Source organism: Rattus norvegicus, chromosome 7 (genome assembly GCF_036323735.1).
Source record: "Rattus norvegicus strain BN/NHsdMcwi chromosome 7, GRCr8, whole genome shotgun sequence".
NCBI classification, from domain to species: Eukaryota; Metazoa; Chordata; class Mammalia; order Rodentia; family Muridae; genus Rattus; species Rattus norvegicus.
The window spans coordinates 116,265,688-116,374,281 of NC_086025.1; the positions used below are offsets into that span (position 1 = coordinate 116,265,688).

Consider the following 108,594-nt stretch of genomic DNA (forward strand, 5'->3'; position numbering starts at 1 on the left):
GCACTAGGGAGGTGGAGGCAGAGGGGAAAAATATCAGGAATTCAAGGCCAGGCTGCACAGAGTTCCAGTAGGCTAGAAGAAGGGATGGGATGGGGGGTGGGGTGACGGACAACTTAACACTTCAGAGGAAAGACCAGTGAGTGGTGGGACATGCCCTTAAATCCAGCACTTGGGAGGCAGAGGCAGGGGGATCTCGGAGTTCCAGGATAGCCTGGTCTACAGAGAATTCCAGGATATCCAGGGCTAAGCAGAGAAACTCTGTCTCAAACAAAACGAAACAAACAAGCAAAAAAAGAACAAGTGCTCTTAACTGCGCCCCCTTTCTCCAGCCCCCTCCTCCACGTCTTTAGGAAGTTTCGGAGCAGAGATAGAAAAACACGTGTACACATGCTAACTTGAACATAGGATGATCCTCCAAGCCAAACTTCGAACACCCTGAGAAGTTCTGCTGGACCTGCCCGCTCCCACCCCCAAAATGGGCAAGGGACAATTTGGACACACACAAAATATGACCCTTTAATAATTATGCAAGATCAAGGGTAATTCCCCCCCACACCGGAGCTGAGGACCAAATCCAGGGCCTTGCACTTGCTCAAGTGCTCTATCACTGAGCTAAATTCCCAGCCCCAAGGGTAGTTATTTTATTGTTGTTTTTGAAACTGTGTCTCAAGGTGCCCTATTGACCTCAAACTCACTATGTAGCTAAGGAAGATTTTGAACTCCGGATCTTCCTGCCTCCACCCCGAGTGTTAGGGCGAACCACCTTACTGGTTTTGCCAAGCCCAGAGCTTTATGAATGTTGCACAGACAATTCACCAACTGAGCCCCATCCTTCGCTCCCAAGGACACTTTTCAATGGGGGAGAAATGAAAACAGACACATTCAGAAAACATCTCTCACCTGCTTAGATCGGCAAGACCCCAAACACTGGCTTTAGAAAGGCTGGAGGTTAAGAATGCATTTGTGGGGTTGGGGATTTAGCTCAGTGGTAGAGCGCTTGCCTAGCAAGTGCAAGGCCCTGGGTTCAGTCCCCAGCTCCGAAAAATAGAAAAGAAAAAACAATGCATCTTGTATGGTATCACAGTTAGCGTTTCTATTGCTACAATGAAACAACGATGCACCACGATTACAAAGCAGGTTGGGGAGGAAAGGGTTTATCTGGCTTATACTTCCAAACATTACTGTTCATCAGGGGAAGTCAGGACAGGAACCTAGAGACAGGAGCTGATGCAGAGGCCATGGAGGGGTGCTGCTTACTGGCTTGCTTCCCCTGGCTTGCTCAGCCTGCTTTCTTATGGAACCAAGGACCACCTGCCCAGGGATGCCCCCCCCCACCATGGCCTGGGCCCTCCCCCATTGATCACTAATTAAGAAAATGCCTGGGGTTGGGGATTTAGCTCAGTGGTAGAGCGCTTGCCTAAGAAGCGCAAGGCCCTGGGTTCGGTCCCCAGCTCCGAAAAAAAGAACCAAAAAAAAAAAAAGGGCTGGAGAGATGGCTCAGTGGTTAAGAGCACTGACTGCTCTTCCAGAGGTCCTGAGTTCAAATCCCAGCAACCACATGGTGGCTCACAACCATCTGTAATGGGATCTGATGCCCTCTTCTGGTGTGTCTGAATAAAGTGCTAAATAAATCTTTAAAAAAAAAAAAAGAAAATGCCTTACAGCTGGATCTTATGAAGGTACTTTCTCAATTGAGTCTCTTTCTTCTCTGATGACTCTAGCTTGTGCCAAGTCATAAAACCAGACTAATAATAATAGGCGTGGGGGCAGGGAGATGGCTCCTGAGATAAAAGTACTTGCTTTTAAAGTCATGAGAGCAATCTGAGCTAAATCCTTGATACCTACAGTGGAAGAATCAACTCTGGTATTGTCCTCTAATCTCCACACACGTGTGTACGTGCACACATACACACACACATGCATGTGTACATATACATCATACACATATGCAACAATGATTTTTAAAATATAAGTACACGGAAGGGTATGTTACCTCAATAGCAGAGTATATTTGTGGCATGCATGAAGGCAAACGAGGACATTACAGTGCCTAGGTATGGTTGAGGAGAAGGTTTTTATTGCAGATGTGAGGGAGAATACAGTCAGAGGCATCTGGCAGAGTCCAGACTGAACGGGGACCCTGAGATGAGGGAGGAGGAGGGTCAGTCGACTGAATGAGAAGCTGAGGATGGAGAGAAGAGCAGAACCAAGAGAATTCACAGGCTGAATGGCAGGTTTATATAGGAACGAGAAGCAGGGCCCTGGGTTGGAGAGGTTTAAGGTAGACTCATCCTTAGCTACCCCATGAGGGCTGGTCCAGAAGTGCTGGGAGGAGCCATAGGTACTGAGCGAGGCTTGTCCTGGGTTTCTTTGGACCTGACAATGCACAAGGCCTTGGGTTCAAGTCAATATCAAAGAAATTAAATGAAAAACATGGAAGATGGGCACAGGCTACGAGCAAACACGTGCTATCTTGTAAAAGCTACTTTAGTGTTCTGGGATTCTAGCGCAATGCCTCATGGGTAGCTAAGGATGAGTCTGTGAGAAGGGAAGCCCCTATGTTGATGTAGCCAGTCTCCTATCTCCAGAGCATTACTGCTTCCTGTCGGTGATGATTGCTGCCTACCTCACTCCTATTTCCCCGCTTTGATGCCAGAAGTGGTTTCTACCTTCGAGCTTTTGGAAACGCCTCAGCAAGCGGGTCCCACTTACATCCTCAAACTTAACATCTTTAGAAAATCTGTAATTGCTCCCATGTGGCTAGCTCCTGGAAAGGAGAGTTCTGGGTCAAAGGCAGGTAAACGGCACTTTACAGACACAGTGACAGCCTGTCCTCCCACCTGCCTGCCCACACCCTCACAGGGGCCCTCCGGGAGCATCACACTGGGATCAGTTTGCTTCAGCCTGTGAGGCATTTTTCTCAGGCGAGAAGTCTTTTATTTTATCCCCCAGAGGTTAAATACATCAATCTCAGAAGTGGGTAGCAAAGTGGTCACCAGAAGTTGGGGAGGGGGCTTGGGGGGCGCTCGGATTGCTCAGACACCAGACTCAGCTAGGATTTTGGTGGGATGTGCACGTTAGGTGAAGTTCTGACCACAGCCAGAAACAATACACATTTCGGAATAACTAGGGTCTGGCATAGAGAGGGTGTTTGATGACTTTCAAATGCTAATTGCTCGCCAGCTTGTATTCAGGCTGCAAACTGCCCCCAAAACATACCCTACAGATATTGCCCCTCAATCTAATTTAGGTTTTTTTGGGAGGTGGGGGGTCCTGTCTGTGTAGCTTTGCCTATTCTAGAACTCGCTCTGTAGACCAGGCTGGCCTCAAACTCAGTGATCCACTTGCCTCTGCCTCCCAAGTGCTGGCATCAAAGATGTGAGCTGCCACACTGGGTTCAATTTGTAACATTTTTATAAGTTTTTTTTAAAAGATGTATTTATTATTTATGTGAGTACACTGTCGCTGTCTTCAGACACACCAAAAGAAGGCATTGGATCCCATTACAGATGGTTGTGAGTCACCATGCGGTTGCTGGGAATGGAACTCAGGACCTCTAGGAAGAACAGTCAGTGCTCTTAACTGTGGAGCCATCTCTCCAGATCCTCGGTTTGTAATCTTAAAAAGAGTTGAAAACCGAGGCATAGCTGGGAACTGGAAATGCTGGGTGGGGTTCAAACATCATTTAGCAGTTGAAAGGGGTCAATCTCCCGGGACTGCCCTGGAGCAGGGGGGTTCAGTGTCACTGTGATGAAAAAGGCTGGTTCCTGAGTTTTGTCTCAACTGAGAGTAAGGAATCTGGCCCCTGTGGGGCTGCCACCAGGGACCTTCTGGACAGAGCAATGGAACACTAACACCTGGAGACGTGCTTCTGAGCGTCCCCTTCTCTGTCCCGCCCTCTCTCCCCTCGCCGCCTCTCTTCCTCACCCCCTCATGTCCCACCCCCACTAGCTACACAGACTTTAAACTCCTCTTATTACTTCCGCAGAGGTGAGCCACCACACCTGCTTTGGAACAATGAATGTCTTCTGCCCTTTTATCATTTTCCCGTCTCCAGCTTGCTTGGCGCTCTTTGTTCTCCAAGCTTCCCATTCGCCAGTTTACACAGGGAGGTGTGGCCTCAGAGACCGCGTGGTTGGATGGAGAGAGCTAGTGGGAGAACTGGGGCCCAGGGAAGAGCTACAGGCTCGAGGGTGTACAGACCCCTGCAATGGAAGAAAAGACCCTTCTCCCAGCTCTGAGGATATGGCTCCGACCAGATGGAAATGAAGGTCCCCTGGGAAAGAGAAAGGGGCACTCCGTTGGGCTCCACTTCTTGAGATTTACCAGACAGAAAGCTCAGAAGGGAAACAACCACCTGCGAGTATCTCTCCGTCTCTAGTGTGTCTGTGTCTGTCAGTGTGTGAGTGAGGGAGGAGGGGTGTCTCACGTGGGCGAGGACAGCCAGTCTAATCCTAGCAGAAGGCACTAAAAGATCTTTCATCTGGGTGCAGAAGCTTTGCCCTCCCCTGAGGCGTCCCATCTTCCCCAAAGGTGCTCATAACTAGTTCAAAGAGTTTTTCTCTAAGCCCCTTTCTCAGTTCTTGCCACTACCTCCCTCCGAAATAGGTTCTTTCTTCCCAGTTCCTGGGTACCCTGCGGCCTCCCTGAGGTCAATAGACCAGTCAGCCCCCTTCCTACACCAGGGCCTCCTGCAGAGTTCTTTTCTAGCTGTTCCCAATCAGCTTCTAAATGCAGCCAAGTTTCCCGGTGCTCACACACACGGAGATAAAGTAAAATGAAAATTAAAAACCTGTTTCTCGGGGCTGGGGGTGGAATCTAGTTTCTAGACTACTACTATGAAGGAAGCCCTGGGTTTGGTCCCCAGCACCCTATAAATCGGCCATGATGGTCTCCGTAGTCCCAGGATTCTCGAGGTGGGAGAATTGAAAATTTAAGGCTAGCCTTAAAGTTATATGGCATGTTAGAAACTATGTAGTTTGTGTTACGTGATACTCTCTCTTAAAACAAACAACCCTAAACAAACTAATAAAACTCAGCTCCTGGGACTGGCTCCGCAGTTAAGAACACTTCAGCTTTTTCAGAGGATCCAGGTTTGATTCCCAGCAACCACATAGTGACTTCTCGACTCCAGTTCCAGGAGATCAGACACCCTTTTTGATCTCCAAGGACACCATGCATGGGTGGGGTGCACATACCAACTGGCAAAAATGCTCATATATAGTAAAATAAATAAATTAGAAACCAAACCAAACAGCAAAAACAAAACACCCCAGCTCCTCAAACATTCATGCAGACTACAGTAAGGAAGACACACTTTGCCAAAGAGCAGCCAAGGGGCAAACCACTGAAGAGCTCATGCACCTGATAAATACCACACAAACTCTTAGCTGCTCGCTGTTTGACTCACTGGTTTCCATTCTGGGGAAAATAGAGACACCTAACCACAGTCTGAGGAAGTGTGCTCAGGCAAGGGGCTTCAGCAGAGCCAACTGGTGAAATGGTCTCACACACTGAACAGCTAATTCGTTTTTTGAGGAAAACCTAACCATTCATAAACTGCCTGCATTTATAATGATGTAACAGAATCTAGGTGGGCATGGTAACACAGGTCTTTAATCCCAGCACTCTGGAGGCAGAGGCAGGCAGATCTCTGAGTTCGAGGCCAGCCTGGGCTACACAGTGAGACCCTGTCTCAAAACAAAGGGTAACAGTATCTAAAAGAACCACATGCATTAACAACAAAAAACCCAGGCAGTTGAGGAGGCTCTGTAAGTAAAGCTGTTACTTGGGGTCATTGAAAGTGGAGACTGGGAACCCCCTCTTCCACTTCCACCCCCCCTAAGACGAGGCTGTTTTGGGGGTGATACGGTAGGTCACAGTTACCTCTAGAGATTCAACAAACCCTGTCCACATCCTGGGACATTCATCACTCCTCCCACGAGTGAGCAATCTTGCTCTGGGTAATCCTCATCAACCTAGACAGCTGCAGAGCCATAATTAGTTCAAAGAAATTAAGCAAACTACGATATTTCCAAATAGGTACCTTTCATACTGAGCTCTCCAGGCAGGGACCAGCCCTTGAGGCATTGAAGAAACGTTCTAAAACAAACAAACAAGCAAACAAACAAACAAACAAACCGGGAGCGGGGTTCTCTCTCTGCCTTCCAGTTCCTGTGCGTTTTGGTCTTTGGTTTAAGAACTTTTCTTTATAGGATTTGTGCGGCGGAAGGTCAGAGGCTGGGGGAAGTGCGGGTGCACTGGTGGCGGGCAGCTCTGCAATATTGGAGTCCCCATTCTTTGGGAGGAGAGAGCAGAAAGGTCAGAGCAGGGGGCGGAGGAGAGGTACCCGGAGGGAACCGGTTGGGATTGCAGCAGCTGGATTGCTGTGGATGTGAGAGAGGAGAGATGAAAAAGAGACTTTTGAGAGCGGGCAAGAGGCTCAGTGGAATCTACCAAGGAATGAGAAGAACTTCTAGCTCTAGATGACATACGACGACGCTGAGGCAAGGGGGTTTGCCCTAACAGTGAAGAGGGGTGGATAGGATAATTCTCCCAGGCGCAGCCTCTTTTCAACCCCATCCGACTTCCAATCTCACCTCAATTGGTCTCATCTGAAGGGGAGAAGCGGGAGCGTGATGATCTGGGACCGAGCGCTGGGATCGGCGGCTCCATGCCAGCTTTTCCCAGGCTACCCTCTCCACCTGAAGACCCTTCCCGGTGCGGGTCCAAGCCAGAGCATCCGGAGAGCCCAGCGCCGACTCCCAGCCCAAAGCCCTCCCTGCAGCGCACAGCATTCCATTCCTCTCCCGGACGCGCCCCGCCGCGACCTCCCAGGGCTCCTGCTCGCCCAACGTCCCTGAGCAGCGCTTTGGGGTCCCCAGTTGCCCCCTCCCCCGTGGACCTCGTCCTCCGACAGGCCCCAGACTAGCTCGCGCCGCGCCGCGCTCAACTTCGGGGCGCATCTCGGGTGCGGGCGGTGGCTGAGGGACCACGGCACAGAAGTGATGCCTGCACAATTGTCGTCTGTGGAACAGGTGGCCAGGTGGGGACCCCGGTCCCTGGTGTCTTGCTCACCTCCCTTTCCGGCCTGGAACAGGGTTGCTCCAGATCCCAACGAAATCCCCCTGCCCTCTGCCTTGTCCCTGAGACCCAAGTACCTCTGGCTCCCGAAGCGGCGGGCAGCTACTGAGGCCCTGGAGGGCGGTGGCTTGAGCCCAGAGGACAGGAGCGCCGCCCCTCCAGCCCTGGGCGGGGTCAGCCCCTCCTGCCCCGCGGGTCCCTCTCTGTCTGCAGCTAGTCCTGTCTAGGGGGGCTCGAACTGAGTCAATAGCCAGTAGCCAACAGGTGTGAGCAGTCTCCACGCCTTGCGGGTCACCATCCTATTCTAAACCTTCCGGCCCATTCTGTCCCCCAGAACTCCTAGCAATCCTCTTGCCTCAACCTCCCAAGCCACTTCTCCAAGACAGGGATGAATCCCCTTCGCATAGCTCCATTTTCTCCTTTTAACAGATGAAAAACATAAAAAGCCAGGCCCAAAGCGGCTTGGTTAATTACACGAATGTTCTGCAGTTGAGAAGGGGCGACATCCGAGTCTTAACTTGAGTCAGCCTGACCCCACTGCCCGGCCCAAGTACTCCTCACTCCCTGCCCTGGCCTGCTGGGACCCAAGGAAGGGCCAGGCCCACCCTACCATGTTCTTTAGTGGCAGTTTCCTCTGGCCAGCTCTCCTCTCAGGCTACAAGCCAATGCACCCTCGCTGCCTGCCCCTCTTCATCTCTCTCACCATACAAACCCGTGTCCAGGATGCTGAGAACATGGTAACACCCTATGCTAGCCCTGAGAACAGCCTGGATAAACAGGCTTTGAATAATCGAATCTGTGGAAAATTCTCATTCCCTCTACCCCACTTCTGACCACTACCCAGATCTTGGCTTCACCCTTTCCCACTTTTCAGGAGATCCCCAGCTTCCAGCTGCCAGCCATTGGTGATCCTGCCCCTCTTGCTTCTTCCCCGGCCATTTCCATTCCTGCTCATCACTCCCAGGTTTGATTTTTGGTTTGACTTTGTCTGACTGCTTTTCTTTTTAGCCCGCAGTTTTCTTGTAAATCATAGTGGCCTCAAATTTGGGATTAAAAATGTTGCACCTCTACTGCCCGTTTTTTTCTTTTAAAAATGTATTTTTATTTTATGTGTACCTGAGTGGTTTTTGCCTCTGTTTATGTCTGTGTGCATTCCTAGGTCACACAGAGGCCAGAAGAGGGCATGAGATCCCCTGGAACTAGAGTATAGATGGTTGTGAGCCACCACATGGGTGCTGGAAACTAAATCCAGGTCCTCTGTAAGAACAGCAAGTGACTTAACCACTAGGCCACTAGGCCACCTCTTCAGTTCCCAAGGGGAGTTCCTTGTTGCTATGGGTTGGGTGGGGAGGAAGCCTAACTTAGTCTACACATTGTTATAGGACTTGGGGTTACTACCTGTCCCCCAGAAGCCAAATAAAACAGCCAAATTAGGTCTAGACCAGTGGGTCAGGACTTCTTTGAGGGTTACAGATCATATATATCTTGCATATCAGATATTTACATTATAATTCATAACAGTAGCACAATTGTGGTTATGAAGTAGCAACAAGATAATTTTGTGGTTGGGGGTCACTACAACATGGGGAACCGCATTAAAGGGTCGCAGAGTGAGGGCGGTTGAGAACCACTAGTGTTGGAGCTTTTTGGGATCCTGCTTGAGGTTTATAATAAAGACACAGAGATGTTCCTGTAGCATAAGGCTGCTGGCCTTTTGCTGGGGCTGACTCTCAGCTACAATCTAACTTAACCCAACTTCCCTGACCCTGTGTCCCTTCCAGTGGCTCCCACTCTCTAACCCCCTCCTCATTTCCCTCCATACTTTTGCCTCACCTGTCCCAGATCAGCCACCAGCTCTTTATTCTCCAAAAACAAAACGAAACAAAGCAACAACAACATCAACAACAACAACAACAAAAAAAAACCAACCCACATTCCAGTCTGAGCCAATCAGCCAATAGGCAGCTGGACAGTGCGGATCCACTTCTTGGGGCTGCCCTTTGGCTGGGATGAGGGCTACTTGACTTCCTTCAAGGCAGTTTGTGGTTTTGTTTTGTTTTTGTTTGTTGGTTTGAGTCTGGTCATCTCAGACACGCATCTTCTGGGCATCAAGGAACAAGTGTTTACAGCTAGAAAGCTGGTAATGGGTCATAGAAACGACAGCACCAAAGATTGTGCCAGCACCTGGCTCTGCTAGCCCAGCAATTAACAGCTGAAAATACAGGGACACACCTACCGCCATTTGATACACTGTGTGTGGGAAGGCCATCGAAACAGTGTAGCAGTTATAACTAAGGAATAACTAAGCAGTTAAGAGTGAGTCCTGCCCAGTCCTGCCCGGCTGGAGATGGTTCAGAGGTTGAGAGCTGTTGTTCTTCCAGAGGTCCTGAGTCCCACAGCCCACAGCCCACAGGGAGGGCAACTCAGAATTGTCTCTAAGTCCAGGATCCAACACCCTCATACAGACATGCACGCAGACAAACCACCAATGCTCATACATTTAAAAAAAAAGTTATAAAAAAATGAGAACTGGGGGTTGGAGATTTAGCTCAGCAGTAGAGCACTTGCCTAACAAGCGCAAGGCCCTGGGTTCGGTCCCCAGCTCCGAAAAAAAGAAAAAAGAAAAAAAAAAAAAAAGAGAACTGCTCCCAGAGTTTGGTTCTCTGTTCTCAGCACCCACATTAACACTTATGCTCAAAGGGATATTATTCCCTCTACTGGCAAACATGGGCACTTGCACCTATAAGCGCACACACACACAGTGTGTCTGTGTATCTGTGTGAGAGTGTGTATGAGAGTGCAGGTGTTTAAGAAGGCCAGGAGTGCCCGGTCCTCTCAAATTGGGTTACAGGCAGTTGTGAAGCACCTGAAGTGTGTGGTAGAGACCAAGTTCAAGTCCTCTGGAAGACCGTTGTGTGCTTTTAACTGCTAAGTCATCACTCCAGCACCAAGAAAAAATCTTAGAACAGCCAAATTAGTAGTGAAAGCAGAAAAAGGAGATTTATGCCATGTGACCACGTTGGGAAGAGGGATGGAGAGGTGCGAACCATCTTCAGGGTCCTGATGTGAAGTTGAGCTTTAAGTAAGAGCCAGACAGAGTTTTGCTTACCTTTGCAGTTGTCAGTCAAGGTGTGGTCCCGCCTACTGCTAACCATCCAGTCTTCTTTGCAAGGTGGGCTAACAAGTGGTTATTTTCTGGGAGAAAAGTTTCCCTCTGGCTGACCTGGCTCAAGACCCCTTACCCAGCACAGGTTTCCTGAGCGGGCAGAATTAGTTTCTTGGGGGTTTGTTGCTTCAATAGTCTGATTGCTGAAGTGTCCCTTTAGGAAGGCTTAATCCTTGCCCTGCCCTGTTATAGTCCCGGGAGTGACCAGGCTGGAACACACTAGCTAAAGTAGTTAAATTCAGGATCCCCTTAGGCCTGGGTTGAGGGTGCGGAAGTAGACTGCAGGGCTTATCAATTTATCAACTTTTTCTGCCACAGGAGAACGGCTGGGGAGCAGGGTAGGGGGTGCATGGGCAGCCACAGGTCTGTAACCTAACACCCACAGGGTGAATGGTTAAAGTTTACCAGCACTCCTGCAGTGAACAGGCTTTGGGAGCCCTGGGAAGGCCTAGCTGAGATAGCATCATAGCAAGTCTGGAAGCATGCGGGGCTGAGGGCGGTGTTGTTTCCACCTGAAATAAACCACCCAGCTACCCGGGTGTTTCCAGGGTAAGGGAGAGAACTAGAATCGACCCTTTCTGAGGGACACCAGGACCAAGAGGAGACAAAAAGGAGTCTGAAGCGAGGCTGAAACCTCCTTGGTGGTGAAAACCATCTAGAGTTCCATCTCTATTCACCTGGGGCCTGGAGAAGTTTTCCCAAAGCCCAGAAGGAAGTGATAAGTTTTCAGAGGCTGCAGGGGCTTCCTGGTAGGGCTTGCCTAGCAGTAGCAAAGGTGAGGCCCTGGGGTCCAACCCCAGCGCTGCAGAGAGTAGGAAGTTAGGTAAGACTCCCCAGCCTTGGGGGCCTATAGTCTCAGGATTCTGCTCTTCAAGGGTCAGAGTTCTCAGCAAGGAGGAAATCCTGAGTGTGAGGCAGAGGGTGAGAAAAACAAGCCATTTGGAAACGTGGGTCTGGAAACTCGGGTCCGGTCTCAGGGACAGAGAGCAGTCATGAGTCCTAGGTTCGATCCCCAGCCCCCTATAAAACCTCGTGTGGTGGCGCCCACCTTTAAACTCAGCGTTTAAGGAATGGAGACAGGACAGTCAGAAGTTAAAGGTCGTCCTAGGCTACCTAGTGAATTCCAGGCCAGCCTGGGCTACATAAGACCGGCTCATAAAAACAAATCAGAGCTGGAGAGACAGCTCAGGGACTGCAAGCACTTGCTAGTTTTTGATAGCAAGAAGCTAGATAGATACCTGTAGTCGGTATAGCAAATATTCTATTTAATTATGCTGAGGGTCATCACACGAAGTTCACAACACTCTGAGTTCCTAACGGTGACCCTAAGGCTATCTCCCCGAAGCTGCTTGCTGTGACAAGTCTTCCGTGAAGGTCGGGTTCACTGTGATTTGAAGATGAGGATCCTAGGGGAGATTCTCCATCTGCAGATCAAGGTGCTATCTCCAGATGTGCAGAGCAGAGCATTGCTCTTGGTTCCCACTTACGTACCGTCCAGTGGGCGTCATGGGGTTCAAGGACTGTGTCTGGTTATCTTAAGTGTGTAATGTCACTGGGTTCTGGTTATCAGGTGCAGCCTTGGGTGTAATGGGGTTCCTAACTAAGGTATTTCTACATGTCTAAAAGGCATTCTTTTTTTTTTTTTACTATGCTCATTTTGCTTCCCCCCCCCCGGTCCTTGAGGTATGCACAGCACCAATGAGAACAACACTTAAGGATTCTTTGTGTTATCGTTTCACAGCCAATTGCAACAAATTTGGGCCAAAACAGGGAAAGGAGACAGCATAGGGCGAACAACGCAGACACTGCTGCACAGATAAACGAAAGGAGAGACAGTGCAGGCAACAAAGCACGCAACTGTTGAGGAAATGGTCAGAACAAGGTGAACCCGGTGTCTACCAGCCTGCATCACAGGGCATTTCGGTGATTTCTAAGGCCTAGGCGTATTTCCTGAAATTTGGTTTTCTCTAGGTTTTGGAATGCACCAAGCTGAAAACCACATTCAGAAATAAAAAGGTTTCAAACTTGGTTTCAAACAGAAATGTCATAGAGTAATGGAGGGCATAGCAGGGGTTGAAAGCTGTAGGACTTAGAGATGAGCAAACCAGAACTTGATCAGAGCCAAGCGGGAACACGGGGGACATGGCTGTGAGGGGGGCATTTCTTCCTTTATTAATGAAAAGAGCACCGGAGAGTCCAGTGAGCTTCCTGATTAGCGTCCACTGTTGCCGTTTAGTTTTGTGGATGCTAATATTATGAAAAGTCAAATGGGGGATATGGGGCATCAGGGAGTCTGGTGAATCTCCAGAGGCATTCGTTTCCGGTCCAAGACCACTGTATACACACCATCTCTTCTGGCAAAAATGGAATTTATTTGGTGGGGTAGAGCCAAGCATTGGGATACATTGTTTCCAACTTGCGGTATCACTCTGGAAAAAACATCTCTTGAAGTTTCTCCCAGCATGTTTTCTACAGATGACCTAGCTGGTTTGTTCCTTCTGGTGCTATAGTAGTCTCTGGAGCCTCTTGTCATAGTTCTTCCTGAAATGAAGTTTAGTGAACAAGCCCAAAATAATCGTAAGGAGTTTCTATGCCAAGAGGGCCAATATGATATATACAAAAAGCCAAAAATCTCTCCTTTATCCAGTGGAACAACTTCCGTGTGGGCAAGCAAGTGCGATCAAATCTAAACCTTCTACCAATCGCATCAAATAAAGGACATTTTTAAGCTTGCTAACTTTATGGATATAGGCAATAATAGTGTCTGCTCCGAGTACAGCGGAGAAGTGTTAGATTCTGTCTGTCCTTCCAGGGTCTTGCTAGCCCTACTGCTCTCATAATCTGCTGGCTGTAATTGTGGCACGTTAGAGGAGAGAGGGGCTGGGGATTTAGCTCAGCGGAAGAGCGCTTGCCTAGCGAGCGCAAGGCCCTGGGTTCGTTCCCTGTCTCCGGGAAAAAAAAAAAAAAAAAAAAAAAGAAAGAAAAAAGAAAAAAAAAGTATATAAACGTTAGAGGAGAGAGCAGTGGAAATGCCGTCAGTGGCTTTCCTAACCTTTCCTAACAGGTCATCTTTGTGTTCATTGTTATAGAGAGTACCTGAGTCAAAAACCTGTGTCTCTGTTCAAAGGTTAGGGTAGAGAGGCTGGACACGTTTACCTGTCCTGAGAAATGGGCTCTCACTCCAGCAGCACTCTATATAGTCACACAACCAGGTCCTACAGAATAAAAGGTGGAGTCTAAGGTGCTCCTGGCAAAACTACAGATGTCACCCATGAGGATGAAGGCCTTCTTGGAGCAAGCCATGAAGACTCCATTGCCAAGGTCTGTGAGTTGACCCAAAGAGGTCAGTTCTGGTGTTTGGAGCTCACTGGACAGAGGGGACGTGAGATGGATGGTATGTTCCTCTGGCTAGGAGACATTCTCTGTATTAGTATAACTAATGCATAGGAAAGAATTGGTGGGCATAACCAATCCCTCCCCGAGTTTCCCAGGCAACGGCAATGTGATTAGCTGGTATCACATTGTTCATACAGACCAAAAGTAAATGGATTTTTAGAGAATCCATGCTCACACCCAGTGGTTTGCCTTGGGTCCAGTAGAACTTGTTGACTGATCATGTAGAAAAGGATTGGTCTGCCTCTACTCTTAGAAAAGCAAGTCTTCAGTCTTACTTGGATACATTCTTCCCTTTGTTCCTCTGGATACGTTGTATCAGATAATTTCCAGAGCTCTGGTTGCCTACAGCTAGCCGCTTCAATTTTTCTGTTGTGTGTTTGTTTAGTGTCTGCCAACTAAATTCAATAAATTTAGTTCTCTTTAATAGATTTAGTAAAGGCCTATGGATCAGCTTATGGGTAATAGCCCAGCGTCAGACAAGGCGTTAACAGCCAATGGTTGTTGTTCAGTAAGATTTCCGCCATCTTCTATGTCTGCATTGATGTCGACGGAACAGGAAATGTTATGCCAGCTCCAAGTAGGAGCCAATCAACATAGCTCGAGCCACCATGAACTGTAAACTGGTTTTTTGGCTTTGTTTTGTTGTTTTGTTTTGTTTGTTTGTTTTTGGCAACAAACCTATTTCCTGAGGAGTAGAAGACTGGTATTCTCAGAAGCTCAGGTTCAGAGCAGAGCAGAGTTCTACAGGTGGGAGCCATGATTTGAGGTCCAAGGAGAGTGGGATTGTCTAGACCCTGACGCAAATATTCATCTTGCAGGGAGACTGAGATCGGGCGTCATCATGGATGCTCTCTGAAGCAGTAGTGAGGAGACAGAGGGGCTGACAAATGCCAGCTTGTAGGGGGCTGTGAAGAATTTGTTCATTTGTTCTTGTCTCCTCCTCCTCTAGCAACGACAATGTGAAGTTGTCTTCTTTGCTTCCACAGGATTCCTATGTAACGGGGAAGACATATACCTCATCAGACTGAAGTCCCTTGTGCAGATTTACTGCATGTGATATATCGAGCACGGGTTTACAGGTCATAGAGTCTCCAATCCCTCATTCCCTCAGCTATGGTAGTGGAAGAATCATGTAGAGCTCTTGGTGTGTATGCTTCCAGGATTCTAGTTTGGAAAGTATCCAGACCTGAAGTTTCCCACCAGTGTAGGTTTCTGTTGTCTGCCTTTCTCACATGGTACCTTGGCACGAAGGAGTCATAGGTTCTAGGGCATCCTCTAATTACAAACTGTATCGTGTCCACTCTTGGTTGATGTACTCATGTACCCTTTCATTTGGCATCCCGATAGTTTTACTGTACTGGCAGCCAAACATGGGGTTCATCTGCCATACATGTGGGGTGAAGAACAATGGAGGGAGTTTGGTATTTGCTGCTCTTTCACAGTCAAACATGGAGTCTTCCATGCTTAGCATCTCAAACCTTACTGTCCCCTTGTTCTTCACTGTCAGATAGACGGATGATTTAGGAGATGGTTGTCTCCCGTGACTGTTCTTCACTGTCAGGTAGACGGATGATTTAGGAGATAGTTCTCTCCCGTGACTGTAGACAGCTGCTGCTGCTGTGTTAAATGGTGTTTCATGGGTTTCTTTCCACTTCCTTTTGGTCACTGGAGACTATGGCTCTCAAAGTCTGTGCAAAGTGGGCCTTAGCCTTCCTCCGTTCATTACTCTAGCTATACCAAACTATATTCCCAATAGCTGCACGATGACCATCTTCAGCGCAGAATGCATTCCTGGTGTACACAAGGGTTAGGGTGAAGGAGTCATGGTCTCAGCATTCTGGTAGGAATACCATCCAAGGTGTCATAGAGTAAGTCACCAAGGTCGTTCTTTGGTCTGCATAGGAATGTGTTTCTGAATCTTCTTCCTTAGGGCTGTCTTGTTGGTATCTGATCTTATCTTTGGAGTGGTCTTATATTGGTCTGGGCCATGGTCTCGCCCTGCCTTTGCCTTTGAGTGAGTTTGTCCACGGTTCCGGTTGGCTTTGATTCTGTACATTAAACTGCAGGGATACACTCTTACCCATTTTGGATTCCCTAGTCCACTTGAAGAAGGCAGTAGCTTCTCTAACACTGTGTCGATTGGCCAGAATTGATGACATCATTGATGACATACTAGCCTCAAATGTAGAGGAGTGATCTTTTTTTTTTTTTCCGAAGAATCTTTTATTGGGGGAGGGGTCATTAATCCTTCTTGGCCACCGCCGCCTTCAAAATGGCTGCTAGCACGTTGCTCAACTCCTCCCGCTCTCTCTTGGCGCCGATGTGAGTGCCCACTCTCTTTGATAAACTTGAGTGCTCGCTTGTCCTTGGACACTTTGAGCAGCTCCACGGCGCGACACTCGCAGGGCGCGAAGCCGCACATCTCCCGGATCTTGTCCCACACGAACTTGGTGTTCTTGGTGAGGCGCGGCGATGTCTCGGCTTGCTGATTTTTTTTTCTCTCGTCACCTTGTGGCCTTTGTTGAGGCCCAGGGCCATGGGGTAGCGCAGGGCCATGGCTGTTGCTCTCCGATGGCGGCCGGACAGGAAGACTAGAGGAGTGATCTTAATTTTCTAATCCAATACAGAGTGGGTTTCCCCTCTGACTATATCAAAAATTTGTTCTAAGTCTTCAAATATATGGGGACTTCCTCGAGTCCCCTTGACCCCTTTCATTTCTTCTGAGATTGACATTACTCTATCAGTTCCCTTCCCTATAGAGGACTACATAGCATCTTTATCTCCTCTTGTCTTATTGGCTACAGCTCTGTTCTTGTAAACTGTCTAGATTTGACGTTAGTGGTCACATGAGTGTTATTGGTTAAATGGCTAGAGGTAGCCTTAACTTTACTGGCAGTTTCTAGGAGAGCGATTTTGGTGTTTTTGAAATATCTGACTGAGCCCCCATCAGCTGCCTCCACTACCATTCCAGAGGCCCCAAATCCAGTGCCAAGCACCAGCCACTTGTAACTCTAGCTCCAGGCAGTCCAATGTCCTCTTTTGGCTTCTGCACATTCATGGCACACGGGCACACACATAAATAAAAATAAGTCTAGAACGAACAAAGCAAGGGCTGGCCAGAAGGTTTAGTGATCAAAGGGGCTTTACTTCCAGTTCTAACGACCTGAGCTCAATCGCAGTACTGAATTCCAAAACATTTGTTCTCACACTGACCTCCTTTAGTCTTCCTGTCCGGCCGCCATCGGAGAGCAACAGCCATGGCCCTGCGCTACCCCATGGCCCTGGGCCTCAACAAAGGCCACACGTGTGCACACATGTGTAAATAAGAAAAGATTGCCTTGGGTTGGGGATTTAGCTCAGTGGTAGAGCGCTTGCCTAGCAAGCACAAGGCCCTGGGTTCGGTCCCCAGCTCCAAAAAAAGAAAAAAGAAAAAAAAAAAAAAAAGAAAAGATTGCCTTTAGCACACACATGTGCACACATGTGTAAATAAGAAAAGATAACCAGGCCAAGGATGTTGGAACATTTAGTCACAGCATTTAAGAGGTTGAGCCAGGAGGATTGCTGTGACCCTGAGGCCAGCCTGGTCTACACTGTGAGTTCTGGGTCAACCAGAGCTACATAGTAAGACCCTCTCTTAAAAATGATAAGTTAGTAAAATTTAAGCCGGGGTGGTGGCACACGACTTTAATCCCAGCACTGAGGAGGTAGAGGCAGGTGGATCTCTGTGAGTTCTGTTTCCAGAGGCTCAGAGCTCGGGGGTCTGTCTGTTGGATTAGGGCTTAGTGGCTGTGTCTTTCCCACTAACATTTCCTCTTTATTTAATGATGTTTCTACTGAACTTCTTGGGGGAGGCCATTAAGTTTTCAAGGCTGACTCTGGGTGTGGTGGCTCATGCATATAATCCCAGCACTGAGGAGGTAGAGGCAGGAGGATTGCCTTTAGTTAGAGGCCAACCTGGACTAAAGAGCATAAGACCACCAGCATTGGCTTTGGGATTAGCCCTCCCCTGCCCTCGAGCGCCCCCACTCCCCCCCAGGCCGCTTCTCCCCTGCTTCCTATCCAATCAGCTCTGCAGCAAACAGGTTCTTTGCAGTGAGCCTTATCTCAGGCACGCCAGGAAAACTGGATCTGCTTCCTCTTACCTGGTTCCAAAACAGCCTTACTTACTACATCCTCTCTTGCGCCTCTGAAAGCTAGAAAGAAGCTGGCAGAAGCCTCAGGCTTGCTACAGCCCTACCTCTGATCAGAGCCCTCTCCTCTGTAAAGTCTGTAAAAGGAAGGAAAATTCCTTCAGTCTGTGCTTTGCTCAAGGATCTATATAGTCCAATCCTCCCTGGGGCGGCCGGGGTAACTAAAGCGTATTTCACCAGACATCCAGTCTCAGTGTTTGGTCACTGAACCGGAAATGAATCTTCGTTATTTAAAACAAGTGTGTCTGTCTCAAAAGAGAAAAGCATAAGGTCCAGGCCTGGCGGGGCCACACAATCCTAATGAGTCCCTTTCCCAAGGAAAAAAAAAATCATGAATGAAAAGTTTTCAAACACAGTTCCTATGCACTTTCCTCCCTGTAAGCAGTTTCCACCTCTATCTGGTTTCTAAGAGAAATGACGCTTATCTAATTCCATCGAGCCTCCGGTTGGAAACGGCTGGTTGAGACTGGTATGGGGACCGATGGGGATTGGAATGATAACCAGGTGAGCCCGGTGTTAATCCTGAAGATGGGAAAAGAAAGACCACTGACCCAAATCATCATGGTCAAATCAATCAACGCACGCCATTAATTAAAGTAAGCTGCCTCCCCCTACGGTGGGGTTCAAGAGGTCAGCATTGGAGGTGAGGAGGTCAAAGCTTTGGGAGTAGGGGGTTTCCGAATAGGGGATATTCTTACTTTATTTTTAAAGATTTACTTATTTTAAGGCATGTGAGTGTTCTGTTAGTTTGCACGCCTGCATGTCAGAAGAGGGCATCAGATCCCATCACAGATGGCTGTGAGCCACCAACCATGTGGTTGCCGGGAATTGAACTCAGGACCTCTGGAAGAACAGCCAGTGCTCCTAACCACTTGAGCCATCTCTCCAGCCCCCCAAATGGGGGATTTTGTGGGCAAAATAGAAGTGGGCTCCAGAAGACAAGCGAGTTCTAACGATCTCCTGAAACAAAGACACGGTTGTAAGGTGGACAGAACAGGGTAGGCGTAACGACAAGGCAGTCATAGGTTGGATTATAACCTTCTGAAACCAAGGTAGGATTGCAAGGTGGTGAAAAACAACTTTTTGAAATGAAAACTTGATTGGCATTCCTGGAACAGGCAGGGAAGAGCCATTTGTAGTTAAGGTTACAGGCGGGGCAGAGTCCGGGCCTCCCGGCCTTGAGAGACAGATTTGACCACAAATAGGAATAATAACCCAGTTTGTCTTTAGTAGAAGGTGGGCCTTCGAGGGCTGGAGGGATGGCTGAGCGGTTGACAGACATTCTTCCAGAGGACCCTGGTTCAATTCCCAGCACCCACATGGCAGCGTGCACATGTCTGTAACTCCAGTCCCAGAGCTTCTGACACCCTCACACAGACATACATGCAGGCAAAACACCAATAAACATAAAATAAAAGTAATACTATCTATAGTATATCGATAGATAGATAGATAGATAGATAGATAGATAGATAGATAGATAGATAGATAGTTTTCAAGCCCAAGATGGAGGCAGGCTGGTTCATCAGCATGAGTATGTGTGCATACACACACACACACACACACACACACACACACACACACACAATTAAAGATAGAATTAAAGGGACGAAGAGATGGCTCAGCAGCTGAGAGGTTAAGAGCACCGCTTGTTTTTTTTTTTTTTTTTTTTAGAGGACTCAGGTTCAATTCCCAGCACCCGTGAAGTTTCTCAGAGGTTTGAGACAAACAGGTGCCAGCCTGCAGCTAGAGGAAAGGAGCCTCATGCCTCTGAGGCACCCAAAGTGCACAGCAAACTGAAAAGGGACCGTAAGAATGTTTTCTTACGCCAGAGATGTCTGCCTTCATGTGAGCTAGGACACTATGAGGTACCTGCTATAGACATCAGAGGTGATACGGGACTAGAGACTAAGCCAGCAAAAGGGAGGGATCCCTCACCACCTGCCCTACCCGCCCAGGAAGAAGGGCAGGAAGGAAAGGGTTTGAAGGTCCAAGGGAAGGTTCACAAATTGAAATCTGAATCTTTGGGGCCACACCCTGCAGCTGCCCCAACACTGGCTCAACTGAGCCTGGCAGGATACTAAATCCATTTTCTCTCTGTACATACACATATTTGAAAGCTGTGTAGGCAGCCCAGGGAATCAGAATGGCCTGAGAGCAGACAAACAACAGGAGAACGACCATATTTGAAGAGAAGGCTGAGGCAGGAGGATCGAGAGTTTGAGGCCAGCCCAGATTACATCTTCTTTTCTTTTTGAGAGAGATGGGATCTTATTGTCGTTGGGATTTGGGAAATCGCCACTCAAACCAAACAAACACTGATGTCAGTTAAGCAAGAATAGCTTCTTTTTCTTTTTCTTTTTTTTTTTCTTTTTTTTTTTTTTCTCTTTTTTTCGGAGCTGGGGACCGAACCCAGGGTCTTGCGCTTGCTAGGCAAGCGCTCTACCACTGAGCTAAATCCCCAACTCCCTTTTTTTTTTTTTTTTTTCAAGAATAGCTTCTTGAGCACACATCGTAACACTGGCTCCAGGACCGCAGGAAAGACTGCTGGAGCCTAGTTGCGGCACAAGTCTGCTCTCAGAGTAGACTTTTTATAGGAAAAACCAGGCCCACAAGTTTAAAAGGGCAAGGAGCGGGGCAGCTGGCTTTCTAGCAAAGTATTATCAGCTGACCTTTAAGCTGATTGGGCGTAAGGTAAGGGGTTGGTGGCTGGGTGGTGAACCCGGGAATTTCAGAACATTGAGATAACAGAGCGAGAGTATTATAGTCATAACTTTTTGGCTTAGTAGCGTTCTTCAGTGTCACCCATAAAAACCACAATGAGGTTATACTTAGAGGTCCAGGAAGGGCTGCCCGGTGGTCAGCTCTGACTCAAGCCGTTTTAGACATAACAGTTCATGCCAACCTTTCATTTGATGGGTCCTAGGTGGAAGGTCTTAAGATTAGCAAACCTCACACAGGACATTCGGAAGAACAAAACAGGGCGTGTGGTCAGCATGCCCTTGAGCCAAGTCACCTCTTTGTGCCAGCGACCAGCAGGCGTGTCACAGCAGCAATAAGAAAGAGCTGGAACAAGATGGCTGCAGCCCTGCTGGGGCCGGGGGTGGGGGTGGAGTGGAGGAGGGGTGGGAGGGTGGGGCTGGGGGCATGGGGTGTCAGACCATTACAACTGTAGCCCATGCTGACCATAAACTTCCTGTACAGCCAAGGCCCCTCTGCGTTAACCTCTCAAGTGCTGGGATTATAGAGGTACAAAGCACACTGGCAGGTTCCTTCTGTGGAAGAGACTTGAGCACCCCTGAGGTTTGGAAACTACAGGGCTCCTGAAACAAATCCCCACAATCCCTATGGATTATGAGATATGAATAGTAGTGATGAAATTACTATTATCTATTATCATCGTCGTCATCATCATCATCATCATCATCATCATCACCATTATGTATTTTCGAGACAGGGTCTCTTTGTGTAGCCCTGGCAGTCCTGGTACTCATTCTGTAGGCCAGGCTGGCTCACAGAGATCCACCTGCCTCTGCCTCCTGAGTGCCAGGATTAAAGGTGTGCACCACCACTGCTGGCTCAGGGTCAGAGGGCTAAAAACCACTGTCTGGCCTCAAATCAGCACAATAGCCATTTCTGCTGTTACAGCTTTCTGTAGGTCGGCATATTAAAGATATCTTAGATATCTTTGTTTTTCCCAGTGCCGGGATTGAAGGCGTGTGCTGACGTAGAAGATCTTATCTCCACCCTAAGTATCCCCCACACTTGTCATTCCTGATGTCCCATGTGGAGGGGCATCCACATCCACACAATGACAGTCAAACTCCTGTCCTTGCACTTCTCCAGATGCAGCTCAGAGTGTGTCCTGGCTGGATCAGTGGGAGCCCAGTGAGTCTCGTCTGGCTGACGCTATAGGAAGGAACCCGAGTCCAGAGAAAACCCACTGGGATGTTCCAGGTTCTTCAGTGTCCTAACGAGGATTTGGACTGGGGCCACATGGCTGATGACTGAAATGGAACTGAGTTGTTCGTGAAGTACAAGGGATGTCTGAGAAGAGGAGCAGGCTAGAGAGCTGGACCTGAGCCTGCACAAGCCATTTACATAATCACAAGGCTTCTGCTTCTCCCTCATTTCCAGAGCAAGAGTCTGTCTCTGGCATGCTGTTGCTTTACCACCACCCCCATCTGTGTTCATCTGCCTGTCTGTCCTGTTCAGTCTTCCTTTATCGTTGGTTTCTTTTCTCTTAAAAACCTTCTGTTTGTTATTATTGTGGGGCAGGGGCACCTGGGCTACGGGCACACATGTGACGGTCAGAGGACATCTTTGTGGTGTCAGTTTTCTCCTTCCAGCTTCCCCTGGGTTCCAGGGGTGGGGGTGGGATCGGGAATCCGGGTTGTGAGACCAGGAAGGTAGTCTGGGTGTGTTGTGAAGTGATTCCCGATGTCTCACAGGGTAGGATGGGCCTGGATGCACATCCAGTGAGCCTGTTGGGTCGTGCAGGACTGCAGGGTGAGGATGGGGCTGTGGCGTGAGGTACCAGACGCCAGGGCTCATGAGAGTATGCTGAGAGTCAGGACGCTTCCTAATCCCAAGTTGAAGCAGTTGGACCCAGACGGAGCAGGAACCCGTAAGCGTCAAGGCTCAACAATTGGAAACTTCTAGACAGGCTCTTCCATGGAGTAGAGCCTCCTCACCTCAAAACACAGGAGTAAAAACCTGCCCCCACCATGTCACTCACCCTGGTGGCTCTGGTCCTGCTGACTGAGCCGAGAGGCCGGCCAGCATGCAGGAAGCCTTGGGCATGGTTGACTGTTCCTGGGGCCATCACCAAGGCTACCTGGTTTTAGTCTCAGCACTAGGAGGCAGAAGCAGGCAGATTTCTATGAGTTTGAGGCCAGCCTGGTCTATAACAGTTCCAGGCCAGCCAGGGCTCCATAGTGAGACTCTGTCTTAAAACACAAAATCAACCAAACAAAAGGGAGGGATTTACCAGGACAACACCAAGTAGGAAGCCTGGCATCAGCATAGAGAGGACTGCTTTGTTTTAGTTTTGAGGATGGTTTCACATAGCGCTGCGTCTTAGTTTGGGTTTCCATTGTGAAGAGACACCATGACCAAGGCAACTCTTATAAGGGACAGCATTTAATTGGTGCGAGCTTAGAGGTGCAGAGATTCAGTCCACTGTCAGGGAACGTGGCAGCTTCCAGGCAGACATGGTGCTGGAGGAGCCAGGAGTTCTGCATCTCAATCCAACTACATCCAGGAGAGACTGTCTCTTCCACACTGGGTGGAGCCATAGGAGGAAACTCCAAAGTCCACCCCCCACAGTGACAGACCTCCTCCAACAAGGCCACACCCCCTAATATGGCCACTCACTATGGGCCAAGCACATACAAACCACCATACGTGAAATGTCCTCTAACTATTGTCTTTTAAGATTTATTTATTTATTTAATATATATGAGTACACTGTCACTGTCTTCATGCACACCAGAAGAGGGCATCAGATCCCATTACAGAGGGTTGTGAGCCACCATGTGGTTGCTGGGACTTGAACTCAGGACCTCTGGAAGAGCAGTCAGTGCTCTCAACCTCTGAGTTATCTCTCCAACCCCCTCAAACTTACTATTTAGCCATCACCAAGGCTACCTGGTTCACAGGCTCACTGGATGTGCATCCAGGCCCATCCTACCCTGTGAGACATCATCGGGAATCACTTCATGATACGCCCAGACTACCTTCCTGATCTCACAACCCAAAGAAGGTCTTGAATTTTCGTCTTCCCAAGCCCTGGCCTACACCTGGTCTTTGACAGGACTTTATTTGACACAGCCTCACTATGTAGGCTGGCCTGGAATTGCTCTGTAGACCAGGCTAGTCTCAAACTCAGCGATCCATTTCTTCTGCCTCCCAAGTCCTGGGAATAAAGGTGTGGCCACTATGCTGGCTTTTGAGAGGACTTGACTCTTGGACATATGCTCTGGGAATCCTCTATAGCTGTTAGGCAGTAAAGATATCTGTCCCTTGATCCTCCTGGAGAAGTGGGATGAAGGGGCAGAGGCAATGGCCAACTTGTGTCATTCACCCTGTTGCCTTCATGACTAGATACCACCTTCCAGGTCCACCTTCTACCAGCCTGCGCCCTAGTGACCTCAAGCAAGTCCCCAGAAAGTAACCTGGCCAGATGTTTTCCAGGAGGTGTTTTATTACTGTAAAGAGATACAATGACCACAGCAATTCATCATGGCTGGAAACACGGCGGCATGCAGGCAGGCTTGATGCTAGAGAAGGAGGCCAGAGATCTATATTTTGATCTGCAGGCAGCAGAAAGAGACTGTCATGTTAGGCCTAGCTTGAGCATAGGAGACCTCAAAGCCCTGCTCCACAGTGACACACTTCCTCCAACAAGGCCACACCTTCTAATAGGGCCCCTCCCTTTAGGCACCATTCAAACTCATGAGTCTATGTGGGCCATTCCTATTCAAACCACCACAGGGGCCTGCACAGGAATCAAAGTGTTTCTCTGGACAGGGGGCTGCCAGGTACTAAAAGGGACCCCCCGGGAAAGGATTGGTCAGGGGCAGCCAGAATCATTCAGTAGAAGTGCTAGGCAGGGCACACCTACCTCTGGGAGGCAGAGAGAAGGTTGGGATACCAATGCACTGTCTCAGCAGCTCATGCTCTAGGGCTACAGGCCATCCAGACCCTCGGGTTTTTTTAATCTGCTAACTAGGAAGAATGATCTTCTTCTCTTACGTTCAGGGTAGCACGCTGTTAGGAGTCAGCAGTGCACCATCAATCACCAAGGCTGTGGTTCTGGGAGCCTGTGACCTCCCTAATGGAGGGGTTCAGGCAGTCGATGTCTGCTCAGCCTGAGCCCTAACTGGATTATGTAGGCATCTGGCTCCAGCTCTGGCAGGTTCCCTTGTTCTCCAAATGAGCAAGGCTGGCTGATTGATCCTGATTATGTCCTCGTGACGCATGACTGGGCTTTCCTGGTTTGACATAGAATCTTTCTAAGGGAATCAAGCAGGGAATGAAGCCAGCCCTGCTCTCTCAGTAGGGCCCTGAGAGCTCTCTGCCACCAACCCTGTGCCCAGACCTGTAGTGAAGGAATCTAGTTCTCTCTCTCTCTCTCTCTCTCTCTGTCTCTCTCTCTCTCTCTCTCTGTCTCTCGTATATATGAGTACACTGTAGCTGTCTTCAGACACACCAGAAGAGGGCATCAGATCTCATTACAGATGGTTGTGAGCCACCATGTGGTTGCTGGGATTTGAACTCAGGACCTCTGGAAGAGCAGTCGGTGCTTTTAACCACTGAGCCATCTCTCCAGCCCCCAGGACCCTAGTTCTTATTGAAGTGTAAGAGCTATTAAGAGGCTTGGCCTGGTAGAAAGCAAGTAGGTTATGGGGTTCCTCTGAAGGACCCTAGGGGCTTTCGCCAGCCTTATACCTACTACCTCAGGTCAAGATTAGGCCAAGCACCAGCTTCCCACTTCTAGTCAAGGCTGGCCAATTCCATTCTCCATTCACAGTTCTCTGGAGGAGCAGGAACATTCTTGAAAAACCAAACCTGACCCTCTGAAAAGTCCCAGGTACAGTTCAAATTTGTGTCATGCTTGCTAGCCAATAGATTTAAAGGTCAATATGCTTAGCTAGTAAGTTTGAACTGTAACCTTGCTGATGTAACCTGTGCCCCTAAAAAGTATAAAAACTGCTTGTAATAGCCAACCAGGGTCACCTTCTAGTCACTCACCACGAGGGGCTGATTGAGGGTCGATCGCAACATGCCGGAAAAATCAACCTCTTGTGTTTGCATTGAACGCCGTTCTCGTGTCTCATGTGGGGGTCTCTCGGGAGTTAAGACCTGCATCTCCACTGCCATGGAGGACCATGTGGCTTTCCCCTCCTTAAGTAGGTTTTGTCTCCCTTTGAGGCTCTGAACTTTTGTCCTCTGTCCCAGAGTAGTGAGAAGCAAATGAGAGGAGTCTAAGCCTGCTCTCTGAACAGGGTTGCTCTGAGAATTGCAGAGTACACCCAAAATGTGCAGTTACTGCCACCGCCGCCGCCGCCACCACCACCACCACCACCACCACCACCACCACCATCATATCCCCTGTTATCACCACCGTCACCATCCTTATCACACCTTACTACTCTCCTTGTCATCATTCCTGTCATCACTGTGATTTCCAGACAGGGTTTCACTGTGCGGCCCTGACTGTCCTGGAACTTACTCTGTAGACTAGTGTGGTGATCTGAATATGCTTGGCCCAGGGAGTGGCACTATGAGGAGGGGAGGCCTTGCTGGAGGAAGAGGAGCAGAGGCTGAGAGACCTGTGGGAGATAACGAGGGTATGAGAATGAACCTTCATGAAAGATGTCCCTGAGAGCCCCCGACCCTCTCTCTAAGGTTAAAGGGCATAGCAAGAAAAGTAAAGGCAGCAGCTGTTGGCAGACACCCGCTTTTGCAGGGCCCTGACCTTGGACTTCTGTCCTCTCATGCTAGGGGAGGCCAACGACTGTTTCTTCTCCTCTTCTTCCTTTCTCTCTTTTTCTCCATGTTTCTTTTCTCTCTTTTTAAGACAGGATCTTTAGCCTGGCTGTGGTGGCACACATCTTTGCTCCCAGCACTCTGTAGACAGAGGCAGGCAGAATCTCTTGTAAGTTCAAGACCAGTCCCGTCTACAGACCACGATCACGTTCCAGGACAGCCAAGGAAGGCTACACAGAGAAACCCTGTCTTGAAAAAGCAAGAAACAAATTAAAATAAATGTACTTGAGAGTGCTTACCTAGGAAGCGCAAGGCCCTGGGTTCGGTCCCCAGCTCCGAAAAAAAGAACCAAAAAAAAAAAATAAATAAAAAAATAAAAAAATAAATGTACTTGAAAGCGAGGACAGTGAAGGGACTTTCCTGGCAGATCTCCATTGTCTCCCGTAGGAAAGAGGGCACGCCCAGGAGGAATGGTCCTTTCTTTTTTCTCACGACCCAGGGTGATAAGACAAGACCCACGGCGATAAGACTTAACGCCAGGTGTGTTGCCCTGCGGCTCTTGTATTTGCTTAAGCTAACTGTAAACCTCGCCTAGTGTTTTAATAATAACAACTAGATGATAGGACTAGAGGTGTGCACCACCACTGCCCAGCTTCAAGGACACTCGTGTATCAGAGTTTGTGCAATTCTTTCTAGTAAGCCATTGTGTAGGAAGACCGGTCTGCAGGCTTCACGTTCACAGTAGCCTCACAGTCCCCATCCCCCACAAGGCTTTCACATACTAGTGTCTTATTTTGAATATAATAATGTAGTGCCAGCGGGGCCTAGTGGCAAAGGCATCCAGAAACTTGGGAGCAGAGGCGGGAGGATTAAGTTTCCACAGTGTGAGTTCAAGGCCAACTGAGGTAACTGAGCTGAGTGGGACCAAACATCACAAAGGGGTCTAGGGATGTGGCTCAGTGCTAACGTTCTGTCTAGCACTTGTGAGGCTGTGGGTTCAGTCCCCAGTGCACCACAGTGAAAGCATTGGGGAATGGAAACCTCCCCCCCCTCCCGCTCCCAGCATCTGGACTACATCCTTAGGTGGCCATCCCTTGGACTGTGTATTTGCATATAAAATAAGCTCATCTAAATAAACCCTGGCCTGGTTTGAATACTGTTTATCTACTCTAGAATTTCCTGTTTAAAGCTAACCACCATCAACGGATCATGTTCTTCCACTCCCCTCACCACCCACCGTGGAGGAGTGGGGACCTTCTCTATTTCTTCCAGAACAGGCTCGCCTGGAAGCAGTGGGTTTTGTTTGTTTGTTTGTTTGCTTGCTTTTGTTTTTCTTAAGATTTATTTATTTCCTGAATGTGAGTACACTGTCGCTGTCTTCAGACACACCAGAAAGAGGGCATCAGATCTCATTACAGATGGTTGTGAGCCACCATGTGGTTGCTGGGATTTGAACTCAGGACCTCTGGAAGAGCAGTCAGTGCTCCTAACCACTGAGCCATCTCTCCAGCCCCAGGAAGTAGTATTTTGTCAGCTACCCCAGCAACTCTTTTTATTTTATTTTTTTGAAAGAGCTCTCCATAGCTCTGGCTGGCCTGGAACTCTAGGGTCATCCCCCTGCCTCTGCATTCCAAGTGCTGGGATTAGAGGCGTGCACCACTGCACTGAGCAGGGCAGCCCTTAAGAAAGTGAGCCATTGGGGCCAGAGAGTAAGGGCACTTGTGGCTCTTGTGTAGTCCTCAGATTGGTTCCCAAAGGATGGCCCACAGCCATCCATAACTCCAGTTCCAAGGAACCCAAAGCCATTCTGACTTCTGTGGGCCTCAGAAACACATATGGTCACACATACACATGTAAGTAAAACACTCAGAAAATAAAGAAATCTAAAACACATGCAGGCAGTCACGCACACACGCCGCGCGTGCACATACACCCCAGAAACTAAGCTAACAGACAACATGAAAGCTGTTGGCTCTTTAACGTGCTCAAAGGATACATCCTTTACCACAACCTAGTCAAGGCTGCTGGCCTTTCTACTTATTTACTTCTTACTTGTTTTTGCCAGACAGGCTCTCTCTGTAGCTTTGGCTGGCCTGGAACTCACTCAGAGATCAGCCTGACTCCTCTTGAGTGCTGGGATCAGAGCTGTGCACCACCACTACCCGGCTTGGCCTTTTTATTTTTTAAACCACCCAAATCGAGTGAGGACCATGTTACTACCCAGGGGCCGCTGTGAAGAACAGAAAGAAAACGGAAGCCCTTCATGAGTGGCGTCTTGCTCCATGGACGCTGTGCTGCATATGGCCACTCCTCCCAAGGTAAGGTGAAAAAAAGAGTGCTTTGCAGGGCTGGAGAGATGGCCCAGCACGTCAGAGACAGTTCTCAGAGACAGTCTGAGTTTGAATCCTGCTTGGATCCCGGCACGCCTGCATCGGGTGTTTCACAATTGACTGTAACTCCCACTCTAGGGAATTCAATACGCTCCTCTAACCTCAGCAAGTACTTGCACACACACGGACACATAAATAAATGAGTTTTTTCAGTGTTTTTCCTCTCTGCCTCCATAAACACAGCGGGAACAAGTGCACAGGGACTCCGCCCACTCCTGAGTGTGTGCTCTCCAGGATAAACAGATGTCATCCAACGTTAAACCGTTAAACCGCAAGAGTGAGAGGCATTCTTAGGTTCCCTGGGAATGGCAGTTTGGGAGCTGGGTCCAGCCAGCTCTGAGCCAGTGACCAAAGAAGGCAGCAAATGCAGCTGTGCCCACAATAGAAGCCATCCCTTTGGAGCATCTGAGAAAGAACAGGGCCCTGTGACCGGGCCCTCGTGATGGCTGAAAGCATCAGGAAGAGTGAAGCACGTTGGGAATTTCAGCGCTGGAGAGATGGAGGCAGCAGGATCCAGAGTTCACAGCCATGTCTACTTACACTGAGTTTGAGCCATCCTGGGCTACTCGAGGCTCTGGATCAAGAAACAGAGCAATAGGGCTGGAGAGATGGCTCAGTGGTTAAGAGCACTGACTGCTCTTCCAGAGGTCATGAGTTCAATTCCCAGCAACCACATGGTGGCTCACAACCATCTGTAATGAGATCTGGTGCCCTCTTCTGGTCTGCAGTCACATATGCAGGCAGAATGCTGTACATAAAATAAATAGATAAATCTTAAAAAAAAGAAAAGAAAAGAAAAGAAAAGAAACAGAGCAATAGCAAAAGAAAGAACAAATGAAAGGGCCGGCACGGCAGGGCCTTCACAAAGAAAGAGCATGTTAAACAAAGAAAGAGCACGTTAAACAAGCATTTACACCTGGTGTAGGCTCAAAGCTGGTGGTGTACACCTTTGATCCGAGCACTTGTGTTGCAGAGGCAGGTGGATCTCTTTTAGTTTGAGGTCAGCGTGGTCTATATAGTGAGTTCCAGGATAGCCAGGGCTACACAGAGAAACCTTGCCTCCAAAACAATCAATCAAACAAACAGAATTTCTAAAAGATCTGAGTTCAGGGGCTAGAGAGATGGCTCAGTGGTTAAGAGCACTGGCTGCTCTTCCAGAGGTTCTGAGTTCAAGTCCCAGCAACCACATGGTGGCTCACAGCCATCTGTAATGGGATCTGATGCCCTCTTCTGGTGTGTCTGAAGACAGCGACAGTGTGTTCATATAAATAAAATAAATAAATTAAAAAAAATCCAAGTGGATATTAACCATAAAGTACAGGATAAATGTGCCACACTCCACAGACCCAAAGAAGGGCTCAAGGGAGGATTTGTGAATCTCACTCAGAAGGGGGATATAAAGTAGACACTGGAGGTGGATGGGGGGAGGGAACTGGGGGGGAGTAGGGAAGGGTACCAGGTGTGGGAAGTGGGGACAGGAGAGGGCTGGGAGAGAAAACAGTAATCAGTGGTGGTGGGAGGGGCATCTTTGGAAAGTGACCTGGGATGGGGGGGGGCTCCTGAGAGTCTATGGTGGTGACCCTAGCTGAGGATATGGAGACTGAAGCGGCCACCTCCTGTAGCCAGGTAGGACAGTGGAGGGAGGGGGACACCAATGCACCTACAAAACTTTTGACCCACAATTTGTCCTGCTTACCAGATGTGCAGGGACAAAGATGGGACAGAGACTGAAAGAACAGCCAACCAATGACTGGCCCAACTTGAGACCCATCCCATGGGTAAGAACCAATCCCTGACACTATTGATGATACTCTGTAGACAGGAGCCTAGCATAACTGTTCTCTGAGAGACTCCACCCAGCAGTGGATATAGACAGATGAACGAGACCCACATCCAAACATTAGGCTGAGCTCAGGGAGACTTGTGGAAGAGTGGAGGAGGACTGGGGGAGCTGGAGGGGTCAAAGACGGCACAAGAAGGCCTACAGAGTCAACTAATCTGGGCCCACCGGGCTCACAGAGACTAAACCACATGGCCTGGACTTAGGCCTCCTACGCATTGTGGCAGATGTGCAACTTTCTTCATGGGGGTCCCTAACAGTTGGAGTGGGTGTTGTCTCAGACCTGACTTTGGATTCCCTTCCCTTAGCTTTGATGCCTTGCCTGGCTTCGGTGCTGAAGGATGTGCTCAGCTCTGCTGAGACTTGATGTGTCAGGGCCAGGGCAGGTTGGTATGCAAGGGGGGCTTCCCTAGCATATGTGGAAAATGGGGGGAGGGGCATGTGAGGGTGGAACTGGGAGGAGAGGAGGGAGGGGGGTTTCGATCGGTATGTAAAGTGAATAAATTAAAAATATATATTAATAAACCTTGAAAGAGAAACAACAAGCGAAGTGAGAAACTGCTTACTGGGAACACTGAAGCAGTAGATGAGGGGCTCAGGAACACAGCCAGCCTGATCCATGCCATGAGCCACTGTGGAACAGGGTACAGAAGCTGGCATAGTCACAGAACAGTGGACTGTAAGTATACTTACGGCCTCTGTTGGTGGGAGCATCAGGTTGGCTGCCCATAGCCAAGGAAGGTCTGTTCTGTAGATTCAGGACACGGCAGTGGCTATCCTTAGCTTGAGGGCTGGTGGAGGCTGGAGGTCATCTACACTTAGGGACATACTCTGTGATGTGTATCCACTAAGGCACAGAGTTTAGCTAGATGACGGCACATAACGGGCTCAGCACCACGGAGCAGCCTCTTCCCAAAGCCAGGGCCAGGCAGTCCGCAGGGTCTTTAATATGGAAGCTACTTCAACTTTTGGAAGCCTCTGATAGGAGGTGTCCTCGGTGAGGATGCTTCACAGCCTTTGAACCCACACCTGGAGCGCGGCAGTGTCGGGGACCCCCTCACTGACCCGTCCTCATTCCGCTGAAAGGCTCCCTTTTGTTTTGTTTAGAGACGAGGTTTTTCTACACAGCCCAGGCTGGCCTCCAACTCACAGAGATCTCTCCACTTCTGTCTTGCCGGTGCTGGTTTTAAAGGTGTAAGCCACCACGGCCCATCCTTCCGAGTTTTGTTTTTTTTAGATTTATTTACTTTATGTACATGAGTTCGCTGTCTTCATGCACACCAGAGGAGGGCATCAGATCTCACTACAGATGGTTGTGAGCCACCATGTGGTTGCTGGGAAATGATCCCAGGTCCTCTGGAAGAGCAGTCAGTGCTCTTAACCGCTGAGCCATCTCTCCAGCTCCCACTTTCGACTTTTTATTGAGACAGTCTACTTCATTTCCCTAGGTTGGCCCTGAACTCACTAGCTATGACAAACCATGAGCTTTCAATCCTCCTGCCTCAGTTTCCTAAGCAGCCCGAATTTTAGCCTGCAACAAAAGGCCCGGCTTTGGTGTTACCATACCTTTTCATTTTATTGTTATAGGAACAAGGAGTCAACAAACATTTTTGTGTGCTGTGCCGGGGCCAAGAGCAGAGACTTAAATGCTTTTTCTTCTTTAGCCAGGTCTCAGGCTGGCCTCAAACTCATGATTGTCTTGTCTAAACTTCTTCAGTGCCTGTTGTAGGTGTATGCCACAACACTTGGCAAACAAAGTCTCTTCAGGGACCTCCACCATTCTGCTCACAGATGAGTGACATTCTGTGATAGCTAATATTGTGTTGTTGTTGTTGTTATAATAATAGTAATAATAATAACTCATTATCATTATCATCGTCATCACCACCACCACCATCATCATCATCATCATCATCATCATCATCTCGACAAGTGCTGGGATTAAACCCAGAGCATGACCTTCTCATGCCAGGCAAATGCTCTACCACTGAGCTCTATCCTTTACTTTAAAAAATAATTTATTTTTATTTTACGCGCACTGTATGTCTGTGTGAGGGTATCAGGTCCTGGAGTTACAGACAGTTGTGAACTGCCCTGTAGGTTATTAGAGTCGAACCTGGGTCCTCCAGAAGAGCGGTCAGTGCACCCAACTGCTGAAACATCTCTCCTGCCCGCCCCCCTCCTCTCTCTCTAAACAACAAAAACAAGAACAAAAAATAAAACACAAAACATTTATATCGACACAGGGTCTTACTAAATTGGGAGCTGGTCCTTAACTCAGTCGCCTGGGAAGGTCTCGGACATTTGGTCCAAGCCTCAGCTTCTCTGCTTGCTGGGAATTCCAAGGCCCAGCTCAATCTTGTCTTCTGATGAAGGGATTTTGCTGACAGCACACTGTATGTTCTCAACATAAAGTCTGACCTTGCGTCTTGGCTTTTTTGTCTGGTTTGTCGTAACATCCCACCCTGAGCTCCCACATGCGCTGGGCTGCGTTGGTCTGCTGTGTTGTAACACCCCACTCTGAGCTCCCGTGCGCACAGGGACTTCTCACAGTTGAGAGAGGTCACAAGACCAAGATGAAAGGATCAGCAAGGTGGTGTCAGGAGTAAGAACTTTGCTTTCCTTAAACACCCAGTTATGTTATGTGAACGTGTTTTTGTTTGAATCCCAAACTGCTTCAGATTTCAGTGGCTGCTTCAGATTTTCTCCAGCCACTACGATTGCCTCGAGCTCTAGGAGGGCTGTGATCTACAGCTATCTACGGATCAGTTGGGATTCTGGGGACTCTCGAGAGGGTCTAAATTTGAGAGCCCTGAGAGGGCCTGGGGTGGCGGTTGCTCCCCTTGCTGCTGTGGTTTGTCAACTGTTGTGAGCAGAGAGACAAGAAGAAACTGGATATTTTGACAATGAAGAGTAGACTTGTCCTGAGGAACTTGATATCCCTTTTTTTTTTTTTTTCTTTTCTTTTTTTCGGAGCTGGGGACCGAACCCAGGGCCTTGCGCTTGCTAGGCAAGCTCTCTACCACTGAGCTAAATCCCCAACCCCTGAACTTGATATCTCTAATCATCAGGAAGTAGTCTAATTAGATTGACACCCCTTCCCCCCTCTAACCTTCTTCCTCTCCTACCTAGTGCCGGGGGTTGGAAGGGACTGGCGTGGAATCAGGGTGGAGAAGGGTGGTCGGTAAAAGAACCCAATAAAGTAGCCAAAAACTATGTTCTCTTGGCTGTGGACACTGGCTTCTCCTAGTGTCCTCAGGTGGTCTGTTCCTTGTGCTCCTAGCAATAATCTTCTTCAGACAGTCTCTTGTCACATAGTTCAACATTATACAGCCTGTCTTCTAGCCCAAACCTTCCTCACATCAGCTGTGCCTGCTTGCCCATAACCATCACAGCTGGACTTGTGGAGGACTGGCATTCCCTGGCAGAAGGGCTGTGGGAAGGGTCCATGAACCCTCATCTGGGTACCTCCCAACCAGCTGAAAGCGATTCTGCCCTAATCATATGTGGCCTTGGGGAAGATCTTGAAGATGTAGGTGGCAGTGTGAGTTACTTTCCCGTTGCTGTGATAAAACACCATGGCCAAGGCATCTTTTAGAAGGAATGGTTCATTTGGGCTCATGGTTCTGTAGGGATGAGAGTCCATCATGGTGGGAGGCATGGTGGCAGGAGCAGGACGCTGAGAGCTTACATCCTCAGAGATAGACAACAGGAGGGAGGGCAGGACTACCTAGTCACAAGGCCCATCCCCTTCATCCATGGGTATGGACTTCCTCCAGCAAAGGTGTGCTCCCTCAGGACCGTTCCCAAAGCACAACCAGCCAGGGACTATGTCTTCCAGGGTGGCTACTTTAAGGTCATGTCTGTCACTGCCCAGAGCCTTTTACCCATTGCTCTGTGAAAAATCCTAGTGAAGCTCACAGGCCTCAGAGCGAACTTTGGTGGAATTGCACTTTGGGACCTTGGGCACTTTGGTTGTTATTGGGACCTTGAGAGGAGGGACAGCCATTGTTTATGTCTCCTCTAGGGAAGGAGTTTTAGCCAGCCCAGTCAGGCCTTGAATTCTTGATCTTCCTGCCTCAGCCTCTCAAGTGGTGAAGCTCTTAGTCCTTATGATAAGGACATCACTCTAGGTGGGGGGGGGGGGGGTTTGTCACCGGCCGAGGTACTTGGAGTCAGGGCCTCAGGAAGAACACAGTTCAGGGTATAAGGAGTAGGCTTTCCTGATTCCATCCTGTGGCAAGACCTCGCCCATCGAAGTGTGGCTGCCACGCTTGTTCTGGAGGTGGGGCAGGAAATGCCATTTTTAGAGTTTGGGTATCTCTCTGCCTTCGGTGTTAGGATCAGTGTTTTGTACTGGATAGAATTATTATTGTTGTCGTTATTGTTAGTTTTTTTTGGGGGGAGGGCTGTTGGGGGACCTGTGCAGATTTTCTTGGTATCTTAGTTCGTTTCTGTTGATGGAAAGCTAGTATTGAAGATAGGGTTATTTATTAAAAAGTTTACTGCCGGGCTGGAGAGATGGCTCAGCGGTTAAGAGCACTGACTGCTCTTCCAGAGGTCCTGAGTTCAAATCCCAGCAACCACATGGTGGCTCACAACCATCTGTAATGGGATCTGGTGCCCTCTTCTGGCACACAGCCACATATGCAGGCAGAATACTGTATACATAATAAATAAATCTTTAAAAAAACAAAAAAACAAAAACAAAAAAAAAAAAAGTTTACTGCCAGGCTGTGGTGCTGCACACCTTTAATCCCAGCACTCGGGAGGCAGAGGCAGGTGGATCTTGAGTTCAAGGCCAGCCTTATCCATAGAGTGGGTTCCAGGACATCAGGGTTACACAGAGAAACCCTGTCTGAAAAGACAAAAACAAAAACAAAAACAGAAATGTACTTACTCAGTGTTCTCGAGACTGGGAAGTTCAAGGCCACAATGCTGGCCCCTTGCATGATCTCTGTCTGGGCTTCTGCATACACTGGACATCATGTCGCAAGACAATGTGTCAGAAAAATCCCACCTGTACTATGAAACCACTGTCTCGCTAATGGAGCCCACTGATCTGTGAGCAGGCAAGAGTCCTCATGTGAGAACGCTGCAAGGTCAGTGTGGACCCCATGCCGTCCCCTCCTGGCTCCTCCCAATGCTGGCTGTGACTACACCTTGGCTGGCCTGAACTTCTAGTTTCCCTTGAATTTGCATTCTCCTGCCTGTCTTTGTGTTCACAACATCGCTCTGAGCTGTGGAATTCACAGGACTCACCTGCATCCTCATGGGCTGTTCTGAGCCAGGTATTCTCCAACCAAGCTTAGGGACATAATACCAAATAACAAGGGGCATGCCGAGGTGACCTGTGAACACAGTGTGAAAATTCGTCAGCCAAGAAGGTCACTCCTTTGGACCTCGAACGCCACACTGGTCAGGAAGGGGCGGAGTCAGGGTTGGAGGCGTGGCTCAGTTGGTGGGAGGCGTGGCTCAGTTGGTGGAACGCTCGTTTAGTGTGCAGGAGACCGTGGGTCTCATCTCTAGCATGGCTTAAAATTGTGTGGTGATATATCCTCACAACAGACCTGGGGAGAGGCAGGCAGGAGGATGAGGGGTTCAAAGTCACCTTCAGCTACATGAGGACAGCCTGGGATACACAAGACAGAGATTCAGAACGGAAGTGGGTGGAGCTAGTCACGGTAACCCCAGCTGCTCAGGAAGCAGAGGCAGGAGGATCACAATTTCAAAGCCAGAATGGACAATGTAGCCTCGCCCCAACTAAAAATGGATGTGCGTTGTTACACGGAAGTTTGTTTTATTTTGTGAAAGGGTCTCACTGTGTAGCTGGGGCTAGACTCAGTATGTAAACCAGGTTGGCCTCAAACTCACAGAGCTCCATCTGTCTCTGCTTCCCAAATGCTACAGTTAAAAGCTTATGTTTCATACTCAGCTACGTTGAGTGTTTACTGAAATGTAGGTAATGTGTTTTGTTTTTTAATTTCTTTAGATTTATTTTTTATGCTGTGTATTTGTGAATGCCCATATATATGTGGATATATCCCTGCTTTTCTTGAGGGCCAGGAGAGGGTGTCTGGTCCTCTGGAACTTGGGAAGTGAGATAGACTGTGTGGTGTGGTATGGTGTGGTGTAGTTAGTTTTTTGCCAGCTTGACATAAACTAGAGACATCTGGGAAGAGAGAACGTTAACTGATAAACAACTTCCATTAGTTGGAAGGCTCAACTCCCTGGAGACCTTAACCTGGCGTAAGTTTGGGTGCCAGGTACAGCTTCAGGGCACTGTCTTTGGGGGCTTCTTTTTTTTTTTTTTTTTTTTTTTAAGATTTATTCATTTATTATATGTAAGTACACTGTAGCTGTCTTCAGACAGACCAGAAGAGGGCATCGGATCTCTTTACAGATGGTTGTGAGCCACCATGTGGTTGCTGGGAATTGAACTCAGGACCTCTGGAAGAGTAGTCGGGTGCTCTTAACCACTGAGCCATCTCTCCAGCCCTGGGGGCTTCTTTATCTGCAGTCTGTGGCCAGCAGTGAAGGCCACAGGAGGGAAGGCCTGTAGCTGGAGGTGTTGCTCTGGCACTAGATCTCGGAAAGCCTTCAAGGACTGAGACCTTTGTTTCTATGGGGTCAGCACAGCCAGGTAAGCCTGCTTAGACCGGCAATATGGCTGCTTGATTCTGTCTCCGTAGAAGCTGAGACTGGCTTCTCCTACGAGGCTCTTGATTTCACACGAGGTGAGGCTGCCTAGATGATCCTGCTCTTTACCAGGAGTGGCATAGACACACACATGCTCTTCTCAGCCTCTGGGGCCCAGCTTCCCCTGTATTTGTCTCCCAAAGCCAGGGCCCGTGGAGACTTGACAATTAGCTCCAGGTGGGGCTCGGTGGCCGGACTGCACCCCTGGGATCAGACACAGCTGTGTCAAACGCTGGCTATATTGGCTGAGCTGACTAGGATATCTGAGGGGTGGAGACAGTCTCTGGGCCAGAGTTAGTCTGTCAGAAAGTATCAGTCACACCTTGAAATACAGCTCTATTCTGGAGGGCCTCCCCTGTCTCCCCCTTTTTCAAGACACGGTTTCTCAGTGCAGCCCTGGCTGTCCTCCTGCTCTGTATTCAGAGATCTGCCTCCCAAGTCCTGGGACTAAAGGTGTGGGCCCATGCCTAGCACTGCCCCCTTTTCTGAAATGTGTGTAATCTATAAGAGTGGCCAATGCTTAGCGGCCCCACATTTCCCCTTCGGTCTGAACTGCCCCCACTCCCTACCAGGCTGGTTCCAGGCACTGCCCCTGTCTTAGTTGCTTTTCTTTTCCCACCAGCTAGTTACTCTTCTACTGCTGTTCAGAGACATCATGAACAAGACAACTTAGAGAAGAGTTATTGGGGCTTACAACTCCAGAGGGTTAGAGTCCAGGATCATCATGGTGGGGTGTTGTTGTAAAAATATAAAAAATAAAAAAAAGTATTGGTGTCTTTTATCCCGCTAGGTCCGCACCACAGTGCCTCAAGATATCTGCTAGGTATCTTGGTGGAAACACATCCCAACTCCATGGCGGCCCAGTGTCTCCTGCCACCGCACACTTTCATACACTCAAACCGTCACATAAAAGAACACAAAACACAATAATCTTTGATCCAACTGGTAAGATATAATTGCCCACTTAAACATACAAAGTCCAGTACCGGGGCTGGGGATTTAGCTCAGTGGTTAGAGCGCTTACCTAGGAAGCACAAGGCCCTGGGTTCGGTCCCCAGCTCTGAAAAAAAGAACCAAAAAAAAAAAAAAAAAAAAAAAAAAAAGTCCAGCACCATCCATCCCTTAAGAACATTAATAACAACGTGTAAATACACAGAGCAGAATCTTAATGTCGGCCTCCATTGTCCTGCCAGGACTTCTCTCCTCCTCCCCCGGTCTCCTCTTCGTTCCAGTCTCTTCTTCCTTCAAACTTCTCTCCCACCCATCCTTCCTTCTCCTCCAATGACAGGCCTCCTTCTATCCTGTACCTGCCCTCACCTGTATTTTACAGATTCAATGGGGAGAAGGTTCTGGTGAAGTCACTAGGTTCCTGAGTACTGACTAGGCAGCTGTCCTTGGGGCAGTGGAATTAGCATCAAAATACAGATAAGTTCAGGGAAAACCACAGCAGTGGGGAGCATGGTGGCAGACAGGCAATCGTGGAACAACAGCTAAGAGCTTATATCCTTATCTACAAGTAGAGAGGGGAAGGGGGGAGGGAGGGGTGGGGAGGGGGCAGACAGACACTGAGACCAGTGTGGGCTTTTGAAACCTTAAAGCCCGCCCCCAGTGACACACCTCCTGTAACAAGGCCACACCTCCTAATTCTTCACAAACAATTTCACCAATTGGGGACCAAACTTATGAGCCTACAGGACCATCCTCATTCGACCACCACAATGCCCTCCAGCTGTGGTCAGGCAGATGTTGCTTCTGCCTGAGGGATGTCACAAATCCTAGTGACTCTCACATTGCTGTCCCTCTGGAACCATTGGGCTTCAAGACTTTGTAACTAACAGTGAGTTTCTACATCAGACCCTAAACCCCACTGCAGCTTGGTCTCTGTGTGTCCAGAGGTGAGTCACAAGGGGCAGTTCTGTGGTTCCTCTTTACCTGTCATGTGGGTTCCTCTCTTTCTTCCTCTGTGCTGCACACCATAGGCCCTGCCACAGAGCTCAGAGCTCCAGCTGCCCATGGGCCTGAATCACACAGGGCTGGAGCATGTCCCCTTTGACATGTTCCCTTGCTGTTCAAGTTTAAACCACACTTTCCAGGCATAACCTTTGTTGGAGACTCCACAGTGACTTCCTGACCAAGCACGGTGACATACCACTGAGCAGGGTGGTGGGGGCGGGGAGGTCTGTTGTTGTGGCTAGATTGTAAAGTCCGCAGGCCTGAATTTTGAAACATCTGAGCACCAGCAGTGTGTGTGCGTGCACGTGTGCATGTGTGCGCAGGCATGCACGTACATACGCCTGGGACACATGTGGTGTTAGCATTTGTCTAAGCCCCACCCCCATGGTTACCTGGCAACAGCCAGGTATGCCTGACACTATAACAGGGGCTGCTTGCCCCCTCTTCTCTCTCTTGGTCTTGTTCTCTTGCTCTTACTCTCTTCCCCCTTTGTCCCTTCTCTCCCCATTCCCCTCCTCCCTTTTCTCCACGTGCTCATGGCTGGCCTCTACTTCTCTTCCTCTCTACTCTTCTCTACTCTCTTTTTCTCTGCCCTACTACCCTCTAACTCCCCTCTCCATGCTCTGAATAAGGTTTATTCTATACTATACCGTGGAGTGGCTGGTCCCTCAGGGGGAAGGGATGCCTTAGCATGGGCCCACTGAGGCACTTCCTTTCCTGAGACCCCCATAGAACATAATTCCCCCCTCACTGTATCTTTTATAAATACAACATTGGTGCTGAAACCCAGGACCTGGGATATTTCCTCTCTTTATCTTTTTATAAACACATCATGCAGGATACCATACACCAGGCTTTTAAGCTGTACAGTTTGCCTAAATTTCATTTTCAGAATTTACTATTATCATTTTACGTTTTATCTGCGTTGGGGGATCGCGGCATGAATGTGGAGGTCAGAGGACAACTTCTGGGAGTTGGTTCTCTTCTACCGTATAGATCTGGGGATTGAACTCAGGACCCCAGGCTCAGGGTCAAGTGCCCACTGAGCGATCAGCCACAATTCTGTTCTCTTGACAGTTATGCTTGTATCTGATTTTATGGTTGGAGTTTTGGGATTTGTTTTTTTCTACAGTCTCCCAGAATGCCTTCCTGAGGGGATCAGTTGGTGGTGTCACCCACACACCAGGACACGTTCCCCTTTGGGGTCAGGTAGGGTCTGTCACCATCTGGTAGAAGTCATAGGAAGGCTTTTTTTTTTTTTTTTCTTTTTTTCGGAGCTGAGGACCGAACCCAGGGCATTGCACTTGCTAGGCAAGCACTCTACCACTGAGCTAAATCCCCAACCCCAGGAAGTCTTTTCTTGATTTAACCCAGGTCCTATGGGATGTTGTCTAAAGTTGAAACTTGGCTTAGCCAGCCCAGTGAGGAGCCCTGCATGGCTGCAGACTAGTGAGTCTGGGTCCAGTGGTGCTGACTGTCCTAGTGAGCTTTCTACTGCTGTCTAAGCATCATGACCAGTCCGGGAAGGAGGGATTATATTAGCTTACATCCAGAAGTCCATCACGAAGGGCAGTGAGGGCAGGAACCGAACAGAGGCCATAGAAGAATGCGGCTTACTGACTTGCTCCTTGTGACTTGCCCTGCTTTTTCTTCTAAGGTTTTTTTTTTTTTTTTTTGTTCTTTTTTTCGGAGCTGGGGACTGAACCCAGGGCCTTGCGCTTGCTAGGCAAGCCTTCTAACACTGAGCTAAATCCCCAACCCCAGGTTTTGTTTTCATTAGCGTTGTTTTATGTGTATGGGTGTTCTGTCTGCATGCGTATATCTGTGCACCACACATGTGCAGTGCCTGTGGAGGCCGGAAGAAGGTGTTGAATCCCCTGGAACCGAAGTGTCAAATGGTTGTGAGTCACTATGTGGGTGTTGGGAACATAACCTTAATCCTCTGGTAGAACAGTCAGTGCTCTCTTGACCATTTGAACCTGTTTTCCAGGCCCCTGCCTATTCTCTTATACAACCTAGGACTACCTGCCTAGGGCTGGCACTGCCCACAGTGGGCTGGACCCTCCCATTACTAATCATTGGTTAAGAAAATGCCTCAACAGACTTGCCCACAGGCCAATGGAGGCTTTTCTCAGTTGAGGTTCCCTCTTCCCAGATGACTCCAGCTCCTGTCAAGTTGACAAAACTAGCCAGAACAGGGAGACCTCACTGTCTGACCAGCCTCCACTGGGTTCCAGCTGCTTCTCCCTGGATGGGCTGATGAGGAACTGCCCCATCAATGCTCTGTAAAGCCCAAGGGGAGACTGGGTCACTGCTGACTCTGCAAGAGGATTTTCTAGCAGGATCTGATAGCAGCTAGGAAGGTGATTAAAAACAATCTATTTCCTGTTTACTGCAAGTCTAATACATGTATGAAATGTTAATTCAATGCTATTCATCTCCCCAACTCCTGGGTCCTCCCCTCAGCCTTTCCTGACTTAGAGTCCTCTTAGGGAGGTCATATTATATAGAAGGCAGCCATTGGTTCCTTTCAGCTCTCCCAGGCGTTGGCATCCAGTTGCCTTTCATTGGTCTCTACCCTGACATTCAGTCAACCCTCATTATCCTCTGGTACCTGCTAATTTCTGATTCTTCTACTCCAGAGCCAAGGAATCTGGACTTTTGTACCTCTTACTGTGTAGGCTCCAGACCAACCCAGCTTGTGGCCAGGAGAAACCCAGGAAACAGATGTTTCTTCTGAAAAGCCAGCAGACCTGGCTCACTTGGGGCCTGGCCAAACCCTTTCTTCTTCAAGGTCTATGAGGTGGGGTAGGGCACATAAACTGCCTGTTTGAGGCCAAAAGGAAAAGGGCCATTAAAGTTTCTTGCAGATCAGAGCCTTTTGAAGCCATGGAACAAAGGCTGGTGGCCAGCAGCCAATACATCTCGGCCCAAGTCTGGGGATGGGGGAGGGAAACCAGGAATCTGGCTCTGTGTTCTCAGAGTTGAGCTCACAGTTGCCTCACTTGCCCTTCCCCTGCACTTGTCTCCTCTCTGCTGGGATCTGAACTCAGGTCCTCATGTCTCCCAGTTGCCCATTCTTTCCCAGTATAATTTTATGTCTGCAGAGGGGCAATGCAAGGCCTTTCCCTCCTCCTTAGCAGCTTCAAGTAGCAATTTGTGGCCATTATGAGGCAAGGGGTGGGGGTGCAGTGCGCGGGATGGGGAAAGAGGCAAAGGTGAAGCCAGAATTGCATATACGCTTTTCTTCCCTCTCCCTGCTGGGAGTTGCAACTCTATGGCTGGAATTAGGGCAGCCATGTTGAGAGCAAGTCACCCCATGATATTGACTGAGATGGTGAGCAAGGGTCTGGCTCCTGGGGTCATTGTGATATGGAGATGTTCAACACATCTGTATCTTGATGCTGCTTTGTGTTGTTACGGCAACTAAATACAAAATTACTTCTTCTTTTTAACGTTTGAGACAAGACCTTGTATAGCCCATGCCTTCAAATTGACCATGTGGTTCAGGATAACCCCAAGCTTCTTAGCTCCCTGCTTCAACCTCTTGAGTGCTAGGATCAATGCCCAGTTTATGCTGTGATGAGAATCAAACCCAGGGCCTTGTATACACTAGTCAAGCACTTTACCAGCTGAGCCCCCTCCCAGTCCCCTGAACATGGAGGTCTCCACTTTGTTGAATCTCACTGGATGATGGGTTTATACCAATAGTCGCTCACTGCCCTTCTGCATTTGAAGCTTTTCTCAACTGGCTCTGGGACGCCCCATCGACGAACTGTCTACCCCTTCTGTGTCTGGTCCTTCTCTCTTTCTGTATCTGCTTCTTCCTCGACTAACCTCTGGCTTGTATTGGTGGTCCTAGCCCTGGGTAGTCCTAGTCTGTTGTCTTTTAAAGCCAGCTCTACCCTGATAGTTCACATGGGCCTCTGTCATGCTGCCGTCCTCTGAGCCCCGACAGAGGCAGACACCTCTGGAAGCCAGAACCCTCCATTTCTTGCCCTAACTCTTCCACCTGCCTCATGCCAATCCCTCATGGCTAGCTGGCCCTTGACTTCTTCATCCTTCATTTACACTTTCCAGCAAACAGCTTCACCATTACCAGGGTCAGCTGCTGCCATCTTCCTGTCACTACAGACTGACTCTTCTCCCCTGGACATTCACCAGGGCCACCGGGAGAGCCAGAGTGGTACGTAGGGAGGAGGTCAAGGAGAGCAAACACTAGCTATGGCAAGCCGAGGACCCATTTGTAGAGTCTGTGACAGGAACATCCCAGCTTGGTGTGAATGACTGAGTAATGACAGTCACCAGTTCTGGGTGGCCACGCAAGTAGGGACTTTCCAAGTGCAGTGAAGCCTGTTGAGGTGCAGGAAACGCCCGTCAACTCCCAGGGGATACAGATGAGGGCTGCTGGAGTCCCATCAGGTACAGGGGTTCCTCAGTTGGGGTCTGTGTTAAGGGGCTGGGGATGTGTGATATGATTCACCTGAGGAAGGAAGTCATATTGGTGAAGGAAGTCATTTGGTACAGGGGTGGGAAGGGCCCCAGAGCCCAGATGCAGCACCCGGTGCCAGTTCAGTGAGGCCAGAGCCATTCTTTCTGGACAACACCCCAATGTTACCTTAGCTGCCTCAGTAGGAGCAGCAGACATGCCAAGCACAGGACGTCACAGAAGAGCCATTTGTATGTTTGCTCGACAGTCTGTGCTGGGCCTGCAGCAGGTCTTACAACCACCGAGTTTCTACAGCGGGTGAAACAAAGGACCTGAACCACATACAAGGGGACAAGCTGGGCCGGAAGAGTACACAGAAGTGCAAACACAGGCCTCAGGATCCAGCCAGTCCCCGTAGTCATAAGTAATAAAAAACTGATCACCAACCTATGCTACTCTCTGAGCCCTGCGGTCTCCCCGCCTCCATGCTAGCCCCACGTTAGTGGCCATCTATCTCGTGGCCTCCATGGCTAGCCGCATGGTGGCAGCCATCTATTTCGTGGCTCTCTGCTATGGACTCTGCTCACATTCCCAGCATCTGCCCCCTGTGGTTAAGTCACAACTCCCAGTATCCCAGTAAATTCAAAACTCCAGAAGCCTTGTAATTTATCAGTTAGATTTGTATCAATAACTCTACACTCCACAAAAATGTCCACACGATAAACTCAGTTCCAATTAATATTGATATAAACTTCCCACCTAGATAAGACAAACTGTCCTGAAATTATCCATCCCTTATAAGATTTTCCTAGCTACCCATTTAAAGCCACCCGGGGGTCATCCTTCTCCTTCTCCATCTTCGTTCCTCCTCTCCCTCTCTCCCTCCTTTTAAATGCTGTCCCTGCCTTTCTTTTTCACTGCCCAATCACAGGCCTTGCCTTCTCTTGTTCCTGCCCTCACCGGCATATAGACATCAATCCACATGTCCCCACTGAAGGCTGTCACCTCTGCTCCCCTGAGACATATGTCAGGAGTGGGGTGGGGGACAGGGAAAGCCTGTTAGCAAAGGTGAACGAGTGTCCTGAGGAGAGGATGACAATGACTAAAGCTGTGCCAGCGCCCCAGCGTAGCCTCAGTGTCTGCCATCATCCCTGTGGCTCCTCCCAACAGAGCAGTGACTCAGGATCTTCAATGTGCTGCCAAAATGCTACCTGATAACAAGACAGACTGACAAACTTGTCCCCAGGGCACTTATGTTTCAAGTCAGAGACAAGCTGGGAGGCCTGTGTGGAATTGGCTGGGGAGTGGAAGGGTCAAGGGGCCTCACAGCAGGGCCTAGAAGGTTCTGACCACAGTGAGAGTTGATGGAGAGAGATGGCAGGGGCTAGAGAGACTGCAGCATGGTGGCTTGGTGGCCTGGGATCACAGGCAGGCTTTGAATGACTGCAGGGACTTTGACGGAGATGGTAGAGAGGTTGACTGCAGCTTGGCAGACTACGTATAGAGAAAAGTGGATGTGTAAGGTGTTCCACAAGCTTCCAGAGGACAGGGGGGCCTTGCCCAGGGCCCCTTAGGTTTCATTACCCCAGGGAAGAGGCCTCAGATTCCCCAGAACTGGAGGCACAGTACCCTAGTGCAGGGTGGTGATGTCTGGGGCCCTTTGGATCTCAGTGGAGTCTTCCTGGCTGGCATTCGCCCCTTTGTGTTGCTTTGAGACAGGATCTCACCATATGGCTGTGGCTGTCTCTGAACTTCTGTAGGCTGGCTGGCCTCAGAGGTGGAAGCGTGAGGCGTGTGTGAAACACACATGTTGTAGGCAGAAGGGGCATCGGTGCTTTGGGGCTGGAATTGCAGGTTGTCAGCCATCTGAGTGAGGTGAGGGCTGGGAACAGAACTCAGGTCTCCTCCGAGAGCAGCAAGTGCTCTTACCAGCAGGGCCATCTCTCCAGTCCTCCCAGGGTTACTCGGCGACACTGTGTTAACTAAGAGTTCTGGAGAAAATGTTGCTTGCCAAAGCCTGTCTCCAGGGCTTCTCTGGACACACAAAGGCTCCAAGAGGAGTTACCTGGATCTCTGGGCTTCCTACACAACAGTGGCTACTCTTAGAAACGCCTCCCACAGCCCGAGACCCAATCTGTGATGGGTTCTCTGCAGCTCCTGCCATGGGTTTCCTCTGTCTATTCTTGACTTTGAACATGATAGGCAAGTGCTGTTGCTGGGCCACATTCTTTCTTTCTTTTCTCTCTCTCTTTCTTTCTTTCTTCCTTCCTTCCTTCCTTCCCTTCCTTCCTTTCTTTCCTTCCTTTTCTTTACTGTTTGTGTGTGTTTTGCCAACATGTATGTCTGGATGCCATGTGCATGCAGTGCCCACAGAAGCCAGAGAGGGTGCTGGACTTATTGGAGCTATAGCCCTCAGGTGGGTGATGGGAACTGAATCCAGGTCTTCTGGAAGAGGCATCTGTGCTCTAACCCCTGAGCCATCTCTTCAGTTGTCCTCATCTTTTTAGAAAAGAGTAGATCCAAAGTGTGTTTCATTCAGCCAACAATAATTAGCTTTAAAGAGCTGGAGAGATGGCTCAGAGGTTAAGAGCACTGACTGCTCTTCCAGAGGTCCTGAGTTCAATTCCCAGCAACCACATGGTGACTCACAACCGTCTGTAACGGGATCTGAAGCCCTCTTCTGGCATGGAGGTGTACATGCAGATAGAACACTCACACATAAAGTAAATAAAGTAAATAACAGTAAAACAAACAAAGAACTCCCCCAAACCCAACTAGCTTTACGAAATGTTGGTATGGTAGAAACCTAAGGGTCTCTACGGCTGAGCCATATCGCCTCACTGCACGACCCACCCCCACAGATAGCAGGGGCTCTGGACCGGCAGTGCTGGTCATCGGCTTAGTGGACTGCTGCACAGCACAGCACTCAGCCGTGTGTCCCCACACTTAGACACCCCAGAAGCTGCCCAGTAAGGCTCCATGCCTGGGCACAGATGAGCAAGTCGGGGCTGAGGTCCAGTTGCCTGGGGATAAGATAGAATTCACAGGCTACATGGGGATGCACACAGGGCTCACTGTGGGATGGGGTTTGGACAGATCTGTGTCTGCCACTGAGTAGCTTGTGGGCTGTTAGTATTTGATGTCCCCTAGGAGTGTTCCTAAAGTGAACAACAGCTGGTCCTTGGGGCATCCCTGTCAAAAGATGACAGCGTTCAAGGTGTGTTCAAGGCCCTGGCTCCCAGCCCAACACTGAAACAAAAAAAGGGAAAAGGGGTAACACCAACAGCACCCCTTCTCCGCATGTCAGGAATGGAGGCTTCTGGGAAAATCCACCTTCAGCATATCTTGATCCTGTCATTCCAACCTACACTAAATCCCATGTGCTGTGGCTCCAGTGTGCGGGGAAAGGCTGTCTACCAGTTGTGTCACAGAAGCCTCCTTCCCTCCCAGAGGCACCCGCCCGCCCACTGCATCTCTCAGTCCCACCTGTAGGTAACACAGTGTGACCAGCGAGGGGCAGTCACCCAATGCCTGTGTCCAGTGAGTCGTTACAAAGGCTCTTGAGGAATGACAAAACAGACCACGGTCTGCTGTGCTGTGCGCTGTATTTAGAAGTCTACAAATCAGACCTTTTAAGAAAGAGTCACAAAATAGTCATCTGAAATCACATTTTTGGTTCATCAAATTTCAAATATATTTTACTGCGTTGAATATATTCTGGTGCTGTCTAAAACACAGCCAAATTAGTTTATCGATTTACATCTATCCTGTAACTTTTGGAACATCAAGGTCAAGATAAAAAAATATTAACAAAACTACCCAATTATAATCACCCTCTCCCCGGGTCTGAGCCTCGTCCTGATGCCACAGTGCCGTCCTTCTCAGCTTGTGCTCCTGGAACTGCTGATGTCTAAGTGCACTTGGGAGCCCTCAGCTGGCCTCGTTCATCCTCTCACAGGGCGACACCCTATCTGTTCCCAGGTGGCAGTGAACTCCTTTGGCATCATGGAAGCTCATGTTTGTTAAAGGAACTGACTGGGAAACACTTAAGAGTAGAGAATGTACAAAATAATTTACAGAGTGACAGATGGCTTTACGTGTGTGTTGTCTGAAAGCTTGTTGTGTGGGGACACACACAGGAAGCAATCTGTCAGCAAGGGGCTGGGCACTTCTGGTCCTGTTTGTTTTGTTTTGCTTGTTTTGCTCCTCTGCAGGGAGAAGCACGGTTGTGGCTTTATTTCCCTAGCCCATCCAGCACCAGCTGGTACTGGCAGCCCTGAGCCCACAGTCCACGGATAATCACGAGTCCCGGTGACGGTGACTCCCAGTCTGAGGTGGAGGAGCCAGAAGCCAGGCTTCCAGTTCTTAGAACTAAAGCCGCCCAAGGGTAAAGCAAAGGAGCTAACCTAAACCAGAGATGAAAGCAAAGCCCCACTACACAGAAACGAGATGTCTCAAAGGAAACACGCAAACTCAGAAATGTGCAGGTGCCTTGCCCGCACATGTGTAGAGCCGGCCCGCAAAGCAGCTGGGGTTTCCGCACAGCCAGATGTGGTCTCCCGTCCATTTGAAGAGGAGTTTTACCAGGTTGGACACAGCCTGGTACCAGGATTACGAGCCGTAGCGATCCTAAAGAGAACCAGACCAACATTTACTACCAGTACTGCATCTGTCTCCTCCAGGCACACGCCATGCAATCGCTGTTGATGAGGGACATCTGGCTCTTGTCAGCGGCCACCGTCTCTGCACGAAGAGCAGCTGTGTGGTGCCAGCACTGCCTCAGCCTCTTCATGGCCAGGAGGGGAAGTGGGGGTGGGAGGCCAGCTTGGGATTAGATTGCAAGGCAGGGGCTGCCCCCTCCTGGAGGGCCATGTTCTGAGCGGTCCAGGGAGCACTGTGAGGGGAGCATCAAGGGATCTGTCTGAAGTCCCTGCTCATCTAGCAGAGGTTCAACCTCTGCCTCTGCTTCTTCACTTATAAATGGGGACACAAGTTGGGAGGACTCTAAATACAGAAAGGTCACACCCACAAAACAGAGAAACTACCTGGCAGGGCACTGGTGCCAGCAGGACTTGAAGAAATGCCCACTGGAGGGAGGAAGGAGGGAGAAGAGAAGAGGGACGAGAGCCCCTAGCCTCTGCAGTTTTAGGCTTTCTCCTCCCTCACATTCCCATCAAGGCCACAGCAGGGTTGGTCTGTAGACTAGAAGCCTCTGTGGACCCATAAGTGGCAATGTCAACTCAGTCAACTCCTCAGGGTCACATTTCATCCTAATAGAATGCTTCTAAAATGACTTCACATAACCAAGAAGATTCCGAAGCAAGCTGTTTACACAAGCTGAGACGGCCTCCTTGTCATAAACAGGATGCCCCTTCACCTTCTTGTATATGAGCTGAATTAAGTTTAACACAGAAAGACAAGTATTTTCTACAGATACATAAAAGGATTGTGTGTACACAGTGTAAAGGATGTGTGTGCATACAGTGTAAAGAATGTGTGTGCATACAGTGTAAAGGATGTGTGTGCATACAGTGTAAAGGATGTGTGTGCATACAGTGTAAAGGATGTGTGTGCATATAGTGTAAAGGATGTGTGTGTACACAGTGTAAAGGATGTGTGTGCATACAGTGTAAAGGATGTGTGTGTACACAGTGTAAAGGATGTGTGTGCATACACAGTGTAAAGGATGTGTGTGCATACAGTGTAAACGATGTGTGTGTACACAGTGTAAAGGATGCGTGTGTACACAGTGTAAAGGATGTGTGTGCATACAGTGTAAACGATGTGTGTGCATACAGTGTAAAGGATGTGTGTGTACACAGTGTAAAGGATGTGTGTGCATACACTGTAAAGGATGTGTGTGTACACAGTGTAAAGGATGTGTGTGTACACAGTGTAAAGGATGTGTGTGCATACAGTGTAAAGGATGTGTGTGCATACAGTGTAAACGATGTGTGTGCATACAGTGTAAAGCAGAAGAGGAACTCTCTAGGGAATAAGGGGGTGAGGTGGAGGGTAGAGCTGTGGGGGAGATACCCATCAGGTCCATTCTGTACACTATGAAATGTCCTTCAGTAACCAGGACCATGTACAATGAGTGTACACTAATAAATACAGTCATACAGCAATAGAATTCCCTCTTCCGTTAAAAATATACGCAGTCAGGAATGGTGGTGTACACCTTGAAATCCCAGGATCCAGGAGGGCAAAGAGCTCCATGTTCTGGGTTAACCGGGTACAAAGCCAGTTCCAAGCCAGCTAGGATACATAGTGAGACCCTGTTTCAAAACAAAATGCTGGGTGTGATACCACACTCCTTTAATCACAGCACTCAGGAGGCAGAGGCAGAGGCAGAGGCAGAGGCAGAGGCAGAGGCAGGGGGCTCTCTACATAGTAATCAGCAGTCAGCCAAGACTACACAGAGAGACCATGACTCAAAAAAATAAATAGAGGGCTGGAGAGATGGCTCAGCGGTTGAGGGCACCCGACTGCTCTTCCAGAGGTCGTGGGTTCGGTTCCCGGCGGCCACATGGTGGCTCACAACCATCTGTGGAGAGATCTGATGCCCTCTTCTGGTGTATCTGGGGACAGCTGCAGTGTACTTATATATAATAAATGAATAAATCTTTAAAAAAAAATAAATAGAAAGAAGTAAAACAAGACATAGCAAAACGCTACAGAGGTTACCCCAGAACAGGGAGATAGTGGGTGGTTTCCACATCTTCTATGGAGCTGGGGGATGTCTCAGTGGTTTAGAGCATTTGCCGCTCTTACAGGAGACCTGGGTTCGATTCCCAGCACCCACATGGCAGCTCACAACCATCTGTAACTACAGTTCTGGGGACTTAATCCCTTCTTGAGGCCAGGCATGCAGACATGTGTACATGATACAGGCAAAACATTCTTATCTATAAAATAAGACAAATGAATCTACATTAAAAAAAAATAATTCTCCATTCTAAACCCAGATCCGGGGAAATATATGAATCCCAGTAAGAACTTAGAAAACAGGATCTCAGCGCAGACAAGTCTTGAACTCAGGCTCTACCTGCCTCAGCCCCGAGTGGCTGAGATCACAGACAGTGTGACAGACAGTGTGACAGACAGGGTGACAGTATACTCCATGGCTCCAGCCCTTCATGAAGCCTGGGCCATTCTGCAGCACAGCCCCCACTCACAGCTGCAGCTCCAGGGCCCCTGGGAACCCCAGCCTTGTTTTACTCACCTGAATGGATGTCATGACCCCATTGGCAAAGACGGAAAGTTTTCCAGCAACGGAGCGCACACCTTGCTTGAACTGTGCCATGTCTGGGGCGTTGGGCAGCACGTTCGAGAGGTTGTAGTTTCCTGTACACAGAAATGCCAGCTTGCACCTCTTCTAAGGACATGTGTAGCTCAGTGACCCCACCCTGCTCTCTGCCCTCCTCCTAGGCATCTGCTGTGTCCAGAGAGAGGGACCTTACAGTAGGGCAGGGCTCAGTGGGAAGTACTGGTCCCAACACACAGTTCCTTCAGCCACCACAGCAAGGGGGACTATGTGAACTGCCTCAAAGAACCAGTGAAGAGTGAAGGAGGAAGATTCCACACACACACACACACACACACACACACACACACACACACACACACACACCACAATCATACATGCTAAAAGCCCCAAGGGATAAGCGGGAAAGTGGGACAGGGCCTTTTTCTAACATGGCTGTCACAGTTTTCCCTACTCTGCCTGCCGTCTGGGGTCCTGCACACCCCATCCCTCCCACACAGGGCAGTCCACAGCTCACATGATCCCTGGCCCTGCTGTGCTGGTGGCTTTGGTGCTCTCCATGCTCCTCACTCAATCAACCTTCTCTAGTAGGGTCCAGCCCTGAGTACCATGCACAATATCTAATCACTACCCCACAAAGCATCTACTTCCCAGGAAGCTCATACATGGACCTTGAACCCCAGTCTGCCTGATCTGACCCCTACCGGATGAGGCCACAGACTTGCTCTGAACACGAGCGTAGGCTCTTTGCTGAAGTGCATGCCAAGTAAGGAGTTCTTAGCAGGCGGCTCAGGGCCAGCCTGGTCTACAGAATGAGTTCCAGGATAGCAATGAGCAGTCCTCTCTGTAAGGCCATCCAGCAGCTCAGGGTGGTGGCTGCAGATGTCTCAATGGGAGTAGGGTGGGTTTCAGCCAGCCAGCCACAACAGTTCCACCTACCTGGGCTCAGTAGAGGGGCAAGCTCTGCTCAAGGCAGACTACCAGCCATAGTTAGGGGATGGTCTGGCACCCTAGGGAGTACCTCACAAAACCTGCAGTTGCTAAGGACCCAGTATCAGAGTTCAGTGGACTTTGTTTTGTGGTGGGGCAGGAAGAAATCTGATCTGGCCCTAGCTCTGTAACAATGCGAGGGGCAGAAGGGTGTGTTTGCTTCAAAGAGCTCTCTTCTTTTCTCCTTTTCTTGTATTTAACAATAATGTTCAGGAAATTGATTAGAAAAGCATTCAGAGACTTCAGCAACCTTGGTCTTGGGACTGACCTGTCTGGCTCCAGCACTGCCAGGGCAGGCACTCTTAGGGGAGAGCTTGAGGAGGCTAAATGCCTTTATGCCCGGGTCACATCACAGCAGGAAGCTAGCCTGACAAAAGGCTAGGATGTGAGTTGAGGGTCAGCCTGAAGTCAGGAGGCAGGGCTGCTCTAGCTACAGCTTCACTGGGCAGTGACTGACCAAGAACAGCCGCCCCTGCAGCTGAGCTCAGGAAGCCCCTGCAGCTGAGGTCAGGAAGGATGGGCCTGGGGAGCCAGGGCTCTAGTCCAGCCCTGTCAGGCACCAGACCAGTCAGCTGGCCCACCTGTATCTCTGAACACTGTTGCCTACCTGCCAGCCACTCTGCCACTCTGCCAGCCTCTCTGCCAGCACATGCTGGAAGCTGGCAGTGCTACTGTATCTAAGGCCCAAACCTCCACACAGAAAGTTCTAGACAGTTGACACTACCCTATTCCTTCTCTGTTGAAGCTGCATCCAATCCACATGTCTGAGAGGCAGTGTGGCCATCAGGATGGTTAACCTACACACACACACACACACACACACACACACACACACACACACACACACACATACATTCAGGCCTCCTGTTCACCAAAGCCAGTCTGGTTGTGAAGTGCACAAACCAGTAGGCAGGGAGTACTCAGCCTGCAACGCTGGCTCCTGAGACCTCTTTCTCTTGGTTCTTTTCCTGAAATGACCTCAAAGGCTGTTGTCATTTCATGCTCACCCTGTGACCTGGTGGGCTGTGTGGGGGTTCATGCAGGTTTCACGGGATAGGGAGTACACAGGTAAATGCAGGAGATACACTGTGTGGGCAGTGAAGGGCCTACTCTGAGCCCATGGCTGGACTCCAGCCCTGGGATGACCAGACACCTTGGGGAGGGCTGTAGCCGGGCAGTGGAGTTAGGCAGTTCCTCTCCACCTCCCCATTTCCAAGCTGCAGTGTGTCTTTCCTGGAGGAAAGCTCACTCCTTCCCACCCGTGCACCCTGAGGGCTGAGGGCCTGTGAGGTGACTCCTGGGATTCTCAGGTCAACTACTCCACAGGCTGGAGGCAGAGGTTAGCCAGCCAGTGGCTGGCATCTCACAGGTCACAGGAACCCCCTGCCTGCTCTATGAACAACGCTCTGGATACTTAGTGGCCAGATGACTGGAGCGCTGTGGCCTAAACATCACGACTTGGTCTCAGGGGACACCTCAGCTCTCATTGTTCACACAGGCATAAGGTGTTGGGGCACGGAATCTTGGGAAGGGAGAGGTCCTGCAGGGACGCACGTGTTGGGGCTGTGGATGCCCTGGAGCCCCATGAGCCCCTCACCTGTGGTCTGCTTCCTCTGCTCATCGAAAAGATCTGCAGAGCTAATGGAGGAGCTGGTGGAGAGCCTCTCCAGCCGTGCCCGGGTTTCAAACTAGGTAGAAAGAGACACAGAGTCAGACTCCAAGAACTGCTGGAGAGATGGGAATGAGTTTGTTCCCTTGGCTCTCCACCTCCCATCACCCCAAGCCAGGGCCTGGAGATAGGTTTTGCAATGATGGAGGTGACCAGTGGGTGGGGCAGCATCCCACATGACTGCCGATGTGATCAGTGTGAAGGGCAGCCAGAGCTCACACACTGCTTCCAGCTACTCCTTAAGAATGTCCACACCGGGCTGGGGATTTAGCTCAGTGGTAGAGCGCTTACCTAGGAAGCACAAGGCCCTGGGTTCGGTCCCCAGCTCAGAAAAAAAAGAACAAAAAAAAAAAAAAAAACAAAAAAAAAAAAACCAAGAATGTCCACACCACTTAGCACATCAATTTGAATGGCTTCAAGGCTTTGTGTGTGTGTGTGTGGGGCGGGGTACTGAGGTTGGACCCCTGGGCTTTGAGTGTGTTAGGCAAGTGCTTTTTCAAGAGCTTGGCTTCAGTTTAGCCAGACTTTCTGAGACAGGGGACAGCTGGACGATGCAGCATCTGCCCACAAACATATCCAGGCTTCATTTAACTGTGGTTAAACTGATTAAAAGCAATTGCTGATAAAAAAAAAAAACCCTCCTAGATTTACTCAAAAGCTACCAGCTGATGTCTTCGCCCTAGAGAGGCAGGACAGCAATGAGATGGGTCCCTGACTCCTCAGTGTCTCAGGTGCCTCAGGCAGGCCTGGGCTCCAGTCCTGTGTCTGGCCAGGTCCCTTCTCTCTCAGCAGCCTGTCCTCACAAGGTCCCCACAGCTAAGCTTCCTTCCTGGTTCTCAGGGTTCCTATAGGAATTCTCTGAGCCCTTACATCTGTCTGGGATTGTATGCCAAAGTACATGTCCGAGGAAATGGCCTTGACATTGCCAAACTTCTTCTGGGCTTCATCTGTATTGCCAACGGGCTCGTATTCTGGCTTCCGGCGAGAACTGGGCCTACAGTGAAAAAAAACACCAAGCTGTGGTGAAGCGAACCCACTTGTATGGAGCCTGCATCTCAGCTCTGTTAGAAAACTCTAGGCTGTGTGAGGGCACAAGGACATCACACAGTGTATAAACTGCATGGGCTAACAGGACATCCTAGTTATGGGCTGACCTCAGGTTACATGTGTAAAGTTCCTTGTGTGGACGCTAAATGATGGCCTCCTGTCATTAACAGGTGAGCTGAGGAGGCCACCCCAACCTGAGTCTCTGCAGTCAGGTGACAGAGTTCAGAGCCAGATGGCAAAGGCAGTTACTCGATGACCAGTCCACACAGTGTCTTCCTACATGAGGTGATCAAAAAACAAACTGGCAGGGGCCTGTAGCTGAAGACAGAGCAAGGAACCTGGGGGCCACAGAATGTCCTGTGCCTTGTTGATGATGTCATTACATGACCATGTGTTAGTCAGAATTATGAGAACTGCATAGTTCAGATATGGTGGCATGAGCTGTAATCTGAGGCAGAGGCAGGAGGATGTCAATTCTGAGGCTGGCCTGGGTAACTCAGTGAAACATTGCCTCCAAGTAAAACATAAAATTAAATTAAAAAGGGCACAGGTATAGTGCAGTACTGTGTGCTTGCCAAGTATGCTTCAGGTGCTGGGTTTAATCCACCATGCCCTCTGGCCCATAGATATCAGCCGCCCCCACATACACATGTGCACATGACCCCCCATATTCCTAGCATCACATATACATATGCAAGTATACATATACCCATACATATGTCACCAGGCTCTCCACAAACAGAACCTCCGTTCACACATGTATATATACATATATGCCCAGAAACAGACCAGACTGCAGACCTGTCGCCTAGGAAAGGGGATTTATGGTTTGCAAATAGTCTTCAAATGAGGAAGGCGACCCATCCATGAGACAGGTCTCTGACCCATGGACTGAGAATCCCCAGGGAACTGGCCCTCACGCCTGCTTTCTAACAGCCACAGGTGCTTCTGACACAGCCACTTCCTAAAGGAGCACAGGACACCATGACACAGGTATCACCCACTGGTCCTATGACGGAGGCACCGGCTCCCCAGCCTGCAGCCCCCACCTGTCTGAAGAGCCGGTGCTTTTCGTGGCAGGCTCAGGGTCTCTGCTGCTGTCTTTCTTCCAGTAGGAGTCGGCACTGTCATCCCAGCTAGAAAAGTGGCTGCTTCTTAGCTCCATGGGGTCGTCAAAGTACCTGCTGGAAAGGGAGGAGCAGTGATTACGGAGTACTTGTGGATGCTGTCCTACTGGGTCTCTAAGGGACACCAGGATGGCCAATGAACATGAGCTGACAGGAGACTTCCTTTTAAGGTCTTCCCAGCAGCTGGGTTGCAGCCAATCACCCAAGAGCTTCAGGGAAGAGGTGCGGCCTTTCGTCTGCTGCAGCCTCAGGCTGCTGAGACTTCTATCCCCCTGGACAGTTTCGATGTCCTACAGCACAGCTGAGAAGAGGTTGGTTGGGTGGTCCTTCAAAAGCACATGGGGAGGTGTCAGCACTAGACAGGTAGGAATCAAGATATTGGGGTTTCTGTCAACAGTGAAACTCTAGAGCTTAGTGTCGAGAGATCAGCACCACCTCAGGGCAGGGCATTCTTCATCTACCTGAGTCAAAAAATGCATCTGGACTGGAGAGCACTGGGCTATCTTTAAATCGCAAAAGAAAATGCCACCTGCATGGGTGCTCTGAGCAGTCCACACATGGGGTCTTCCCTACTCCTCATTCACTCGAAAGAACTCTCTGCTCTGGGACCCTGTGGGGGATACCTAGTCACTCACAGGCAACACTATGCCAGCCAGTCTGCCAGGCATCCGTCTCATGCCAGGACTCAGCAGCTCTCCCCATCACTGACCTCCACCCAGCATGGGCGTTGATTTCTGGCTCCTACTTCCCCATGAGCTTTTCCTTCATGCTGGCCCTCACACTGCACCTTCCTCCCCTCTGAAGACACCCCTGCAGCTCCTGTCAAGTCCCCTAACAGCACACTGTCCTGTCGTCAGTCACAACCCCACCAAAAGCCAGTTGGACTCTGTGGGGCTCAGCAAGGCAGTCCCTTCATTATTCTGAATGCACCGCTGTAATAATACATCATTTCCAGTCTGCAAATAATGGAACTCACGCAAGGATATGTCCCCTGCTTTATAGAAATAGCACTCTTCCATAATTCACAATATGCAAGTTCTAATGGCTGATGAATAATTTGGAAGCAGTAAAAGCACTCTGTGGCACCAACATGCTGGCTTTCAGAGTGAGTTCACTTTACCTCTGGTGCCAAAGCACCTCATTCAACCCCGCTATGTCACTGTGGTCATCAAGGGAACTAGAGGGATGATTCTGTCCCTAGACAACCCACAGCTCACAGCTCACCATCCACACGGCACCAACAACTCTCTGCTCTACATGTAAACACCATTTATCCCCAGGTTTCAAACTGAAATTTGTCCCTGGTTCAGCGGCCTTTGTGGCTGACCTTTCTGATTGAGCCAAGGAAGAGAGAGGTTTCTAGAGTCTGCAAGGCATGTATAAAGGTTGAGCCTGAACACAGTATCATGGTTTAGGGCCCTGCGCAGGAAGTCAGTCCAGTGTCTTTCAGCCCAGCTCGCCATGCACACAGCATCAAAGTTTCTCTATTCTATGTCTGAACATCATTTGCCCCCAGGTTTCAGGCTGGTCCCTGGCACAGAGGCCTTTAAGTCTTTGAAACTGACCGTTCTGATTTGAGTCCAGGAGTTTCTGAGGGCTCCATGGCCCCACATGAGTTCCTCCATGACCTGAGGCTGTGGGGCTGGGAAATGTCCCACTCAGCAGGAGACCTTACCCAGAACCCTTTCTCTCACCTGCCCTGCTATCTGAGCACAGAACTGGCTCTCCATGAAAGTGACTCTGCCTCTGTCTACAGCACCCTCCACAGGATTACTAAGGAGTAGGCAAGTCTCCAACAGGTGGGAGAGCCAAGGTTCCTCGGCCCCCAGTCCAGCCCTCATTGAAACCAAGTGTGAGAGGGTCCGATGTGTGGTTTCCTGGTCCAACCTCAAGCTTGAACTTCTCCTGCATGAGATGCATTTCATTTGTTTCCAATGGCACAGTATGGACAGAGCCACGTATGCTGCTGAAGCACATGCAGGTTAGACTGGAGCAGGCAGCCTTGGGACGAGGCCAACCAGGAGCTAGAGGTTCCCTTTCTCCAATACTGAGACTCGAGTAGCTTGGAGCTGAGCTTAACACACACACACACACACACACACACACACACACACACACACACACACACACACGGAGAGAGCTGTCCACACAGTGCCTTTCCTAGAAGCCTCGATAGGAAAGCCAACAATTTCACAGTTGATTATCGATAACATAACCTACAACCGTTCTTCCTTCAAAATCCATGGCTGCTGGCCCCGTGACACCAGGATGGGTGTGTGATTGTGGCAGCACCATTGCCGACAGATGTGTCCCATCCTCACCAACTCTGGATGTGAAAAGGTCCTGGGCATGGTTGATGCATGCCCACCTGGCCAGTCACGGAGCCACATGTCTGGATGAGTTCACAGGCTCTAGGAGAAGCCAGACAGCGGAAGAGCCACGTACTCTGTAGCTCTCCCTATGGATCCTGCAAGGCAGGCACTGCCGGGATCCTTCATAGACGAGGAAGCTGCAGCATGGGGTGCTTTAATAGCCTGGTCATTGCTATGTGGTTCTCATATGACACAGCCAGCATTCAACCTGGGCTCCGGCTTTCTGTGCCCACATGTTATGTCATAACTATCCCAATTTCCTGTAAAATCAGCTTCTGGGTGACCTGACAATACAACTCTATTTAACATGACACTTGTCTTCAACCACAGTTAGCCTATGCCCCCATAGGTTTTGCCAGACAATAGACACAAAAGGGCAGGACCAGGCTGTCCTAGTACCATGTTCCCTTCAGAGAACAGTCATGGCTCTCATGAATAGATTCATATACAAATGCCATTCATACTGGACTTGCTGGTAGCTTCCAGAAGCCAGTGTTCTACCACAGAAGCTGCTGAAGGGTCTGGGTGTGCTCCAGCCCCGGAGACAGGCCTCTCCACTTCTCACCCAGCTCTAATTTTAGAGCTCAGTTTTTAACTATATCTACAAACATTTTCCTAGTTGTAAATCCAACTCCTTACACTGTTTCCCTAGCCTTCGCTCCTACACATGGACACTTGTCAGCCAGAGCTTTCAGAGGGCGCCAGGCGCTGGGCTGTGCTGACTCCTAAGGCAGGTCCCTAACACACCCATACCTGCTGCTCTGCTCAGACCACTTGGAGCTGGAGCTGAAGTACGAGTCCTCTGGGTCCTCCTGGTACTTCCTCCTTGGCTTTGCCAGTGTGGGTGACTCCTGCTCGATGGTCTGCATGTCTGAGGTCACTGAGTGGGAGATGCCACTTGAAAGGATAGAATAAAACAGGGACTATTACATCACTGGCTTCCTAAAGGCTGTGCCTTACCCAACAAAAGGCTACTTTAGGTATACTCTGAACAAACACAGACGATCAGGAGGCTGGGTGAGCTTTTGAAACTGGAAGCCATTGTGAGGGCTGAACTGCCAGGAAGACAGCCACATACAAAGGGTGTGCTCATGGCACCCATTCCAGTGCGCACTTTACAGACACTCAGACCTAGTTCCTTCTCACCAAGAACCACATGTGCCATTTGTCATGACACACACACACACACACACACACACACACACACACACACACACACACCCTGTCTCACGTAGCCTACATGAGCTACACACCCTGTCTCAGGCTGGCCTTAAAGTTTCTGATCCTCCTGCCTCTACGTCCTGAGAGCTTAGCTTTGAGGCACACGGCACTAAGCTTCAACCCACCCTTCCTTATTGGTTGGTTGTTTTTTTTTTTTTTTTTCTTCTTCTTTTTCTTTTCTCTTTTTTTCGGAGCTGGGGACCAAACCCAGGGCCTTGTGCTTGCTAGGCAAGCGCTCTACCACTGAGCTAAATCCCCAACCCCTGGTTGGTTGTTTTGAGGCAAGCAAGGAAGGACCCTTGGAGCACAGAATGGCCTTGAGTGGATCCCCAATCCTGTTTCCAGCTCAGGGCTTTGTGCACACCTCACCTATGCAGCTCCAGCCCTTGCTATACTGTACTAAATACCACAGTAAAGCCAAGAGCAAGGAAGCAGAGAACACTGAGGAAATGAGCCCCGGGCCGACCCTTCATCATGAGCAGACAGCCCTGGGCTACCCGGGCCCAGCAGACCCTACCCTCTGCAGCTTCCGAAGCCCATGCCCAGCCGCTCAGCTTCCGCCTTCTTCTGGCCACTCAGGTTCAGTCTTTCATCTTGCTTCTTGTGAATTTCCAGATCCTTGTAGGCCAATCGCAACGATGAAACACTGCCGGGAAACGCACATTCTCCTTAGTTCAGCTTTAAAAACCGTGGCCTTGCATTAAAATCACAGGCAGTCCAGAGACTGTAACTCCCACATCAGTTTCACACCAGGGCCTTGACTCTCAAACACGAGCTCAGGTCTTTTTGGCTGTTCTTCTGCTTGTCTGGTCCCATGGTGCATGGCTCAGTCTCCTCCCCACAGGGTCCTCCCTCTGCCTGACATCGGATCGCATTTCCCTGGGACACACCAGTGTAGCAGGTTAGTACTACTCATCCATGTTTCTTACGATGAAATTATGGGAGCTACCACCTCTAACTCCAGCTCCAGGTGATCTGACGCCCTCTTCTGACCGTGGAAGGCACCTGCATGAATGTGCAGACTCCCACATATAGACAGCATACATTCCATTAATACTTTTTAATTAAAAAAATGAAAATATATCTAAAATTGATTTCATAAATATATAAATCATTAGCTGCATTTCAAATAATTTATGTATTAGGCTTCTGAGAGCATTTAAATGGATAGTCACTACCTATCCAGCCAAGGTCTTTAGCTTTAAAACCACTTATTAGGCTGGGCATGGTGGCACACACCTTTAATCCCAGCACTCAGGAGGCAGATCTCTAAGTTTGAGGTGACCCTGGTCTACAGAGTGAGTTCCAGGACATCCAGGGCTACACAGAGAAACCCAACCATTTTATTATTGTGTGCACACATGTTCTTATATGTGGGGTGGTTGGGGCACACATATGCCATGGTGTGTGTGTGTGTGTGTGTGTGTGTGTGTGTGTGTGTGTGTGTGTGTAGATCAGAGGACAACTTGTGGAGTCAACTCTCTCTCACCTTTGGTTCTGGGGACTGAACTCAGGTTACCAGTTTACACAGCGAGGGCCTTAACCTGCTGAACCATCCCATGCGCCCAGCTGTACTCGTTTGGAGGGTGTGTGCACATCGCCCTTGCTCCCAGGCTTCCACAGTGCAGGCCATACCTAGGCTCATAAAGAGAGCTCTACCTCCAGCAGCAGGGGCAGAGATGTGCAGCAAGACAGTGACGGGAGCTCAGTGCCAGGAGAAGAGACAACATGCTACCATCTGTTCCCCAAAGCCCGGGACAGTGCTAGGACCCCTAACCAGCAAGCCTGGCAGAACTCTAGGCAAAGTGACTCCTGGGACATGCCAGGCAGGACAGAGGACATCCTACCGGAGAAACTCTAGACCTGGTTTTGCTCTTTCCCTCTGTAACAAGACACGGGATTTCTTAGGTTGGCTTTGACCTGGCAGGTGTCTTTTTTCTTTAACCTTCTTAGTATCATTTTCCTTAACAAAGCAACAGTGAAACAGCGGGTGGCTTTGATGTCACAGCCTGATCAAACTGCCGCAGCAGACCTCTGGAGATGACAGGAGAGCTATGGGGACCACGGTGAGCGGGATTGCACTGGCTCTCAAGCATGTCCTCCCTTCTGCTGAGGTTGGGCTGCAGGATGCTCAGACGCAGGCAGTGTAGCCAGGCAGGATGAAGCCCAGCCAGGGCCACTATCTTCTCAGTGTGACAATGCAGGACATGCTAATGTCCACTGACTCAACTGTAACTAGTCACAACCACTAGACACATGGCTTCCAGAGTAGCACCCTCACTTTCCCAGAGGGGCGAGACAGGTCTACACAGCAGTGATGGGTGGCCAATCACTTGATTATCCTAGAGAAAGGCAACAGAGCTACCAAAGGGCTTCCCAGGTAAATCACTCTTTCCCTCCCACCCTGCACCTCTGCCCAGAGGCTTCCTGCATGGCGGCAAAGTCTCTACCCAACAGCTACAAGCCAAGCCTCATCAATGTGTTTTCAATGAATCCTAAGGACAGACACATGGAAGGTGGGTATAGCGCTACCCATGCTAATCTCCCTGTGTCCTGCCTCTCCAGCTACCTGACCACACAAAGGAGGGCGTGGGCACTTCCCAAAGCTCTTGTCAGCACCAGGCTTCTGACTTTACCAGCCCCAGCAGCACAGGCTTCCCATCAGCCAGCTAACCTGCCTCTGCCCAGGTCAGAAACCAATGAAAAGAGAGAGATTCAAGTCAACTCTCCATTCTGGAGACGGTCTGTCTACAAAGGTCAGTGCTGCCCCTGGTCTTCTGAGAGCTGAACAGGGAAAGAACTTCAGACCATCTGGGCTTACCTTCTAAGTTTCATTCAGCAAACCATCATCAGCACTAATGGGAACAAGTTACATTGGCCAAGCACCTACTGTGTGCTGGTCACACTCACTGAACTCCTACTGTGCTCCAGGTACTGTTGTCAGAATTTCAATAAATGTCATCTAAGCTGTACCTTGAAAGAACCTCACGAAATAGTGTTATTTATTTCCGTCATTGTACAGTATTGTACAATTCTAGCTAAGGCAAATACAAAACACATGAAGACCAGAGTCCCTCAGAAGACAGTCCACGTAGAAACAAGACTCCATGGAAGACAGTCTACAGAGAAACAAGATACCACAAGAGACAATCAACACAGGAACAGTTCACCACAGAAGACAGTCCACAGAACACCATAGAAAACAGTCCACACAGAAACAAATCATCACAGGAGACAGACCACACAGAAACAAGCACTACAGAAGACAGCTCACACAAAAACAGGATATCACCAAAGATGGTCTACATAGAACCAACACTCCACAGAAGACAGTCCACACAGAGCCAAGACTCTAAGGAGAACAGTCCATACAGAAACAATCACTACAGAAGATACTACACACAGAAACAATTGCCACAAAAGAAAGTCCACATAGAAATAGGACATCACGGAAGACAGCTCACACAGAAACAGGACATTACAGGAGACAGTCCACACATAAACAATCATAACAGAGGGCAGTCTACACAGAAACAAATCTTCACAGAGGTCACTCCACACAGAAACAAACCATCACAGGAGACATTCTACACAAAAACAAGCAGCAGAGAAGACAGTCCATTCAGAAACAAGACTCTGCAGAAGACAGTCTACATAAAACCCAGACTCCATAGAAGATACTCCACACCGAAACAATCACCACAGAAAACAGTCCACACAAAAACAAGACATCACAGAAGACAGTCCACACAGAAAGAAGATTCCACAGCAGACAGTTCACGTAGAAACAAGATTTCACAGGAGACATTCCACAAAAAAACAAGACTCCATGGAAGACAGTCCACACAGAAACAAGACTTCATGGAATACAGTCTACACAAAAGCAACATTCCATGGAAGACAGTCCATACAGAAATAAGATTTTACCAGAAACCATCCACAAAGAAAAAAGACTCCAGGGAAGGCAGCCCACACAGGAACAGAATGTCACAGGAGACAATCTACACTGATACAAGCAGCATAGTAGACAATCTATATAGAAACAAGACACCACAGAAGAGAGTCCACATAAATCCAAGACTCTACAGAAGATATCCCACACAGAAACAATTACCACAGAAGACAGTCTACACAAAAACAGGCCATCACAGAAGACAGTTCACACAGAAACAAGACTCCCCAGTCAGTAGTCCACACAGAAATAAGAGTCCACAGAAGACAGTCCACACAGAAACAAGGGTCCATAGAAGACAGTACACACAAAAACAAGACTCCACAGAAAACAGTTCACATAGAAATGAGACTCCATGGAAGACAGTCTACATAGAAACAAAACATCACGGGAGACAGTCTTCACAGAAACAAGACTCCACAAAAGACAGTCCACATAAAAACAAGACTCCATGGAAGATAGTTCACATAGAAACAAAACATCACGGGAGACAGTCCACACAGAAACAAAGCTCCAGGGAAGGCAGTCCATACAGGAACAGAAGAACATCACAGGAAACAAGCTACACTGATACAAGCAGCATAGAAGACAGACCATACAGAAACAAGACTCCACAGAAGAGAGTCCATATAAATCCAAGAGTCTATAGAAGTTACTCCACACCGAAACAATCACCACAGAAGACAGTCTCCACAAAAACAGGCCATCACAGAAGACAGTCCACACAGAAAGACGACTCCACAGACACTAGTTCACACAGAAATAAGACTCCACAGAAGACAGTCCACACAGAAACAAGGGTCCACAGGAGATGGTCTACACAGAAACAATCACCACAGAAATTAGTCCACATAGAAACAGAACACCACAGAAAACAGTGCCCACAGACACAGAACACCACAGAAAACAGTGCCCACAGACACAGGACATCACAGAAGACAGCTCACACAAAATCAGAACATCACAGAAGGTGGGCCTCACAGAAAGAAGACTCTACAGGAGACAGTCGAGATAGAAATGAGACACCACGGAAAACAGTCCACACAGAAACAAGACTCCACAGAAGACAGTCCTCACAGAAACGAGACTCTATAAAAGACATTCCCCACAGAAACAAGATTTCCCAGAAGACAGTCTACACACAAGCAAGACTCCATGGAAGGCAGTCTACACAGAAACAAGACTCCATGGAAGGCAGTCTACACAGAAACAAGACTCCAGAGAAGACAGTCCACGCAGAAACAAGACTTCATGGAAGACAGTCCTCACAGAAACAAAAATCCAGGGAAAACAGTCTACACAGAAACAAGACTCCACAGAAGACAGTCTACACACAAGCAAGACCCCATGGAAGGCAGTCTACACAGAAACAAGACTGCAGGGAAGACAATCCACACAGAAACAAAACTCTTCGGAAGACAGTGTACACAGAAAGAAGACTCCACAGGAGACAGTCTTCACAGAAAGAAAATTCCACAGACAACAGTCCACACAGAAACAAGACTCCAAAGAATACAGTCCACACAAAAACAAGACTCCATGGAAGACAGTCCTCACAGAAGGGAAACTCTATGGAAGACAGACCACACAGAGACAGGAATCCGAGGGAGAGAATTTACAGAAAATCAGTGCACAGAAGATGGTCCAGTGAGGTTCCCTGGACAGGAGGAGAAGAGGTTGCTGAATATGACAGCCTGAGTTGATTCCTGGGTCCCACCTAATAGACAGAAAATCTACTCCTGCATGTTCTTTGACCTCCACACATGCAGTGACTTTAAGTATGTGTGTGTGCACATAGAAATAAATACATTTAAAGAAAGCAAACAAAAAGCTCCCTAGGGCCCTGCTGTCCTCCCCTTTGCTTTGGCAGCCCCTCTTGCCCCTCCGTCTCTGGCAGTGTGATCTTGTTGGATGTTTCCTGGAGGAGGATCATACCCTGTGCAGCTTTGCATGTATAAACTTTCAAAGCACAGCCATGTATTCATTCTTCTGATAGCTCAACAAAATTGCACTGCAAGGTCGCACTCGGTCTTAGTCACCAGGAGACATGTTCAGGCTCCTTTTACTCTGCCCATCTGGGGCTCATGCAATTAGTGCGCTCGTATACTCTGGACAAGTGCTCTACAGTTGAGTTACAGCCTGAGCCTCATTGATTTCCCATTGCTACCAACAGTATTACAATCGTTTGTGTGCTACCAGCATTCCTGACAATCTCTCTGTGTGAGCCCTCCTGCAAGCTAGGTATGTACTGTGCCACTAGCCCAGTGGTTCTCAGCCTTCCCAATGCTGCGACCTTTCATACAGTTCCTCATGTTATGGTGATCCTCAACCTTAAAATTATTTTCATTGCTATTTCATAACTAATTTTTCTACTGTTATGAATTGTAATGTAAATATCTGTGTTTTCTGATGGTCTTAGGTGATTCTTGTGAAAGGGTTGTTTGATCCCCAAAGGGGTCATGACAGAAGCCATCTAGGAAAGGCTATGGCAAGCAAGTGAGTTTCTGGAGATGGCCCACCATTTTGCATGGCAGCAATGGGTGTGTACTAGAGGCAAAGTCCCCAGAGACTTCATCGAAGAATTGCTTCTCACTGCTGAGATGCCTTTGTTGCCACAGTTATATAGCCTGGGCGTCAGCCCACCCTACTGGGCAGATCTCCTGCAGATCAAGCTCAACATATCAGCCCACCCTACGGGGCAGATCTCCTGCAGATGGATATGTAGATGTACTCTCATGTAGTAATGCTGTATAGATCGGTCGATGGTTTCATAATTCCTGATAATGATTTTATATAACTCCTAAACTGATAAAAGTAATCTCAAGCTCCCTATAGAATGAAAGCTACAAAAAGAGCTCTGTAAACTTATGTGTCACAGGCTAATTTCACTAGGGAAGGAAAACAGGCTTGGAACAAATTTACAATCAAGGAAAAACATTCCTTCTAGGTTAGAAATGAGGCCACTGTCTGGTAACTAAAGGTCATAAACTGAGAATGGGAAATTTATTGTAGGTGCAAGGGCAGAAAATAAAAGATTGACTAGTTTATATAAGACTTCAAGGGGTTGGGGATTTAGCTCAGTGGTAGGGCGCTTGCCTAGGAAGCGCAAGGCCCTGGGTTCGGTCCCCAGCTCCGAAAAAAAAGAACCAAAAAAAAAAAGACTTCAAAATAATAAGATAAGGCAGATGAATTGTCTCTTGACAAACTGTGCTAACTTGTGACAAAAACTATTGATTTAAACTTATAGTGAACTTATGGAGCTAGAAAATAAATAAGGAATATTCAGTCAAGTGCTATTCTGAATGGAAAGACATGTAAACAGTTCTGCTGTAACTCCCTAAACCTTATTGATCCATGACATGAGCCATTGCCTTATATTTACTATGAACTATGGGATGTAAAAGTGCTCAGAAACCCATGTGATCGATTATCCCGAGAGAGCATAGAAACTAAGAACAACAATAAAGTGGGCAGTGCAGTCTTCCTCAGCTTCATCCAGTGTGCCTGTCTCTGTGTGTGCCTGACTTACCTACCTACCTACCCTTCTTTAGTCTTTTCTTTCTCTCTGGCTCATTATGAGTTAAGGATCTCCAAGTCTCTCACTTGGCCAGCTCTCTCCCACGAATCAAAGAGAAAAGAGCCCAAGTAAGTTTCTTTTTCCTAATCCCAGGAATTAGCTGCCTGAAGCCATCAGCTTTTGGCCCCAGAATAGCATGAGAGATTAATGACCAGAGGACATCAGCCTCTGGTCCGCCTTTCTGCACCCCACCTTAGTGCCTGGCTGTTGGGGTGGCTCAGCCTGTCTTTTCTGTTGCAGTTGTCTTCTGGGTAAGAAGTAGCATTTCCCTGACATTTTGTCCCATGTGCTCTTCCTGCCCATGGCTCTCCCAGGGACCACTGCTGTTCTCCAGAGCCAGCAGTCCTGTCCTTTCCAACCCACATGCCTGTATGACAAACTTCCATGAAACTACACCCTACATAGCACACTCAGCAGAAATTCAAGGTATTTGGGAAACAAACCAAGTCAAGGCATAGACATCTCCCCGCTAAGGTGTGTTAGAGAAAGCAAATGCACTCACATGGACTCTTCCTTCGGGGTGCCCCTGGCCAGGTCTTCCTGCTCCTTCCTCTTATCCACAGCCTGAGCTTGCTTTTCGATCTCAGTGAAGGATGTATTTGTCAGTTTCTGGGCTCCCAAGCTCCCTTTTTTGGCTCCAAGCTGAAACATATAAGATTTTATTCTACCTGGGGCAGTTAAGAGCTACACCTGCACTACGTACTCTCAGGTCTGTGTGACCTGCCGGGCCTGTGACAAGCGTTAGGCCCTCTCTGCTCTGGGAGGCTTAACACGCTCTAGGGGAGAAAGAGTGGGGCAGGTGGGCTTCACTTGATTCAAGGCATTAGCCACCACCTAGTGAGGTGAGAGGCAGTGTGGGAAAGTGGGGGTGCTCTCACCCCAACCCTGCCTCAGGAGTGACTCTGCAGGGCATCACCTTAATGGGAAATTATTCATAGAACCACCCTCCTGACCCTTACAGGATATAGCTACACTTCAGAGTCACAAACAGGAGAAAAACAAGGCCAAACATGCTGTATTGGCTGGTTTTCTGTCAATATGACATAAGTTAGAGTCATCAGAGAGGAAAGAGTCTCAGTTGAGGAAATGTCTCCATGAGACCCAGCTGTAAGGCATTTTCTCAATTAGCGGGTCCAGCCCATTGTGTGTGGGGCCACCCCTGGGCTGTCGGTCCTGGATTCTATAAAAAAGCAGGCTGAGCAAGCCATGGGAACAAGTCGGTAAGCAGCACCCTCCATGGCCTCTGCACGGCATCCATTTCTGCCTCCAGGTTCCTGCTCTGTTTGAGTCCCTGTCCTGACTTCCTTCAATACAGAAATGTGGAAGTGTGGCTGAAGAAACCCTTTTCTCTCCAACCTGCTCTTTGGTCATGGTGTTTCCTCACAGCTACAGAAACCCTGACTAAGACACATGCATTCTAGAAAGTACTAAATATAATTCAACTCGTCTCAGTAAATAAAACAGCCATTAATTCTATTATGGCTCAGAATACTGTTCTGATTAGGGTGAGATGGGGTCTCCACATAGCTTTTTGATACAAAGTCTCAGTGTAGCTCTGGCTGGCCTCCAACTCAAAGACATCCGCTGGCTTTTGACTCCCAAGCACGGGGATCAAAGGTGTGCACCACCACTCTGGCTTGTGAAAGTCAGTACATTGTACAGTGAATATACTCCAGTTTAGAAAAAAACACAGGAGAAAGGGCTTCTAGTTTGGTTCTAGTTTGAGAACCAAAGTCCTGTATTTTTACATAACGTGATACTTACTCCTTTTTTTGCTTGATTTGGCTTCTTTTTTATAATGGATGAAACCTCTGCTAAAAAAAAAAAAAATCAAGTCAGATATGCAGAAATCATACCTGGCTCCTCTGTTGTCAGATATGCGGAAATCATACCTGGCCTCTCTGTTGTCAGATATGCAGAAATCATACCTGGCTCCTCTGTTCTAGAAGTGGTATGAATGTGCCTTGCTTGCTTGTGGTCTAGAAAACTCACGTCTGCATGCTCTCTCTCTCTTTTTTTTTTTTTTTTTTTTTTTTGTCTTTTCTTTTTTCGGAGCTGGGGACCGAACCCAGGGCCTTCCACTGAGCTAAATCCCCAACTCCACGTCTGCATGCTCTTAGGCTGGGGCTTCGTCCGCACAGGTGTGGGCATGCAGCACCCCAACTCAGAGCAGACTGCTCAACACCACAATAGAGACCCAGAGCTCCCCAGGAGGTGCTTCTCCACAGCAGCCTTCAAAACGCTCTTCCGTGAGATGGATCATCAAGCATAGGCGCTTGCTGCCGAGCCTGATGACCTGACTGATCCCAGGGACCCATGTGGTGGACTCCTGCAAGCTGTCTTCTGACCTCTACACACATGCCATGATATGGACCCCCCCTCCACAAATAAATAAAATGCAATAAAATAAATTTTAAGAGGAATAATCTCTTCTATTCAATTATCCACACCAAAAGCTCTTAAGCACGGCTGCCATCAGGTGAGGGGCCTGGGCCTGGTGTGTGGTTCCCGGGGTGTGCGCTTTCCAGGTGCGTGCTTCCTTCCTCTGTGCATATGGCATGGCTTGATGTCAGCTCTCCAAGACTCTTTTTTCCATTTTATGTGTGGGGCATCTGCCTCATATACACCTGTGTCCATCTCTGTGCCTGGCACTCACAGGGGCCAGAGGAAGGCATCGGAGTCCCTGAGACCAGGCTTACAGATGGCTGTGAGTGCTCAACCTGGGAACTCGGGGGAAGTCAGGTCCTCTGCAAGAGCAGCCAGTGCTCGTCCCCACAGCGCCATCTCTCCAGGCCCCATTCCTGTGGTTTCTTTGGATGACTTTTCTGCTGCCTGTGGCCTCTTGGTTTCTACCCTCACCCTGAGCCTTGTTTGCCATCCCTGTGTGGCACTGTCAGACCAGGTGCCAACTAAGCTCTGTCCAACTTGGGCTCCAGCTACATTCTGTGACAGTTTCTGGCAACCTCTGTCATTTGCTCCCAGGTAAAGACTGCCAGGGGATGACAGTGAGAGCCTGGCACCCTGCCAGCCTCAGTCCTCAGATCACACCTCCCTGATTAAAAACCACAGCTCCCTAACCTCGGTGTGGACAGGTTCCACTCCTCTGTGAAGCCTTATCAAGTTGATGAGGTATCTGTGGACAGTGGAGATCCCAGGGCTGTGCTGCATGTGCCAGGGCATGGACTGATGTGACAAGCTCCACTCCTGACAAGAACCTTTCTTCTACCCCAAAGCCCTGGTGACCAGGTAATAACTGTGCCCGCCTGCCTTTCATTCTTCCTTTCTTTTTTTTTTTCTTTTCTTTTTTTTCGGAGCTGGGGACCGAACCCAGGGCCTTGCGCTTGCTAGGCAAGCGCTCTACCTCTGAGCTAAATTTCCAACCCCTTGATTCTTTCTTTAAAAAAAAGATTTTGGTGCTGGGGACTGAAGCCAGGGCCTCAGGAGTACCGAGAAGCAAGTACACTGCTGCTGGACGCTGTCCGTGGTCCTAATTTTCTTTGCGTGTGTTTTCGTTGCTAGGGTTAGACCACAGAGTTTTATGCACGTTAGGCAAGTGCTCTGTCATCTTCACCATCACGTCACAGACACCCCCCCACTACCATCATCATCCTCACCACCACCATCCCCATCCTCATCCTCATCCCCATTGCTAGGTCTCAAGGTTTCAGGCTGTCCAGATGTCTATAAAGGAACTCAAACTAGACTTCAGGAGGATTTCGGAGGTCAGAGAAAAAGTCAGCATAAAACTGATTCCTGTCTCCCAAAAGGAGTCATTTCCCTTACCTCTGGCAGAAGGGATATATGGCTCCCCCACTAACTTATACCTGTGTCTGCATATCAAAGCCCATGTGGGCCTCCAGTCTCCCTCAGTGCCTCTAGTACTTGGTAGTACTTCTGCCCCCCCTCAGAGTCCTGCTGTCTTTATTACCCCCATCCCCAGAGTTAATACACCTTCTAGCTCTGGCTTTCTGTCCTTTCCCTGCAGACAGCCCTGGCCATGTCCAGTCTGCTTCTTTTCCACTCTGCTCTGGACTATTCCATGCACCTCAGATATTCTCTTGTTCTTATTCATAAAACCTTTCCCGTTACCAGACCGTGGAGCGGTCATGTTGGCCGTTCTTTACTGTTCCCCCTTGCATATGCCACCCCACCCCCACCCTGTCAACACCATCTCCTATCCCGTCAGTGCCATGACCATCATCACTGCTGTGGCACTGGCAATCAATGCCTGGCTGCAGCGGAGGCAGGAGCTCTACAACGAGGTGTAGTCAGTCCCTTAATAACCCAGCCCAGCACTGTGCGGCATGAATTCACGGGCTGGACTTTGCTTATTGACTCATGCACAGACCTCATGTCAGCCCCTGAGACATGGGAAGCATCCTGTCATCCAGTAGCTGCCTCTTTCCCACTAAGACCTTATTAGCAACATTTGTAAAATTTCACAAAAATACACACTGTATAGAGTTTCTTTACATTATCATTTTCTGTGTTATTTTCTTTTTTTTTTTCTTTTTTTTTGGAGCTGGGGACCAAACCCAGAGCCTTGTGCTTGCTAGGCAAGGGATCTACCACTGAGCTAAATCCTCAACCCCTTCTGTGTCATTTTCAATCGACAGCTATACATTCTGCTTTTAGAATTATGTTTTAGTGACCTGGGAAGAATAAAATCTTGGGCTGGGTAGAGCTTAGTGGTAGAGCCCTTGCCTAGTATACATGAAGCTCTGGTTCCACTCCAACACACACTCACACCTCTATGGTGGAGTAAAAGCATGTAAGTCCCCCACTGCAGCCCTGAGGATACACTAGCTCAGAATGTCAGGTGTGAAGGGCACCCAGGTGTGAAGGACATCCAGGTGTGAGGTCAGGTGTGAAGTGTGCCCACAGGGAACTCTGTTTCCATTGTTCTGCCTTAGACTCCTTTTTCATCTGTTTCCCAACTCTGTGGAGTCGGACAGTTGATGAAAACAACCAGAAGGTCTAGTTATTTTCCACTGATGTTGCTACTTTCTAATACATAAAAATGTAATAAACATCAATATCTGACTATAATTCCTTAAAAATAAGACACTGAGCTTGGCCTGGCATAGGCATGTTTGTGAACCAGCATTTCAAGGAGCACTGCTATATGGAAAAGCAGCTTTGTCTGATAAAACTCAGGAATGGGTTCCGTCAGAATGCTGGCTCACTCTAAGAACTGAGACAGATGCAGAAGCAAAGAGGGACCCAGGGCCCTGAGCATATTACCAGGTGCAGTCTTCCCAGGGGTGTTCAGCCCTTCCACACTTGGCCCTTGTCCCGGCCCACCTGAAAGGGAAACACTGATGTTAATGACGAAGACATTCCTGGAAAACCCTCTGATGTGGGACATTTCCTGCTGCTTCTGTGTTACTTTGCCTGGTCTATCCCATGTTCTAGCTCAGCAGTATGGCTGTTTATGGTACGTGCGCATGACAAGCGGATATGACCACTGAGCTCCAGCCCCACTCCTCAGCACCAGGAAGATGGGGTTTTACTAGGGAAACCAGGCTGTGTGAACTCAGAGCGCTGAGATTAAAGGACTAAGGGTGGGAGCCACCATGTGGACCTTATTATAATTTTGTTTGTTTGTTTGAGTCAGGGTTTCTCTCTGTAGCCCTGGCTGTCCTAGAACTCACTCTGTAAACCAGGCTGATTGCCTGCCTATGCCTCCTGAATCCTGGGATTAAAGGTGTGGGCACCATGTGGACCTTCATGTTTTTAAATCTATTTTCTTTCAGGTTGACATATAATAATCTTATGTATGTATGAGACAAACTCTAATACTTCGACACATGCGTACAGTGTGCAGTGGTCATGTATCAAACATCGCCACCTGCCTCTGGGAGACATATGTGAAAGCTCTCTGCGGTTAGACCAGCAGTGCTGTAAGCACACTGAGAAGCTGCAGAGAACAGCACTCTTCCCCTATCCAACTAGACTAGTGCCCTGACTCTGGGACCACCCTCCCCACGAGCTCCTCCTTGTCATGAGCAATTTGACTTCAAAGTACTGTAAAAGTCTGTGTGTTGGTGTCCTTCTGCAGTCTCAGCCCCCAGCAGCTGGAGGCAGGACAGTCAGCAAAAGAGCACGTGTGAGGCAACCTGAGCTACAGGGGTCCATCTTAGAGAGAGGGAGAGAGAAAAGTCTACTAAATGCAAATGTATTTTTAAAATATTGGTTTTATAGAATGAAAATTAGTAGGTTTTTTTTTCCTCAACTGATATCATTTACTGTTCTATTTTGTAATTGCTTTGGGCAGGGTTTCATATACCTTGGGCCGGTCTTGAACTCCCAATAAAGCCAAGGATGGCACTGAACCCTGATCTTCCTGCCTTTCCCCAGTGCTGAGACAGGCATGTGCTACCACCCTGGCCTCAGTTTACAGTGAGGACACTGTGTTACCAAGGGCACGTGGGTTCCACACTCCCCTCCACCAGGACACATGTTACATGCAACCTGCAGGGCCCGGCAATCTCCAGAAGAGGGTGTACTGTACTAGGCTGGAGACAAACACAGAAAACAACTGTGCCGGGCGTGGCCAATGGCAGCACCTGGAGTTGCAGCCCCAGGAGAGACTGGGAGTAGGGGAAGATGCCAGGTAGACACCTGTCTCCCTCCAAGGTGGCTCAATCACAGGATGTGGAAAAGAAAGCCACAGGTTGTAAGCCATAGGTGAAACTCAGCCATGGACTGCCCACTTCTGTCCCAGGGAACAGAAAGCTGAGCTGTGGCTTCTGGAGTGGCTCTCTTCTACCAACCTTCCTATGACAGATGGCACAACTTCAATCCATTTCAGACACTGGCTTACTATGTCCCCAACCCAAGGGCCTCCAGAAGCCAGCATGTGTCCTTCCTGTTTCCCATATCCCAGGTTCATTGCTTGGCTTTCGAAGGACACTTTATTGCTAATTTATGTAATATTTCATCCTATGGAAGATACTCAGCTTTAAAACAGAAGGGCAGCTATACATACCACTTAGGTCATCTTTAATACATATGTGATTAACAACACAGTCACAGTAAAAACACAATCGGGTGTGGCAGCGCACACCGTGATTTAGGCGCTCACGAGGTACAGCCGGACCAGGAATTCGGTTATCCTCAGCAACCTAACGAATTTTCTGACAGCCTGGGCTACGTGAGACTGCCTTGAAAACCAATAAACAAACAAGGTTCTATAATATAGCCACCAAGTATATGTGACTTATTAACTGTGAAATATCTATCAGTTTTAAAACTGAAATCTTACCAGGCTTGGGGGTGCAGGCCTTTGAGCTCAGCCCTACCAAGGCACAGACAAATGGATCTCTGCAAATTCACAGACAGCCTGGTCTACACAGAGAGTTCCAGGCCAGTTAGGGCTACGCAAGGAGACAATGCTTTAAAAAAATGGGCTGGGGATTTAGCTCAGTGGTAGAGCGCTTACCTAGGAAGCGCAAGGCCCTGGGTTCGGTCCCCAGCTCCGAAAAAAAAGAACCAAAAAAAAAAAAAATTATATGAAATTTGAAAAAGAATTCTGAAATCTTGTTTTCCAATTATAAAAGTCCACACACTTCCGTACTGTATCAAAGCAGAAACTAATAATCTAATTGTCCTTTTCTCTAGTTAACACCTTAGTGGGGGCCTTCCTGGGTCCATGGGCTAACACAACAGGTTTCTATGGGAACTATGGTAGTCTGATCTTGGCCACTAGACCACAAGGCAGCGTTCTAGGGTGACTCCATGGACCCACCTTCGTGTTTTTCTGGAGTAGTTTCCAAGCCCCACGGTGTTGACGAGGCTGGCTCTGGCTGTGCAGATGCCTGCGTAGCACCACTGACCTGTGCAGGTGAGAGAAGCCATTAGTTAGCAGGAAAGCAAGGGCTCCCCACTAACCGCACACCAGCATGGGGTGGGGGAGTGTTTAGCAGTGCAGGGTTCCTTTTGAGCATGGGCATGTGTCGTCAGCCCCGCTTCAATGCTCGTCTTTCTCTCTCACACTACCCCCTCCCCCCCGCCCCTCTTTTTTCTTTGAGACATAGTCTCATGAATTCCAGACTGGCCTAGAACTTGGAACTGTGGTAGACGATGACCCTGAACGTCTGCCTTTTCTCCTTTCACCTCCCCAGTGCTTACAGATGACCAAGACCTAGTTTATGCAGTGCTGGGGGTAGAACCTAGGCCCTTGTGCTTGCTCTAGCCAGGGTGCGACCAACTGACCTGCTGCTGCTGTTTTGAGACGGGATCTCACTCTGCATCTCTGGCCAGACTCAAACTCACTTTATAGACCCACTGGCCTCTAGCCTACAGAGGTCTGCTTGTTTTTGCTTCCTTAGTGCTGGGCTTAAAGATGTGCACTACCACACACAGCTGGAATAATTTCAGATTTGTGTAAAACTGCGCCAGTGCATACAGAACATTTCTGTGCACCCAGCCTCTGCTGGCATCAAAATGTCTTGCACATCAGTCAGAGGGAAACCATTACAGAGGGAGCAACCCTCAGCATGAGGGCTCAGCAGGGCTCCAGCCTTCCTTCCCTCAGGGTTTGGGGACCCTGGGGCAGGGAGCTCGCCTGCCTCTGTAGCTTGTGATCATCTCTCATGGCCTTGAAACTTTTGAAGAGTGCTGTCCAGAGCTGTGTAGCAGCCTGGTTCTTTCCTTGCCGGTGTCAACGTGACTCAACATTGGAAACAGTCCCCTGACCCTCGTAAGGTCAAATGGGCCACGCTCTTTTCTTTCTGGACTTGGGAGGTGTCCCCTGTAGGACCTGACAGCTGGGCTCCACCTCCTCAGGACTCCCACACATGCTTTAGGATCTGTGAGGAAGACCTGCCCTGTCCCCATCCACGCTGTGCTCAAAGGTCACCTGGACTGGGAGGCAGCAGTGATGCTGTGCCTCGGACTGCCCAGCTCTGACCACTCTGCCTGGGTCCAGTGGACAAAGCTCGCCTGTCCTCTCGCTGCACCTCACTTTCAGCGGCCATTTTTTTCTACAGGTAGTCCTGGCTCCTCTGCTGGAAGATGGGGATTAGAAACCAGAATCTGGGGGGGGGGGGGCTGGAGAGGCCAGCGGTTAACAGCACTGTCCCTACAGAGGACTCAGGTTCAGTTCCAAGCACCCATACCAGGCAGCTCATGACTACTTGGAACTCTAGCTCCAGGGATGTCCTCTGCTGGCTTCTGTAGGCACCAAGTGCTCACACACTGCACACATGCACACACAGACACATATGCACATAAGTAAGTCCTTAGTCACCAAGGTCAGACACTGGAAGGACCTGCTGAGCTAGGCTGTCACTGTCTCTGCAATCTGGGGTGTGTGTGTGTGTGTGTGTGTGTGTGTGTGTGTCCTGACACACTTCTATCTAGAGCCTTCCACCTGCACATGTGCAAACACATACCACAGTGATGACTCAAGGAACATGGGTTCATCTTAGACTCTTAAACCTGAGTCTAGCCTGTATCTTACTGAACATCTCAAATGCATACTTGTTATAACTTTCGGAATAAGCACATTTTAAAATTATAAAAAGCAGGGCTGGAGAGACTGCTCAGTGGCTGAGAACTTGCAAAGCTCTTGCAGAGGGCCTGAGTACCCAGGGATGGCGGCTCACAACTGTAACTCTGGCTCCTGGGGATCTGACGCCCTCTTCTGGACTTCATGGGTACTGCAGCCACACGCACCTACCACCCCCTATACACATACACATAATTTAAAATAAACCTTGAGAACAAAGTGGCAAACTTACCTCCAGAGAGGCGTGAGAGGCAAAAAAGTCCTCCTCCTTTGGAGGAGGGGATGCGGGTGGAGCTGCACAGCTGTCCAGCCACAGCTGGAAGAAAAACAAAGCTGAGCTTAGCAGGGAGAGGAGCTTAGCTCCCCTCTGGACCTGCAGCTAGTCCCTCACCCACAACCCAGAGGGCCCTGAGCACACTGCTAGAGGAAGGGATCGTTCCAGAAAGTTCCACACCCCTAGGAGGTTAAGGTGTAAGCGCAGATTCTAAACCACCATGACCTGGCTCAGCCTGGATTCCACACCCGACCTTCGTCCACAGGAAGTCGCTTGCGACCTCAGCACAGCACTCCCGAAGTTTTAAACCATCTTCAGACACACAGCAAAAACCAGCTCTGGGGAAAGCGTGTTACTGGGCGAGGCTGAACCAGGCACACTGTCCTGTGCTCACAAGTGAGGGGCTCTCCTGTCCCACTTAGGAGCCGCCATGCTCCTTATTCTCCTGATGGTTTCCATGTTGAGTACGCCCCAGGGAGAGGGCTCCTAGGCTCCCGAGGGCCGTGATGCACCTTCCCGCTCAGCCCTGACTGTACGTAGTCAATGGGTGAGCAATCCAATACATAGCAAACAAGGTTGGCAGTTAATGAACTACTTCTGAAGCATGAAGTTGCAGCCCCGTGTCTTTCTCATACCAGGCAGCACGTGTTCTATCTCCGAGCTTACGACCACTGAATGAGGTCATCCTTTTATTTATTGATTAATGATCTTTTCATTTTCAAGACCCTGACTGGCCTAGAACACACCATGCAGATCAGACCGGCCTCCCAACTGAAGTGTTCTGCCTACCCTTCCTTCTGAGTAGCCAGGGTCCTAGCTGTGAGCAACCCTGTGCTTGCTTTTGTCTGCTGAGATGGGGTCTCATAGCCCAGGCTGGCCTTGGGCTTGGGTTCCTCCTGCTTCTGCCTGCTGAGCAGGGATGTCACTGTGCCAGTCAGCTCGGAGCATTAAAGCGAGCACAGTAAGGTGAGCACAGTAACCAAAGCTCTGCATTGTTAAGGGAGTCATGGCCTGTGTGAGGGACACGGGAAGGAACCTAAGTCCTCAGCAGTGACCCTCAGTGTCCCAGCGTGCTGAGGACTAGGTGTCTGGACAAAATGTTCCTTTTCTAACATCTGGGTCACTCTGTACCAGCCTGGGGCCAGAGTCTTAGAGGACCTAAGACTTTAGCTCCTGGAAACTCAACTCTGGCTCCTTAAAGGGCTGTGGTCATCGGTCCCAAGACTGCAATGAGCTCAGTCGGTGACACGTGAGACACCCTGGGTTCCCTTTGTTCAACACTGCTTGACTAGCTTCCCGCTGACATTGTCCATTGTATGGTAGCCTCTGCCGAGCTGTCACATTTGCCTTGCAGACTGTGTACAAGGCGCTCTACTTAACAAACTTGCTTGGCCTAAGACCCGGCTTGTGCAATGTCACCTAACCCCCAGCTTCCCTATCTCCTCATCTCCTCGCCTTCCCGCTTTGGACCCTGTCACTGAAGAATAACCTGCTGGTCCAGGTCACATGTGAGTTGACAAAGCAGAGCCCTTCTCACCACGAGGGGCCACCATGCCCCATACCCTGGGCTCCTCCCAGGAGACTTCAGAGAGATTACGGAACACTTTACCAAAGGGACTCACATCGGTGCCGTGCCTGCGGGTGGCCTGGGTGGCCAGAGTCTTGATTTTCTCCCTGTAGAGCTGAGCTGCACGGCTGTTGTACTTGGCGTTGGTGTCCTTGGTGGCACACCCATGCTGGTGGAAGAAGGAAGACTAAAGAGAAAAGCAGGCAAATTAACAGAAATATCACAAGAGCTCAGACCTCGTGGTCACTGTGCTACTGAATGAGGGGCTTAAAATGTCGAGGGAAAATTCTGATCTAAGGTGATTTTACATTTTGGAAGTCAGTATTTTAGATTTAGGATCTTTTTTTCTGAAGTTTCTTTCTTTTTTTTTTTTTTTTTTTTTGGTTCTTCTTATCGGAGCTGGGGACGGAACCCAGGGCCTTGCGCTTCCTAGGCAAGCGCTCTACCACCGAGCTAAATCCCCAACCCCTAGGATCTTTTTTTAAAATAAAGATTTACTTATTTACTGTATGTGAGTACACGGTTGCTGTCTTCAGATACACCAGAAGAGGGCATCAGATCCCATTACAGATGGTTGTGAGCCACCATGTGGTTGCTGGGAATTGAACTCAGGACCTCTGGAAGAGCAGCCAGTGCTCTTAACCACTGAGTCATCGGTCCAGTCCTAGGCTTAGGATTTTGATTCTAAATATTTAAGCCGAGACATAATTTTTTGAGATATATATTAATATAATTTCATTTTCTTTCTTCTAGCATTTCACCATATATCCTTGCTGGCCTGGAACTCCCTATGTAGACCAGGCTGGCCTCAAACTCACAGAGATCCTCCTGCCCCTGCTTGCTGGGTGCCAGGGGTGCCTTGCCAGGTGTGGGACCACATGGGACCACATACAATTTCTTGCACCTGGCTCAGCTGCACCTGGGAAAGGACTCCAGTTGCCAGTTGGTATCATTTGGAAACAAATGGGGCGGCACTGCTTCAAAAGATTTTTCTGGCTAGACTGTCCTCTTCTTTGTCTAACGTGCTCTGCTCATATTGTACCCTCTTGTACCCCCTGTCACTGCCCGTCCCAACAACTCCCTTTCTTTCATGTTTTCTGTTGGCCTTGCCTTTTTGTGTGACCCACGGAGTTCAGGTCAGGGGCTATTTACTGGAGCCTGAATAACTATCCTCTGGTTATACCACTGAAGAAAATGAACCCTACCATGCCCTGCTACACACACACACACACACACACACACACACACACACACACACACACACACTTCATTGAAAAGGTTTCTACCACTTGAGACCTACATCTCTCTAATTAGTGTAAATACGCATATTTCCAGTGTATGCACAGGGGTCACCCCTTCAAGGGTAAGAACCTCCTTTTGTTTTAAGCATGTCCGCTCTTATACATCCTTGCCTGCTCTCTGTTTCCTTAAAGCACTACGCCGCTGTTCTTTTCTCTTTAATTTGTTTTCTTCAGCTGTGCTGCGACTTGGCCACAAGAGGAGCCTGCTTGTTACCAGATCCCCAGCCCAGCAGGCCCTCCATGGCTTCTGAACAAACATGACCCGAGCTTCTGCCCCCTGAGCCGACTTCTTGCCCCACAGCCCCAGGCACAGCAACTGAACTTCAGGAAAGAGGAGGGAGGGCCTTGGGGACTTACAGCATTTGCGTTCCCGCCAACTTGCATGCATCGAAGCTGGAACCAGGACCAGTTAGAATCCAGTTCTGTGGACCTGGGAGGATCAAGGATTACAAGATGTGAAACTGTCCTTCTCGGGCATCAAACTGCTCACTAAGCTTTCAAGACATTCTCTCAGGGCTGGAGGGATGGCTCAGTGGTTAAGAGCGCTGACTGCTCTTCCAGAGGTCATGAGTTCAATTCCCAGCAACCACATGGTGGCTCACAGCCATCTGTAATGAAATCTGATGCCCTCTTCTCCCCTGCAGACATACTTGCAGGCAGAATGCTGTATACATAATAAATAAATAAATCTTAAACAAAAACAAAACAAACAAACCAAAACCCATGTTCCCGTGCTGTGGGATTCAGGGAATTCTGTGTAGCCAGGCATGGAGCCGGGCACCTCTCATCCCTGTAACCCGCACGGGCGGAGCCTTGCCAGACTTCCATGAGACCCTGTTTCAAAGCCCCCAAGGGGTAGGATGGGAGCTCAGGGTGAGTGCCTGCTATGTGTGGGTGCCTTACCACATGTGTGTCTGTGCACCATGTGCATGCCTGGTCCCTCAGAGGTCAGAAGAGGGAGGTCTGACTGCCTAGAGCTACAGGAACCAACCTGGGTTCCCTGGAAGAACAGCCAGTGCTTTAAATCACTGAGCCATCTCTCCATCCTCTTCTCTTCTCCTTTACAATGTACTTTTATCATGTGCGTGTATGGTGCATATATCACACAGAGGCCTATGGATTCCCTGGGGATGGGGTTACAGGAGCTTCCCTGTCTGACGGGAGTGCGGGAACTGAACCTGGGTCCTCTGCAGGAGGAACCAGGGCTTCCTGCTGAGCCTTCTCTCCAGCTTCCTTGAAGGGGAATCTGAAGCTGAGCTGACAGGGACTCCTTTGGAGCTGATGGTGGAGGCCTGAGCACACCCGCCCCAGCAGGTAGCAGCCTTGGGCAGCACTCACTGCCCCGGGAAGAGCCGAGGCTCTGCACAGCGTCCTAAGACTCTGGGTGCTGAGGAAAAACCGCCCCTGTTAACCAAAGAGGTGAGGAGGCGGAGATGCAGTACCTTCTTTCAAATCCCTTGAGCAGTCAGTCATCTGTCTGAGTCTGAGCAACCCTGGTGCGGGGCAGGGCCAGGACAGTCCCAGCCCTGCGGAGTGCTGGGCCCAAGCATCGTGACTACTTGGTCTGTACACACACTCCTAACTAACTCTGGCTGCCAACCAAAGACAGTTCAGAAATTACTCTGTCCTTTGTAAAGTCACTATCATGAAATTAACCTAAAAATAAAACTCCCCTTGGTTAAATAGACCATCTATGGTTCACAGTGACACGTGTGAGAGCTACCACTGCCTGTGTGCCTGTGCTCATCTGTGTGCGGGTGTGTGGCTGGCAGAGGGAGAGGGAGTAGGAAGGGAGGGGCCAGTGCAGGGGTGTTCATGTCTCACACTGGGGCCGCTGAGATCTTTTCATGGTGGGTATTGTGTTGTTCTTCCGAGCTGGGCCTTTTGTTTACGTCTCTCTTTGTGGGTCTAAGTGATCCACTCGGGCTCCCTGGAGCCAGGCTTGGGATGGCTTGTTTGACTGCTTGCTGGATTTTGTCTTTCTCTGTAGTCCTGGCTAGCCTGGACTTAGTTTCTCCTGTCCACAGCCTAGGCAGCTGCCTTTTGGCTCAGTGCTTTTTAGTTGCTATTTTTTGACTCTTCCTTAAGTGTGTGACTCATACATTTATCTGACTTTTAAGAGGCCCATGTTTGAACCTGCACAGGCCCAACAGATCTTCGTGTTCAGGCTCCAGGCCAGCCCTCTTCCTACCTGCTTTCCTGGAACTCTGTGCACCGGCTTACGCCTCAGAGGTGAACCAGAGCACAGGCCAGAGGATAAGCAGGGACCTGGAAATGAACTGGACTGAACAGCACAAAGCAGAGGGAGGAGCAGTGTGGGTGGCCTCATGCCAGCCCAGCCTTTCTATACTCTGGACAGGGTGTGGCGATGTGTATGAACAGCTCATGACCAATCTGGGAAAAACATTCTGGAAAGAATATCTGGAAGCTGGGGGAGGGGTGGTGGTATTAGGAGTCTGGGAAAGGAAGGTTACAATTCAGAGCCAGTGTGGACCACAGAGTGAGTTTAAGGCCAACCCAGGCAATGTACGAGGACCTGTCTCAAAAGGGCTGGGGATCTCGTTCGTTGGTAGAAGAGTTGCCTAGCATACATTAATGTGGCTCTGTATGCATACAAGGTCCTCAGCTCTGTCCCCAGGGCATTTTCAGCCCCCACATCCCCCACACATGAAGTTATACACTTAGCTTTAACCACAAACAAGAATCAACTCAAACTGGCATGGACCTTTAATCCCAGAACTTGAGAGGCAGGGGCAAATGAACCTGTGAGTTTGAGGCCAGCCTGGTCTACATAGTGAGTTCCAGACCAGCCTGGTCTACATAGTGAGTTCCAGGACAGCCAGGGCTACATAGTGAGATCCTATCTAAGTAACAAAAACAAAACTCAGAAGGGTCAAAGGCATACTGTGATAATCGAAACCAGAAAACTCTTGGAAGGAGCAAGATGAAGACTTACGGCAGTGGGTCTGGTGCGTGTACCTCGAGAGGCGTGTGCTAACTGGACGCCAGGGAAGTTAAAGCAGGTGTATCAAAGAACAGAGTATGGGGCCAGGCAGTGGTGGTGCACCTCTTCAATCCCACACTCAGGTGGCAGAGGCAGCCACCTCTGCCTCTGAGTTTGAGGTCAGCCTGGTCTACAGAGCGAGTTCTAGGACAGCCAGGGCTACACAAGGAAACCTTGTCTCAAAAAAAAAAAAGTGAGAAAATATTTTCAAATCGTGTCTATTATAAGGGATCAGGATATGGCAAACATAAAGAACTCTGAAAGCTCAACACAATGAACGACCCAATCCAAACCAGGCAAGAGCAGGAATAGGAATCTTCAGAGCAGAAACACAGAGGGTCCACGGTGCATGAGAAGATGGCAAGTAGCAACCACTGGGAAATTCACATCAGAAATATGAGGAGAAACTACCTCACACCCAATGGCTGGTACGAGGGGGGGGGAGGGTAGGAGGGAGGGACGGAGGAACGGAGGGAAGGAGTCTTGGCAGCATGCATGAGGCCCCTGGTTCAGTCTCCAGCACCACAGAAAAGACAAAAGAGCAGAGGCAGGAGGGTGAGGGCCAGGAAGAGGAGGAGAGGAAGAGGAGGAAGATGCTGTGTGCCAGTGAAGATGAGAGGAAATGACTCCTGCTGTTCTGATGGCGCTGGCGGGAATGTATGGACAGAGTCGTTCTGGACAAGGAGGAGCTTCCTCACAAGAGGAGAAACATAATCACCGCTGGAGTCATTGACAGCACTTCCGAGTGCTGTCCCCAAGGGACTCAGGACAGTTCTCAAAGTGACACTTGTATGTACGAACTCAAGGCATCTTTATCTAAATGGCTACCATGTGGGAGCAATTCAAGTGTCTACCCACGGTTGGACAGACAAGCAAATCGGCGTCTACAGATCACTGGGGTGTTATTCAGCCTCAGCAGAGGCAGGGGATACGGACCATGAACAATGGGTGGTAAGCGTGCGCTAAGCAAAACGAGCCAGTGCAAGGCAGCCAGCACCCAACTCTGTCCATATGCGATGTGAAGGCTTGAGTCAGTGACCACAGGCTCCGGTGCCAAGCCCCTGGTCCCAGCTGGTGGATCTGTGTGGAAGGTTATGGCACCTTAGGAACTAGAGCCTTGCTGGAGGATGTCAGTCAGGGAGGCTTTAAGTTCTTAGAACCTTGCCACTCTTCCTGACCTCTCTCTGCCTTCTGGCTGTCAGGCTGACCTCATTTCCTGCTGTGATTTTTTTTTAAAAATCATGATGGACTCTCTCTTTGGAACCCTGAGCCAAAATGAACTCTCCTTAAGTTGCTCGTGGATATGTGTTTATCACAGGAATAGACTGAAAACTAGAACATGAAGGTATTAAAATATGCAAATCATAAACCAGGTGGTGGTGGTGTATGGTTTTAATCCCAAGCACTGTGGGTTCGAGGCCAGCCTAGTCTACAGAGTGAGTTCCAGAACAGCCTGGGCTACATGGAGAAATGCTGCCTTGAAAAACCAAAATAATAACAATAACTGAGAATAATGGCCAAAGACACGACAAGTATATACGGCTCATTCCAAACATTCTGGAACCAGAATCTCAGACGAAAGATGACTGATATTTTGAAACAAGGAAGAATATTCAAAGCAACTTCCTTTTCTAGTAACTACCTCTGCAGTGACCCAGCTACACCAGGCCTCAGGTAGGGCAGAGATGGCTCTGAGGCTAGGGGTGCTCACTGCTCTTGCAGAGGAAATGAGTTTGGTTCCCAGAATCTATGTGACACACAATTCCCTGTAACTTCAGCTCTAGAAGATCAGAGGGTGTCTGCTGGCCTCCATTACCAACCACACACACACACACCACACCACACACACACACCAATCACTCACAGATAAACAGACACACACACACACACACACACAAATTTTAAAAAGAATTAAAGACAGCAGATGCTGTCGCCATCACTGTATAGTTTCTCTGCTGCCATGTAAAAACCCACCAGGACAAATGCTACTTTACGGTAGTCACACTGACAATATTCCTTAGGTTCAAATAACAACAACAACAAGAAGAAATCATTCCCACAGTTCTTTCCCAGAAGAGGACCAGGGCGACAGGCCAGCTGCTGGAGGAAGTGGCACTGAAGAGGCCCGAGTCCCTGAGATGCCCTGCAGAAGGTGCCCTGACAAGGCCCAGGCAGCTGGTGCACACACCTTGCTGGGCCTCTAGTCTGACTCCAGTCCTCCCCTTCTCCTACCCCGACCAGTCACGATTTCACTTCACTTCGCTTCAGAGGCTCTTTCCCTCCCACAGTGGGGCTGCACCTTTCTCTGGAGCCTACAGGGTGGAAGAGGAAGGAATTTCTCACTGGAAGGCCAATGTAGCCCATGCTCTTGGTAAAGAGGGAAGAAGGGCCTTCCTACATAACCATGTGACATCAGCACACAGAGCTGGACAAACTCATGGGCTCAGGCTTTGCCCTCCTGGTGCCAATGGGAATTGGGAGCCGGAGGAGGATGCTGGGGGCCACACCTGGATGAGGAGGACCACCCCTCATGTGCACTCTCAACCTTGTGTGTGTGCAGGAGGCCCCTTCTCTCGAGTGCGTACTTTCATTTCTTAGAAGGCACTGGAGGGAAAGGAACTGCTGCTCTGAGACCTCACATCTGACTCTGTCTTCAACACCAGAGCTTTATTTCTCTCACAAGATCTCCACAGAGGCCTGAGAAGAACATGGCCTGTTTCCCCATGTCACTAGATGATGTAAGAGTTAACCCCTGACCCCAGATTATGGTTATCTATAATTTTACCTGATATCAAGTCAACATCAATAGAAAAGGAAGGACATTGATGTTCATGGTAACTTTCTTTTGAATTATTCATTCATATATATATATTTTTTTTAAAGATTTATTTATTTCATGTATATGTGTACACTGTAGCTGTCTTCAGACGCACCAGTAGAGGGCATCAGATCCCATTACAGATGTTTGTGAGACACCATGTGGATGTTGAGAATTGAATTCAGGACCTCTGGAGAGATGACTCAGTGCTCTTAACCTCTGAGTCATCTCTCCAGGGCCTTGTTTATTTATTTTATGTGTATGAATATGTGTATGTGTCTGCATGAACATCTGCACAGCAGAAGAGGGCACAGGATCCCAAGGGTCTACAGTTGTAGATGGTTGCGAGCAGCTAAGTGAGTGCGGGGGATTGAACTCAGGATCTCTGGAGGAGCAGCTTTTCTCCAACCCCACTGCTAGTTCATTTTCATTGCCAACTTGCCTGGGAGGGCAACTTCACATGGAATAGTAGACGCTGAGTGTGCCCTGAGGCTGAGGAAACTGGGCTGATGCCAGCGTCCAGATCTGCCCTGACTTGGATGCTATGGGGGTAGTCACTTCACCATGGTGGACTGCACCCTCAAACGGTGAGCCAGACCTTTCTCCTTTAAATACTCCTCCTGTCTCAGGTGCTGAAGACATCCGTGTAACAGCCAGCGGGGAAGAGTTACTTACCGAATAAAACTCAAGTGGACCCCAAGCGACCGATGTGATCCGGAGCAGTCAATGCAGAGAAACACCCCATAGCTTATGCTTGCCCAGCTGGGATTTTTGGCACCACAGTCAAAACACACCTGAAAGAACAGACATTCGTTAGACTTGGGGACCAACTGGCATTAGCAGGTGACTCAGCCAGGAGGCCAGAGTACAAAGTCGATGTGAAGGTGGCTCAGATGTGACAATCTTAAGGCAATGTGTCACCCAGAGGCTGGGGAAACTCTCAGTCCACTAAGTGGACTTGCAGGCATGAAGACGGGTGGTCCATCCCTAGGGCCCCTGGGGGAGGGGAAGAGGACAGCTGGCAGTGGCTGCATATTGCAAGGTAGGCAGAGACAGGCAGAACATCTGCTGGCCATGTTCCAAAGCAGTGAGAGAATCTGCCTCAAAGAAACAAGGAAGATGGCATCTGAGAAACGACAGCTGAGATTTGTCTTCTGGCCTCCACACAGGTGTACACATGTGCTTACACACTAGCACACATGTGCCCATGCATCCCCATGGACATACACACACAGGAAGAGAAAGGATGTCACCTACGTTTTCCAAACCCTCACATTTTTCTTATTATAATGATGATCTGTAATTACAGGAATTAGAGTAAAACAATACAGTCCCACCCCAAACACTGACGGTGAACACTCAGTAGGGACCCTTCCTACATAAATTCATGCCTGTGAGGAACATGACTCTGCTGGGACACTGTCCCACACTGTCACCTGGGCAGTGCTTCTAGGTGTGAGTCTTCTCTCTCTGTCAGATGCCAATCGTCCCCCACCTCCTAATATTCACACCCTCACACAACCTCTGCCTCACCTTACCGAGGTGCCGTGTAGGAGGTGGTGGGAGGAATCATCTACCATTTTTGAGATTAGTGCTGCCCCTGGGCCACTACCTCTTGGGATAAACCAGCTATGGTTTCTGAAGGAGACTGAGACAGCCCTGGGCAGAGCCTCAAGTGCTAGGGCCTAGCTGAGCTGCCTGTAGAGAGAGTGGAGGCCTGCCCACACCACACTGCTCAAATGACCGTTGCTGTGTCACAGACAGGACACACCCAGCCAGCTAAGTGACTCCACACTCCAGAACTCAGAACCCATGTGGGTGAAGACGCTAAGTTTGGAGGGGTGCTCCAATGCTCCTCTTTGAAACACGACACTCTGAGAACTATTAGCTATACAAGTCACCATGGCAGTGTCCTCTGCTCTGGAGGCACTGAGAGTTCCTGCAGGGCTGGGCCTTCCCTGTAATCAGCTTTCTCTGTTAGCATAGGTGCTTAGTGCTGGCTGAACAGCTCTGAGTATTTAGCTCCCACGGACCTTGACCCCGTAGTTCTTCCTCCTAAGCACTCAGTAAACCTTTGTAAGCCAAGTTAACAACAGCTCACCAATCATTGCCAGCTTAAAAACTGCCAGCAGACCCTTCAATAATGATGGCAGAAAACACTTGCTAGGCCACCCAGAAGGTTCAGTGGGTAAAGGTGCTTGCGCCAAAGCTTTGATGACCTGAGTTCAATTCCTGGATCTTACATAATAGAAGAAACGAATCAACGAATCCCTTAAGTTGTCCTCTGACCTACACAAGCAGGCCATGGACTGCACACATACCATGGTACTCCTATGACCCCATCCACCACAAAATAAATAAATACATACATAGTGTCTTCCACAGGCTTTAATATTCATAATTAACTCAAGTTAGAATAGCAATTACAAAATTCCCACAGAGGAAAATTGTCTTTAATTTTTTTTCAGAACCCACCTCACTCTAGATACAGTTTCTAAAATAAAAAGGACCCTCAGGAAAGAGCTGCTTCTGGCCCTGGGAAAGGAGAAACTACAAGCTGCTAAAAGCCATCACCAGCAGGGCTCAGGCTGATCGGAGAGATCAGAGGGCGGGTGTGGAGTGACATCGGGCATGGCGAGCAGCTGGCCAGTGACTCACTGTGGTGTTCTCTGACTGCCGGCTACGTGTCAGACACTGTGACAGGAGCCAAGGTACAAAGGCGTGGATTCCATCATAGAATCCAGCAGGGCATACTGAGACCCAGTCATTGCCGGGCCATGTGCTGGCTGGCCTGTGGGGGAGAAACTGACACAGACACCACACAGTCTGGAAGTAAGGCGCTTCTCTGAGGGGACACTGCTGCTCACCTGACTTTACCATGCAACTCCCATCTTGTGCTGTCCCTGGCACAAATGGCGCCCACTGGTCTAGTGGGAGAGGCAACCCATTATGTGATCTTATGGCTGTAGGTTAGCATAGAAAACACGGTATCCTATGCAAGGTCAAAGACGGGACGTGGCCCCGTGGAAGATGGGAAGGCAGGGGTTTGCTGTGCATAGTCTAGGACAGTAAACTGAGCATCAAGTCTGATGGTGGCTACAGGGGAAGGGGGACACGGTTGGGGTCTGCTCTCTTTGATAGGTGACCCCAAACAAAAATATGATTTTTAAGGAGAATTCAGTTCGTAGAAGGGGAAAAAGAAACAGCTTTTAGCTGACAGTGTTTGGCCTGATGATGAGAATTTTCTTACCGAAACAGAAGCTAAGGCTACACAAAACCTTCACAAAAGCCGTAGGAAAAGGTTTATCACCTCAGCAGCCTCGCTGACTGTGACACTTGGAAAATCTCCTGCCACCTTGGCCAACTTGTGGCAGGTTGAGTGTTCTGCAGTTCCCTGTGAACGTTCTTGATGCTTTTCAAGCGAGGGCATAAGCTCTCCATTTTCTGCATTTGACAAACTAACCACTGGCCTTCGCCATATTTTAGAGAGAGTAAGGAATTAATCAAGTATCCCAGCTGGGAAGCAGGAACCAGAGATGGAATGGTGGGGCCTGCCTGGGAAGTGGAGGCAGGAGGATCAGGAGTTCAAGGTTGTCTTTAGCTACACAGAAAACAGGAGGCCAGCCTGGGATACCGGAAACCTCACCTCAGAACAAAACGAAAACGAAAGGCAGGAAGTAGATGTTTCACCCATGTTAGTACCGCAGCATGAAGTCCTTCTCTCCTTTAAAAATGAACACAAGTGTTTGCCTTGTGCATTTGCCTATGCCACATGTGTGTCTGCTGTCCACAGACACCAGAAGAGGGCATCGGCTCCTCAGGAGCTGGGGTTATGGATGGTGATGGTAACCACGTGGGTGCCAGGAACCAAACCCAGGTCCTCTGTTGGAGACATATGTTCTCTTAACCACTAAGCCATCATTCCAGACTCCTCTATCTACTTTTTAAAAAAATTATTTTGTTTCTAATTGTGTGTGTGTGTATGGCAGTTGCCCTTAGTCCAGAGGCATTGGGAACTGGAATTACAGGTGGTGGTAGCCACCTGCCCGCAGTGCTGGAGGCCTCACTCTCCTTGACAAAGGCAGCACACGCACTGTCGATGCTGATCCATCTCCCCATCCCTTCCTTTTCCCACCCCTACTGCAGGCTCCCTGAAGGTCTGTGCCAGGTCTACACCCACAGTGTGCAAGTCCTCGGTGCTTTCTTTCCACAACACCGGAACCAGGGGGTTCTGAGCAACCCAAGAAGCTCAGTACAGAAAACAGCCTGCGGGGCTGGAGAGATGGCTCAGAGGTTAAGAGCACCGACTGCTCTTCCTGAGGTCCTGAGTTCAAATCCCTGCAACCACATGGTGGCTCACAACCATCTGTAATGAGATCTGATGCCCTATTCTGGTGTGTCTGAAGGCAGCTACAGTGTACTCATATACAATAAATAAAATCTTAAAAAAAGAAAAAAGAAGAGAAAGAAAACAGCCTGCGAGCTGAGCCCTTTCATCCAAGCAGACTGTCATCGATGCAAGGAATCGGACAGTGAATTCCAAATAAAAGTAAATCCCGCTGCTTTCCTTCTGCCTTTTCTTTTTTTTTTTTTTTTTTTTTTTTTTTTTTTTTGGTTCTTTTTTTCGGAGCTGGGGACTCCTTCTGCCTTTTCTGACAACATATTTTTGGGCTCCCTTTTCCCACACACAACCCTTCCCCCTTTTAGACAGGGTCTCCTGTAACTCAGCCTGGATCACACTTGTTCTGTAGCTGTGGGTAACTTTGAAGTCCCAATCCTCCTGCCTTTCCCTCTAGGGCTGCAGCGAAGGGTAAAGCACGGTATCACGCTTCCAGCCCTATTAAAGCGAAACGTTTACTTAGAGGGCATGTCCTAACCCCAGATGAGTCTTTACATAGTGTACCTATTTAATTTCCCTTTGTGAAACAGCCTTGTTATATGGTCTAGCCTTGAATTTGGCAATCCTCCTGCCTCAACTCAAGCATTTTAGAAGTGCTGTTAAGCCAGACATGATGACTGGATGGCTTGAAGCCATCTTCATCTTGTAATTTTGTCATTCAGAAAGCTGTGGCAGGGATTGTGAAGTTCGAGACCAGCCTAGGGCTGCACAGTGAGTTCAAAGCTGGCCTGGGCTACACAAACAAGACCTGTCTCAAAACAAAACAAAACAAAACAAAACAAAAAACAAACAAGCAAAAAACAAAACAAAAAGCAAACAAAACAAAAAACAAAAAACAGAACCCTTAAAGGTATAGTTCAATGATAAAGTGCCAGTCTAGAGTACACAGGGCCATAAGTTCAAACCCCAGTACTACACTAGAATGGTGGGGCTTACTGTTGTCCAGTCCTTCTAGTCATTAAAACTAGTTTTCACCAGCAGGGCATGGTAGGGCCTTTAATCCCAGTACTGTGGAGTCAGAGGCAGGTAAATCTCTGTGAGTTTGAGGCTAGCCTGGTCTACAGAGTGGGTTCCAGGACACCTAGGGATACACAGAGAAACTCCATCTCGCAAAAACAAAGACAGAAACTAGTTTCACCATTTTTTCAGGTCAAATCCATCCAATCAATAGTGGCTTAGAGCCATCCAGTCAGCAATGGCTTCAAACCAGGACCATAAAGGAAAACCAATGCCATGAGGCATGACCGGAAGCTACTTTGGAATCTTGCTTTAAAAACCACATCCCAGGAGAGATGGCTCAGTGGTTAAATGCACTGACTGCACTGACTGCTCTTCATGAGGTCCTGAGTTCAACTCCCAGCAACCACATGGTGGCTCACAACATCTGTAATGGGATCTGATGCCCTCTTCTGGTGTGTCTGAAGGCAGCTATGGTGTGCTTGTATATTTAAAATAAATTAATAATTAAGAAAAAAGAAATCATATTATAGAATATAAAGTTTCCATAGATGTGCTCTTCAGAATAAAATGAAAAAAAAAAAAAAAGGCTACATTTATATCGATTAGAGTTCAACCAGGCTTTCCTCTGTGAATGTGTCTGTGTGTTTACATTTTGAGGCAGGTCTCACTTTGTAACACATCCTAATCAAAAAACCACCATGTAACTCAAGCTGGCCTTTAACTATTGGAAATCCAACTGCCTCAGTTTCTCCCAAGTGCTAGGATTATAGATATGCACTGTCATGGCCAGCTGGACAATAATTTTAATGTTGAGATTGTCTAATGCAGTCTAAGGCTCGCTTAGAACTTGCTGTGTAGCTGAGGCTGCCCCTGAACTCTTGTTCTTGCCTTCACCTCCCAAGTGCTGGGATCACACCATGTGCTACTGTACTCAGCTAAATTTTAAGATGCAAACAAGCCCACGTGGGCTCCTTAAAAGTGTCTCCTGGCACTGACGACACTGACTTCTTAATTAAAAGGCGTGTCTTCCCTGTTTGTTGTTGCTTCTTGCTCTTTGTTTTGTTATTTAGCAGCGGCTTTTTGCTACATTCCAAGGGAATACATATTGCTGTGGTTCAGGGAACAGAGTAGCATATGTATTTTCCAACCCTGCCAGCTGTAGATCCAGTCTTGTGTGGCAACAAGAAAGTCCTTGCTACACACAGATCAATCTAAGTTTGAAAAAAAAATCAAGAAGATACTAAAGCGACAGACATGGGACAGCACCTAGAAGCCAGCTCCCCTTTCTTATACCCACCAGACATTATCACCCCTACGTAACCATTTCCTCCATCAGAAGGCTATAAAAACCCAGGGCTCCCTTCCACCATCAAGATATAAAATGGCTGAGGTTTGTAAAGTGCTGGAACTTTCTATGCCAGCCATTCAGGACCCCGTAATCATGGCTGTGCCCATTAACAGATGTTTCCTCAGAGGTGAAGGTGGAGACCAGATGGACCTCAGAGAGGGGTGGGGAGAGTCCACAGTGACACGACAACCCTTTGCACTCTTCGGGTTCCACCCTACTCCGTCATCCTAGGGAAGTGGTCACCTTAACCCCATGAATCATAACAATACTACCAAGCCACATGCTTGAACTTATGTGGCTCAGTGGTTGGGGGTGGGGACACATAAGGGACAGGAAAATTGTAGGGGTGGACCTCAACCTCCAGAGTGATGAAAGTGAACTTTAGTGAGCTTCCTCAGGAACACAGAAAGCTGGCAACCGGGGCAGAGAACCTTGGCATTACTGGATTGGCAAAAAGGCTGCCACCAAAGGACAATGGTGACAAGGATCCAACAGGTCCCCACCCCTGAAGAAAACTCAAGACAAAGTCCATGATGGGGAGAAGTCCTTCTTTCCCAGGACCTACCTAGTACCACTTAGAGTTCTGACCCCTAGACAGTCTCATCCCTGGGTCTAGGTGGCTATAATATTTACCCTTAGCTCACAGAGGCCAGAAGACGTGAACTATGCCTCTTCAGCTTTCTCAGAGCCCAACTATACAACCAACTGACACACTTCCATTGTCCCCCCAATCCCACCCCACCATGTCTGTGCTTCTGGGTCTAGGTGCTCTGGTTTCCAGACCTAGGCACCCCTAGAGGCTATGAGCTAGCCTTCTCTCTAAGCCCTCAGGTAATCTGGCTTCTGATTCTGGACGCTCCAAGAGGCCCATACACCAGTCCTCTCTCTGCTCCGAGATGCACTGGGCTCCTGTCTCAGATATCCATGCACCAGTCTTCTGACTACCCCCAGGTGCTCTGGTCTCTGGTGGCAGACACCCCAACTGTCCATGTCCCAGCTCTCCCTGTGACCCCAGGCACTCTGCCCTCGGATGCTCCACATCCCATATGTCCATGCCCCAGTCCTCTCTGTGACCCCAGGCTCTGCCTTTTGGTCCTGAACATCGTCCATATGTCCATGTCCCTCCCTGTGCCCCAGGGCCTCAGGCCAGGTGCTTGCCAGACCCAGTACTCCATCGCTAAGCCCCTGATGTGCTCCCCCTCTTCTGCCCCTTGCTGACGAAGGTTGGGGAGCGGAGGCTGCCAGGCCCACAGTGCGACGTGTCACAGGCCGAGCGGCTCCTCCCACGGCCGCGGCCACACCGGGGTCCAGCGGGCCGCGGGGTCCTGAGCCCGCTTGCAGCCGTTACCTTGTTAGTGGGCACCGAGCGCAGGCGCTTGAAGATGGCCAGGATGTCCTGCTTGCTGGGGTCCCCCATAGTTACCGAGAACCGAGGTGAAGCAGTCTCCAACAACCGGGAAGAGAAGCGGTTGCCGCCTCCCGGAGACCGAGGGGCGGGGCTGCGCGTGACGAAAGGCCCCGCCCCTGCCGCGCCCAGGCTCCGCCCACAAGCGGGCGCACGCGCGTTCTCCTTCACTCCGGATGTCCTGCGGCGCCACTGGTTTCTCCGGGTTCCAACTTCGAAGTCGGGCGCGGCAGGCGCATGCGCGGACAACTCCATGCCTCCTTCACTCTTCCGCAGTCCTTCCCCAGATCTCTGCGTTAGTCAGGGTCCTGCAGGGCCCTCCCAGGCTTTGCTCTGCGCAGGGAGCACCGGACTTATCCACTGGATTTGGCAGCATTACTGCCCGTTACTGGCCCATGGCCAGTCTCACACCTATCCCTCAGGATGGCAGAGCCAGCGGGTCCCATCCTCATAGATCCTGCATAGTAGCACTTTTTATTTGTACTTCAGCTAAAGCCAAGCCCTGAATGAAAATCTACTGGAAACTGCTGTCTCATTTTGTCTCTCCCTTCTGTGAAACCCAGGCTAGCCTAGAGCCCACTGTGTAGTCAGTCCCAGGCTGGACTTGAACTGGAGATCTTCCTGCCTCGGCTTCCTGCTGCTGAGATAACAGGTCTGCACCAAGTCATACCTGTTTGGTAATCTTGTAATTATAAATTGTCTGGTCTGTTAATGGAGAGAGTTCTCGCCTCTAGGCAACAAGTTCTGTCAGGGTCAGAACTGAGAACTCTAGAAAGACCAGACACATGTCTGTGTTTAGTGCTTGGGGCTCCATCTAAACCTGGGATTGCATTAGTAGCTACAAAGATTGGACTTGGGAGCAGGTGCCTGTTTTACAGGGGTCAGGGTGGAGCAGCTGGCAAACATGACCTGAGGTAGAGCGTAAGAGAAGAAAAACAGGTTTTGGTGTCAAGTGCAGTGCCCCAGCTTCTGTCCCAGTTCAACTGGCTGCTTCCCAGCCAGGCTGCTTTAGGCACTTCTTAGCATTCACCTTTCTGAAGGAGTTAGAGGTGAAGTATGTTGACCAGAGCAGCATTGCAGCTTCAGGGATGTTCTGGAAAGGGCCTTGGTGTGAAGTTGGGACCTCACATAGCCTGGGCAAGGACAGGAACTGGCACCTGGACAAAGTTTTCAGCACAGAGTGACAAAAGGGCAGGGAATAAGAGACAAAGACAGCAGATAGCACAAGAGGAAGAAGGAAAAAGGAAGAGTGGGAAGGGTTATGGGGCAAAGGACTGCCTCTGGATAGATATGAGACAGCTTTGGTGTATAGGCAAATGACAGTTTATAAAGGGAAATCCATTTAGGATAAGTTGGTTTGGTTGGGGGTGTTAAGTGAACCAAGGGGGAGGGCATTTTGATAGCTGGACCTTGGTGGGTAGCTTTAGGAATGTAATCTAACGGTTTTTAGCAAGGAAAGAGGGAGGGCCAGGCCTGCCAGTGCCGTGTTTGCCATGCTCAGGCCTGCTAGATCCCTTCAGGCTGTGTAGTCATCAACCCAGAGCTGGACCTTTTCCAGGGTTAGAAAATGTGCAGTCTTCAGGAACAGCATATTGCTTCTGCAGACAACCCTCGCCATTTGAAGGATCTTCCTATCTTCATTCAAAATATCTATGGGTAATTTGTAGGAGTTAGGCGAACAGCTTTGCTGGTATGGTGATACAAGCTTTTTAACCTCTGGATTTGGGAAGTAGAGGCAGAAGGCTCAGGAATTCACGTAGTGAATTTGAGGCAGGCCTGGAGTACATGAGAACCTAGATTAAAAAAAAAACCATGACCCTGTCTGCTGTTTAGGCTGGGATTTAAATGTGATGGATCCAAGGAAGGATCAGGATCAGAAACTAAGGCATCAGGTCCCTTTCCTAGCTGTACACATGGTGCTGCTGAGGGTCTCCATCCTTGAATCAGCCAGCTTCACTGAATGTTTATGTTGTAGCTTTGACACCCTCTAACCCTTGTTTGTAGTTTACACAAGATCATGGGGAAAATGCCCTAAAAGGCTCTTTCACATTCACTTTGACTTAAAAGGGGAAAAAGGATATTACCTAATGTATTTGCCACAAACATTAATATTTATAAAAATGTTTTAAAACTCCAATGGAAGCCACTGTGCCTATACTCACTGCAGCACAGCCCACTGCAGTCTGGAGAGCTTGCTTTGACTATTTTGCTCAGTAAACTTCTGCTGAAATTGTTTCCCTCAGCTGAATTCTTTCCAAATAAGAACTGAGCAGAGGGCTGAAGAGATGATTCAGTGGTCACCAGAGGACTCAGGTTAAATTCTCAGCAGCTCATAACTGTCTGTAATTCCAGTACCAGAGGATCCAACACTCACACAGACATACATACATGCAGGCAAAACACCTGCACATAAAAATTTTTTGAAGTAAAAAAGTTACTTAAAAAAATGAGCAGAAAGCTCCAGTTGGTAAGTTTCATCCAAGTAAGAACAATCCCAGCTTTGACACTAGGGAGATGACGCAGTGGTTAAGAACACATACTGGGGGTTGAGGATTTAGCTCAGTGGTAGAGCGCTTGCCTAGGAAGCGCAAGGCCCTGGGTTCGATCCCCAGCTCCGAAAAAAAAGAACCAAAAAAAAAAAAAAAAAAAAAGAAAAAAAAAAAAAAAAAAAAAAAAAAGAACACATACTGCTCTTGCAAAGGCCTGGAGTTCAGTTCCTAGCACCCAGGAGGCTCCACTAACTCCAGCTTTAGGGGATCCAATACCCTTTTCTGGATTCCTCAGACACTCCTTCACAGGTGCACAAACACATGCACACACACACATTTTAAACCTAAAAAAAAAAAAAATCAAAACACTGAAGGAACATCACTCTTGGTGCAATAAAAAGAAAATGCTAGACAATCACCAAAATCATAGCTTCTCTTGAGCCTATTCAAGAGCAGAGGTTGCTAGGTAACCAAGTACGCTGGATGTAGAGAACTGAGCCCTAGCTTTTCACTGAGCAGAACACTGGAGAGGAGGAGGCCTGTCATAGGAGTTGACCGTAGGAAGTCAGTTAAAAGTGTAATGAAACGAGGAAAGATTTAGCATGGCAGTTTGCTTTATTTTTCTGAAGGCCCCAAGATGACCCAGTGAATGATACTGCAACAATTGGATGTCTGTTGGCAAATAATAAACAAAAACCCAGTGTCAACTCATCGCCTCACAACCATAAAAAAAAGCCTGAGAGAAGCTAGGGGTGGTGGGGCATGTCTAACTCCAGCATTCGGGAGGCAGAGGCAAGAGGATCTCTGTGAGTTTGAGGTAAGCCTGGTCTACAAAGAGAGTTCTAGGAGAGTCAGGGCTGCACAAAAAAACAAAAAAACAAAACCAAAAACAAACAAACAAAAAAAAAAAACCCCATCCCTGTCTCAAAAAGAAAAACCAACAAAACCCCAAACAAAACAAAAAAGTGTGGGCATGGTAGTCTCTGGTGAGCTTACTTCACAACAGTTTCTTTGATAAACAAGTGTTTATTTCTAACTCAATATGGTACAATGTATATGATATTGTGAGCACACAGTATGCATATAGATATATAATATTCACTTTTACAAACATACATACATATAGACAAAAGCCATTACCCATGAGTGTTAGTATCCACTGTTGGGACAAAACACTTGATACAACTGAAATGAGTGAAGATTTATTTTGGTTCATGGCTTTGGTTCATGGTTCTTTGGCCTGAGGCAAAACTGAACATCATAGAAAGAAACACTTGGCAAAGAAGAGTGCTTCCCTCATGACAGAAAGGAGACTGGGTTGAGGGCAAGATATAGCCCTTCAGTCTTTCACTTCCTGCAAATAGGCCTGATCGGCTAACTGTTCAAATATGAAATAATCAATGGATTAAACCTATAATGTCATCACCCTTATGATCCAATGATTCTTCAACAGTACCGCTTGAAGAACCTTCAACCTACCAGTGCTTTGGGGTGACATTGCATACCCAAATATGATAACCGTAACAACCTGCCATAAGTGTCAAAGTTTCACTAATAACATTGAAGTTCATGGGTTTCCTTGATCGGGGCTAACACTATTTATCTGGAGACCATGGCTACTGGGGTCAGGGCTGCTGTCTGGCCAGCCCTGTACAAAGCAGTCATTTTCCTAGTGCTCTTCCTTTTGGCCAAATATACTCTAGATCTGAGTCAGGTGCCCTGGTTCTTGTTAAATCAATTTTGGGGGCATTTTTAATTACCCTGAGGTGGTCACCATAAGGTACTGGTTTTTATCTATCCTTTCTCTCTTCTAATCAGGGTCTAATCCTACCTTAACCTTTTATGTCTTCTCTTAGCTGTCTGGATCACAGGGTGTGTATGTCTAGGGTCTTAGGAGTCTCAGATGAGGGTCTGGAATCATTTCACAAAAGATTAGCTAAAAGAGTCTCTTTTTCCTTTTACACATAGTATTAACTGGTGACTGAAATCCTAATGTCCAGCCAACTGGTCTTCTAATCTAATTCATGCTTATGCATTGCAGCAAGTCATTCTTTTTCTTGAACCTCTTAGGTGTGAATGAACCTCAATTAATACTCAGATGCCCATGGGGTAATTCCCAGGCCTACTCTTTAACTAGGATCCTGAAAAGGATGTAACTTGTTAACGGGAGAAACAACTGGAACCTCAGAGCTCTCAGAGCTGCTCTTTTTTGGCTTCCCCGAGAGTGCTAATGGTATCAGGCGTGGGTAACATGGATGTAAGAACTAGAATTATAGGTGCTCACAAAGCAGAGCTGTGCCAAATTCAAGTATCAGAAATCAACAAAGAGCCCAGAGGAGTTCAGAAATGGATAAGGCACAATACAGGTGTGAGTAGCAGTCCTAACAAAGGTCTCTTCCTCCTCTCCACCCCCATCCCCCACTTTTTTGGAGACACAATGTCGATTTGTAGCCCAAGCTGGTCTGGAATTCACTATGTAGCTCAGGTTGACTGCAGACTGACAATGCTAATACTTCAGCCTCCTGAGTGCTAGGATTTCAGACATGAGTCACCAGACCAGCTCAAGTGAAGTTTCTGAAGTCAGAGACTACTGGAATTTAACTAGTCAGCAGTCTCTAACAAATGCATTTCTGAACCAAAGACAAAGCCTAAAGTCTGTTACAGTGCTGCAGCCAGTCTGCAGTCCAAAGAGGAGAACAAGCTGGGGCCATCATATCTTGTGACAGTCAGTGAACAGACCAGAATACAGTGCAGACAAGCAGAGAAGGTTGCATTATGGTTGGCAGGGGTGCACATTGCAAATTGTCAAAAGAGAAGCTACTGGATATGAGTAACACAGAAGCTAAGGTTGAGCCACAAAGGCAGATTTGCACTGTTCCCAAGGCAGACAAGCAGAGAAGATTGCATTATGGTGGTCAGGGGTGCATATTACAAACTATCAAGAGTGAGCCTACTGGATATGGCTGACATAGAAGCTAAGGCTCAGGCAACCACAAAAGCAGACTTGCATGAACCATCACCAGGACTGGTCCTCTATTTGGGGTATCTAAGATCCCTTGGTGGCCATCAAAGAGATCAGCAATTGGTTGAGGGGGTCTTTTGTTCAATGCAGATTAAAAAAAAATCACAAATGGTAGCGTGTAGCTTTCTTCTTGTTAGCAGATCTGAACTGCTGTTTCAGATTAAGAAAAAGCAAAAGTAGTACTGGATGACAAGTCAAGCAAACAGTTAAAACAAAACATTTAAAAAAAAGCAAAGCAAAACAAAACAAAAATAAAAAGTTAGCTAACCTGGTAAAAACCAGGTTAGAGAAAAAAGGTAAGAACAGAGCCTTTTTCTTTCCTGGGGGACCTTCAGTGTTAATGCTCCCTATAAAGTCCACACACAGCTCAAAGGATGAGACACTCAGTATTTTGATTTGCATCCTAAATTTGAGGGGTGGGGGGGAGACAGTCAATACTCAATATACTCTTGACAAAGCAGGTTAAGTTTCAGCTTTTGACATCCAGATTGTCCCTATCAGGGACTATACAAAAAGTTCAGTCTAGCTACTGAGCTGTACCTCGGCAGATGCTGTGACTACCCTAAGCTTCAGTTTCCTCATCTGTGAAATGGGGACAGTTATTCCTACTTGCTAGGGAACAGGCAATACTCAGAGGTTGAGACATAAGCATGCTGCCTAGCAAAAGACAGGCACTCAGTAAGTGGGCTCACTGGAATGTAGTGATACTCTTGTATGTGATGACAAGCCAACAGAAGGCTTTAGTTCAATGTGACCAACTACAGGAAGCAGTCTCTGTCCTTTAAGTCAACAAAAGGCATCAGACACCCTCAGAGCTGCTTTTTGTTAGTCTGCAATCACTCTCAAACCTACCAGGTAGTCTCTTGTCAGTACTTGGCCTGGAGTTATACAGAGAATTTCCAGTCTTTGGACTTGTCTCTGTTGCTAACAAAAGCAGGGAAGCTTGTTGTCTGGCAACACAGGATGAGCATGGGAGGCACTAGCCTGGAAAGGAACAAGAGGCAGAATAGCCACTCCCAGGAATGTCTGGAAGTTGGACAGTTACTCGGCAAGTACTTGTGGAGTGAGGTCCTTGCTTTTTGCTAAGTAGCAAGAAAACTATTCAAAAGCAATATTATAGTATAAACCAGGGAGAAATGAGCTATGAAGAATGACCAAATGAGGTCATTTTCTGATGACTACTCACAGCAATAGTGTATTCACAATTTATTCCTGCTTCCAAATCTTGAAAGCACACACATTCACAAGGCAGAAATAAAAGCATTTAACACAGCTATGGGAAGTTTTGAGGAAATGAAATGGCTCAGAGCTTTCAGAGAGCCCAGAGTCCTCAGAACAAGAATCTGAAAATGGGAGTCTTCTGCATGAAGACCACTTCCAGCAGCATGGCCATTCATACTTACTCTACTTGTAGGTAGAAGCAGAAGAGCACACTGTACAGTGTACAAACAGGAAAAGCTGGCCAGCTCCAGAGAGCCAAAGGAAGAGTGGGTCTAGTGGACCTCCACTTGAGAAGCTGCAGGTTGAACACGAAGTGGCCAAAGGCTAATGAACATACTGAAGATTAATCACAGGTTCTTGCAGGGTGCTGAACCTGCCATAGGAATGCTTTTAACGTGCATCCGAAAGACCCATCAATTCTTAGATGCCTACATGGAAAGCCCTGTAAATAGTCCCAGAATCTAGCTGCCCTTCATTCCCAAGAAACTCCTGTCACCAAACAAAACTGTCTGGACCCAGGGAAGCAATGGTGATATGGACAGAATACTGGAGTCTGGTGGTTGTGGTCTCTGAATCAGAGCATACCTGTCAGGCAGCTATTTACTTTCACCACATCCTAGGGATTTGCACATCCTGTCCAGAGACTTGCTTATGCTGGACTGTATTGTTCTTAATCTTTCCTTTTACTTCAATGCTCTTCCTGTGGGCAGCCTTGTATAAGAGGCTGGGTAGACAGACTTTAGGAATGTTTAATCCATGCAGCTTTGTGCCTGTAATTTAAGATTCAAAATACAATGAGACAGAAAGTATTCTCATTTTCTTATAAGAAAAGTGAGACACTTGCCCATTTAGACCTTTTCTCTAAGGGGCCTCATATGCTACAGCTGCTGGGGCCAGATCTAGCTAAAAGGTTGCACAGTACAGCCCTCACCACTGACAAAATGAACACAGACATGTAATGAATGAGGAAGGCAGCTATGCTCATAGCTATGCCATCAATGTAGATATATGCTAGAGATCCAAAACACCGAGTGCTGGGATGCCTATCTCTCACCTACATCTACCTGGTTGAGCCTTGCTCCAGTGAGAGGCAGAGCAGATACATGACTTGCCCTGGAGAAGCACAGGGACTGGACCTGAACATGGACAATGTAGGCTCTGAAACTCTTGCTCTCACATTTGAAACCTAGGGAGGAAAGAAAAAGGATAGGGCATGTATGGTGAACAGGGAAAGATGGGAACAATCCTGCTATGTGCCAATTTGAACATAGAATGAGGAAAAGTACAAGAAGTCATAGAAGAGCTTCATTAGAACACATCTCAGAGCAAGGAGCAGGTGTTCAAATAGCCCAGCACTTTGAAGAGAAGCAACTGGGCTTTTTCTGAGAATTTTTCATACTACATTCATAGCACAGCCGTGGAAGCCTGAGCAGGGCAGGCATGGCAGACTTGATGCTGTCAGCTACAAATGGGTCTGGCATTGTCTCTTCTGGTGCCAGACAGGCCCGACCAGACCCAGCACTCTAGAAATCCATCTGGGCTGCTGCAGCACTGCCCAGGCCTCATGTCTTCTGCCCCAGTCCCTTGTAGATGCCTCATGAAGATGAGGCCTTCTCATCTCTGCTGCCAGCTTGACCTTGACATCTTGGTGGCTGAAGGCCCTGGGGAGACCAGAACAGTGAGGCACTTCCTTTTGACTTGTGATACGGTGTGCCTACATCAGGAGACCCAGATGACTGGGGACAGAGATAGAAATCCACTTCCTACATCCATCTGGGAGAGCCCTTGAGAAATGAACATCAGGTCAAAGCTTGCTGTCAGTGGAAAACGCCATGTCAGTTGTCTCTTTAAAACGATGGAAAGCAGTCATTGTGTGGCTGCTCTGTTGTCATTCATTTCACCTCTGTGACAGCCTGGAGAGTAGACAGCGTTGTCCCCATCAGGCTGATGAGGACACTGAGCTGCTGTACAGCTGTTAGAGGAGAGGGACGAGGTTGGGACCGTGTCCTGCTCTTCTGTGTCTGAAGCACCTTCCACTCTGCTTGTACTTGGCCTGTGGCTAAGGCCAGAATCAGTACAGCTCATCTCTGATCTGAGCCACCTTTGGGGAGGATGACACATGTAGTCACCAAGAGGGTTGTTATAACAGAATCTGGGTGTCAGACAACAAGGGAAGCTCATCACTCAGTTCTAGAAGACAGAAGTCATAAACCAAGGTGTGGCCACACCCCCCCTGAAGGCTCCAGACAGGTTCTTCCTGCCTCTCCCAGCTTGTGGGGTCTGCCAGAGTCCTTAGCTTCCTGGACATCTGACCACTTCTCTCCAGTCCTCTGGCCATCCATTCTCGAGTATCTAGAGCAGATTTTTCCTGCAGTATAAGGAAATGCTACATTTATATCCATTAGAGTTCAACCTGCTGCATTGAGCCACTCTGGTGAACCTGTTTTAAGTTGTTCTCCTCTAAAAGGCTGCTTTCAGCAAAGCTCACATCCTCAGGCTAGGCCTTCAGCTGTTGGATTTGGAGAAACAGTTCCTTCCTTAAACAGAGGTATTATGTCCACACAGCAGAGAAGGAAACTGAGGCTCAAAAGAAGAGATACCAGGTCCAGCCAAGACCCATGTTCTTGTCCCTGAGAGGCTGGGCTGGGTCTTGTACTTCTGCCCTCTTCCCACCATACTGTCCTTCACACGGGGAGGGAAACCTCCAGCTCCTAAGACAAATGGAGGGGGCACATTGACATTCTGCTCTAATGGCTTCTTCCTCAACACGACCAGATTCCACGAGACTGCACAGCTCTACCCACGATCTCTGATGATGCAGGGCAAGTGTCAGTGTGCCACCTGGTTTGAGGGTGGGTCCCAGGTTCTAGAGGATGGTGTCTGCATCTGTACGTGTGATGGTCAGGAAGTGGCCTTCCTCATCTGTGTGTGAGAAACAGACTTGTGCAGGCTACAGACACTATCACACAGGTTATAGGGCCTGCTTTGGCTTTGAGGAATGGTAGCTTTTATGAGCTTTCTTTCTGTCTTTGATTTAAAGAACCACTTACTGAAAGCTAGAGCCAAGCATGAAAGCTCCTGGTGGCTCCTGCTCAGCCCTGCCTGACTGTAGTCCAGGCAGTAGCAGACCAGCAAGGCTTATGTCCTGGCCCTAACTGCTTCTCTGCACACTGCACACATCACCTGCCAGCCACTCTGGGTGTGAACTGAGTGCTGGAAAGGAGGGTGCAGAAGGCACTTCAGTCTGTAGTTCTGGCTTCCTGGTCCTGTAGCTCTCATTGCTGAAAGCATGTGCTTCTTCACAGTGGTCTAGGTGTCTCATTCTTCTTCCAGTAGTAGTTGTCACTGTCATCCCAGCTACAAAAGTCTCTTAACTTCATGGGGTCATTGATGTACCTGTAGGAATGGAAAGGAACAGTGATGGTGGGATGTTTATTTTTGCTAATATCAAGGTCTTTTGTTTCTGGGTATGGTGCACATGCCTCCCCAGTCATATGCTGAGGATAAACACATCCACACTTATGGACAAATAAACAAAATCAGACATAAGGTGTCATTTCCATGGTCTTTGAAGAAACTATTCAACCCAACCTATCTTCTCCCTGGAGGCTGAAGGGAAGAGGGAGTGCTGTCCATGAGAGTGAAACCCCACTGGTCTGAAATTGGGAGTGCTAAACACAAGACTAGAATTCTAGAGCAGTGCTTCTCAACCTTCCTAATGCTGCAAGACATTAATACAGTTCCTCATGTTGGGATGACCACAAACTATAAAGTTTTCTCATTACTTCATAACTATAGTTTTGCTGTTATGAGTTATAAATTATGATATGCAACTCCTGTGGGGAACAACAACCCACAGGTTGAGAATTGCTGTTCTAGATCGTCACATGCACTGGAAACTGACTTGCTAGGCACAAGGATAATCTGCTGTATGCCCAGCCCCTAAGACTAGAGGATGCTTATCCAACATGACCTGGCCTCTCCATACGACACAGATCTTTCTCTTTCTCAAGTCATAGACTTTTCTTCTAGTATTTTTACAGATGCTCCCAGGAGCTTCTGGCTGCTAATCTTCCCAGATGAGCATGTTAAATATGAATGACATAAATGACAATCACCGACTTCCTGGAGTTAGATACAGAGCTACAGAACACCAATCACTGGACCTTTCTCTAGTCTCTTGCAGGGTGGTCGAAAACTATCCCTAAAGAGAGGGTGGACCTTTGGTTTGGTTCCTCTGTTAACTAAGCATCATTAAACAAAGCATTACTCACAGAACATCACTCAAAGCCAGCACACCATCCTATTGGACAAGAAAAAGATTCCCCAAGAAGTTGCAGCATGGTTTGCCAGGGTAGGGCAGAGGCAAGATATATGTTCGTGAAGTGTGGTAAAAGTTCCATGACAGTTTGTGATGGAAAGACATCCCAGGGAGAAGTGTCTGCATTTTGAGGAGAGAGGCAGAGCTCACAACTTAGGGTTTAGGTAAGGAAGGGTGGTGAGGGAATACAGGGGTCTTAAACAATTTTACCCTGAAGCATACACAAGACAAGCACCAGGCTCCATAGTATGAAGGGTTTCAGGAAGATGGACATGCCAGATCCAGAAGGGCAGAGAGCCAAAGATAGACAAGAGACATCAAAACTGGAAGAATGGGGTCAGAATCAGATGAGCCAGGACCATGGTGGGGGTGCTCAAAACAAATACATTCTTTTCTGGCCAAACCCCACAACAAATAGAGTGGGATAAGCCCAATGCCTGTAGCAAACAGGGGGTTTCACAAGAAGCTTGGATTGGAGAGGCAAATTGCTAAATATGGCTGCCTTCTTTGTAAGGACATTAAAAACACGTCTGGTATACAATTCTCTTTTACCCAAGAACAAAAAATATGGTATTTGAAGCATCTCTGGCTTTTAGCTAGAAACCCACCAAATGCTCCTTTTCAGGTAGTGTATGAGTACCTAAGCCTTGATTCCAACTGAAAAACAGACTAGAAAATAGAACCACCAAACAATATGACATAAAATCAAAGCATGGTTACATAGGTTTGAGTAACTACTGACTGTCACATGCATCAGGGATTTATCTTTTGGGCCCCAGGAAAGGAACTAAGACCAACTGACTGGCAAACTTACAAGCTACTACACAAGTACTTTATAGGGTCAGAGCTAGGGGCACAGGGCAGGTGAGATTCCTCTCCCTGCTCCCAAGGCTTGCAAACTGGTTCACAAGAGTTGCCTTGCACCAAGAAACCTCTGTAGGTGGCAAAAGACCAAAAAGTTGGGAGGCCATTGGAGGGTACAGAGGAGGTATTACTATTCTGAAGTGGGAAGGGGCTAGAACATCAGTTTTTTTTTTAAGACTGTATTCTAGTACAGAAGTGTACAAATTTAACACCATTCTAAGGAACATTCTTCATTTGTATAAGCTAAGATCTTAACCTGGAATATAGGGGGCATCAGGTACCTTTCAACTACCCTAGAGAAATACACTTACATGGGTGCTCTGAGCAGTCCACACATGGGGTCTTCCCTACTCCTCATTCACTCGAAAGAACTCTCTGCTCTGGAACCCTGTGGGGGATACCTAGTCACTCACAGGCAACACTATGCCAGCCAGTCTGCCAGGCATCTGTCTCATGCCAGGACTCAGCAGCTCTCCCCATCACTGACCTCCACCCAGCATGGGCTTTGATTTCTGGCTCCTACTTCCCCATGAGCTTTTCCTTCATGCTGGCCCTCACACTGCACCTTCCTCCCCTCTGAAGACACCCCTGCAGCTCCTGTCAAGTCCCCTAACAGCACACTGTCCTGTCGTCAGTCACAACCCCACCAAAAGCCAGTTGGACTCTGTGGGGCTCAGCAAGGCAGTCCCTTCATTATTCTGAATGCACCGCTGTAATAATACAACATTTCCAGTCTGCAAATAATGGAACTCACGCAAGGATATGTCCCCCTGCTTTATAGAAATAGCACTCTTCCATAATTCACAATATGCAAGTTCTAATGGCTGATGAATAATTTGGAAGCAGTAAAAGCACTCTGTGGCACCAACATGCTGGCTTTCAAAGTGAGTTCACTTTACCTCTGGTGCCAAAGCACCTCTTTCAACCCCGCTATGTCACTGTGGTCATCAAGGGAACTAGAGGGATGATTCTGTCCCTAGACAACCCACAGCTCACAGCTCACCATCCACACGGCACCAACAACTCTCTGCTCTACATGTAAACACCATTTATCCCCATGTTTCAAACTGAAATTTGTCCCTGGTTCAGTAGCCTTTGTGGCTGACCTTTCTGATTGAGCCAAGGAAGAGAGAGGTTTCTAGAGTCTGCAAGGCATGTGTAAAGGTTGAGCCTGAACGCAGTATCATGGTTTAGGCCCCTGTGCAGGAAGTCAGTCCACTGCCCATTCCCTTTATCTTGTCTGTCAACACGGGCAGAAAGCTCCTACCACACTGCTCTTGCCACTATGATAGTCTGCCCAAGCATGCAGACCAAGAGACTATGCATCAAACCCACTGAAACTGTGAGCCAAAACAAATGCTTCTCCTTAAATTGTCTTTGTTAGACATTTGGTCCACAGCAATGACAAAAATGAATATACATTTTTATCCAGCAAACTCAACTCTTACGAATTTACCTAAAACAGATATTTTTACAATCTTGAAATACCAAAACACAAATTTCTAAATAAGAGGATAAGAAAAGGCAGATTTTACTCAGTCTTAAGACAGAAGGGAATTTTGACTTGTGCCACACAAAGCATGTGGTGTGACAACAAATCTTGAAAGAGAATTAAGAAGGTAACCACATATTATGAACATTTACCACAGGAAAAAAAATGGAGAAATAAATTTGCCCCAGCAAACAAGTCTGTCACCATTTTAAAAACAGACAAGGACATGTAACCCATTCCCAACATTCTTGGACCGTAGTCTCAGATAGGATGGCTGATATTCTTTTTTTTTTTTTTTTTGGTTCTTTTTTTTGGAGCTGGGGCCCGAACCCAGGGCCTTGTGCTTCCTAGGTAAGCGCTCTACCACTGAGCTAAATCCCCAGCCCCGATGGCTGATATTCTTAAACAAGAAAGAATATATAAAATGGCTCCCCTTTCTTAATAATTATCTATTGAGTTATATGGCTATTATCTTACCAGGCCTTTACAGACCACTAAAAAGTAAAAGAAAAAGAAAAAAAAAAAAAAGCCTGGTGTGGTCGCACACACCTTTAGTTCCAGCACCAGGAAGGCAGCCTATCCAGAACAGACAGAGCTATGTAGAGAGAATGTGTCTGGAAAAAGAAAAAGAAACAACACAAAAACTCCTAATATTACGTGACAAAAGTTCTAGTTATCAAAAAGAAACTTATGTTGGAATTATTGCTTGTTTCTCTGCTGCCATGTAAAAACCCACCAGGACAAATGCTACTTTACGGTAGTCACACTGACAATATTCCTTAGGTTCAAATAACAACAACAACAAGAAGAAATCATTCCCACAGTTCTTTCCCAGAAGAGGACCAGGGCGACAGGCCAGCTGCTGGAGGAAGTGGCACTGAAGAGGCCCGAGTCCCTGAGATGCCCTGCAGAAGGTGCCCTGACAAGGCCCAGGCAGCTGGTGCACACACCTTGCTGGGCCTCTGGTCTGACTCTAGTCCTCCCCTTCCCCTACCCCGACCAGTCACGATTTCACTTCACTTCGCTTCAGAGGCTCTTTCCCTCCCACAGTGGGGCTGCACCTTTCTCTGGAGCCTACAGGGTGGAAGAGGAAGGAATTTCTCACTGGAAGGCCAATGTAGCCCATGCTCTTGGTAAAGAGGGAAGAAGGGCCTTCCTACATAACCATGTGACATCAGCACACAGAGCTGGACAAACTCATGGGCTCAGGCTTTGCCCTGCTGGTGCCAATGGGAATTGGGAGCCGGAGGAGGATGCTGGGGGCCACACCTGGATGAGGAGGACCACCCCTCATGTGCACTCTCAACCTTGTGTGTGTGCAGGAGGCCCCTTCTCTCGAGTGCGTACTTTCATTTCTTAGAAGGCACTGGAGGGAAAGGAACTGCTGCTCTGAGACCTCACATCTGACTCTGTCTTCAACACCAGAGCTTTATTTCTCTCACAAGATCTCCACAGAGGCCTGAGAAGAACATGGCTCATTTCCTCAGTTATTAGGTAATGAAAGATTTTTTTAAGATTTATTTTTCATTTTTTAAAGTTTTATATATATATGTGTGTGTGTGCACATGGGTATGTACACCTGAGTTCAGGTGCCCCTGGAGCCCAAAAAACAAGCACTGGATGCCCCTTTGGATCATGGTACAGATGGTTGTGTATTGCTTGGTGTAGGTGCTAGAAACTTATCTTAGGTCTTCATGAAAGCAGTACGTACTATTAACCAGAGCCATCTTTCCA

General features: G+C 48.5%; 2 protein-coding genes across 10 annotated transcripts in view; both read right to left on the reverse strand.

Annotated features, from left to right (window-relative positions):
- The window catches only part of A4galt (alpha 1,4-galactosyltransferase), a 24,347-nt gene extending 17,117 nt beyond the window's left edge, over positions 1-7,230 (reverse strand). For 2 of the 3 annotated variants that reach the window (XM_006242117.5, XM_006242118.5), the window contains exon 1: positions 7,078-7,230. The gene's annotated coding sequence lies outside the window, so the exon portion shown is untranslated. The remainder of the gene's footprint in view (positions 1-7,077) is intronic. The other variant, XM_017595081.3, reaches the window with a different exon arrangement.
- Positions 7,231-47,308: 40,078 nt separating this feature from the next.
- Positions 47,309-93,613, reverse strand: Arfgap3 (ADP-ribosylation factor GTPase activating protein 3). Of its 7 annotated transcripts, none has more exons than XM_039079783.2 (16): positions 93,395-93,613; positions 86,015-86,133; positions 79,875-79,947; positions 78,272-78,403; positions 76,608-76,691; positions 74,612-74,699; positions 72,106-72,165; positions 68,626-68,675; positions 67,364-67,503; positions 59,850-59,978; positions 58,865-59,008; positions 55,662-55,793; positions 54,436-54,559; positions 53,494-53,584; positions 50,865-50,986; positions 47,309-48,268 (listed from the first exon to the last, which is right to left on the reverse strand). In XM_039079783.2, the coding sequence occupies exons 1-16, from the start codon at positions 93,461-93,463 to the stop codon at positions 48,251-48,253; spliced, it is 1,575 nt and encodes a 524-aa protein (XP_038935711.1). In that variant the 5' UTR covers positions 93,464-93,613; the 3' UTR covers positions 47,309-48,250. The 7 variants fall into 7 exon arrangements, with proteins under 7 accessions (XP_038935711.1, XP_038935710.1, XP_038935712.1 ...); XM_039079782.2 differs by having other exon boundaries at positions 55,662-55,796; positions 68,626-68,672; positions 93,395-93,612; XM_039079784.2 differs by having other exon boundaries at positions 68,626-68,672; positions 93,395-93,561.
- Between the last annotated feature and the right edge of the window lie 14,981 nt (positions 93,614-108,594).

Bases quoted from the DNA above. Each gene is read 5' to 3' on its own strand.
- Arfgap3 (XM_063264154.1), bottom strand. From the start codon at position 93,463: ATGGGGGACCCCAGCAAGCAGGACATCCTGGCCATCTTCAAGCGCCTG. The intron at 86,134-93,394 runs GTAACGGCTGCA...CTGTTCTTTCAG, and splicing joins GCTCGGTGCCCACTAACAAG to GTGTGTTTTGACTGTGGTGC. The intron at 78,404-79,874 runs GTAAGTCCCCAA...TTTTCTCTTTAG, and splicing joins TTGGCGGGAACGCAAATGCT to TCTTCCTTCTTCCACCAGCA.